Source organism: Barbus barbus (assembly GCF_936440315.1).
Source record: "Barbus barbus genome assembly, chromosome: 34".
In the NCBI taxonomy this organism is placed as follows: domain Eukaryota; kingdom Metazoa; phylum Chordata; class Actinopteri; order Cypriniformes; family Cyprinidae; genus Barbus; species Barbus barbus.
Window position 1 is genome coordinate 21,289,232 of NC_136762.1, and position 121,586 is coordinate 21,410,817.

Below are 121,586 nucleotides of genomic sequence, written 5' to 3' on the forward strand. Positions count from 1 at the left end.
TCCTAGTCCTGCGAGGAGGTATTGATGCGGTTTAATAAACAGCTCGTGGTGTTAAACCAAAGGTTTGTCCCATAGATGGCACGCTTTGTCGCAGTGTTCTAAAAGAAGGATTCTGGAAGAAAAAAGTAATAGAGTGTCACAAACGCAGCTTCTTCCATGATAACTCCTTCTTAAGAGCGTGTCAATGAGTGTTTAAGCTGTAAGTGTTTGTGTAGTTGCGGATTTTTGACTCTGAGCGCTATGAATGCTGGGAGTTGGAGTTCTCTAGTGTAATGCACTTACTACACTGCAAAGCACTCTTAAAACACTGCAAATCTATGTGACCTGGACCACAAAACCAGTCATAGGGGTCTTTTTTTTTCTTTTTTTCTGCCACAATGCAGAAAAAAAGTACACAGCAATGATGGGGTGAAACTCTAAAACATCAAGAGTGCAAAACCAACACATCACTCACAAAAATACACGTACACACACTTAAACACACACACCTATGAACTGGTGTGACTGTAACACAGCAAATATAAAATAAAAGCAATAATTCAACTACAATGCAGTAAAAATGTGGTCAGCAAGGAAGGGGTTACCGTTACACTCACACACTCACAGACACATACACAAACATACACGTTCAAATGAATTGGTATGGTTATTATAACCATATAGCCATAACAACTCAGAAAACTGAAATAAGAGGTTCAGATCAGACCCAGAAGAATTAAGCTCTGATAAAATATTCCTGTTCATTTGTGTTACTTATAGAATTTTTATATTTTGTGTAACAAAATGATTTCTCTGTGTTCAGGTTTGACTGTAGTAATAATCATTCAAAAACTGATGCTTTAAATCAACATAAAAAAAATTAAACGTTTACAAAAAGTTGTCTTTGAAAATGTCTAAATATATATCCAAACTTAATAAAAAATAAGTATTTATGTCTAAAAAACAATTAGAGAATTTATAGGCCTTTTATATAGAGCTATGTAGGAATCTATGAGCTAAACCATGGAATTGCAGATGTTTTTCTTATTTTACTCCCACCAGATGGCACTAATCTGGCTTCAGAAATCGGATTTTAAAGGCATTGGCTCTATTTTAACATGAAATACTGCCATATTTGAAAAGTAATAGAAAATATTTGTTTTTTAGTTTTTTCAATGGGAAAATTATATCATAATTAATGCATAAATATTAATTAGTACCATGAAATTCTATCAAAATACAAAAGAAAAAAAAGTATATTTAAACAAAAATATGTTACATTGATTTTACTGGGGGGGGGGGGGGGGGGGGGTGTCCAGTAAAAGTTTAGGTGTCCAGTCACTTTGACCGTGAAGATCACAAGTGTAACTCCCAAATAAGGAGCACCCGAGGGTTAAACTGATCATTTACACATCTCAAATCTGCATAAATAAGCTTTCCATTGAAGTATGGTTTGTTAGGATTGAACAATATTTGGCCGAGATACAACTATTTGAAAATCTGGAATCTGAGGGTGCAAAACAATCCACATTTTGAGAAAATCAACTTTAAAGTTGTCCAGCTGAAGTTCTTAGCAATGCATGTTACTAATCAAAAATTAAGATTTTATATATTTACGGTAGGACATTTACAAAATATCTTCATGGAACGTGATCTTTATTTAATATCCTAATGATTTTTGGCATTAAAGAAAAATTTATCATTTTGACCAATAAAATGTATTGTTGTCATACATCATATTTTCCAGAAACACAAATTTAGATAAATTTATACATCAAAGCAGTTTCAATTGACTAAATCTCCCAAATGTTGATGTTGAGATTAAATGACTAAATTAAAAATGGTGTTGCCATACATCAAAAGTGCTGAAATGAGATTTTGTGCCTGGTCAAGAGAAAAAGGTGTGGGGTCATCTTGGTGGGATCTTACCCAATCTTACTCTAATAGGCTACTGTAGAATTTAAACATTGTATTTTCCCATTATGGTTACAAAAATGTGAAATTATGTTACGTTATTGTTTGCAATTTACTGAGTGACTTAACTATGAATTGACCCACTGGTTACAATTGTGAACATTATAAAACACATACTTTCACTAACTTTTATTTATTTATTATTATTACTGAAGAAACATATACAGTTTGTTTAATATCCAAGAAATAAAATACGCATGCACATTGGGAATTAGTTGGGAAGTAAACATTTAATGCATCTGAAGTCAGAGTCACATGCAGTAGACTATTATTATTATTATTATTTCTAAGAAAGGAATTATGACGCAGTAAAATGGATGTACCAAATGACGTCATAACCTCATTGCGCCAATGCATTTGCCTTCTTCTAAACCTTGCTAAAAAGGATATGCAAACAAATCACATTTAATAAACCTAAATAAACATGTAAAATTTGTACAATAATACATATTGTTGCCTATTACATCCGTGATATGAACAAAAAACTCACCTTTTGTGAAAATGACCTTATTTTATAATTCAGGTGCAACTCGTCCAGAGTGAAGTAGATTGCAGTAATAACACTGAGCAAATCCCAAATAACCCTGGTCTCAGCACGTTTTCCTCTGTAAATCCACTGCTGCAGTAGTTCCTCACAGGACAGTGCGCTCTGCAGAACTGAACACGCATCCCTTCAGCATTCTGCTGGGTTTATTTTCGTATGGATTGTTCATGGCACATGCACGATCATTTAAAGCTGAATACCCAGTATTCACTATGCTAATTCTAGCAGTTCTTTGCGAGCCACAGTCTCGTTACGCATCGTTACGCATCACTCTTAAAGCCACAGTAAACACATTGGGTAGTTATTTCCCAGTCCCGGTGTTGTGCCGAAATCTGCACCCCTGCCAGATTATACATCCCCTCGTTGAAATCGCTACCTGATTGCCTAATCCCAACCCCACCCCTAATCCTAACCCCTCCCCCACACCTATTCCTAAACCTACCAATACTAGGGGATGCATAATCTGGCAGGGTGCAGAATTCGGCACGACACCGGCGCCAGGACACTCGACCTGGGGACTTCCGTAAAGTTGGCCCCCCACCCAACGCAAAATAATATGTATAGGTCATTCTGAGGTCACCCCCCCCCCCCCCCCCCCCCCCCCACTTGCTCCAAATTTACCCCAATAGTCTCGTTTATTTGTGCTGCTAATAATTTCGTTTTGCTACTGACTTTTTTAAAGATTTTTTTCCCTAGTTGAGCCCCAAGTTTATATTTAAATAATTAATACAATAAACCATCCTTGAATATGCAGCAATTTAAGCCTATTCCACGCTCAACCTGCGGGAGTAGCATTACTTCTAATTTGGTCGAAGAAAACTCTAGATTAATTTGTGCATTTTTCAAATGTTTACTAAAGGTGCAAAAAGTCATAAACAAAAATCTACAAAAAAATCTACATTTTACTTTTTACTTTTTGTGTGTAATTTCAAATGTAGTTTTCAGGATGGCATTTAAAAATACAACAACTTTTCATTTTTGTTCGTCATGGCTAAAAAAGGAAAAACGAATGAATGCAAAAGTATAGGCCGGTAAACTATTGCATGTTTTATTTGTGCGCAGATACAAAAATTTGTATATCAAGTCTTTATTTACTTATTATTATTATTATTATTATCGTTTAATTAGCCTAATTGAACGAATAAGGTTACTAACAATTAAGTGACTTGGATTTGGTTTGCCATTTGAAGTTTACCTTATTACTTCAACTGTATTGTTAAAAAAGTCAGTAGCAAAAAACGAAATTATTAACGAGACTATTGGGGTAAATTTGGAGCAAGTGCAGGGCAAGATTTGAGGACCCCTGATTTAGAATGAAAAAGACGGACTAGTTGATATGTTATTTTGTTTTTTCACTAGAGCGTTTATAAAACAACTTTGTCAGATTTTTATTTATTTCTGTTTTATTTCCGAAAACCATGGGCATGTTTGTTTTGAAATCATTAAAAAAAATGGGCCCCCATTTACTTCCACTCAGGGTGCCTCACTGCAACATTCGTTTTTGCCTTTTTCTATTTCAGGAATCCTCAAACACGAGATTCCTGCAGAGTTCAGCTCTAACCCTAATCAAACACACCTGAGCATGCTAATCGATGTCTTCAGGATCATTAGACAATCACAGGTAGGGGAGTTTGATCAGGGCTTCTGCGAGCACCCTGCTCAGTTTAAATATGCAGTCAAATCTGTGCGTTATCACCGTACCCGTGATGTTATGCAAAAAAAAAAAATGTTTTTCGTGGATATTGGAACATCACTGAAGTAGCTACATAAATGCTATTTTGGCATTCAAATACATTTGGTCAACTTTGGTTTCAGTTTCGTTTTAGCCTAAATTAATTCGTTTTGGCTTGTCGTTAGCTTCTTATAATTCTTGTTCTTTTCTAAATACTGTTAAATTGAAGGGATTTGTTGTGGAGTGAGGGGAACTAAAATAGCCTAGTTATGTTTACAGTGTTTATTATAATGTTTGTAAACATTTCGCGTCTATTTCTGAATGAAATTATATCAGACTTATGTTTTTTGTTCTCTCTCTAAAAACGCATTTTTTTTTATAACCATGGAGCAAGCCTTTTAAAATATTTTGATAAAAAAAATACAAATTTAAACCATTTAACTGATTGTAATAATCGGTCAAGTTCTATAATTAACATCCCTAGTTAAAATCAACGCATTTCGGCTTCTTGGAAGTGCTTAATTTGTAAATTGTGAGGTCCTGGAACAAAGTGGGGTGACTGATCAAATGATGAGAGGAGGGAGAGGTGTATTTGCGCAATTTCTGAACGTGGACCAACTTAAGTGATTAGCTTGCACCAGTTGCTTTTAGTGTTCACATTGTAGGCTGCTCTAAAAAGTAATGGTTATTTTATTTCAACATTTATTTAAGCATATTTTAGTGTTTGGGTAGTTTTTGTGTAACCCAGCTCCTGACAGTACAGTCGCAATAGTCCCTCATTCCGGGGCGGGCTTCAGAACTTCATAGCCCCCCCTTGACTCCGGGCCTGTAATTTCCAGGATTGTGTCTGTGAGGGCTAGCTCTACAGTTGTTAGTATGTTTAGGTGAACTGCTGAATTTTTAGTGGACACCACCGGAAAGAAACAAGTGCAAAAGAAAAGGGAAATCCTAAGAAATAATGATGATTTCACAACAATCCAGTAGGTGTCAATATGCACATGTGAGTATCCACTTCTTGAAATCGCATACAACAAATTTATTATTTGGGACAAACCCCTTGAGATGCATCATCTCGTTTTCAATTTGAATTTAAACTTAGGCCTACTTAAAAAAAATTAAAAAATACACACACACACACACACACACACACATGTTGGTTGTTTTGGTTTATGGGGACTCTCCATAGGCGCAATGGTTTTTATACTGAACAAACTGTGTGCTATTGCCCTACACCAACCCTACACCTAAACTTAGCCCTCACAGGAGACTTTGTGCATTTTTAGATTTTCAAAAAAAACACCATTTAGTATGTTTTTTAAGCCTTTTGAATTACGGGGACATAGGCAGTGTCCTCATAAACCACCTTCATATTGTAATACCTCTGTCATACCCATGTCATTATACAAATTTGTGTCCTCATAAACCACATAAACATGCACACACACACACACACACACACACATATATATATATATATGTTAATTTTAGGCCATGTGTGTGTGTGTATATATATATATATTTCATATAACATAAAGTTGGGAAGTATTCGATTTCGGATGCAGCAAGTTTTTCTATGCCTGTCACCAAAATATATCACCAAAAATGAACTCACCCTCAAGGCATCCTAGGTATATATGACTGTCTTCTCTCGGGCGAATCCAATAGGAGTTATATTAAAAAATGTCCTGGCTCTTCCAAGCTCAAGGGCGCAGGCATAGCGCATGTGCTGGTGAGAAGTGACAAATGCCGAAAACACTGGTCACGAATTAGAAGGAGTACAAAACGAGGATTTGTAAAGAAAAATGTCAGAGGATTTCGATATAAGCCAAAAGGAGACTGGTTTCCTTTGCTAATGTAAGGAAACTTTGCTTGCTTCGCTCCTGTAACCAAACTCTCACGAAACTAGCATATACTCACAGGTACATGCCCCACTTCATTCGCCCTACAACAGTTAGAGCAAGCTAGAGAAAACCGTATAAAATGTTTAAAATATGGATATTTTTTCTTACAAAAACACATCGATTTGCTACAGGAGGCCTTTATTCACCCCCTGGAGTCATGCGAGGCACTTTCTATTTTGGATGGATGAGCTTTATTGGACTTCTTTTAGACTGTTGACCAAAAACTCCCGCCCACTGCCATTACAAAGCTTGGAAGAGCCAGGACATTTTTTATTATAACTTCGATTGGATTCGTCTGAAAGAAGAAAGCCATATACACCTGCTTTGAGGGTGAGTAAATCATGGGCTAGTTTTCATTTTTGGGTGAACTAACCTTTTAAAAATTATGTTCTGTAGAGTATGAATGTGTGTATAAACATTACAGTTACAGTTTAAATGGGTGGTAATCAAATTACAGTTAAACCTGAAAAGCATTTTAGATTACCAAAGTGATTACTGTGAATTTTAATGTCATTTATTTCATTTAAACATAACGGCAATTAATGTAAGCACCTGGTGATTCTCTGACTCTGATTCTCTGCAAACGCATCCTAAGCTACAGTTCTGCTCATAAGTTTCATACCCCATGCAGAATGTGCAAAATTGTAATCATTTTAATCAAATAAGAGGGATCTATTTAGTACTGTCCTAAGCTATTTCACATAACAGATGTCTACATATACTCCACAAGACAAATTTATAATTCATATTATATAAAAGTTGCCCAATTCAAACATTTACATAGTCTTGACTGTCATTATCTGGACGATCCACAACTTTTTTTTATGTTTTGTGATATTTGTCAGTGATATTTGTCCACTGTTGTTCAGAAAAATCCTCCAGGTCCTGCACATTCTTTGGTTTCCCAGCATCTGCATATCTGACACCTTTCCAGCAATGACTATTCGATTTTGAGATCCATCTTTTTTCACACTAAGGACAACTGAGGGACTCATAGACAACTATTACAAATGTGAAAACATTTACTGATGCTCAAGAAGGAAACATAATTAAGAGCAGGGGGTGTAAACTTTTGAACAGGATTTTGTGAATTTTTTTTGGATGAATTTAAAAGGTTTAAAATGTTTTTTGTCACTCATTTTAGAAAGTGAAACCCATATATTATATAGACATTACACATAGAGTGAAATATTTCAAGCCTTTATTTCTTGAAATTTTGATGATTATGGCTTATAGATAATGAAAACCCAAAATTCAGTGTCTCAGAAAATTAGAATATTACATAAGATCAATAAAAATTTATATTTTAAACAGAAATGTCAGGCTTCTGAAAAGTATGTTCATTTCTATGCACTCAATACTTGGTTGGGCCTCCTTTTGCATGAATTACTGCCTCAATTCGGCGTGGCATGGAGGCAATCAGCCTGTGGCACTGCTCAGGTGGTATGGAAGCCCAGGTTGCTTTGATAGCGGCCTTCAGGTCATCTGCATTGTTGGGTCTGGTGTCTCTCATCTTCCTCTTGACAATACCCCATAGATTCTCTATGGGGTTCAGGTCAGGCGAGTTTGCTGGCCAATCAAGCACAGTAACACCATGGTCATTGAACCAGCTTTTGGTACCTTTGTCAGTGTGGGCAGGTGTCAATTCCTGCTGGAAAATGAAATCAGCATCTCCATAAAGCTTGTTAGCAGAAGGAAGCATGAAGTGCTCTAAAATTTCCTGGTAGATGGCTGCGTTGACTGTGGACTTCAGAAAACACTGGGGACTAACACCAGCAGATGACATGGCAGCCCAAATCATCACTGACTGTGGAAACTTCACAATGGACTTCAAGCAACATGGATTCTGTGCCTCTCCACTCTTCCTCCAGACTCTGGGAACTCGATTTCCAAATGAAATGCAAAATTTACTTTCATCTGAAAAGAGGACTTTGGACCACTGCGCAACAGTCCAGTTCTTTTTCTCTTTAGCCCAGGTAAGACAATTCTGACGTTGTCTCTGGTTCAGAAGTGGCTTGGTTGGTAGCCCTGTTCCTGAAGATATCTGAGTGTGGTGACTCTTGATGCATTGACTCCAGCTTCAGTCCACTCCTTGTGAAGCTCTCACAAGTGTTTGAATCAGCTTTGCTTGACAGTATTCTCAAGCTTGCAGTCATCTCTGTTGCTTGTACACCTTTTCCTACCCAAATTCTTCCTTCCAGTCAACCTTGCATTTAATATGCTTTGATACAGCACTCTGTAAACAGCCACACCTTTCAGTAATGACCTTCTGTGACTTACCCTCTTTGTGGAGGGCGTCAATGTCCATCCTCTGGGTCATTGCCAAGTCAGCAGTCTTCTCCATTATTGTGGTTTCAAAGAACAAGAGATATCCGGAATTTATACTGTATGGATGGTCATTAATTGAAACTCTCATGTAAATATTCTAATATTTTGAGATACTGATTGACAAATATCATGAGCTGTAAGCTCTAATCATAAAAATAAAACATTTTTTTTTTAAATGTTTTACTTTACATGTAATGAATCTAAAATATATGAAAAAAAGTTTAACTTTTTGAAATAAGCTACAAGAAAAAAATGTTGCTTTTTCACGATATTTTTTTTTTTTTAGATGTACCTGTAGTGCTTTTTACAATGCAGATTGTGTCAAAGCAGCTTTACAGTTTTAAAAAAGGGAAATAGTGTGTCAAAATAGTTCTCCTCTGGCCAGACAAGACTTGCAGTTTAATTCTAGTTTAACTCTAAAGGGTAATGTTTCTCGATACATTCTATCACTGCATATAGTGGCTGGTGAGAAGTGGTTGTGTGTGTTTCCTCGTATAGCCACACGAGGACAGCAGATATCTTTTGAATTAAATCATCTGTCCTCAGCATGTTTGATTTACAAAGTGATACAGGGTTTTCAAATCTAAAAAAAGCAATTTTAAAAATGACACTAAACTAAAAAAAATTATATAATTTACTCACACTTCTGTCTTTTTTTTGTCTTTTTCTGTGGAACACAAAATTAGATGTTTATCAGAATGTAAACACAGCTCTTATCCATATAATGAAAGTTAACGTATAGGGTCCATTAATACATTAGTACCTGAGATGGAGAGTCTGTGTGTTACCTTAAAAAGATAGTTCACTAAAAAAAAAAAAATAGTGTCATCATTTACTTTCCCTCATGTTGTTCCAAGCCTTTTTTTAAATCTGTGGAACACACACACACAAAAAAAAATTCAACATCATTCAAAATGTCATTTTTTTGTGTGTATAGAAAAAAGTCATATATGACTTTTTTCAATAGTACACACAAAAATGCTATACAGGATATGAGATCATACAATAAATAATGACTGAAATGAACATTGAACTGGCCGTTGTATCATGTCTTCATTGTCAACAGTGAGATGTAATACAGCAGCAAATGTGTTCATTAATTTTTATTTAACTTTGGCCACATTTTTAATTTTAATTTAATTTTGTTAGTGATTATGTATCAGACATATATTGACAAAATGACCAAATGCAACAGTGCTTTCACAAAAACACACTAGAGTACTTACTATTTCTGCAGTATGCAGAGTACACTGTTTCCAATGTGACAAATGACCCAAAGCAATATCAACACTTCTTTAACATTTCTTTCGTTACTCATTATTTTATCAGAATGCCAAATGTTGAGACATTTTGCACAAAACTCACTCAATAACATTATCTAAAAATCTATCTACAGATCTTTATCTACAGAGCTAGTCATTCCAGTCTTTGCCAGTAGGGGTCAGTGGGGCTTTGGGGATGTTCAGACTGCAGGAGTCACAGGGTGTGGTCCATTATCTGCAAATAACTCACATCAGCCTGTTACTCATCACAACAGCACTGGGTCAACAAACTGACAGTGAGTAGTGAGAAAAGATGTACGATTTTTGTTTATCACTTTGAACTAGCTCACATGACATTATAGTACCTCATCATGACACTTGCAGATGGCCCAGATTTTAATATTACATTTTAAATTAGTCCATGTTTGGATTGCATTTACCCCCTTTTTATCTTCTTGAGTTTTTTTAGTATTTTAGTAGTTATATCGCTTGCATCTCACAATATATGCCCAAGATGTTGGAAATTGTCTGAAGTGCCTTTATGTCTTAATCAGTGGAATAAATGCTGCTATCTTTTAGGTGTAATCGTAAATGTATCTTGTTGATCCATCCATACATTTAATGCCAATTGAACATGATTAAACAACAAAAAAATGTGTATGGAAACAATAACATTTACAAAATGTGCATTAAAAAAAAATCATGGTAACCAGAGGTATATATATATATATATATTGGTAAGAAGACACGCAAACAACAATGGAAACAGTTTTACCAAATAAATTCCTAGATGTGCATCAAAAAGGTCATGAGCTTGTTACCTCTCAGAAAAGCATCTGTCGCTAACCAGCGTAACTTGGTCTGAGTGGTTTATAAGGTAGTGATTTCGTATTGTTATTTTATTTATTTTTTACTAATAATTATGAAAAAAGTAAGCATAAAGGTCCACCCCTAAACCTAACTGTCAGTGGGGTGTAAGCAGATCGTATAAAAACGTACAAATGAGATTGTATGAACTCATACGATTTAGCCACCAATTCGATTCTATTTTGCCTTGAGAGTGCATTGGCTACTTTCAACTTTAATTTCTATTTTCATTCAATTTCTTTTGAACACATGGGATGAAAATGCTACCTTATTCGGAAAGTGTTGTTTTAATATTCCAGTTTTAAATTGTCTTTAATTAAAGTGCATAAATTTTACAAATCGGATTAAAACATAACTACTGTAGTATATTCCAGTGTTTCCCAACATTTTTGATGTTCAATTAGAAAAACATATAATATGTGCAGTGGTAGTAGCACTCCAACCCTGTGTCCGAAATGAGTATTATGTATGAATTCATAGTATAAAACAGTAGGCAAAATCAGATTACCTATTTATTACTTCTGCCATGATTCTGATGTGTGCATCCAGTGGACACTTTATTATCCCATGATGCCTCGAGAAAGGAGTTGTGAATGGCAGTAAAATGATGCAAGTGACGCCTTAGGTCACATGACAGTGACAACACAACGGATATAGTATGTCTGGACATTCGTTCAATATAGAGCGTATTTGTGTTCCTCATCATCTGCCGTTTCAGATGCAGCACAAGACTAGGGTTGGGAAACACTGGAAGGCTTTGCATGAGGATGTTTATCAGTATTAGAGAATCAAACTTAAAACTGGGCTACACACCATTTGAGGACTCTCTAGTTTAGCAGATATGATGTTTGTTTCAGAAGGGAAGTGCAGGGATAAAGGAGGAATACAAGGTTCTGTCATGAAACTCTAGATGGCACAGGTCGAGTTCTAACTCAATCTGATATAACCACATCATTATTCACATGGCATAGCCAGTTGTTTTCTTTTCACATCAGCAGCTAATGAGCCTGCTGCTCAACATTTAAACACTTGGCTAGTGCTCGCTGTAGCAGCTGGAGCCTGTTTCAGAAACCCTTCCCCTTCCCTAGCTCCACCTGTATAGATCTGCTGCGGAGTAATTTTATATATGTTATAATGGGGGGCAGCAGTATTTCCTAAATATCTGTGGATGTATTGGCAGTAGCAAGTCTCTGTACTCGCTCTGCTGCAGCAGCAGCGTAGCAAATCTATTCCGCCAAGACCAAACACATTAGCATGCATATTAGCATGCTACCTCTCTTAGAGTTGTCTTGACAGAAATGGGATAGTTTCTTGACTTAACTTGAAAGTGTTGCACCGTGTTGACCGTTGGCTCTGGTAATCACTAATCAGCACTTCTGACGTGTAAAAGCTTTGAGTTATGGTCAAGTAAACTAGGTCTGTCACTGGCTTCGTTCACACAGTGGACCATGTGTTTTAGATCTGATCTTTAGGACTGGCTGTTTGTGCTGTTATCAGTCAAGTGATGAAATTGGATCTGTTTGTTGAGAGAGTGTAGTCCAGTATCTACATCAGTTGCCATAGTAATGACAAAGACATCAGTATGGTCTCATGCTGCCTTAGCGTCTTTTCAGAATGATTGTATTGACGTGATAAGAGCAATGATGTAACAGTAGAAACTCTAGATTTTCTTCCAACCACATCTTTCCAAGCTAACAGATATTGATCATAAGTTGTATTAGTCTGTACGCTTTAGCCAGTCTCGTTTTGTGTACTGTTGATGAAAAAAACCAATAAGATTTACCAGAAAATGCTTGTCACTTTTTCAAGTTTCTAAGAAACATAGGCTATACGGATAGCCTAGATTTTAAAAGAGAATTAATTAACTGTAACTGTTTAAGTAAATGGGTTTGCATTTTTTGCTGTTGAATTTCATAGAACATCACAACAAAGGACAGACATCTCAAATGTACCACATTTGACCATTTTACTGGCTTTGCTTGGCATACTGCTTCACAAAATCAGCACACATAGCATAAATTAATGTTAGTAGAGCCACAAGTTCATTCTTTGTACATCTTTCGTCCACCTGCAAAACACATAATAAATTAATAAATTAATTCACAAGCGACCAAGAAATGAACAGAAATGCTTTACAGAAATTCCACTCGATTAATGACATTTGTCAAAGTAGCTTTTCTCATCTGCCCCGCTTTGACCTCTTAACAAACTACAGCATAAATTCTACTACAGCTCACACACAAGTATTATATTCATTTACTAGTATTCTCCCATAACAATACATTACATATTTTCAGAATAGAAAAAGACATAAACCAATTTTAGCCTGTAAGTTCACTTAAACATTAATGAACCGGTAAGGCCAATGCCAGTGTCACTAAATGTCCCACAAAGTTTAACATCATAAAATAATGGCAGTCTTGTAAAGCACATTTTTAAATAATCCACTGAACACATGAAATGATTTGGATCTAACAGACAATCTATGCAAGGTTTATTTAACAAGTCCAGACTACTTACAACCTCATATGTAAAGTTTAAACTAACTTAATACAAAATGGTTTTGGAAAATGAAATGATGAGTTCAAAGGCAAATAAAATATCTCCCATACTGCTAGAAATGGAGTATTTGGAGGTCCCAGCCCGCCATAAAATACTGAGTGAAATGTCAAACTCTACAGTCTTCTTTATTAAAAATTAATAATGGGCTATTTTGATTTCAAAATGAATATGGTGCCTTTTTACCACTAAACTTGAGCAAGCACATGTTTATAGAACTCTCCACAGCTGATCCATTGTTTACCATAAAAAAAATACTACATTTAACAGTAAAGTGTTGAATTTCTGTGCACCTTCATTATGCTCCACGTCCAACATTGTTCAGAAAACAGCTAGTCCAGCCCATGAAACGTGCAAGGTGTCTATCACAAAAACAACATGTCCCGTGTAAGTCCTTCCGCTAATCTCAACAGGCATAAAGCACGGCTGATTTACAGCTACAGTTGCTCGCACTAACCAGCCAGTTTGCTGAAACTAGGAACAGTTTATATTTGGGGCGCCTTTTGCTGTAATAACTCCGTAAAGTAATTCAAACTGCTCTGAGAGCAAAGTATAACATTTAAAATGCTGATAAATGTGAGCGATTTTAACCGTCTTATACATTCCCTCTGACAAAACCACATTAAGAACATTAACAAACAGTATGTTTTTATTAGTATATGAATAGATAATTTGTTATTTTTGAATATGTAAGTTTGCTATTCTTTAATGCCAGCCAGGGAAGCAACATGTTTAGGGAAAAGGAGTCACAGTATCCCTATTCAGACTGCATGCAAAGTAAAGGACTGCCCACTGAATACTTTGAAGTGCATCTCTGTCAAGCTAAAAGGAGAAGGTCTGTTAGTTAGTAAACACTGCCATATTAAAAGTCCTTAGTTTGGGGGGGGGGGGGGGGGGGGGGGGGGGTGTCTGGTACCATTCTGGAACCTTTAAGGAATAGTTCACCCCAAAAGAAACAAAAAACATTGACATTTACTCATCCTTATGCTGTCAACTTTAACCTAATTTCTTATGTGGAACTAAAGGTCCATTCACACCAAGAATGATAACTAAAGAAAACTATTATGATAACTACACACTAACGCACAATAAAGTTATTTTTATTAGTGCATGCTCCAATAATGCCATCAATGCCATTTAAATACTCGCAATCTTTAAAGTTGGGTGGATTTCGACTTGCTATCAAAGTTTTTACAGTTCATTAGCTATGTTATTCCAACAATATACTTTTTCAGTGCTGTTATCATTACAGTTGTGGTGTAGACTTTGATTCGCATTGTTTCTCATTATTCTCATTGATTTATAACAATTATTAAAAGTTACAGTTATCGTCCTTGATGTGAAAGGGCCCTAAGGCTGTCAGAATATCAGATTTTTACAACACAATTATGGTGATATTTTAATGTCTTTTCTATTTTTTGGCCAAGGAATCACTCAAAATAGTGTAGGGAGGTAGAGAGACAGTGTACAAAAATAAATAAATAAAAAACTGACTGTTGATCGCCTCTAGACTTGGGGTGTCTAACAAAAAAACATCCTCATGGGTGACAACCAATGTTTGGGAGCGTTCACACAGAACACGTTTTTCCGTTCTATTATTTGTGTATGTAAACGCGGTAGATGGAAGTATATGACCGTTGCACTCGCGTCTTGTGTCTTTAGCAGCGTCTCGCACATAAGCGCTGTGTTTTTAAGACGCTGTGTCAAGTTAAAAGATATTCAGCTTTTACACACAGCAATGCTCATCAATGTCAGTTCCAAAACAGTGGACCAATCAGAAGACCCTGGAGGCGGGGGAAGCGTTGCAAGCTTTTGTTTACATTAGCAAGTGGCATGGCAACTGTTATTGCATCATGTCTCAAAACCCTCGCATTCTGTGATGTGCTGTTTTTAAAACCATTCCTGAACACTGCGTCTCATTTTTTAGACGTGAAGACACATTCTGTTTGAACGGCCCCTTAAGGTGCAATGTATGTGGAGTAGTAACATGCATATTTTATTTTTATTAATACTAGTATATTAAGACACCCGTATGTGGAACAACAAAGGTCTTATATAGCAGAATATCCAACCTGCTTTAAAAAAGAAAATATCTACTTCCAATGAATGAAAAAGAGCCACTTGGTCATTTTGCTAAATATCTCCTTTTGCGTTACATACAAGTAAAATAAACATAATTAGAGTGAAATGACAAGTTTAATTTTTGTGTGAACCTTTTTTAAAAGATCAACTTTGTCGTTGCGTGTGAGCTTTGCATTTACAATGCATCATTTAAGCGCTCCGTACACAGACCACCTCCTGAGATGATCTGAGTTTAGTTTACTTTAAAAAGGGCTGGGTTTGCATTCACATATAAGCCAATATAAACTGTCAGACCATGTGTGAAAACACCCAATTTTTTAAATGTAAAAGCTACAAGGATCTCTCTTTTAAACTTTTTCTGCATTTCTTGACTCAAAAAATTGGAAAAAAGTGACCTTCTCTGTTCCGCTGAATTAACAGGCAAACTGCAATTCAAATTGGCAGCCAGACCACCGTGACTTCAGATTATCTTCTGTTTGAAGTGCTGTTCTGCCCCTTATAACACAGTTAAAGGTGAGGTGTGTAATTTCTGTGCAACTAGTGCTACTAAACAGATAAAAATGTTGAGTTTCAAACAGGTTTCACTCCCCCTGTATGCCATTGGTCAGACAGCCCCGCCCCAAACTAATGGCATTGGTTGAGCCAGTCTTGCTATGTCAGGATGTTCAAACAAACAGAGCACTGTTTTGATAGAGTCACAGTGTTTAAACTTTCCTGGGGGAATCAGACGACAAATAGATTTCTAGCTGTCTCTGAATTTTCAGATGTGATAAGTATTTTAACATTCTAAAAAAATTGCACACGTCACCTATAACTAGATTTAAATATTCACTGCTTATCGTTCTTCGCTCACACTCAGAGAGAGAGAGCAAGTAGCTAAAGTTTGGTTGCACTGCACTTTGAAAAGTTAAACATGTCTAACATGCATGGCAAGACAGTCTAAGCAGTTCAGTGGAGTTTTTTGTCCTCAAAAGACCAAACAAACTAGATCTATGGCTTTAGTTGGTGTATCATTCGCTATTTTGTCACAGGTAAATCAGTTTGTATCACGGTATAACAGTATAAGAGCATTTCGAGTGACACAATCAGTGTGCACATTTGAAAATCATCAGGACTTGATGCCTTTAGCTGGCTCGCTTGACTGTCGCACATCTGTCCACTCCTGCATGGTGTTCTGAAGGGCCTGTGTCTTCTCTTTGTCCACTTGGACATAGTCCACTTTTTCATCTGAGGTCACTGAAGAGGTGGACGGCTATAGCAAAGAAAAAAGGTATAGAAAATTAAATATATTCAACCAAACAACTCAAAGTGCAAAGATTCACACAAAATTATTTTATTTTACAACCCGAATTCCGGAAATGTTGAGATGTTTTTTTAAATTTGAATAAAATTAAAACTAAAAGAATTTCAAATCACACGAGCCGATATTTTATTCAAAGTAGAACATAGATAACATAACAAATCTTTAAACTGAGAAATTTACAATTTTATGCACAAAATGAGCTCATATAAAAATTGATGCCTGCTACAGGTCTCAAAATAGTTGGGACAGGGGCATGTTTACCATGGTGTAGCATCTTCTCTACTTTTCAAAACAGTTTGAAGAAGTCTGGGCATCGAGGAAATGAGTTTGTGGATTTTTGGTGTTGGAATTTGGTTCCATTCTTCCCTGATATAGGTTTCCAGCTGCTGAAGAGTTTGTGGTCATCTTTGACAAATGTTTTGTTTAATGATGTGCCAAATGTTCTCTATAGGTGAAAGATCTGGACTGCAGGCAGTCCAATTATGCACCCGGACTCTTCTACCACGAAGCCATGCAGTTGTAATAGCTGCAGTATGTGGTTTTGCATTGTCCTGCTGAAATGCATGTCATCTGGAGGGGAGCATATGTTGCTTTCAGCATTCATAGTGCCTTCCAAAACATGCAAGCTGTCCATACCGTATGCACTTATGCACCCCCATACTTGGCTTTTGAACTGAACGCTGATAACACGCTGGAAGGTCTCCCTCCTCTTTAGCCCGGAGGACACGGAGTCCGTGATTTCCAACAAGAATGTCAAATTTGGACTCGTCTGACCATAGAACACTTTTCCACTTTGAAACAGTCCATTTTAAATGAGCCTTGGCCCACAGGATACGACAGCGCTTCTGGACCATGTTCACACATGGCTTCCTTTTTGCATGATAGAGCTTTAGTTGGCATCTGCAGATGGCATGGCGGATTGTGTTTACCGACAGTGGTTTCTGGAAGTATTCCTGGGCCCATTTAGTTATGTCAATGACAAAATCATGCCGATGAGTGATGCAGTGTCGTCTGAGGGCCCAAAGACCACAGGCATCCAACTAAAGTCTTCAACCTTGTCCCTTACGCACAGAGATCCAGTTTTTCTGAATCTTTTGATGATGTTATGCACTGTAGATGATGAGATTTGCAAAGCCTTTGCAATTTGACGTTGAGGAACATGGTTTTTAAAAGTAATACACAATCTTTTTACACACTCTTCCACAGATTGGAGAGCCTTTGCCCATCTTTCCTTCTGAGAGACTCTGCCTCTCTAAGATATCCCTTTTATAGCTAATCATGTTACAGACCTGATTAGTGTTGTCACGGTACCAAAATTTCTGTAATCGGTACCGATACCAGTGAAAATCCACGGTTCTCGGTACCAATTTCGGTACCAAAGAAAACCACAAAAACATGCTAATTAAAAAACCATACTCTGTTACTGTCGTAACCTCGGTTCCCTGAGATACGGAACGAGTACTTCCCATATGCATCTTTATCAAGACGCATATGGGAAAAAGCCTTTTTTCTCCTGAGCTAAAGCCTTATTCAATCACACAGTGAAACTGCACGACTATTGGTTCGTGCAGTGTGTAAAAAACGAACCAATGGGTCGGCAGCGGAGCTGCACGAGCCTATGGCGATGAAGCCCGCCAGAGCCTGCCAGAATGGGCAGACCCATCTGGCTATATAAGATTCGCCATAGGATCCTCAGGTTACTTCGACTGAAGTGACGACTGAGTCGTGCAGCTACCTAGCATGGCAAAATACGCAGTACTCGTTCCGTATCTCAGGCAACCGAGGTTACGACAGTAACTGAGTACGTTCCCTGTCGATACTCCACTCGTACTGCATCTTGATGAAGACGCATATGGGAACTCAATTCAATCACGCCATGCTATGGAACAGGAAGGACAGCATAATATACCTCCATAAGCATTCAATTGCCCATAGGGAAGCACAATAGTATACTCCAGGGCTAAAACGGGCTAAACTCATAGAGGTTACGCCCGGCCTGGGTGATCGTTCCATATGACTCTTACATATTCGGTACCAATCAGAGAGCTTGAGCGCTCTCCGTCAAAATTGTTCCCATAACGCAGTATATGTGCGGCCATCTAAGCAGAGAGGACCCTGGCCTGTAAGGCCGGTACGTCCAGGTTATAAAACCTAGAAAAAGTGGACGGCGAGGCCCAGCCGGCCGCCGCACAAATCTCTGTATTAGACACACCGCTGGACCACGTCCACGACTAGGTGATGCCTCTGGTGGAATGGGCTCGTACTCCAATGGGGCATTGCAGGCCCAAGGAAGAGTACGCCAGCGTAACAGCATGCCCTTTGGCGCAGTTACCGAAGCTAACAAAGAGCTGTTCCATCCGTCTAAAAGAGGCGGAATGCTCAAAGTAGATCCTCAAAGCTCTATCAGGGCAGAGCAAGGATAACTCCTGGTCTTCTTCAGAAGCAGGAAGCGCGGAGAGCGTGATGACCTGAGCTCTGAATGGAGTGGAAAGTACCTTGGGTACATAACCACGTCTTGTTTTCAGGACAAACTTGGAGTCGTTGGGCCTGAATTCCTTCAGGGCCCTCAACACAGTGGGGAAATCCCATGTAGGGATGGTGAAGGGCCGAGGCGGATTCAGCCTCTTGGCTCCCCTCAGAAAGCGGACAACTGAGTTGTTCCTGCCCACCGATTGGTGTGCTATAGGGGCATGGAAGGCTGCTATAGCTGCTACGAACACCTTGAGTATGGAAGGGGAACCTCCCTTATCCAGCAGCTCCTGCCGGAAGGACAGAACCACCGATAACTCAGAGGTAGACGGGTTTTCACTGCGGTCTAGGCACCAGGTGGAGAAAACAGACCCCTTAAGGGCATAGAGGCGTCTTGTAGATGGGGCTCTGGCCTCAGAAATGGTGTTTAACACTCGCTCTGGGAGGCTGGTAGGCTCCCGTCGAGCGGCCAAAGGTGAAGAGCCCACAGCTCGGGTCGAGGGTGCCATATTGTCCCGTTCGCTTGAGAGAGGAGATCCCGTCTCAGGGGCACGGGCCAGGGGGCTGCTGTCAACAGCTGAGTCAGCTCTGACAACCAAGGTTGGTTTTCCCAAAGGGGGGGCCACCAAGAGAACCTTGTGTCCTTGTTCCCTGCTTCGCCTGATGACCTGTCGGATCAGGGCGATCGGGGGGAATGCATAAAGGAGGAGGTTGGGCCAATCATGGCCTGACCTTCGAATAATATCTACTTCGGCCCTGCCAAAGATCTTCCAAATCATCTGAACCGTCTGCGGATGGAGCATCCACACCTCTGAGGGGACATTGCTCCGAGATAACATATCCGCTCCCTGGTTCAATTTGCCCGGTAAGTGTGATGCTCTCAGCGAGCGCAGGTTGTGCTAAGCCCACTCCAGAAGGCGCTCTACCAGAATGAAGAGGCGCTTCGAGGAGAGACCTCCTTGGTGATTTATATAGGACACCACGGACATGTTGTCTGAGCAGATCAGCACATGGTGTCCTATTAGGTCTGGCAGGAAGAATTGGCAGGCTCGACATACTGCTAGCATCTCCAAGCAGTCGATGTGGAAGCCTTTCTCCGCTTTCGACCAATGGCCGAAAGTCGGTTTGCCTTCGCACAGCGCCCCCCAACCTGTGTTGGAGGCATCTGTCGTGACAACCTTCCTGCTGCAGACCATTCCCATGACCACGCCCTTCTCCATCAAGCGGGGGTTCTTCCAGGGGGCCAAGGCTGTTGGTTCGTTTTTTACACACTGCACGAACCAATAGTCGTGCAGTTTGAATAAGGCTTCAGTTCATAAGAAAAAAGGATTTTTCCCATATGCGTTTTTATCCAGACACAGTACGAGTGGAGTATCAACAGGGAACACACTATTTTTAATAATAAAGTCAAAAAGAAAATTGACAAAAATCAATGCCATTCTTTATACTTCTTTAAAACTGTATTTCAAGTTTTTCCGCAAGAAATAAAAGTATCAAAAACAGTAAACAAGTTTCACCCAAATTTAATTTGTCTTTTAATTAATGAAATTAAATTAAACACATTTAATTTTTTGGTAAATAAAGGGGATTTACTATTAAAATTAAAACATGGAAGAAATGTTGTGAGATTATTTCTTAAAAATAAAGTTTTATTAGTTTCATTCAACAGTAGTAGTAGTATCACATACATTCTACTAAATAATAGTAATATATTTCTGGCACAATGTCTTTTTAACTAAAACAAACTTTTATTTTGACGGGTTGCCGTGAATACCTTTAAATTGACAATGGTTTTACTCAAATGAAACGGTAAAATGCTCGTGAAGTGACTCTCAGAACAGTTCTGGAGATCTTTTTTATGTATTTATGTCCTCATTGAGACCACCGAAAGCGTCAGGCGCGCTTCAGTGTTAGCTCCAACCCTAATCGAACACACCTGAACAAGCTAATCAAGGTCTTCAGAATTACTAGGGCTACAGGCAGGTGAGGTTTTTTTCAGGGTTGGAGCTAAACTCTGCAGGACAGCAGCACACCAAGACCGACGTTGCACCGCACATCTCTGCCATTCATTCATTCACACAGAGACACAGAATATGCAGGATTCATTTTTGAATCGACTTTTGTGGCTTAATATTTACAGATACTAGTCCATATAGCAATTTGATTTAAGTGTAATGACCTACTTTTGATTAATTAATCTAAACTTGCAGTTAAACTGTAAATTCTGTTTTATAACTGGATTCCGAGATTTCGTCCGCGTTTTCTGCATCGCGGAAATCACAGGGCTGTACGGGTCAAGAACCGGGTTGACCGGTACTTGAAAAAACTTGGTACCATGACGTTTTCATTTTTTTAGTACCGACTTGGTATCGAAGTACCTGGTCTTTTGATAACACTAGACCTGATGTCAATTAACTTAATTAGTTGCTAGATATTCTCCCAGCTGAATCTTTTCTAAATTTCTTGCTTTTTCAGTCCTTTGTTGCCCCCGTGCCAACTTTTTTGAGACCTGTTGCAGGCATCAAATTTGAAATGAGCTCATTTAGTGGATAAAAGTTGTTCTATTGTGAATAAAATATTGTCTCATGTGATTTGAAAGTCTTTTAGTTTTCTTTTTATTCAAATTAAAAAAATTGTCTTGTATACTTTTGTTTGTCTTAGAATAAGGGTTTAATTTTGAGAATTTGATGATAAGCTTTTCATTTGCTTGATATAATCTGCTAGACATACCTTTCTGTGTGGACCAGGGGAACCAGGTTGAAAGTCCAGGGCCAAATAGTCCACATTACCACAATTCCTGGGTGCAGGACTGCTGGTACCACTCATCGCTGGGGAGGTAGACACTGGGTTTTGCTGCACAAAAATAAACATGTTTTTGAGAAACAGCTGACTGAAACAAAAACAAATCTCAAAGAATGTTATTTGTATTGAAAGGTAGTCTGTAGCTGAGGAACTTGGTAACTAGCTACAAGGTTGTGGTGCTATTCCCAAAGCACATTCAAGCCTTTTCATCACATTCTGAAACTCGACTCACCATTGCCACATAATTTTCCTCACTGTCTGCAGAATCAGTACTGGTGATGCTCTGGGTCGAAATGGGCCGACAGGGCTGCGACGAGATGGAGTTCACAGGCCTGTAAAGAAAAAAAAAAAAACACTGAACATAATATATATAACTAGTCTTAGTCAAAACTTGTTTTCTAAACATTGCGGAGTCTGAAGTCTAAATCCGATTGGCTGACTGCTACAGGATTTCCGGGAACCATGTGTGGTGGTCTTTAACAGTCAGCTAGGAAAGCCATGTTCAGACTAAGACTGCTGGATTTTAAAAGCTTTGTGAAGGAGAACTTTGTAAACTTTTTGAAATTGAGCATTTAGTTGCTCATGGGAAGAAGTGTTAGAAACAAGAGTTTTGTTTGAAGCATTTAGTTGAATATAAGTGTTGAAGTATCTGCATGTACTGTACTTTACCTGACAGCACCAAAACTGACATTGTATTGTATTATTCGGATCAACCAAATTGCTTGTGGACACAAAAAATTGGGGAAACTTATATGGGAGCTTATGACATTGAAATCATCATTCTTTTAAGGTTTGATTATTCATTTTAGATTGATTAACTCTTTCCGCCATGGACATAATATTTTGTCATTTATTTTATTTTTATTATGCAAGTAAAGAATGTGACAATGTTTACATGTACCAAATACAGAACCCCATAGATCAAACATATAAGAGAAGAAAAAACAAAGCAAAACACTAAGTAAAGAAGGTGACAATATTTACATGTGGCAAAATGCAGAAACACAGACAAATAAACATATATACTGATGGCCAACATGACAAGTCCGTACTGCTTAACTCCTGTATTTGCATTCATATGTCTGAGCATACGTGTGTGTGTGTGTGTGTGTGTGTGTGTGTGTGTGCGCGCATGTGTCTGTCATTGTGTCTAGGGTTGGGGAAGGAAGCATACAACTGAAATAGCATCATAATAGATTGATAACAGATACAAGTAGTGTAAAAAATAAATACATAAATAAATAAAATAAAAATAAATAAATAAAGATGAATAATAATAATAATAGTAATAATAAAGACAACAAATGTTATTAGCAACAATAATAACCATAATAATATTAATCATAACGATAATAATAATAATTTTTAATAATAATAATAATGATTTCATCAAAACTGGGAGAGGGTGGAGGACAATGAAGAGGGCAAGTGAAAATAATAATATTAATAATAGTTGTGAAGTCGTGGCCCAATGGTTAGAGAGTCGCACTCGTAATCCAAAGGTTGCGGGTTCGAGTCTCGGGCCAGCAGGGATTGTAGGTGGGGGGGGAGTGAATGTCCTGCACTCTCTCCACCCTCAATACCACGACTGAGGTGCCCTTGAGCAAGGCACCGAACCCCCAACTGCTCCCTGGGCGCCGCAGCATAAATGGCTGCCCACTGCTCCGGGTGTATATTCACGGTGTGTGTGTGTGTTCACTGCTGTGTGTGTGCACGATGGATGGGTTAAATGCAGAGCACGAATTCCGAGTATGGGTAAAAAAATTTTTTTTTAAAAAAATAATAATAATCGGAGGGGGGGGGTGCCTCCGATCCCCCCGTGGCTACGACATATCAGAACTTAACGGCCCAGCCCATGTCACGGGCCAGGGAAGGATGCTGCTGAGCAACAGGGCCCAAAGCAACCCCCCTCCCCCCCATCTCCCCAAACATCAGCCATCCCCGGCCACTACCTACATGCCACACTTATATATTTATTTATTATCTAATTAATTATGTTTTTAATGTGTTTGTCTCAGCTAGTTTGTGATGCATTAAAACAGTGAGACGTGTGGTGCAGCCTAGGCCAGAGACCCAGCCCACCCACACGGCACTCTTACCCTGCATACATATATATATATATATTTTTTTTTTATCATTTTCCCATCGCCTCTTTATATATATATATATATATATATATATATATATATATATATATATATATATATATATATATATATATATATATATATATATCAGGAATCCGTCAGGACCTGGTGCTTTATTATTAGGCATGTGTTGTAGTGCTGTAAGAAGTTCGGGTTGTGTGATGGGTGATTCTAGGCTATTTCTTTGGTGTTCATTCAGTTGTGGCAGATTGATACTGTTAAGAAATGAGTTGATGTCATTTTGATTTGGGTCTTTTTCTGATGAGTATCATTTGCTATAGAAATTGTGAAACATTTGGTTCATTTCTTCCGGTGAGTTGGTAGATTTTCCTTCTGGGTCTTTAATAACTGAAATTGTTGCTTTTTCCTTGTTTCGTTTTATTTGATTTGCCAAGTATTTACCAGATTTATTACTATGATGAAATTCTTCTTGTCTGAGCCTATGAATCAGGAATTGAGTATGTTTATAGATTATTGCATTTAATTTAAATTTATATTCTCTTAATTTATTTTGTGTTTCTTCTTTTGGGTTATTTATATTGATGTCTTGAAGTTGTTTAATTTTCTGCTCCAATTCTGTTTCTTTTTTTCTTCTTTTTTTTGTAAACGGAGTATGAGATTATTTTCCCTCGTAGTACTGCTTTTCCTGTTTCCCACAGAAGAGAGGGAGACAATCCAGGAGTGTCATTCATTTCTAGAAAGAATGCCCACTCTCTTTTAAAATAGTTGTCAAAATCTGGGTCTTTCAAGAGAGATATGTTAAAACGCCATCTGGTAGCAGGTTTATGAGGTTCACTTCTATTCCATTTCAGTGTTACTGGAGCATGGTCGCCAATGACAACTGGATGAGTCTTTGATTCGGAAATGTTTGATATGATAGAATTACTGGTGAGAAAGAAATCAATGCGGGAATATGAGTGGTGAGAAAAACGAGTATTCTTTAGCGTTTGGGTGTTGTAATCGCCAGCCATCGCCAAGACCAAAATCACTCATGAACTGTTTTATGGTTTCTGCAGATTGCCAAATGTGTTTATTTCTTAAACTAGATCTATCTATTGCTGGGTTGAGAACTGTATTAAAATCACCTGCTATTATGACTGGACAATTAGAAAGATTTGAAATAGAGGAAAATAAGTTTTGAAAAAAAGATGGGTCGTCTGTGTTTGGGCCGTATAGATTACCAATTGTAACTGGGCTATTATCGATTGAAATGTTTATAATAATAAAACGTCCCTCGGGGTCTATAACAGTGGTATTATGAATAAATTAGATTTTTTTACTTATTAAAATGCAAACTCCTCTTTGTTTTGAATTATATTGAGCTGAGAGTAAATGGCTGTACTTTGATGATTTAATTTGATCTTGATCTGCGTCTGATAGATGTGTTTCTTACAAAAGGCATATGTCCGCTTGTAGTTTATTTAAATTGTTCAAGACTTTGACCTTCTTTGCATGAGAACCAAGTTCACGAACATTCCAGGTTAGAAAACTGATAGAAGACATGTTATGGAAAGGAAATTAATATTACTGTATGAGTGCCGTGCATGAGTGTATATATTTATGGAGTTATGACTGTGTGTACATGTGTGTGCATAACATGTTAATGTTGTTGTCAGACGAACAAAACTGAAGAAACACAAATGACAGTGTGTATGAAGCAAAACAACAACAACAACAACAACAGCAGCAACAACAACAACAATACAAGGAACATTAAATACTGACATAGTGTGAAACAATGATATTATGTTGGGGGGGGGGGGGGGGGGCGCGAGACCAAGGTGCAACATGAGAGCTAATTTCATGACTTTAAATGTGGTAAACAGAGAGAGAGAGAGAGAGAGAGAGAGGAACTGGGGAGCGAGGTAAAGGTGATCTATTTTTAAATTCATGAACAACAGTTACTTATTCTGAATTGAGAGAAGAGTTCAGAAGAGCCAGGGGGTAATGTCTTTATCACGGTATAACTGTCTATTTATGTAAAGTTTGTCCACAGAGATAGTTGCCTTTTTTCCTTCATTCATCATTTTTTTTCGGATTGGGAAGAGATGTTTTCGACGCTTGAGAATGTCCTTTGGATATTGATCGTTGAGTCTGTAGTTTGTGTCTTTGAGTTGTCTGCCTTGCCTCTGAACCAGTTCTTTTTGTTTATAATGTTCGAATTTTGCAATGATTGGACGTGGGCGATTGCTGTTGTTTTGGAATCTGATCCGATGCACGCGAAAAGTGAATATCCGAAAAGTGATATCCTGTACAGTTTCAGATTAGGGCTGGGTATTGTTCAAAACTCAAAACTATCGATACCGATACCGATACCTTGAGTTCGATACTGGTTCCTGAACGATACTTTTTTCGATACCAGTTTTATGAAATCAGTTTTAATAAGATTACATTATCTCAAAAAACTATTTTTTAATGTTGATATTTAATCAGACTCAAAGCCTCATCTCCTGAGCCACTGCACAAAGGAACAAAATATATCCAACACAATAAATAAATAATTTTAATAAAGTTCAAATTGTTTTCAGTTTACACATCTGTTAGGCTACGTTTACATTAGTGCGTGTTGATTTTAAAACACATCATCACTTCTAGGTTGTTAAAGACTTCAAGAAATTTAAATAAGTGGGTGTTTTATTTTCTTTCACCATATGTTTTATTGTTATTAAATTCTGGTGTAGTATGTCTAATTATTTGAATGCATAAAAACAACTTAGTTTATTTAAATTTATTCTTAAAATAGCCTAATGAAAGGTTTTATTTTTCCTCAGAAATTCTGTGTTCTGTATCTGGTTTTCAAATGAAGACATAAAACATTAATTTAATTTCTTTAAATTATTGAAAATCAAAGTTTATTTATTTTGGCAAACAAAGGGGGTTTACTATTAAAATAAAAAAATGGAATAACTGTTGTGTGATCATTACTAAAAAAAAAATAATAATAAAGTTTTAATAATTTTAATAGTAGCCTAGTAGTAGCAGTATGTACTGTCTGCTGAACAATATTAATTTATTTCTGCCGCAGTGTCTTCCAAGTTAAACCAAACGTTTATTTTGACGGGTTGCCTGGAATACCTTTACAGTTCTGTGTGTATATGACGTTAGTTTTACTCAAATAAAACGGTAAAATGCTCATTAATTGACTCTCACAGCAGTTCTGGAGATGTTGTTCATGTCCTCATTTAGTTAGGCGGCAAATGCTGAAAATCACCGCGAGCGTCACGCGAGCTTCAGTCTGTGTCAAGTAAGCAAAACTGCGCGATATAGAGAGCAAACTGCTCTGTATGTTTTCGAAACGCTCTCGCGGATGTCAAACACTGATCAATCAGCACCGCGTCGCTTCTAGTCGAACACACCTAGTGCTGCAGGATTATTGGCTCACTGACGTTAATGAGATTAACCCCTAGGTATCGAAATTTGGTACCGAACGGCAAGACGTTTTTCGATACTCGGTGGTATCGAGGCAATTCAGTCGGTGCCTAAAAAGTATCGAACTCGATACCCAGCCCTATTTCAGATAGTAATTTGAGCTGTTTTATCATGAAGTCCTTAACTGATTTTTCGGGGTCGTCTGGGGTTTGTTCCGGAATGTCTGTGAAAACTAGATTGCCCCTCATGCTTCGCGAGTCCTTTAAAAAATTATTTTCTTTGGTGAGAGTGTCTATCTGTTCTTGACTGAATTCTAAGCCGTGCCGTAGTTCTTGAATGTCCTTGTGTATTACTTCTATTTTTTGTCATTTATGAGACAACACTTCCCGCCATTGACAGAATTTTTGACAAAAACACGATTTTCTCAGCTTTTTGTTCAAAATGTTGCTTTCCTTTATGAAACTTACCCATATTCAAGCGGTGATAAAAACAGACATACAAACAACAAAATATTCTGGAGGCCATGACTTTTCTTTGAAAATGATGAAAAATGCTGGCAGTGGCCAGCAACTGTTTTTAAAAATGCTAGTGCGGACGAAGTTAAAATTCTGTGAACAAACTGTTTTCATGCAGAATTGTGCGGCAATATTTGCTTTAACTTTTATGCCAGTCTTGATGGAATGACATGGTTGAATAAAACAAACTTTGATTGGTCGCTTTACATGCCAGTCAGACAGTCTCTCCCTATGAAAGTACGCGGTTGTTGGCTATAGAGCAGAGACCTTATGTCTTCAGGCAAAGGTGTGGCTATGCAAGACTACTACATATCTAAATTAAAATAAGGTGTTAACACAATGTTTTTAATCATTTCACTTTCACTTGTGGTTCGTTTTCACTTGTGGTTTTACTTTATTACTGTATTTATGAATAATAGCACTGCAAAATGATGTTCTAAATTGGGAGACCCACTCACGTTGGTCTGATCCAAGACATGGTGATGGGGCTCTTGAAGGGAAGTTCATCAATGATGCCATTGTTCCTTAAGTCAAGAGGTGTTGGTTTTCCTGCAAACCAAGACAAACAATCATCTTGTTTTATGTGTAAAATAATTGTGCAATAGACATTTGTATAATTAATCAATCTGTTCTTCTAATCATTATTGAATTTTCATGTTTTCAACAAAGACAGAAAATACACATGAGAACTTGTGTCAGTGCCACTCACCCGTCCGGTTGGGTTTAAGGTTGCGGTTAATCGGTGGCGGTGTGACGTCACTGTGTCGGCCGGGTCGGAGACATAGTGATGCTGTACTGCTCTTCCTTGCCGGCAACGTTGCTGAAAATCCTGGGAAATCAAAATGGTGAGGACCTGGGCTCATGGGAAGATAATTATTTTTAGGACTGTCAGCCAGGGCAGCACTGAGAGGGGAGGAAGACGAGCCGGGATTCATGGGTACATAGTTATCCTCAGAGCCGGCACTATCGGAGCGGGTCAATGGGGCTTTAGTTCTCTGTAAAAGAAAGAAGAACAATCCAGCTTACACAGTTTCCAGATCAGTGGTGGAAACCACTGTGACACACACCATTTGTTCTTGTGTAGTTTGAATAGACTTGTTATTGTCAGTTTGTGACTCTGTGAGTTATGAGGTCACTGTCAGGAAATGGTGCCAATTGTGTCTTTATGACTTGCTACGGATATAATTAACAGGATACTGAACTTAATCACATTATTTGATTGAAGTGACTCTTAGTCGCATTTAGTGTGTAATGCTAGTAATATTAGATTTAAAAAAAAAAAAATTGTATTTGTAAGTCATTTCAATTACAGTGTAATGGTTACACAGAAATTATTTCAATACAAACTATATTAAACATTGTACTTAAATTTACTAGATGGCACGAAGCACTGACTATAAGTAATATGTTGTGTTGCACTGATATTTGTACATTATTAGATATTTTTGCACTGCCCTTCAACCTTGTAACGGTCTAGCCCAAAACATTTTAGATGTAATATAGTTCCCTCCATGGGTCTATGGTACTTGTGGCCCTGTTACTTTCAGATTGAGGTTGAAAAATATGACGTGACGTCTTGAAAGTTCAGCAGTAACCTTTTCAAAAATAAGGCACAAAGGCACCATTTTCTTGGGAATGACCCTTAGATGTAGAAGCTGCTTTACCAGGTATGAGCTGAAGCCATCATTTACAGACTCCACTGACTGACCAGAATTGTTGAAATAGACTGGCCTTTGGTGACTGCTGGTTTCAAAAGAGGATCCTAAAACACATGAGCAAGTACAAAAAATCCATTTAAAAACAAGTCCACCAAAGTAAGGAGTTCAGGGAAAATGTTTACCTCAAGCCTGGGTCACAATCAAAGGAAAAGTCAAAAGACACATGAGCTGTTCATTCTGTACAAATCAGACCGGATTTGTAAGTGATGCAGCATTCAATTCTTTAACACTTTCACACAAATGTGGCCATTTTTCCACATTGCCTCTCTGGAAGAATGGCTACCGAGCACAGGTGTGGAAATCAGGCGAGGATGGTCAAAAGGTCACTTCCTGTTCCTGCAGACACACTAGTCTGGCCTTGCTGAGCCCAAACCACTAGGAAATCACTGAATTGTGTCTGCTGTTTTTTTTTTTTTTACTGCTTATCAGGCCGGAACAAGCCATTCTGGGGCTGCCTGCATGGCTTGAATTTCATTAGCCTCCTAGCAGAGCAGAGTAAACCTTGACCAGATTGCCTCTTGGTTTCAAATCGGACGTATACATTCAGAACAGAAACAGAACGAAAGATAGTGAAAGGGTAAAAAAAACAAAACAATATTGAGCTGAAAGCCTAAATTGGCTGCCTGATAAGTGTAGAGAGGTAAATCAATTGGTAATAACACTGATATACAGTCGTGTAATGAGTTCATAAAGCTCAAGGAGCATTGGAGAAGATTAAAGATGAGAGAAGACACCAGATGAGATCAAGTGGAGAGACAAAATAAGATGAGAGAAAATGAGTGAAGATCAGACTTTAAAGGGGTCATCGGATGCAAAATTCACTTTACAAGTTGTTTGAACATAAATGTGTGTTGAAAGTGTGTGTACACATCCATCCTATAATGATAAAAATCCACCCAGTGTTTTTTTTTCCCCTTTCTCAAATCAAGCTGTTCTGAGATTCCTGTCAGAATGACGTAGTTCTGTACAGGCCCCTCCCATGATAGTTGATTGACAGGGCCGTCTTACCTTAGTCCCGCCCTGAGTGAGCTGTCATCAGTTTGCCATTGTGTTGACTCCGGTGCAGGGGAAGACAAGATGTCTCCGATTAAGCGATTGAGGTGTTTTGTTGTTTGATGTAATAATGAATATAGCAGTCGTCATTTACTCCCAACATCTGAGCTGCTGAAGATGCAGAGGATTAACGTTACTTTCGTTTTTAAGGGAATGCGCCGATCCCGATCTGCCTAAATGCGCCTATGTTCGCGCGAATCATTCGTGATCCAGCTTCACCTACAGAAGAAGTGAGTATAAGGGTTTTTTAATGAATCTTTGTAAATCAACTTTCTCTAATAATGTGCTAGTTAGCCAGTTTCGCGGCTGAAGTTTAAAGTCTGTTCGCCACTCCACAGAAGAGAGGGTCAGCAGAGCTCATTAGCATTTAAAGCAACATGGCCTAAAAAACGGCTTGCTAAAAACAGAGCTGCTTTTGACAGGGTAAAAAAGGTGTTTTTTACACTACCATTGAACCAAAGTATGTTATAGACTTTTCATTAAGACCCTAAAGAATCATATTAACTTGTGGAAAATGGGCATCCGATGACCCCATTAAAATAAACAGGCTTGGGCAAATTAGCAAATTAGTTGAGCAAAGAGAAGAGACAAGACAATATGGGAAAAGTAGAGGAGATCAGAACAAAGAGAGATGAGGAGACAAGACTAGGGTGAGACAAGAAAAAAAAGACAAAAGAAGTCTAAAATAATTATTTAAGATGGAAAGACAAGAGGAGACAAGAGTCTCTCTCCACACCTTGTGTCTTTGTTTTTCTTCTCTTATTCTTATGTCCTTTCATTTTGTCTATTTTAAAGTATCGTCTCATGACAAAACAAGATAAGACAAACAGACAAGATGAGAGTAGAGACAAGACAAAACTAGAGAAGATGAGAATGAGAAAAAAAGAGAAAACGAAAGATGGGAGGAAATTTTATAATAGGTGAGACGAAATGAGAGGAGAGACCACAGAGAAAAAACAAGAGACAAGATGTTAAAAGATGACAATAGAAAAGAACAAACAGGAACTGAAGACTAAAATAAAAAGACAAAATGAGAAAAGAGATGTAGATGAAACAAAAAGAGAGGAGAAAAGACGAGACTTCACGAAAACAAAAAAAAAGAGAAGAAAGGAGACTAAAGAGAATGAAACAAGAAGAGAAAAGATTACAACAGACCAGTAGGAGAGACAAAGCAAGAGAAATGGTAGAAAAGACAAGATGAGAAGAGATGAGACGAAAGAAGAACATTATAGAGAAGGAGACAAATTGAGACGAGATGAGAATGAGACAAATGGAGACAAGTTAAACCAGACAAGATGGGAGGAGAGACGAGACAAAACAACAGGAAAGGAGAGACGAGAGGAGAGGAGAAATACAAAATGAGAAGAGATGAGAAAAAAAGGAAAGATGAGATGAGACAAAATAAGAGAAGAATGAGATACAGTAGAATACAAGATTAAAATAAAGAGACAAAATGAGAGGAGAGACCAGAGGAGAACAGACAAGACAAAAAGAAACAGCCAAAATGAGAAAAGATACTAGACAAAATGAGGAAAGGAGAGAAGATGAGACTTTAAGATAAACAGATTAATAAAACTGATCCAGACTGTGAGAGTATTACCTCTGTGAAGCTTGATGTTCTCCACCGCCGGCAGTGTGTTCCTCCTGGGGATTACGGACACTGTGGAGACCTCTCCATTTTGAGCCCCCGCGGACAGCGGGCTGCCCCACCGAGTCTCTGAGCCCTGGCTGGGTTTGGGAGGTCTGGGAGGAGGTGGATTTGTGGAGTCAGCACTGGATGGCATCAGGGCATTGTGGTTCTTATCAAACGTGCGGGGGATCTGGTAGACGGAGCCAGGAATGGTGGGTAAATCATAGTTATCGAGGGCCCGCTGCTCATTGGTTTGGGGGGTTGCTAGAGTGTTATTGGGGGTCTTATAGGTGTAGACATCATCTGAGTCGAGCTCTGATGCCCCTTCAGAGCTGTAACCCCTGGGCAGAACATAGCAAGCATCACGTGAGTCGGTCCGCGAAGGGGGCTGCTGATTTTTGCCAGGTTTGGGAAGGCTGTAGAAACCATGAAGATGGGCACCCATGCCATTCAGACAGTGAGAAAAACCATGAGTGAGTCTCTGAACAGCCGAGTCACTGCCCACCAGAAGACTGCTGCGTGAGGCCTGCGAGAAACTGGCACTCCTTGGGGACCAAAATGACATTAGTTAGTTATTTATGATGAACAGTCAAACATTAGTTTATGAACACTTATTTTCTCACACAGCCATTATTTAAAGAAAGAAATAATGTATGACAGCCAAACTATTATTAGCCTTTGCTATAAATAATACTAATCAGTCTTGCAAATGTTGACACGGCAAACTATATGTACGACCCGCAGGTCAAATCTTTTAATATCAACCACAATATAACGTGTCAAAATTTTATAAATTAATTGAAAATTGAATCTAAAAAAATGTCTATCAGGTCACATGACTTCATTATGTTTATTTGTGGCATCATCTTTGGTTGTTTTTGCATTGTCTTAAATTTACTTACAACTCACACTAGAAATGGAAGGTCAAGTCGAATGCATTGCATTGTGGGATACAGTATTGCATGCAATGTGCTCTGTATAGTGCATATTTTGGCAAATCCAGTGCAGCACAAATGTGCACATTATTCATACTCTTTCCTACATAAAAAGTAAGTATAGAATTCTAATTTGCTAGACAGTGTTACAGTTTCCCCAGGCAGACAGATAAGACGAGGCAGGCAGGAATATCTCAAAACAATAATCTTTTAATACTACTGAATTCGAAAAACGTAACATAACCAATAGCAGACAAACTCAACTGGGGAGAATTCAGGCTTATAAAGGCAGGTCATAATCATACGAAAACAGAAACAGGTGAGGGGCTAATTAACTAATCAGGGAAACTGGGTCAACAGAAGCCATGGAAAAACACAACTAAAACAGAGCAGAATGTTAGAACAAGGGGTCTTTCAAAATTTATATATTATTTTGATTTGTATTACTATTTAAAAAAATTGTATTTGTATTTTTTGTTTTGCATTGTAATTTTAGCTTCAGTAATTTCATGTTTTTGCCTTGTTTCAGAAATATATTTAGCTTATAATTTTAGTAATTGTATTACTTCAACTTTTTTAAATTAGTTACCATTTTTTAGCAACATTTTTAATGATTTTTTTTAGGTTTTCATTCAATATTTATATTTTATTTAATTAAAAAACAAACATTATTTTAATTGATTTAGTAATCAATACCTACACTGGATGCAAGTACACAAAAAACAAAACCATATTTGTGTAATGTTTAGATTTAACAACTGGAGGCAGTGGAGTTCTCTATCTCATATAACAAACACATTGTGTCTGGCTTACAGAGGGTGTTTTTGATGTCTGCTGCACTGTTAGTGCATGATGATGTATAATGAAGAGTGTTTATGACACTCTATATTGGGTAGTGATGATGAATATCATGGGCATTCCCCCAGTATAACTGGCATGCCTGGTACGCATGGGATAAAACAGTTTCTTTATTTTCTGCAGGTTTTAAGTCAAATGATTGAGTGAAGAGACTTAGTTTGGGGGGTGTAATAAATGGTGTATACTTGTATATACAATGTATACTTTACAGTTTAAATAATATAAAAAATATTCATAATTTATTGAAATATATAATTATGTATTGCAATAAACACAATATTAATAATAAACATCCAGCAGACTACTGACACTTGAGGAATCCAGAGGGGTGTTTAGCTGCCATAAAAATAATATAATGCAATATAAAAAATAAGCTAGGATCAGTAATTTATTGATGGTTTTTGTGAGATTTGTGTGCATTTAACACACACTGTATTCTGTCTTTTATACAAACACCACCAAAGCATCAGCTTCCGATCCACTGACATCAGCAACTATTTTCTATCATAATGGTTTATCAATATCCAGCATAAATTTCATTACATGATTTCTGATCTATGCTCGGTTCTCTAGAGATCATACATCAGTACATGACAGCTCTTTATATGAAGAATGATTTGTGTCTGGATGCAGGTATATTAAATAAAGAAGGCACTCTGTATGGATGAATATGTGTGTGAGTGGAAGAGTGTGAGATGGTTGAGGGAGCTTGACAGAAGCATCTCTGAATTATTGGAGGTTTGAGTATTTTTAACAAATATTATTATATATTTAAATATATTATGTTGTTTTGACATTTCACTACCTATACTAACATTGCCTATCCTAAAAGGGTCAAATTATCTGATACTTTATCTGAGACTTATTGACCTTGCTATGCTTTTTTCTACACGTTGCACCACTTGAAATAAAGTGCTTCCAGTACTGAAGACAATATCTAGTTAGTTTTTCGGTCTGTAAGCTATAAAGGGTGTAATATGAGCACATCTCCAGAGAATATGGCTCTTACCGTGCACTCTCACTCTTGCGGCTCATGCACTGATGTAGGAAGAGGTAGTCCTGAGGAGCACTATTAGACAGAGAACTATGGGAGTGGCGTACAGGTATGTCGAATGTGAAAAGCATTGGCTGGCTGGAGTGGGCAGGAACAGATGTTTTACGTTCACCAATCAGCGGAGCCAGAGAGCCACCCAGATCATTAGCCAAGGAGCGGGAAATGTGGGCGGTTGACGATCTCTCATCTATAAGAAGAAACAAGAAAAACAAACCTTTAGGAATTTGAGATACACAAACAATGGAATTTAGACAAGCAGTTTTGCTTTCATTTTAGTGCACCGTGAGTTACCTCATAACCCTTGGGTAAACACTCAACATTGTCACAAAAGCAGCAGGAGATTGATCATCTGAACGTGAGAAGTTCACCATATTTGATTTATTGACCCCAAGCAACATGCTGCTTTTTTGGATCTATAAAGTTCAGTAACATAAGCCACGTTTCATCCATTTTCCCGCAGTGATCAATGAAGTCAAGAAAAAAGTCAGTTGAGGGTTTTGGCCAGTAATAACCATGTATGCATTCCTAAATTCAGTCAGTATAGATGTCGCATCTGTCTTCACGAGGAGTGAAAACACTTAATCGGCATTCACAGAAGACTGCAAGAATCATTATTCTGAGGCTGCAAGTCAAGCCACTTGATTGGTATCTGCTTTTGTACGTCATCGCAGAGCTATGTGAACATCATGGCCTTTGCTTTGGGCTGTTTCTCTGTGACATCCCTGATTTGTACTGTATGGTTTCGCCAAAGAAATATCTCAGGCCTCTGGACTTAAAATAGACCAGGCGGTGAGCCAAAACCAGGAAGTGCATATGACCCTCCTCCTACAACCACTCCAATCTGCCCCTGAGAAGGGCAGAGCGTAAGAGGGGAAAGAGAAAGACGGACAAAGAACGAGAGACAGAATGAGGAGGCAGAGTGGGCGGAAAAGCAGGTCTACTGCACTTGCACTGTAGTACTGCATTCTTTCAGCAATGAGGAGCAAAGCTTCTATCCAGTATCCTGGGAATTGTTGGGCACATTACACACTGAACATTTACTATTGTGCTCTGTTCTAAAACTAAGCTTGTTGCCTACTGCTCACAAAGGCAGCATTCTAACCATGAGTGGTTTGGCACGTTATACATAGGCAGCAACACGACTAACATGCATCAAGCAAAATAAATATCACTCGAAGTACATGAGACTCAACACATGGCTAATTTTTTAATTATCATATCGCTAAGCTAATATGACACTCTATTCACACACAGCGCACACAAATATTGGAATACAAAAGTTTGATGTTACCATGTTGCTAAGTTAACATGATAGCCTTATAGGCTGAAAAATACATACCACAGTAAAATCCCCATTATTTCTGTAGCACTTTATATAGACTGTCGAAGCATCTTTACAGTGATAAACACGAACATAACAGAATCAATTTTGGAGAGGATTGGCACTGAAGTGATGCAACTAACGCTGGGAGGTCGGGTGACAGTACATCTGAATTTCATTCATACTACCCATATTTATATTATATAGAATGTACTTTTTAATGGTCAGGAAATAAGTTCAAATTCAAATGTTGTAGACAGTATGTTATGGATTCACTTCAAAAGTTTGACATTACCATTTTGCCAAGTTAACATGATATTCTAATAAGTACAAAAATACACAGCACAGACAATATTGAGTTCCAAGAGTTTGCTGTTAACATGTTGCTATGTTAATGTAATACTCTAATAAGCTCAAAAATAAACAGCAGATGCAAATATTGAAATATAAGTGTTTGCCAGTAGCATGTTGCTAAGCTAACATGATGCATACAATATAAGCTCAAATAATTCACAGAACACAAAGACATGTTAACGTTCAATTTTGGAACTCAATATTTGTGTGTTCTGTTGTTTTTGTGCTTCGAGTATTAAGTTAATGCGATTCTCTAATAAGCACAAAAACGACACAAATACTGACAAATACACAAATGTTGTACTGCTAATTAATTTCACGTCTGTCTAGATTTTTGTTCATGTTTCGTGTTTTCAGTTTAGGTCTATCTATCTAGTCATGTTTTTTTATGTCATGTATTTTTACTTTGGTTTCAATCATATGTTTCCTGTTTCATGTCATTTGACTTCCTGTTCATATTTGTCTCTCATGCCTTGTTTCAGTGGTATGTTGTCTTATCTCATATTTATCTTCTCTCATTGGTTCAATGCTATTTGTCTTATTAAGCCCTATTCACAGGGGATTATTATCACACGGGACCTCGAGTGATTTAGAAATCACCCCCCCCCCCCCCCCCACATCTGAATTTCGTGTGGCTATGTGGCACATATAACGATATGACCCAGCACTCAAAATACGATCAAAACACTCCTGTTTTGATAGTATTTCTATCACTTTCTGTTAGATTTCTACATGCCTATTATTGTTTTCTTTTTTTTTCTCGCTCCGTTTCATTTCTCTCTCACACCGTTTTTCACGAGTTCATCAAACAACAGCGGTATGTGAATCATTCTTCAATCACGGTGAGTAATGGCTTCTTCTCCTGCTATTGTCGTTTGCACTGTTTGCCACATGTACAGTTTATCTCTCTCTGTCGGCGGCAACGGATTCACATGTGATAAATGCAGGGAAATAGTTAGGCTGACAGAAGCTTTCAGAATTAGAGACACGCATCCAAACTTTAGTTGAGGACAGTAAGAATGTGAGGGCTGTAGATACTGCTTTGGATGCGACTAGCTCAGGGAGTCCTGTACATTGTTCGGTTCCGGTAGAGCCCGTGCAAGAGGATAACTGGGTGACTGTGAGGCGGCCTAGTCGCGGGACAAAACACCACTCTTCCATTCCGATCGAAACATCAAACAGGTTCTCCCCGCTCAATGACGCATCCACTGAGAAACCTGATGAAAGGGCTCTAGTTATTGGCGATTCTATTGTACAGAACGTGAAAATAGTGACACCAGCCACCATAGTCCAGTGTTTACTGGGAGCCAGAACGCCTAACATCATGGCAAATGCTAAACGTAAATTCAGTAAGATTGTTATCCACGTCGTCGCTAATGATGTTCGACTTTGCCAGTCGGAGATCACTAAAAATAATGTTAAAGAGGTGTGTGAACTTGCAAGTACGATGTCAGACACTGTAATATGCTCTGGTCCCCTCCCTGCTTACCGGGGTGATGAGATACATAGAAGACTGTCATCACTCAATGGCTGGATGTCTAAGTGGTGCCTGCAGAATAACATAGGTTTCATAGACAATTTGAAGAATTTTTGGGGCAGACCTGACCTGTTGAAAAGAGATGGTCTTCATCCCTCCTGGGGTGGTGCCGCTCTTCTCTCTAGAAATATGGCACATAGTCTTAGAGTTCCTACTTGACTAACTGGGGCCCAGGTCAGGAAGCAAACAGACTGGATAAACCGACCGTCTGCTAGCCGCCTCACATCACAGAAGTCAGTTAATTCTCAGCACATATAGATTCTTTCACCTAGATATCACACTATAGAGACTGTGTCTGTTCCCCGAACTAGAAAATTCAGAAAACATCCAAACCAAAGTAAGAGTAATTGATGTTCAACAAATAAAAAACAGATATAATACAGATAAACAAATGATAAAGCTTGGCTTATTGAATATTAGATCCCTTTCTACAAAAGCACTTTTTGTAAATGATATGATCACTGACCATAAACTAGATGTGCTTTGTTTGACAGAAACCTGGCTAAAACCAGATGATTACATTACTTTAAACGAGTCTATCCCCCAAGATTACAGTTACAAACATGAACCGCGTCCAAAAGGTAAAGGGGAAGGCGTTGCTACAATTTATATATATATATATTTTCAGTATTTCTCAGAGGTCGGGTTTCAAGTATAATTCGTTTGAAGTAATGATGCTTCATATAACGTTATCCAAAGAAACACGTGTTAATGATAAATCCCCTGTGATGTGTGTACTGGCTACTATATACAGGCCACCAGGGCACCATACAGACTTTATTAAAGAATTTACTGATTTTCTATCTGAGGTAGCGCTGGCTGCAGATAAAGTCCTAATTGCTGGTGATTTTAATATCCATGTTGATAATGAAAGAGATTTGTTTGATCAGCATTTATAGACATTCTAAACTCCATTGGTGTTAAACAACACGTTTCAGGACCTACTCATTGTCGAAATCATACTCTAGATTTAATACTGTCATATGGAATTGATGTCAGTGACATTGAAATATTGCAGCAGAGCGATGATATCTCAGATCATTATCTAGTTTCGTGTATATTCCATATAGCTAAAGCTGTAAAGCCAACTCCTTGTTACAAATATGGTAGAATCATCACTTATACCACAAAAGACTACTTTAGAAATAATCCTCCTGACTTATCTCAATTCCTCAGCATATCCAATAGCTCAGAACAACTTGATGATGTGCCAGAAACTATTGACTCTCACGTTTCTAGCACTTTAGATACGGTTGCTCCTTTACGCTTAAGGAAGATTAAGCAAAAGAGTTCAACACCGTGGTATAATGAGCACAGTCGGGCCCTAAAGAGAGCAGCCCGGAAAATGGAGCGCAGCTGGAGAAAAACAAAATTAGAGGCATTTCGTATTGCTTGGCGGGAAAGTACCCTATCCTATAGAAACGCATTAAAAACTGCTAGATCTGCTTAATTTACGTCTCTTTTAGAAGAAAACAAACATAACCCCAAGTATTTATTTAATACATTGGCTAAATTAACAGAAAATATAACATCAGCAGGTGCAGACATTACCCAGCAGCACAGTAGTAATGACTTTATGAACTACTTTACTTCCAAGATCGAAATTATTAGAGATAAAATTGTAACCATGCAGCTGTCAGCCACAGTATCGCATCAGATAGTGCACTATAGATCCCCTGAGGAACAATTCCACTCATTCTCTTCTGTTGGAAATTAAGAATTGTATAAACTTGTTAAATCATCTAAACCAACAACCTGTATTTTAGACCCTATTCCGTCTAATCTCCTAAAAGAGGTGCTTCCAGAAGTAATAGATCCTCTTCTGAATATTATTAACTCATCATTGTCATTAGGATATGTCCCAAAAACCTTCAAACTGGCTGTTAAGCCTCTCATTAAAAAAACACAATTTGACGCCAAAGAATTAATTAATTACAGACCGATCTCGAATCTCCCTTTTCTGTCAAAGATATTAGAAAAGGTAGTATTATCACAACTATATTCCTTCTTAGAGAAAAATTATACATGTGAGGATTTCCAGTCAGGTTTCAGACCATATCATTGTACTGAGACTACTCTCATTACAGTTGCAAACGACCTGCTTTTATCATCTGATCGTGGTTGTATCTCTCTATTAGTGCTACTGGATCTTAGTGCCACGTTTGACACTATCGACCACAACATTCTTTTAAGTAGACTAGAAAATTATGTTGGCATTAAAGGAAGTGCACTGGCATGGTTCAAATCATACTTATCTGACCGCCATCAATTTGTGGCAGTAAATGAAGAGGTATCATACCAATCACAAGTGCAGTATGGAGTACCTCAAGGCTCAGTACTTGGCCCCTTACTTTTAATGCGTTACATGTTACCCTTGGGAGATATCATTAGGAAACATGGTGTTAGCTTTCACTGTTATGCTGATGATACCCAGCTCTATATTTCTTGGCGACCTGATGAAACTTACCAATTTGCAAAACTAACGGAATGTATAGTTGATTTCAAAAACTGGATGACTAGCAATTTCTTACTGCTAAATTCTGAAAAAACAGAGGTGTTAATTATTGGACCAAAAACCTTTGCATGTAATAACCTAGATCACTGTCTAATACTTGACGGCTGCTCTGTAAATTCTTCGTCATCAGTTAGAAACCTAGGCGTACTTTTTGATAGCAATCTTTCCTTCGAAAAACATGTTTCTCGCATTTGTAAAACTGCATTTTTCCTTCTTAAAAATATATCTAAATTACGACCTATGCTCTCAATGTCAAATGCAGAAACATTAATTAATGTGTTCATGACCTCGAGGCTAGATTATTGTAATGCTTTATTGGGTTGCTCTGCACATTTAATAAACAAACTGCAGCTGGTTCAAAATGCAGCAGCTAGAGTTCTTACTAGAACCAGGAAGTATGACCACATTAGCCCGGTTCTGTCAACACTGCACTGGCTCCCTATTAAACATCGTATACATTTTAAGATCTTGCTAATTACCTATAAAGCCCTGAATGGTTTGGCACCTCAGTATTATAGTGAGCTCTTATCGCATTATAGTCCTTCACGCCCGCTGCAATCTCAAAACTCTGGCCATTTGATAATACCTAGAATATCAAACTCAACTGTGGGCGGGAGATCGTTTTCCTATTTAGCGCCCAAACTCTGGAACAATCTACCTAACACTGTTCGGGAAGCAGACACACTCTGTCAGTTTAAATCTAGATTAAAGACCCATCTCTTTAACCTGGTTTACACATAATACACTATCACATTTCTATAATTCAAATCCGTTAAATAATTGTTAGGCTGCATTAATTAGGTCAACCGGAACCGGGAACACTTCCCAAAACACCCGATGTACTTGTTACATCGTTAGAAGAATGGCATCTACGCTAATATTAGTCTGTTTCTTTCTTATTCCGAGGTCACCGTAGCCACCCAGATCGAGACTTTATCCAGATGAGATAGTCAATGCAGCCACCTGGATCCAGTCCGTATCCAGATCAGATGGTGGATCAGCACCTAGTGATGACCTCTATAGCCAGGACACCTAGATGAGCCCCAGAGACTGATCCCCAGTGAAGACCCTGTCTCCAAGACGGCCATCGGGACAAGACCACAGGAAACAGATAAGTCATTTGCACAATCTGACTCTGCTTTAGCCTAGATTTAAACTACTGATTTTGTCTGGTCAGAGGAGAATGACACTATTTCGACAAACTATTTCCCCGTCTAAATACTGTAAAGCTGATATAAAGCCACCCAGCTTTATATCAAGCCGATGTAAAGCTGTTTTCACACAATTTGCATTGTTAAAAGCGCAATACAAATAATATTGACTTGACTCCAACGCAGCCTCCATTCTTCGAGAAAGATGGATAAAAAGGTGCACAGGAAACAAAAACCTTGAAAAAAAATTATATACGCCCCCAACAAATCCTGGCCAAATCACAGAGATACTGATTCGCAGGGGACTAATATATCACAGAACCTCTGTGTTTAGCGAAATATGGTAGGTCCTTTGCGGGGGAATTTTCACTTTACAAATTACAGACATGGCCGATTCGCATGGGATTAAGATCACGTACAACCTCCGCAATTATTACAAATGACTAGAGGTCACCAGGTAATACTAACCCTGTGCGAATAGGGCTATAGTGTTCGATGTGAAACAGCTCTGCACAGACAAAACGGTGTATAACATCAAAATACCGCAAGAGCGATTAGACAGCAGACGGCTCCATATGCTTTCGAATCGCTCTAGCGGTACTTTGATGTAAAACACAGATCGGTCTGCACAGCGGCGTTTCAGGTTAAACACACCTATATATTTAAGCACTGCCATGGTACTTTGTTGTGCATTAAGGTACTTTATTATACTGTTCTTTATGTTATTTATGTTTTTATTGTCTAGTCAAGCTCATAATTCATGTTGATCATTTGGTTGACGTCTATGATTAAGTTTATAGTTTGTTTATGTTTTTAGGCTACCACCTTTGGAAATAAAACTGCACTTGGGTTCGCTACACCATTGTCCTTATCTGCTTCATGCCAGCAATGTTACAGTTAATGTGTATGTATTAACTATTTTTGTATTGATATTTTGAGAGACTGAACAGAATACAAGTAGAATATAATTTCTTTCTACTCAGTCAAACATGTTCCACTAAATTTGTTGCAGTGCATTCTGGGATTATCTGCAATGCTGCTAGTATGGCCAAAATGAGGTCTTAGAAAGCAGCATAATTTGCCTATTGTTTGAGACAGCTTTAGAGTCTGTGATGCCTTAAAAGCTGTCTAGATAGGCAAAACTAAGTTGTGAGTTTAATGAACAGACTTCGTAGAGATGTAACAACTCTTCACGGTTCTGGTTTGTCATTGGGATCTGATTGACTACTAGGCTTGTGCATGTAACGTGATAACAGTTCTGTACAGAGAATGGGACTGATTTGGGGTCATAAACAAGGCCTAAATTGCTGCCTGGGGCACAGGGAGAGACAGAGAGAAGATAGCCCTTCTTTTTTCCTGTCTTCTGAACAACAGAACACGACCAGGCCAGGCCACAGTGTCAGGGGTCTGCTGTAGGGCTTCAATTAGTCCATTGTTTCTCAGGAGCCCAAAGCTCCCAAGGCTACATAGGGCAGAACTCTTCCAGTTGCTTTAGAGAGCTCTGTATATGAGTCCACTAACCGCCATTTCTGTATTGATTTGGCGAAGAAGTGCACTCTGTGACCCTCCTCTGAGAGCGGGAAAGTGAGACAGGGGAATGAGGTGCTCAGATTGAGATGGTTTGCATCCGTCATGTAATTTGGACTAATGCAATGAGGTAAAGGCATTTTAGTGCAGGGAACGGCACACGGCTGTGTTGCGTTTGATTATCTTGAAGCTAATCGCAAATGGAAAGACAAGTAATAAGGAGACCCAGCCCATGAAAGATCTGTGATGGCTCAGTGACAGAATTAGGATGAGTAATAGGCCTTCTGTTTCACATTGACTTGACCATGTCAAGGAAATAAGTTGGTTGGTTTATTGGCTTCCGTTTAAAGAAACTGACATAATTTGGCTCTTGACAGGGAATTGGTTTTATCCATTGTTTTTTAATTGGATGGAAGCAGATTTGAATGCAAAATTGTGGTTGAATGTTAGAGAATTAGTTTAATTAGACTAAATGATTGGACAAATCTGTCATTTCATCGGAAGATGAATTGAACTATGATTTTACTGAAAATGGCAATGTAAAAAAAAGAAAAGAAAAATGAAACAAAACATAAATGGATGAATCGTTCACAGTAAAATCAATAAAATCAATAATCAATGCATTTAAAAAATAGGGCCAGTTTTCATTCCATGCAGAATTTAATATAAAAGAGCAAAATGGAAACACAATGCTATACATCTGGTTATTATACATGGATTAGATTTTAACATTTAAACTTCATTATTGTTTTTATTTATAATTTATTATTTATTCATATAGCCATCTGGTTACCATCTAGCCCTATAACAGAAATTCATAAACGGAGCAAAGTTCGGGATACATTTTAAATACTCTTCAGAAATCAAAAACCTAAAGAGTGTTTTTTGGTGACAATTTGCTAATATGTGGACAAGAAGCAAAAACCTATCCTGTCATTTTATACAAACAGAAATGGTAATATTAAAGGTCCCCTGAAATGCTTTGAAACACGCAGCGTTATTCTATGCGTTGACGTCATTTGAACTGAAACACGAAGAGAGGGCAGGACATATCAAAAAGCCCTGCCCCTTTTTATAATAGCCAATAGCGTTCGTTTATATCACAGCTTGGGCTAAAGCCGTTCAGAGCCGTTGAGCTCCGTAAAGCCCCATTTGACAGGGCATGACAGCCACAATCTCATCCATATTGCTATAAAATATAGCATTCTATGTAGAATTCAAATAGGTCCGATACGTTTTGTGGTCTGCGCCGACTCGCGCATGTGATCCGCTCCGTGCTATCGTGTCTCTGGACCAGAGCAGACCGCGTGTGTGCGGTGCAGTGGTTAGCGTGACACAACCAGACTTTTTTTTTCCTCAATGGAAAGCATATTTACACTGTCTGAATCGTTTCCTGTCCCCTATAGTGCACTACGTGCCATTCACCTTACAGAAAATACTAATTCTGTGAACAAGTGACCTATTTCAGCTGCGGCTTCAGTGTTAATTTATAGTGTAGGGGGCGGGCGCTTCGAATTCTAGTGAGCATTTGATTGGACAGAAAGTTTGCTGAGAAGATGAAGTATGATGTGACGTCAAAAAAATCGTTGAGCCGTTTTGAACTTCAATTTTGATTTCATGAGACCTTTAAATGTTTCTTTAAAATAACAAATAAAAAATATCAATTAAATATTTTTATAATTTTAATAAATAAAAACATTCTTAATTTAAACCTGTAAATAAAAAGTAATATTGAATCAATCCATGAAAATATATTTAATAAGTTTTTATTTTAATATATAATTTAAGATTTTGTTTTAAACAATGCACAAGCATTGAACCCCACTATAGCCTATATACATCACATTTTGTCTTATTGGGGAATCACAATCTAATACAATTAGTTTGCTGGGTCTCAGGAGTCAAAAATTAGTAGGCCCGGTGTAGAGAGAGGGACAAAGCTGCCTTTATCTTGATCTCATTTCCTGTCCATGTTGCCTCACTACAAAAGTCATCCAAGGACAGAGGCTAATGCGATATACATTGAATACAAAATTAGGTATGACCCAACGATAACAGTTTATCTCGATGTAGGGGAAAACAGGAAAACATGCTCAGCACAGAGATACTTTTAGGTTGAAAATGGAATACTGTTGGATATCGGAATGATTTATGTGCTCCTTCAACCACCGACATTATTACCATAACCAAAAAAAAAAAAAGGTTTATCACTCCAGAAGTGATATTAATAAAAGGCCTTTTGGAAGGAGTGACCGGGCTCACTTTCCTTCCAGAGCGGGTTTTTATGCCTGGCTGGTTAAAAGTGAAAAGCAATTTTCCTAACAGTGTCAGTGAGAGACAGTACTTAAGGAAAAGTGCCTTCAGGGGTCGAGGGCAGAGTCCAGAAAATTGACTTCAGTTATGACTTCTCCACCACAACCTACGGCCAGACAAGGCAGCCTGTTATTGTCTCCCGGGTCCCATGAACACTCAGACAACAATACGTCAAATCCCAAATGGCATGCCAGGAACCATTTGCATTCCTTAAATTGGGAGAATCCATTTTCCTTAATGAGACTGACGTCAGCCCTTAATAGCATCTCTGGCCATTTTGGGGTTACTCTTTAGCATAATGGAACGGCTTATCAGGGAACAACAATACTGGTGGTGTTACGGCCCATATGTGCTTATCTATTCTGCCTTCTAGTATGTTAGTGCCCATCATAGCAATCTCACTAACTGTATGAGTCAATCCATTTAACGAGAAACAGGAAAATCTATACTGCACCATTTTCTATTTTATGCATAGCATCAGCATTGGTGTTGTTCATATTTGGGGTTTGGTGATTGTTCTAACTGAAAATAGTTAGCTTTGGCACAATGTTTATGGGACGGACATGTAGGAAAGGTGCACTATTGCTTTAGGTGATTTACAGTTTTTGCCTGGTAGACAAAAAATATAAATAAAAAAATACAAGTATATTTAGTACCAACTCAAGTCCAACTCAATTGACAGAACTGGCATAATGTTGATTACCACACACACAGCTTTATGACATGCTTTTTTGGGTGTTAAACAGTGCCGCAAATACCAGTAATTTGACAGTGCAAACTTTAGTAAATCGCATTGCGTGATTCATTTTACTCTCTTCCCATAAATTTTGCGTCTGTAAGGGAAATTCCTACAAATGCATATTCAATAAGGTCAGGTGCAAAAATAACTGCATCCACACCTTTTCAGCACTAATTCTTCACTGCGTGTCTTGCTAAAACAAATAAAATAAAATAAAATAATAAAAACCAATAGATACATAACTAAATTAAATATAAAATGCAAAAAACGAAAACTGAAAATATCAAAATATTTATTCATATTAATTGAAATATTAATAAATACTATAATAGTACTTAAATAATACTAAACTAGCACTGGCCACAAGACGAAAATACTAAGCATGTTAACACAATTTTATTGTGAAAAAATGTCTTCCTAACCTTTTTTTGTGTAAAGTTATATCCAATTTTACCACTATGCTGCAATGATAACACAACACACATAGTTTAGTTCAAATAATTCACTAGTTTTAACAGATACCTTTTTCAAGGTTTTAACAGCTTCCCATTTGTGCTTTTAAATTCTCAAAAATTGCCCCATTAACTTCCATTGTAACTGCTCACCGTAACATTAAATTGTGCTTTTCCTTAAAAAACAAAAAACAAAAAAACTAGGGAACAGTCATATTTATAGACCAGAATATCATAGCCATCTTCTGCTGAAAACCATCTTTAATTGGTATCATTTATGGTTATTAACTGGTCCAAGTTGGTCCAGATGGTGGATCAGCAGGACTACCATATGGTGAGGCTGGGGTCGAGCTGGTTGACCATCTTGGTCAAGCTGGGTAGGACTGGTTAACCACTTCAGACAAACAACAATCAGCTACCATGTGCCAAAAACCACCTTATGCTATTATGTTTTTTTGTTCCTATCATGATTTTTATCTTTTTTTTTTCATTGGGAACATATGGAAGCTATAACAGAAATATCCACAATAATTTCAAACATATGCTGCAAAAGGAATAGAGAAAACTAGGTAGACAAACTGAGAGAGAGGTCAATATGAGCATCATGTTCCAGTATTAGCCCCCAACCCCCTCTCATGCAGTCTCTGCATCATGTGAGCGCTGCTCTGACCACACAGCGACATCAATTAGACTTAGTAGCTCTGACTGATCAATTGGCAGGACAGCCGTGCTTTGTCAGGCCCAATACATCATCTGGTTTGGGGTGATTTCATTCCTACAGAAGCTGTAGCCTCCAGTCTACCAGATATCACCAACCCCTCTAATTTTTTAAAGGGGTCATCGGATGCAAAATTCACTTTACAAGTAGTTTGAACACAAATATGTGTTGGAAGTGTGTGTGCACATCCATCCTATAATGATGAAAATCCACCCAGTGTTTTTTTTTTAAATCCCCTTTTTTCAAATCAGGCTGTTCTGAGATTCCTGTCAGAATGACCTAGTTCTGTACAGGCCGCTCCCACGATAGTTGATTGACAAGGCCGTCTTACCTTAGACCCGCCCTGAGTGAGCTGAGAGCTGTCCGCCATTGTGTCGACTCCGGTGCAGGTGAAAACAAGAATGTCTCAGATTAAGCGATTGACTCGTAATCCAAAGGTTGCGGGTTCGAGTCTCATGCCGGCAGGGATTGTAGGTGGGGGAAGTGAATGTCCAGCGCTCTCAATACCACGACTGAGGTGCCCTTGAGCAAGGCACCGAACCCCCAACTTCTCCCCGGGCGCCGCAGCATAAATGGCTGCCCACTGCTCCGGGTGTGTGTTCACGGTGTGTGTGTGTTCACTGCTGTGTGTGTGCACGTTGGATGGTTAAATGCAGAGCACAAATTCATGAGTATGGGTCACCATACTTGGCCGTATGTCACTTCACTTCAAATGGATTACAAATGCATTTTTATATTGACTTTAAGCTGAACCAAGCAATAATGCACTATTTTAAGTGTCTCATCTTAAACTGAATGCACTTTGGGCCGGGTCTTGATGATCTCATTGTGTTTTCAGCAGTATGCAGTACATCCTAGCAACCCTATGTTACAGAAAACATGAGCTATAGTACATTCTTGAAGCCGGGAACTGGAAATTGGAAGCATTCGTGTCGAGGGAACAGTAGAAACTTTAATCTACAATGCACTCTATGATCCCTTAAGTATCTGGAGTGGGAGAGTTTTGCCTGTTTTGCCATCTTCACACCTGGCATTTCGTCTTCAAATAGAAAAACCAGACTCTCAAACCCACAGTGTTAGCTGAATACTGAATATGATTACTGCAAGTAAGCTTTCGAGCAGATGTTACAGCCTAATGGGACGAGCGTCATCAGAAGAGATGTATTTGTTTTCAGTTGTCATTGTCTGAACAAGCCCTTTTTCATCTCATTTTGTTTGGTCAGGAATCAGGCTTTGTGCTGAGGTGGCAACTTTGGACAGATTTCCTTTGAGTTCTCGTTGACGTTTTGGTTCGCCTGCAATACAGCTGAGGGGTAATTAATCAAAAGAAAAGAAAAAAATAGTAGCAAACGTTAGGAAATGATTCTAATGCAAGGCAAGACACGACTATATAGAAGCTTGGCAGCTAAAAAAGGCAACTGTTTATGCGAAAGTATCAACACACAGAGAAGTCCTATGCCACACACAGTGTGTTTTGACTGAACATAAGCTCATGAATGAAAAGGTAAACGTGTAAAACATGAGAGCTGATTCTGACATGAAGTGCCTTTAGAGGAAACAGTGTGTACTTGATTACTGTGGGTTGCTTAGTCTCATCTGCTGACATTACCGTCAGCTAGGTTGAGGTTAAGGAAATTGACATTTATATTCTCTTCTGCAACTACTATACATTTGGTTATTGGTTATAAATTAGGGTTAGTTGACCCAAAAATGAAAATTCTGTCATAATTTACTCACCATCATGTTGTTCATGACTTTGATAATGAAATCTGAGAGATTTCTGTCACTTCTGTAGCAGTCTATGGATCTATATGAATTAAGTTTAGTCAAAAGGTTCATCGTATAAAGCACCGAGCCTCTTCAGAAAATTTGGACTAAACTCCTCAATTGGATTCATTTTACGATCTCTTTATGAAAGTTTTTGATGCGTCAAAGTGGTAGTTGTGTAAACTGTCAATAGTACTGACAGAATTTTCATTTTTAGGTGAAATAACCCTTTAAATAAGATGTTGGAAAAGTAGATTTACACATCTGGCAGACACTTTTACCCAAAGTGACTTGTGTACTCGTTTACATTTTAGCAGTGCTTGCTTTCCCTAGGAATCGAACCCATTACCTTGGCGTTGCTACTGTAGGACCATGATCTATTGTTTGAGCTATACAGAAAAACTAATTACACTTACTGAAAACTAGATTTGGTCAACTACATATTTATAATATTTATGATTATATTTCTGACTACCGATATATTACGTATATTATAGATACAGTATATTACAGATAGATAGATTTATTATTTATAATATATTTATATTTACAATATACAAAATTGAACATTTTTATATAATAATATAATATTTTAATTAATACAATTATTGGGATGATAGATAGATAGATAGATAGATAGATAGATAGATAGATAGATAGATAGATAGATAGATAGATAGATAAAATATATAATATATTCTATTAATTTATTATAAATATGTTTAAATTGATTGATATATTATATGAATTCATACATAGAAGATTATAGAAAATAATAGTATAATTATTTGGATGAGAAATAGAGAACAGGCTCTGGCTCTTGTTTCTTGCTCCAATCTATCAATAGATATAGCTATAATTAACAAGTGTATTAAGTATAGATTATATACACATATATACATATATCTCATTATTATTATTTGTAATTTCTTCTTATTAAAGTTACAAAAGTGATTTAGTCTTAGAGATTTTCTGCACTGTTTGATTAATATGAACGGCAGACAGGATGAATTTTTAGACCGCTTCCCCTTTAAGATCAAAGTCCGGATCCAATATAATGTTATACGCATTTTCTTTTTCACCTGTTTCCTCTCTCTTAAGACCTAAACCACTGTGTTTATGAGGATACTTGCAAAGATGGGGATTCTGACGCATATAAGTGTGTTTATGTAATCGTTCAAAGCCAATAAAGCGGCAAAAAAATGCACGCTCCTCTCACACACCACACAAATTTAGCTCTATTGTGTTTCAACAGCTTAAAATCGGTTGTTTTAAAACTGCAGTGCTTAAAAACGCGTGCCCATGCTACAGAGTCCCTAGTTTAGGAATGAGCTCCGCGTTTTGTTCTGGTCATTCTCCATCTGGTTCTGTCTCCCCTTCACACCCAGTGGTGGAGTGTAAAGATCATCCAAATGATGAAAAAGTATTACCGTAAACAATGTATTTTGCGACACCACGAAATAAACGATTACATAGAGAATTTTGTGATTTTCTTATGAGAGGCCAGGGGTCTCATTCATGCGGAAGGGAATAGCTGGAATTCTTTAGAGCTTGGAGATGTAAATGCCACTATGATTGATAGAGGCTCTCTGCTCTTTCCATTTTCATTTTGACTCACTTTTCATCCACTCCTGGTAGCTAAGATAGATTTACATGAAGATCTACGAGCACACCACGCACAGAGCAAAATTACATCCGTCTTTTCATTCGTCAGTGACATAAATGTGATAACTGTGCTATTTCTGAACCGATGATCTCATCGGGCATTAACGGCCAAAGGTAATATCCCTGAGAATGTGGACTCAAGTCTCGACGAAGACTATGATTTAACAATGTTCTGTGAAGTAAACACATTCTAGGCTGCGTCTGAAATCACATTCTCTCAGAGTAGGTGTTGATGTTGAATAAGTAAATAATTTGCTTCCATTAACAAAATACATTTTGTATAGTATGAATGAAATCGTAAGGTACTACATTCGTCATGTTGTCATTGCCATGTGACCTACCAGCATCAATTGCGCCGCTTCACAACTCCTCTCCCTTAGCCTCATGGGACAGTAAAGTCTCCATTAGATGAGCACTTCAAAATATTAACTGTAGTAGGCCATCCAGGTACTTTTCACTTACTGTTTTATGAATACTGTGAACAACTCATTTCAACTAATGTTTATCACCTATACTATATAGTAGGAAAGTATAAAGCCAATGACTTCATTTCATTTAAAGGGGTGGTTGACTTTTTTTCTAGGCTTGATTGTGTTATGGGGTGCCGTCTAACGTGTTCATGCTTCGTTTTTTTATAACGCATTATTTTTCAAATAATTTACCTTTATTCTACCCCGCTCTGTCCCTTCTCTGATAAACGACCCAATTATTTCCTGGTTTTATCAAGCCCCTCCCTCAGAAATACATGATGGGCTCAGATTGGTTGGCTGGTCCAGTGTGTTGTGATTGGCTAACCGCCTCTACTGCCAGTCTAAACGTCCTGCCCCTCAGCTCAGCGGCATGTGCTCCGATTGTATTTTAAACAATGGCGTCGTCTATATTGCTTATCAGTTTGAGCCCGATTGAGGATATTAGTGAAGAGGATCGCGCAGAACCTATGCAAGTACGGCTCTTAATGGTATGTTTTTTTTTTGTTTGTTGTTGGTTCATACATTTAGGGTAACACTTTAGAATACTGATCCTTTGTTAATGAATAACTATACAGGAACAAGTGACTAATGCACTATTTAGATTAGATTAGATTAGATTAGATTCAACTTTATTGTCATTGCACATGTAAGGTACAGGGCAACGAAATGCAGTTAGCATCTAACCAGAAGTGCAATAAGCAGAGGTACAGGATATACAGTGTCTACAATAGTTACATATGTACAGAAATATACAGATAAGGCAGTAGTACTATGGACATAATTTACAAGTTTTTAAATACTATCAGTATGATATACAGATGGGTGATATGAACATACTATACAGATGGGTTGTGCAGTAAATGTATGTACACTATGAGCAAAAACTATGAAAATAATTACAAATGGATATGAATAAGCTATAAATTAAGATATATAAATACTAGTGCAATGAACATTGAAAGTGCATAGAAATAAAAATTTCCAGTGCATAGTACTCAGTGTAGATTGGTTGTTTTTTGTTTTGTTTTTTTAATCGATTTAATGATGGGGAGGGGTGAAGAGTTTGTAGTGGTGTGTGAGGGGGGTGTCATTGGGCAGAGTTTAGTAGGGAAACAGCTGTAGGGAAAAAGCTGTTCCTGAGTCTGCTTGTCCTTGTTCGGAGGCTCCTGAAGCGCCTCCCAGAGGGCAGTAAGTTAAACAGTCTATAGTCAGGGTGAGAGGAGTCCTTAAGTATGCCGCGAGCTCGACGTAAACAGCGTTTTCTCTGGACGTCCTCAATGGCAGGAAGTGGTGTCCCTGTGATGCGTTGGGCGGTTTTCACCACCCTCTGTAGTGCCTTGCGGTCAGCAGCTGAGCAGTTCCCGTACCAGACTGTGATGCAGTTGGTCAGGATGCTTTCAATTGCACACCGGTAGAAGTTCCGCTGGATGATTGGAGACAAGTGGTTCTTCTTCAGTGTCCTAAGGAAGAAGAGGCGTTGGTGAGCCTTCTTGACTAGGCTGGATGTATTGGTGGTCCAGGTCAGGTCCTCCGAGATGTGGGTTCCCAGGAACTTGAAGCTGGAGACACGTTCAACAACCATCCCGTTAATGTGGATGGGGTCATGCGTTCCACTTTTCTTCTTCCTGAAGTCCACAATGAGTTCCTTTGTCTTGCTGGTGTTGAGGAGCAGGCTATTGTCAGCACACCATGCAGCCAGGTGCTGTACCTCCTCCCTGTAGGCAGTCTCATCATTGTCTTTGATGAGGCCAATTACTGTGGTGTCGTCAGCAAACTTGATGATGGAGTTGGATCCATGCACAGGCCTGCAGTCATGGGTGTAGAGGGAGTAGAGAAATGGGCTCAGGACACAGCCCTGTGGTACGCCGGTGTTGAGTGTGATGGTGGTGGAGCAGGTGAGGCCTGACCTAACATGCTGAGGTCTGTTGGTCAGAAAGTCCATAATCCAGCTGCAAAGGGAGGTGTTAACACCCAAGTCTCCAAGTTTAGTGGTCAGCTTGGAGGGAATGACGGTGTTGAATGCTGAGCTGAAATCAACAAATAATATCCGTGCATATGTGTTGTTGTTTTCCAGGTGTGTGAGTACCGAGTGCAGTACTGTGCCTACTGCATCCTCAGTGCTTCTATTGCTTCTATAGGCAAATTGGTGTGGGTCCAGTGTGGGTGGGAGGCAGTTCTTGAGGTGTGCCAGGACCAGTCGCTCAAAGCACTTCATAACAATGGGTGTGAGTGCTACGGGGCGGTAGTCATTCAGGCACGTTGGAGAGGAGTGTTTCGGCACTGGCACAATGGATGTCGACTTAAAGCATGTTGGCACCATTGCTTGGGTGAGTGACAGGTTGAAAATGTCTGTGAAGACCCCTGCGAGCTGCTCTGCACATGTCCTGAGCACACGTCCAGGAATGCCGTCGGGGCCAGCAGCCTTGTATGCGTTGATCCGGCTCAATGCTGTGCAGACATCTGTGGAGGTGAGTTTGAGGGTCTGATGGTCTCCTGAGAGTGTGATCTTGGTGGCTGTCTCCTTGTTGTTATTCTCAAAGCGAGCATAAAAGTCATTTAGCTCGTTAAGGAAGGAGACGTCTGTGACCGTTGGAGTGGAGTTGCATGGCTTGTAGTCACTGATGACCTGGATGCCCTGCCACATGCGCCGGGGGTCAGAGTTGGAAAAATGCTCCTCTACCTTTAGCTTGTAGCAGTGCTTGGCCTTCTTGATGCCCCTCTTCAGGTTAGCCCTGGATATGCTGTAGGCCTGAGCGTCATCTGATCTGAAAGCAGTGTTGCGGGCTTTCAGCAAGAGCCGCACTTCCTTGTTCATCCATGGCTTCTGATTAGGGTACGTTGTGATCTGTTTCTCTGTTGTGACACTGTCAATGGAGGTATTGATGTAATCCAGTACAGAGGTGGTATAGATATCAATGTCTGTGTGAGAGCCACTGGCAGCCTGAGAAGCAAACATACTCCAGTCCGTGTGTTGAAACTTGTCCTGAAGTACAGACTCTGCTCCCATTGGCCACACTTTGATGGTCTTCACTGATGGCTTCACACGGTTGATGAGGGGTGAATACTTGGGGGTGAGAAACAAAGAAAGGTGATCAGACTGTCCGAGGTGGGGGAGGGGAGTCGCGATGTAAGCTCCAGCTATGTTTGTGTAAACATGATCCAAAGTTTTTTCTCCTCTAGTGTGGCAGGAGACATGCTGATGGAATTTGGGGAGCACTGTCTTTAAGTTGGAGTGATTAAAATCACCCGCAACAATAAATGCAGCTTCCGGGTGTACAGTCTGTTGTTTACTAATGGCCGCATGCAGTTCGTTCATAGCAAGCTTGGCATTAGCATCCGGGGGAATATAGGCTGCAGTTATGATGGTGGAAGTGAACTCCCGCGGCAGATAGAAAGGTCTACACTTAACCATGAGAAACTCTAGGTTAGGTGAGCAGTGTTTTCCAACAATGTCAGAGTTCGTACACCAAGCTTTGTTTACATAAATGCACAATCCTCCGCCTCTGGTCTTGCCGGAGTCATCTGCCGTTCTATCTGCTCGGAGCGTGTAGCGTCCGGTTAGAGCAATAGCATTATTGGGTATGTCGCTATGTAGCCATGTTTCAGTGAAAACCATGACATTGCAGTCCAAAAGTTTCTTACTATGGGTGATGCGAAGTCGTATCTCATCCATTTTGTTCACCAATGACCGCACATTAGCGAGGAAAATGCTGGGTAAAGAGAGCCGGTGCGGTGTTAGCTTTAGCTTAGCTCTTAGTCCTCCACGCTTCCCCCGCCTTTGTTTACGATCTCGGCGCCGCCTGTGAGCACTTCCGCCCGGCCGAGCAGAGTGCGTTGCCTCGGGTGTTCTGGAGATCTCCGGGATGAGTCGATGATTGGTTATAAGATTGTTGGAAAAGAGCAGACCGATATCCAAAAGCTCCTGTCGGGTGTATGATGTTAAGGCAAAGCTGTTCAGTGAGAACAGACCCGAGATGAGCAGGAAAAATACTGCAAAATTGCAAAAACTGGTGAGACGCTGAGCCTCGCGATGTGTTCGCGCCGCCATCTTGGTCAAAATCCAAGTAGTATTAACATTGTAGTAACTACAATTACCTAACAAGAAACTCTGATTATTGATTTAGTAAGTAATAGCGCTCAGTTGAAACTGGTAGTTCACTATTAGCTAATAAATAACTACTATTTGTTTATATATATCCTGGAGAACTACTAAGAACAACTGCATACAGGTTCATAATTCATGTGAATTATGCATAATGTATAATTAGTTCTAAAATGAAGATCATGGTAACCCACTAGTAATGATTTAAGTGTTACCAAATCTAGCAAAATTAATTACTAACCAAAACCTTACAAAAGCCTCAAATGTTTACAGTGACTTCAGTAATTACTAGGGAGTTATCACGATCGTCACTTTAGAATACTGATCCAAAAAAATTGTAATTCCTTTAGAAGGATGTAGTAACACCTGAGTAACTTCATATATGAATACATTTTTAGGTGTACCCCTAGTTTTGCCTTCCTCTTCTCTAAAGCAACACAACATGGCCTCGCCCCCTTCAATGCGTGTTCCCGGGGCGGGGTTTATCTGGGTTTGTGATGTCACAGACCCGGGAAGTAACTCGTTGTAGTCCCTACAAGCCGTTTTTGTAGGCATTAAACTACCAGAATTTTAAAAGACATAACACATTGTGTATTATAACATGGCTAAGCTGTGTATGCTGTAGAGGTCTACAAGCATACAAATAAAAGATAAAGTGTGTTTTCGGTCTTAATACTTTTTCATACCTAATATGCCGGATCAGCTGTAAGTAGGTTGATTTATGAATCAAGCTAATCTACGACACCAGTGGGGCAACATGTAATCTGTTTAATTATTTCCCAAATTATTTTTTCCCCTTTTGAATATAATGGGATTCCAATTTATTATAATTATTTTTAATGGTTACATTACATTTTTGTAATAAAAAAGCATGTCTACTTAAAAAGCATTATTTATTATCACAATTTAAGGAAAATGATATTTCAGGGGCCTATCTTTTAAAATGTAATTTTATTTTTTGACAAATAAAGTGCATCATGACTGAGTTTTACTTTTAAAAAGAAAAAAAAGTGTCATATTCTTTAAAAATATTTATTGTTATTATTATTATTATTAGAGTTGCATTCTACTGTGAAATATTAGCATAATTCTGTCACAATTTCTTCAAGTTAAACCAAATATATATTATGATGGGTTATCATGAAGACATTTGAGTTTCTGTGTGTACATGATATAAGGACACTAGTTTTATCAAATGAAATGCTGGTGAAGTGATTATCATAGTAGCTCTGGAGATGAAGTTTATGTGCTCTCTTATAAATGGCAAATGCTGAAAATGATATATTACTAATGATTCTGTTAATTACAACCAGAAGCAAAATCTAAATTAGACATGAAAACCTGACCCAAACCTGGCCCACAATCCAAAAGGTTGCCAGGACCCATTGGGCTCAGATCGGGTAACAGAGTTCAAGTATGCTGCTATAGTGATTAGCATGGGGATTCTGGGATGCTGAGAAGCAGAGCACTGAGTGGCATCAGCAATCTGACCCCAAAGCAGCATGGCGTCTCATTATTTCAACAAAAATCGATAAGACTGAAGGGCATTTTGTGTGTGTATTTGGGAGGGGCCTTTCTCATGCTGCACTGGGTTGGGTTGCCCTTGTCTAACCTTGGTGTTTGTCCCATGAGCAGCTTGCCATCCCATCCCCATGCACCCCAAACAAAACCTGACAGACTGATCAGAGCATCGATAACAGCCTGCTGCTATCGCACCATCCCCCATTAGAGGCAAACACACACACACACACACACACACACAAAGTTCTGTCCTACTAAAAGGACTTGTAGTTTCCACCATGCATCACAAACATAAAATGCATTTCAACACAAATGCATCAATAAACATACTAACAAGTAGAGAGGTATCACTCTCAATAATTAGTTTTACTCTTGAAACAGTGGTGGCCAAAATGAATAGAACACTAATATTTTCAACAGCTAAAAGTGGTTTTAAGTCAGTTATTTCCATATTTTTATGTAGTGTGTCAGTAGAAAATATCAGTTTTCATTTCCAAACATTAATTTTGTCATTAATTGTAATAATGCAGTGAGATTTTTGTCTGACAACAGCCAGTGCTCCACACAGAGATCTGATCTGATCATCATCCAGTCTGTCTGGAGTGACATGAAGAAACAGAATAAACAGAGACAGACTAAATCCAGAAGAACTGTGGCAACGTCTCAAGATGCTTCAAGAGACCTACCTGCAAAGCTACAGTTCTGTTAAAAGTTTTAGGCAGTTGTGTAAAAATGCTGTAAAATGAGGACGCTCTCAAAAATAATGTCAAATATATTTTCTTCATCAATTAACTTCTATTAACCCAATTAAATCAACATTTGGTGTGACCATCTTTTACGTTTAAAGAAGCTTTTGCCGTCGGTGCACTTGTGCATAGTTTTTCAGGAGCTTTGCAGGTAGGTCTCTTGAAGCATCTTGAGACGTTGCCACAGTTCTTCTGGATTTAGTCTGTCTCAGTTTATTCTGTTTCTTCATGTCACTTTATGAAATGAAAACTGATGTTTCCTACAGACACACTACAGCAAAAGATAGAAATAACTTGCTTAAAACTATTTTTTAGCTGCAGAAAATACCAGTGTTCTAATAATTTAGGCCGCCACTATATATATATATATATATATATATATATATATATATATATATATATATATATAATTTATTATTTTATTTATTATTAATTATTAAGTTATTTCTACAGTTTAGTCATGCAATTTCAAGTCAACTGTATAGATTAGTCAAAGGTTATTAGTCAACTATTTTCCCAACTTGGTATCTGTGCCCCACAGTTTGCCCCAAACTGTGATTTAAAAACTAGTAAATTGTAGAAATCTTGTTATTTTAATATATTTTTTAATACTATTATAATATGCATTAATGTTTTTAATTAGCTTTTATTTTAATTGTTTTGTTGATTTTAGTTTTATTCATTTTTATAGGCTTTTGTCATTTTTAAAATAGATTTACAGTTCTATAAAGATTTAATTCATTTTTTTTAGTTTTAGTAATTTTAGTACTTCAACTTATTTCAACGTTTCTAATTTTCCCTTAAGTTTTTTATTTAATACTTATATTTTATTTAAACTTAATTTTAATTAAACAATTTTTTTTATTTAACATTAACAACACTATTTAAAATAAATAGTCTTTGAATTTGATTGTATAGATAAAAACAGAAACATTCACAAAAATATATATATTTTTTTTGTGCTACTCAGAAGAAAGAGTTTTCATTTTTGGGTGAACTATCGCTTTAGAAAGTGTCACATTTTATCCCACTCTCCCCAACTGTCATGCCGCCCAGCCATATTAAAAGGCATGCTTGTTTGGACACACATGAACAAAGACACACACTATTCTTAACATCAGCAAAGTGAGGGCATGACTTATGCTACATTACTCATACAAGCTCTTCAGTAAACACTTAAACCTGGAGGCAGACACTTGGGCAGAGGGATAAGAGTCACGTCAGACTTAAGCGCTGAATCATTGTTTTGGCTACACAGAGTCACAGCACTGCAGTCCTCAACTTCAAACAGCAATGTCTGTTTGAAAATCCGCAGACAAAAAAAAAAACTTACTAGCCTACTCATCAAGGGAATCCCCAAAGCTTCCCAATGGACAGGGTGTGAAATGTTACTGCTTTTCCTTTTTTCCTTAATCTGATGCAAGCTAAATATGAATAAAGGGGGGGAAATGTATTGTGTGTGTTTATTCACTATGTCGGGCAGACTTTTTTCGCCCCAGACTATCAGATAGTTTTGTTTATGTTCAAGTTGTGAGTATATCCTGATAAAAAACGACATGGACAGACATAACAGCACTTTAAATGACCAACAAAAGACACATTTATGAAAAAAAGTAAAAGAAAGTTGTGCAAAATTTATCAATATCAATCATTTAGCATTAAAGTCAACATGAAATGGTGTTCACAACAGACTGTACACTGTACAACTGCAATCCGATGTGTTTCTGATTGAAACAGGATATTCAATGGAAAGAAATGTAGGAAGAGACTTACTTTTATAAATTGGGAGTTGATTAGATTGTGAAGTGGGAGTTGCATACCAGAACAAAGCCAGCTGGTTGGTAAATATGTTGGTCACAAAGACCAACATATTTCCTTTCTTTGTGTAAGAAAAAGCAAACATTTGTTTAACTATAAGCCCTTTTTTTGGAGGTACGCATGTTCACGAGATGATCGAGTTTGACTTTAACGTAAGCAAGTTATTGCAAAACTTGCGAATTGAAAAGTATTGCGAAGAAGTGGAAGCACAGTGGACTGGAACTTGCACAAGCTTCACAACGCACACATTTACATGTAAACTCGTCCATTTCGTTAACGCACATACAACAGCTGGCCTTAAGCGATGGTTTGTACTTAAAAAAAGAATATCATTTTAGTATTTTTCTTACATTTATTGGTTCTCTTCATAAGAAAGTGACTTATCCACTGGGGTCTTCCCAGACTTCCATTATATACGGACTCACAGTGATGGATTATTTTTATAAAAATCTTTCCATGAACGAATGGAGTAATACACATCTGGGCCCAGAGCTGGGTAGTAACTGATTACATGTAATCTGAATTCCATAATCAGATTCCAAAAATTAAGTATTTAAGTATATTACATTTTAAAATGCTCATAATCAGATTACTTTTTATGGATTACGTGATTACATTTTATTCACACAATGGCAGTAAATTATTCATAATTTATTGATTCTCCCTAATTATTCTTTTTATTTTTCAACTTTTAAATAATTTTTTCTAAAAATCCTACTGTGTGTCATACCATTTAGCTTGGACTATATTCACAAATGTCATGTCTATTTGCAAACCATGCTTCTGAATTGGTGGTGGTGGTGGAAGCACCTATCAAGCAATTAGGCCATGTATGAAACAAATAATTATGCAAGTTCCTAAACATGGTGATGTACAGGTCCTTCTCAAAAAATTAGCATATTGTGATAAAGTTCATTATTTTCTGTAATGTACTGATAAACATTAGACTTTCATATATTTTAGATTCATTACAACACAACTGAAGTAGTTCAAGACTTTTATTGTTTTAATATTGATGATTTTGGCATACAGCTCATGAAAACCCAAAATTCCTATCTCAAAAAATTAGCATATCGTGAAAAGGTTCTCTAAACGAGCTATTAACCTAATCATCTGAATCAACTAATTAACTCTAAACACCTGCAAAAGATTCCTGAGGCTTTTAAAAACTCCCAGCCTGGTTCATTACTCAAAACCGCAATCATGGGTAAGACTGCCGACCTGACTGCTGTCCAGAAGGCCATCATTGACACCCTCAAGCAAGAGGGTAAGACACAGAAAGAAATTTCTGAACGAATAGGCTGTTCCCAGAGTGCTGTATCAAGGCACCTCAGTGGGAAGTCTGTGGGAAGGAAAAAGTGTGGCAGAAAACGCAGCACAACGAGAAGAGGTTATATTTTATCTCAAAAAATTAGGGTTTAAAATTAAAATTAGCCAGGTTGTGCTGAAAAATGAAATCTTCATCTCCATAAAGCTTTTCAGCAGATGGAAGCATGAAGTGCTCCAAAATCTCCTGATAGCTAGCTGCATTGACCCTGCCCTTGATAAAACACAGTGGACCAACACCAGCATCACTGACTGTGGGTACTTGACACTGGACTTCAGGCATTTTGGCATTTCCCTCTCCCCAGTCTTCCTCCAGACTCTGGCACCTTGATTTCCGAATGACATGCAAAATTTGCTTTCATCCGAAAAAAGTACTTTGGACCACTGAGCAACAGTCCAGTGCTGCTTCTCTGTAGCCCAGGTCAGGCGCTTCTGCCGCTGTTTCTGGTTCAAAAGTGGCTTGACCTGGGGAATGCGGCACCTGTAGCCCATTTCCTGCACACGCCTGTACACGGTGGCTCTGGATGTTTCTACTCCAGACTCAGTCCACTGCTTCCGCAGGTCCCCCAAGGTCTGGAATCGGTCCTTCTCCACAATCTTCCTCAGGGTCCGGTCACCTCTTCTCGTTGTGCTGCGTTTTCTGCCACACTTTTTCCTTCCCACAGACTTCCCACTGAGGTGCCTTGATACAGCACTCTGGGAACAGCCTATTCGTTCAGAAATTTCTTTCTGTGTCTTACCCTCTTGCTTGAGGGTGTCAATGATGGCCTTCTGGACAGCAGTCAGGTCGGCAGTCTTACCCATGATTGCGGTTTTGAGTAATGAACCAGGCTGGGAGTTTTTAAAAGCCTCAGGAATCTTTTGCAGGTGTTTAGAGTTAATTAGTTGATTCAGATGATTAGGTTAATAGCTCGTTTAGAGAACCTTTTCATGATATGCTAATTGTTTGAGATAGGAATTTTGGGTTTTCATGAGCTGTATGCCAAAATCATCAATATTAAAACAATAAAAGGCTTGAACTACTTCAGTTGTGTTGTAATGAATCTAAAATATATGAAAGTCTAATGTTTATCAGTACATTACAGAAAATAATGAACTTTATCACAATATGCAAATTTTTTGAGAAGGACCTGTATATCTATGACACACTGAGGTCTTGACAAAATATTTCAAACCTGGAAGACTCTGGGCATGTAATATCATTTTTTTTTCATGTTTATTCATGTTTGTTCAATTAATGCACATATTCCAACATAATAAATGTTTTTGTCAGCTGATTATTTTTATTTTACATTTTAATGATTTAATTCTTTATTAACTTTTTAATCAACTCACAAACCCACTGCAGCAGTTCTTCCCATGGATTAATGTAACGTTTAATGCATTTTACAATGTTGATATAAAAACTTGAATATATTTTCTTTCTCTTTGCTTTTTTATATCAGCATGCTACGTTTAATCATAAATTTAAAACAAGTTTAATAAAAAAGTAATCTAAAAAGTCGTCAGAATACATTACCTAGACTACATTACCAACTACAGTTTATCATGTCCTTGCACATTGAGTCTGAAATTTTCATGTGCGTTTTTTTTTTTTTTTTTCTTTTCATATTCCTATCAAAATGCTTGTTTCGGATGCGAAAACACAGAAAATCGAACCTGACCCAAATTTTGTTATGACGGACAAAAGTTTTGGAGGCAGTGTGTAAACGTGATTGACACAATGTGAGGTCGTATTTATTTTTTAACGTGCAAAAAGTTTGGACGAGAATTTCAGACTCAGTGTGCAAAGACCTTAACAGACTACAATTTGTAAGTGATCTACCCAGCACTGTTTGGGACGACATTAGAGTAAATGATAAATAAATGATGAGAATTTTCAAATTTGGGTGGAGTATGCCTTTAACATTTGAATACAATCGCCAACACTGGAACCATAACTAGACAAAATGAAAGTTGTTTAAAAATCCAATAAACATTTTGCTTCACTGGTTGAATCAATGAAGCCAGCCTTAAAAAGAGCTAAAAAAAAAAATCCTCCAATGTCTGCTGCACCACCTACACCATTCATAGTTCAACAAACATTGGCGTATTCTCAGCGTGGATGAGATTGGTAAGAACATGTTCAAAGATCTCCTGCTGTTCAGCTACTACAGAGGCCACAACCTCAGAAATCAGTTGGGACACTTTTATCAAAGAGAAAAAAAAAATATATATATAGCACGCTGGACCCCTCAAATGACTTTTCCCCATGTAAAATTCAAAAATGCCTTGAAGTTGGATTCATTTCAGAGTAACACTAGCTATAGGACATAAAACATCAAGGAGTCCATTACCTGCTCATTAGTGAATGTTACTTATTTATGTCTTTGCGGCCTCCAATAGAGTGCTGCAGTGGTTATATATTATATAGGCCAATTTAGCATTTGTTCCCTCAAAACAGAACCAATAGGATTTTTCTATCGGCTTTTTGGAGAAAATAAGCTCTGTGACCATCAAAATCTTGATTGATGTTTGGTTCATAATGACCATCTTCACAAATGAACACAACTTCTATGAATTTAAAAGCCTAAATATAATCGTCAGCTAAACGTAGACTATTAGTATAAACAAACTATACAATGGATGAATGACTTCAACGTTATCACCATTTAAGCTTCTGACAACTTTCATTTCCCTTAAGTAAGTTTTTGATGTAGAATAGTTTGCAAGAGCATTACATATAAACAAAGCGAGTCTTTGAAAATGTACTGGTTTCTGGGTTTTGGCCTACAAAAATACGTCATTACTGCAGACCACCATACAGCTAAAACTCTGTATCAGACAGCACTGGAGTGACATGAGGAGAGCAGACGTCTGATCTCCAGTGGCCAGACACTTCACTGACACCAATCAGTCTGCTGGACTTGAATTTCTGTGGAAACTTGCACGGACACAGAGGGGTGAGGACATTGAAAATATTTGACTTCCACAGTGTGAATATGTACTGTAGATTGATTTATTATATGAGCTGTGTACAGACTCACTTAAATATATGAGCTTCTATGTGTACATTCTTTGCATGTAGATGTCTAACTAGCTGCATGTTTTATAGTCTATATGTGCAAAACTAATCAGTGGATTGTGTGAACCAGATTTGAAAGCTTTTTAATGCAAAAATAAGATGATTTCCATGGTAGTAAAAATATAATGGCAGATGAACTAATGTAAAATAATATACTGTATTTCCATTTTCTTTAGCTTGTTTCATTTTGTTCCAAAAAATGTGATTGATATTTTCTCACCAAGTCTGCATGCCTTAGACCAAAAATAGTGCTGTCAAATGATTAATCGTGATAAAAAATAAATAGTTTTCATCCCCCACACCATTACACCACCACCACCAGCCTGCACAGTGGTAACAAGGCATGATGGAACAAACAAACAAACAAAATAAAAGTTTGTTTACGTAATATTTGTGTATACTGTGTATATAGTACACACACATACAGTATATTTTGAAAATATTTCCATGTATATATTTATTTTAATATAATTGATGTTATATATATTTTAAATGTATAAACATAACATATTTTTTCTTAAATATATAAATGCATGTGTGTGTATTTATATATACACATAATAAATATACACAGTACACAAACATATATTATGTAAATACATTTTTTGGATGCGATTAATCACGATTAATCATTTGCCAGCACTACCAAAAATACAGTAAAAACAGTAATATTACTACATTTGTCATTTTCCATTTTAATATACAGTACTTTAAAATGGTAATGTATTATTTTTAGTAATTAAGTCATTTTTTCCTATGATGACAAAGCTGAATTTTCAGCATCATTACTCCATTTCTTTTAAAAATCTATAAGAAGAAAAATATTGTAAAAAGATATGTTGACCTTTATAATTTTACTGTTGAAGGCCACCTTTTCATTTGATATCCATTGTATTTTCATCTGTCATGTTGTGTGACATTTCAGTCATGTGACAAAATTAGCTATGCTTAATAGACATATCAACACTCAACCACACAGAATTGCAGAATTTGCACTTGACACACTTTTGTTTGATTCCCTTGAACATCACATGTGCAATTCATGTCTCCAAAGCTGCAGCAAACAGACTCGATGCACTGCCGACCGACTATCAATGCTAACTTCCTCTGTGGCAAACTGGTCTCTCCCATTTTTCATGTTCACAGCGCAGCTGACAACTTGATACTTGCTTGGGGAAAAGAGAGGTCGAGCGCAGCATTTATCTGGGGAGGGAAAGAGAGCCGCTTTGATCCACATTGCAGTTACGGTGTGTTTTTTTCTCTAGGAGACTGTAGCTGCATCTCATAAAAAATGGTTCTGTTTCAAATCAGCCTTTACTGTTTTGCCAGAGGAGGCAAGTGTGTGTGTGTGTGTGTGTGTGTGTATGTGTGTGTAAGAACACAGAAGGTCATGGGGTGTCTGGGGTCTTTACATCTGGATCTATGAGCAAAAATGTGGGTTTTGGTGGGTATTTTATGACAAGGGTCGTTCTAAAAGACTGGTGATATTTGTGGCCTTTGTATATATGATCAGTGGTGTATAAAGTACCTGAAAGCCATACTTACGTCAAAGTACAGATATCTTACCAGAAAATGACTTTGGTAGAAGTTGAAGTCACCATTTAGAATATTACTTGAGTAAAAGTCTTGTAAGAAAAGTATTTTTTTTAATCTTAAATGTACTTAAGTATTGAAAGTAAACGTACAAGTAAATGCAAATTGGAAAAGAAGCAAAAATAAAATAAAAAATAAATATACATGGATACATTTAAACTGCAGTTACAGATGCATAAATAGGCCTAATGTTTAGATTTGAACATAAAACGTTGAATACTGATATCTGAAATTATTTAAGACACGAAAAGAAGTCGAAATGTGAAATTAAAACCGCTAGTAGATGGCAGTAGATGTTTGGAACAATTTTCTTTGGCAAAATCGAGCAAAAACAAGCAATATTATGTCTAAAATTTAAGTCACTTATTGCTTTACTGAACTTGTATGAAATGATTATTAAATGTGTTATCATGCTGATATCTGCAGAAAAGCGGTACTCTTTGTGTCATATAGATTAAGTTGACTATATTAAATTATATGAATATAAAAAGCATACAGAAGCATTTTTGCCGCCTACAATTCAGTTTAAAATAAAATAAAAATAAAGTCATCTTTATTTATGTAGTACTTTCAGTTCAAATTTTGTTTTCATCTGATAATGTAAGTGCAGTAAAATTGATAAACAAATAGATAAAATTAAGTTATTCATTAAATTATTTTAATTTTTCTAGTATGAATTTTATTATATATTTTATTAATACAATTATAAAACAGAAACAAAAGCTACTATTTTGTATTTATTCTCTCTGTGTGTTTAGAATTTAGTTTATTTAAAAATAAAATAATATTAAATAAAAAAAATACAAATAAAAAAAGTCATCTTTAGCAATTTCAGTTCAAGTTTTGTTCTCATCCGATAATGTCAGTGCAGTCAAAATGATAAATAAATAGATCAAATAGAATAAATAAATAAAAATAAGTTATTAATTAATTGATTAAATTATTTTTTTTTTACTAATATTAATTTTATTAATAAATTAATAAAAATTGAAAAAAAAATGAAAATAAAAATTTAATTAAAAGCTATTTTTTATATTTATTCTCTGTATTTTTAGAATTTAAAATACAATAAAATACTCTCTTTGGCTGGAAATCTGGAAAATACACCCGTTTCACAGAAGGTGAGTAGGCAGGCTGAGGGTGTATTTGTATGAGTTGTTTGACCCAGAAGTCAAGCACTGCTGGCTGGCCTGTTGAAAAAGGTCAGATAAGGTTCTCATGCTTTGGTCGGTGACTGCCAAAAACTGTGCATGACTTTCTCATTACCAAGACCATTGACCTCTATTGCTCATCGAGTGAAAATGTACACTCCTCGGTGGGTGGAAACTGATCTTTTAGCAAGAGAACATGGAACATATAATACAATGACATCTAGGACACTTGCTGCAGTTAATGTATACCCCATAAAGACCACGTATCGACCATCATACATCAATAATACAATGGATAACAAATCTGTGTGAAATTAGTTCAAGGGAGAATCTTTTTTTAAAAGACACAATACAGAGAGAACCAGTGTCATCACTGACATCAAACCTGATGATTAAATGACAATTAAATATAAGTTTTTAGGCAAATCATTCCTTGTGCATAGAAACCGTCTGTGTGTGTGTATAGGTTTATATATCCTGGTGGGGACTTAAACCTGAATACACATAGACTCATGGAGACTCGTGTCCCGGTGGGGACCTAAATTGTGGGGTTGGTTTAGGGTGATAGAAAATACGGTTTGTACGGTATAAAAACCATTACGCCTATGGAGAGTCCCTACAAGGATAGCTGACCAGACATGTATGTATGTGTGTGTGTGTGTGTGTGTGTGTGTGTGTGTGTTTGTGTGTGTGTGTGTGTGTTTGTGTGAGAGTGAGTGTTTTGAAGAGTAACAGGAAAATGGAAAGCAAGGTTTAACAATCCAAAAACATGCAAAATAATAATAATTTGATATATATGTGTGTGTTTTGAAAAGTTTTTAGACTACTTTATTTAAAGTATTTGAATATATTATTTTGAATATATATTTTTAATATTAACATTATAATTATTTATTAATATATTATAATTGTGTGTAAATTATACAATTATTATATAACATACTGTATTTTAATATATAGATTTTTTCAGCTTGTTTAGGGAAGTGGTGTGTGGTCCATACTCAGAATTTGTGCTCTGCATTTAACCCATCCAAGTGTACACACAGTAGTGAACATACACCCGAAGCAGTGGGGAGCAGTTGGGGGTTCGGTGCCTTGCTCAAGGGTCTCACCTCAGTCGTGGTATTGAGGGTGGAGAGAGTGTTGGTTATTCACCCCCCCACCTACAATCCCTGCCGGACCTGAGACTCGAACCCACGACCATCGGGTTACAAGTCCAACTCTCTATCCATTAGGCCACGGCTGCCCTTTTAGAGTTAAGTCTCTTATTTTTCAGTAAAAAAAAAAAAATGCACTTAAACTAATATAAGCTATATATAAGCTGCCAGATCCCACAATGACAAAGTCCTCCTAACGTCAAAAATGACCAGCGTTTAACGGTGTTTAGAATAAACACAAACACTATGCCTGCAATAATGGGCAGCGTTCCCTCCCTTTCTTTAAAAAAACAAAAGGGGGAAAAAAAAAATCAATAAACCTTTCAGACACAGCATCTATTTGGCAAGGGTGGTCCAGCCCAACTTTCTCAAATGACAGAGAGAAAAAAAAAGGAAAGCAATAAGATATGGCATCAGGTTCCTTGTGATTGTTTTCTATCTGTTGTATTATCAGCTCAGAGAAAAAAAATAGCACATTGCTCCAGATGAGAGCACTGTTACTGTAAAACCATAGATAATGGCACACAGTAAATATACTGAATTTGGTTATTGCACTAACATTGCCTAAAGCTAAATTCAACAGAATCTGCCCCAAAATTGATTGTGAACACAAACACAGATGTGGTTCTCCTACCGTGATGGTTGTCCTCTGATTGGTTGAATCCGCACAGCTGGCAGATGGAGCGCACCCAGCGGTTCATCTCCTCCTCCGTCTCTGCCACCAGGTAGAAGGTTCTCTCGGCCGTCTTGATGTCGAACACAAAGCTGTCCTGGAACTCTTTGCGTTTGAATGTGAGGCCGGCGTCCACCTGCTCGCAGCAGTGCAGGTCGATGATACGAATGGGCTTTTTGGCATGGTCACTCTTGTAGTACTCAAGAACATCCGGGTCTCCGCTCATACGCCCGCTGCGCAGGATAAACCAGCGCTTTTTCCAAGCCTGCAGACATAACAATAACAACAAAGCAAGGATTTATTGAAGTTTGTGTTATTATTATATACACTCACCTAAAGGATTATTAGGAACACTTGTTCAATTTCTCATTAATGCAATTATCTAATCAACCAATCACATGGCAGTTGCTTCAATGCATTTAGGGGTGTGGTCCTGGTCAAGACAATCTCCTGAACTCCAAACTGAATGTCAGAATGGGAAAGAAAGGTGATTTAAGCAATTTTGAGCGTGGCATGGTTGTTGGTGCCAGACGGGCCGGTCTGAGTATTTCACAATCTGCTCAGTTACTGGGATTTTCACGCACAACCATTTCTAGGGTTTACAAAGAATGGTGTGAAAAGGGAAAAACATCCAGTATGCGGCAGTCCTGTGGGCGAAAATGCCTTGTTGATGCTAGAGGTCAGAGGAGAATGGGCCGACTGATTCAAGCTGATAGAAGAGCAACTTTGACTGAAATAACCACTCGTTACAACCGAGGTATGCAGCAAAGCATTTGTGAAGCCACAACACGCACAACCTTGAGGCTGATGGGCTACAACAGCAGAAGACCCCAAGACTGGAAAAATGTTGCCTGGTCTGATGAGTCTCGATTTCTGTTGAGACATTCAGATGGTAGAGTCAGAATTTGGCGTAAACAGAATGAGAACATGGATCCATCATGCCTTGTTACCACTGTGCAGGCTGGTGGTGGTGGTGTAATGGTGTGGGGGATGTTTTCTTGGCACACTTTAGGCCCCTTAGTGCCAATTGGGCATCGTTTAAATGCCACGGCCTACCTGAGCATTGTTTCTGACCATGTCCATCCCTTTATGACCACCATGTACCCATCCTCTGATGGCTACTTCCAGCAGGATAATGCACCATGTCACAAAGCTCGAATCATTTCAAATTGGTTTCTTGAACATGACAATGAGTTCACTGTACTAAAATGGCCCCCACAGTCACCAGATCTCAACCCAATAGAGCATCTTTGGGATGTGGTGGAACGGGAGCTTCGTGCCCTGGATGTGCATCCCACAAATCTCCATCAACTGCAAGATGCTATCCTATCAATATGGGCCAACATTTCTAAAGAATGCTTTCAGCACCTTGTTGAATCAATGCCACGTAGAATTAAGGCAGTTCTGAAGGCGAAAGGGGGTCAAACACAGTATTAGTATGGTGTTCCTAATAATCCTTTAGGTGAGTGTATATTTTTAACAAACAAGACAGACAGCCAGACAGATAGATAGACAGACAGACAGACAGACAGATAGATAAATAGATAGATAAATGACAGATAGATAGATAGATAGACAGACAGACAGACAGACAGACAGATAGATAAATAGATAGATGAATGACAGATAGATAGACAGATAGATAGATAGAGATAGATAAATGACAGATAGATAGATAGACAGACAGACAGACAGACAGACAGACAGATAGATAAATAGATAGATAAATGACAGATAGATAGACAGATAGATAGAGAGATAGATAAATGATAGATAGATAGATAAATAGATAGTCAGACAGATAAATAGATAGATAAATGACAGATAGATAGACAGACAGATAGATAGAGAGATATATAAATGATAGATAGATAGATAGATAGACAGACAGACAGACAGACAGATAGATAGACAGACAGACAGATAGATAGACAGATAGATAGATAGACAGACAGACAGACAGACAGATAGACAGATAGATAGATAGATAGATAGATAGATAGATAGATAGATAGATAGATAGATAGATAGATAGATAGATAGATAGATAGATAGATAGATAGATAGAATAAATAAATCTACATTTTAAATGTCTTTACTGTCACATTTGATCAAAATGCAACCTGGTCTCATAAAGACACTTTGCGACACTGTTTTACGTTCCTTACTGCACGTTTCGACGCAGTTTCAAAGAGAAATGTCCACTGAGTGGCGCTAAAACACAAGTTAAATACGTGAACCAGGCGCGTTTTTATTATGTTGCTACAGGTACGTACTGCGGCGGTTCAGAATTCAAATATCCGGGGTCTGTCCCTAAAAGTTAATGCTCTATCGTGTTGGAAACATGCCCTACACCAAACCCAACCCTAAACCTACCCGATAGTGTTAACAAATGCAAAACTGGTATAAAAATGTATTTGTTGATGCAACCGTGCCATTTCAACTTCCTTTTATGCAGATTTGAACTGTTTTGTCGAACCGTAGTTACACGGGATACGAACCGGAGCTCCTCGCTTTCTAAGTACGGCTCCGTACTCCGTGAGCTACCGAACAAACTTACCGTCTATGAAAACCCACAGATACGAGGCTGGATATGTGCGATGCTAACATTCAAAAGCATCAGTTTTCAAATCTCCCAGCATATTAATATTGTTTTGAAGTCGTAACATGATATTCTTAAAGTAATTGTACAAAAAATACGCTTTATTAATCAAAACTCTGTAAATTTGTGTGAAAAGGAGTAAAAGGTGTCGGAGTTTTACTGCCTCTAGTGTTTTTTCTTTAGGGAACTGAAACTGCAGTAATATGTAGTTATTGGTACGTATTTCGAGTCTCGCTAAAAAGTGCACCCAGGTACGTAAATGCCATGAGACTAGGTTGTCAAAATAATGTATCCTTGCTAAATGGAAGTATTAATTTCTTTATTTCAAAAAATAAAATAAAATTTATTTGGTAGTCTAAGTCATTATATATATATATATATATATATATATATATATATATATATATATATATATATATATATATATATATATATATATATATATATATTAAAATCAGGCATTTAATGCACAGTTTTACATTATATACAATATATGTACAATGACAGATAATATTTAACATTTTTTTTAAGTTTCATTTTATATACTATGTTTCACTGAAAAAATTACGAGGTATTAATTTTTTTTTAAATAAATGCTTATAGACATTTTTTTTTCTTATTTGATTTTATTATGATCCTTTTTCATAACAGTCAACTGTAAGTTCTTGTTACGTTTTACTGTTAATTTCAATAATACAGAAATATCGAAAAACTAAATATGAAGCCTCTTGACATGAAATGCTCATTCAAAAGAAGAGTTAAATAAGTCTTCAGTTTGTGCTTGGTTAACACTGATCAAAACCAAGATTGGGATCCAAGTGTGTTTCTGCGGGTGTGTGTTCCTTTTTGTGTATAAGTGTGTGTGTGAATGGCTTATTTGAGACAGGTGCTACTCCCACACACTGTTTCCTGCTTAGATAGAGCTTTAAGGGGGAAACAAACACAGACACACACACGCAAACTCAGAGATACACTGCATGAACTCCATTATGGCAACTGCAATAATGGCACACACACACCTGCTAGTCTACTGTTTGATGATCCATTAAATTTTACGAGACACACAGGTACACTACACTACCTCAACAAATACAAATACAAGGATTCCCACTTGTGTACAAATACACAGGTGCTTCAGGCGGAGTAGTTGGGAATTTCCCTGATTTGAATGTTAATGCACTCTTCTGCTTTAACCACATGCAACAGAAAAACATTGTAATTTTGAATGAAAAAAATAAATAAATCACTTCATAATAAATAGATTATTAGTTTGTAAGAATACAGTAACAGTTAGAAAAAAATTAATAATTTTAAATAAATCAATAGTTGAAATATTTAGATGTCCAGTGTATAGAATTATTTCCACACTGACAGAAAAAGTATATAGAGAAACAGCCGGATGACGGAAATAGGTTCTGTGGCCCAATGCCAGAAATTTACTTCCGCCCCATATCGCTCCCTCACTCTCTTTCTGCGGCTCTTGCTGACACACAGGATCCCACAGGCTCTCTTTCTTCCATCAACACTGACACACACACACACACAGAGCCACCTCCGCCACCAAACCAGGGAACCAAGGACACTGTTTCCACTAAGTGCTACACCCCCACTCTTCCCGGTCCTGCATCCAGCCTCACTGTCCGACAGGAAGCGGAAAATGGATCCCACTACACATCCTGTGTTTTCTCAAGCCTGCTGTTGACCTACCCCTCACATCACTCCTCTCTCTCCAGTCAGCCTGGTACACTAGTGCCCTGCTTACTGCACACTAACTAGTATACACTGCACACTGACTAGTATTTTTTTTTTCCAAAGAATATGAAACAGTATGCAATATGTATAGAAATACTTCAAATGTTAACGCATTATAGTTGTCATACGACCTCATGTTTAGTTCGGCGAAACACCACCGAAAATGTTACAAAAAATAGGAATTTTAAGAAACTTTTTAAACATTTGTTATAATTATCAATGTTGACAACTGCTTAATATTTTGTGGAAACCATGATATTATTTTTCAGGATTCTTTGATGAATAGATTTATAATAATAATAAAAACATTATATTGTAATATTATAAATGTCTTTAAAATATTTTAAAATAAATAAATACTGACCTCAGATATTGAATGGTATTTTATCTCATTTCAATAATTAGTTTATAAACCATCATTAATATTTAATACAGAGTTGTGTATATAGTTTTACATTATTAAAATACGCTTACATTTACAATGAATCATTGTAAAATAATTCAATAATTTTATGATTTTACTTTTTATTCTTTTATATATTTATTTTTTTAAGTCTGTTTCACAAAAAAAATGACAACATATTTTTTTTAATTAATACATTTTAATTCAACATCAAGAAAGTAAATGAGAATTGTATGTGTTTTTATATTTACATTTATATTTACTTTTAGTGACCAAATGCTTCTGGACATCTGTTTTTCTTATTTGGTATTAATATGTTCCTTTTTATAAAATGCCAACTTCTTGTCTCATTTTACTGGTAATGAAAATGCTAATCATGATTAGTTTAACGTGCCAAAAAAGGGGTTGTGAACACTGAAAAAGTTTAGGAAAACAAGGAATATTGTTTAATCGTCCAACAGAAAATCTGCATATGGTGCACAGTAAACATACTGTATACTACAGAAACAGTTCAAGTTCAAGTTCAAGTTCAATTTATTTATATAGCACATAAAACAGCCACACGGCTGACCAAAGTGCTGCACAGAGATTCAAAGACTAAATAACCAATTAAAAGAAAACAGCACAACTAAACAATTTAAACAGGGTCTCACTCTATACGGTATCTCAAGGGGGAGGCTATTCCACAACCGCGGCCCGACCACTGAGAAAGCTCGATCCCCTCTACGTTTAAGACTGGATAGTGGGACTAAAAGAAGGGACTGATCACTTGATCTTAAACATCTGGAGGGAGTGTATGGGTGCAACAATTCAGATAAATACAAAGGAGCTAGATCGTGTAAAGATTTGTATACGAATAAAAGGATTTTAAAGTCAATTCTAAATTTAATAGGCAGCCAATGAAGGGTCCGCAGAATAGGAGTAATATGAGCGCTTTTACGGCTATTATGAAGGAATCTAGCGGAAGCGTTTTGAACTAGTTGAAGACGATTAATTAAAGAATTAGAATAAAGTGAATTGCAGTAGTTTGTTGGTACACCACATTATGAGCATTATCACTGCTGTCCCCCTGAATATGACCGGCTTTAGATCACTCAGAAGTGAGGATGTGCTGACAGGTTTCTGCCCTGCTGTTCAAGCAAAACAGGAAATTAACAGTGCCTCCAAATTTAGATGCAGTATAGTTTTAAATATCTGAGAACTGAAGCATTTTTCTGCTCTGATGTGATTCCGGAGAATAGTTTTTTTGTTAACCTTTACCTTATACTTTATACTGATACACATGTCTGCTAATTTTATGTTTGACAATCCATAAACTTTTACATGATACACATGCACACTTCCTCAGCAAATATATACATAAGGTTTTCCACTCGCGTACAAACGCACAGGTGCTTCATGCACACTAGTTGGGAATTTCCCTGCTCTGAATGTAAATTGACTCTTCTTCTTTAACCACATGCAACAGAAATGTAACAATGTAACAAAGTTAAAAATGGCCATTTTCATCAACTACACAAGGGACAACGTTAAGGGGTTATTTTATGACCTCATTGACTATAGCTCAGCTTTCAACACTATAGTCCCCATCAAGCTGGCATCTAAACTCACAGACCTCGGCCTAAACTCCTCACTCTGTGACTGGATTCAAGACTTCCTCACCGGCAGACCTCAAGTGGTGAAAGTTGGCCAGTTCACCTCAAACTCCATCACTCTGAACATAGGAGCCCCACAGGGCTGTGTCCTGAGTCCCCTGCTCTACTCTCTCTACACGCACGACTGCGTGTCCTCTCACAGCTCCACATCTATTGTCAAATTCGCTGATGACACTGTGGTTCTGGGCCTCATCTCCAACAACGATGAGACCGCATACTTGGATGAGGTAGAGAGACTCACATCATGGTGCCAGGACAACTGTCTCTCTCTGAATGTGAGCAAAACTAAAGAGCTGATCATGGACTTTAGGAAGCGACAGCAGCGGCCCTACACTCCTCTTATGATCAGTGGGACCCCTGTGGAGAGGGTGAGTAGCTTCAAGTACCTCGGTGTAAACATCTCAGAGAACCTGACTTGGAATACACACATCCAAACACAGGTTAAGAAAGCCAGGCAAAGACTGTACCGCCTGTGACAGCTGAGGAAATTCAGGGTCTCACCAGCAATCCTGAAAACATTCTATTCAGGGACCATAGAAAGAGTGTTGACTCAGTGCATCTCAGTGTGGTATGGAAACAGCTCCAATCAGGACTGCAAAGCACTACAGAGAGCACTACAAAATCTTGAATGACCATATGACTGCATAAATCTGACATTATCCAACTTATATAGCTATTTATCAAATAAATAAATAAATACTGATTGGAGTTTAACCCATATTTGTGGGAAGAAAAAAACTTTTAATAAATTTAATTTTAAAAATTAATTGAAATGAGCATAATTAATTACATTACTTAGAATTAATGACATATATGCATATATAATCATCTAAATAAAGATCATTCAAAACCTTTGTTGTTGCATAAAACAAACACAAACAAAAAAGGCTTTAAAAGTCTATGTTGTTTGTTTTCCATAGTTGTCCATCTTATTTTTCATAAGTCATGGATTGGAGTCCACAACAATACAGTTTACTATGGAGTCTATCATTTTGTATGGAATTTACATTTTGTATAGGTCTGGTAGGCATGATTAATAATGCTTTACCTATTATTATTATTAGTAGTAGTAGTTGCAGTAGTAGTAGTATTAATTTTATTATTGCTTTATACATATATAAAATGATCTAAATCAATATTAAATTGACAGCCCTAGTTATTATGATAAATTATCTAACTGCAGAAAGCCATAATTGAGCAATCAGATGAAATCAAAGACTTCCGCGCAGTGCTGTGAAATAATTTCCACCAATAACATCCTGATTTGATGCATTTCTATTTTTGAATCATCAGACAAGAGCAAATCTCATGGCAGGGCATTGACATGGGTAACTGGATTTTGTGCAGTTTTATAGTCAAGGTTTGCTGTTACCAATAATGGACTTGTGTTATGAGAAATACAGTAGATCATGTTATTTTCTGATAGTGATAGTCTTCGAAACATTTTTAAGTGTTTTTATTATTATTGTTATTATTATTTTTTACTCCAAGTGCAACAACTTGGACATGGTATAAGTATTTTAAATTGCAACCAATATTTAAATATTAAAGAACATTAGTTTGTTTATTCATCAGAAAATTTAGCATTTCCTCCCTTGCTCACGAGTGGATCCTCTGCAGTGAATGGGTGCCGTCAGAATGAGAGTCTGATAAAAACATCACAATAATCCACAAGTAATCCACTCCACTCCAGTCCATCAATTAACATCTGGAGAAGTAAAAAGCTGCTTTTTTAATAAACAAATCCATCAAATCATTTTAACTTCAAACCGTTGCTTACAGCTAAAAATATCCATACTATTGCTTTTCTCAGTTAAAAAACTGTCTCGTCTGTAATTTAGTCATTTAGCAGACACGTTTATCCACAGCGACAAATGAGGACAATGGAAGCAATCGATATAAACAAAAGAGCAATGATATGCAAGTGCTATAACAAGTCTCAGTTAGATATGCAGTACATGTATCAGGAGAGAAATATGCAGAGATCTGTATATGTGAAAACAGGTCTAAACAAATATGTCAGTGCATGGATTATTATGTGAAAGGACAACAGAAGGTGGACTTTTACAATGGAGGAAGTGTTATTATGGATGCGTAATTTGGCAAGATCATTGCGTTTTGTTTTTTTATGATCTGTTTGAACTCTGACGGCACCCATTCACTGCAGAGGATCCACTGGTGAGCAAGGAACGCGTTTGGAATGAGAGGAATGAGGGTGAGTAAATGATGACAGAACAGTAACGATCTTTCCTGTGATAGAATTGTTCAGCATAACATGTTTCACTTTCAGTTTAATCAATCGTTGGTATGGATTCGCTAAAATCTATTTTAGGCGCATTTCCTGGAAATACCTCATCTCGGTTAATCTTTCTTTGCTCTAAATAATAGCAGTTATTTAATAACTGGACTCGGTAGATGGGCTGATGGGCTTTTGTTGTTGTTTGAACACATCCGTTGTAGATCCTTGTTTGTGGTTTTTGGTGTGGCAGCTTTTGTGGTACGAGAAGCTCCACCCTCAAAAGCATCTCTGGCCACACCCATTCAGAGCAGAGCACAATGTACCGTCAACATGAAAGGACATGACGTAACATTCACCTGATGACACATACATAACTAGAGACCTGCTCCTTACCGTTAAATTAATTCTGTAAACTATACATCCCAGTTTTATTCCATTTAACTGATTGGTTTGTTTTATGAGCGAGTGAGTGAGAGCGCAAAGAAAGAAAGATGAGCGCAAAAGAGAGATGAGGAGAGGGAAAGAGATGCAATCACTTTAGTGCATCTCACCCTCTTCTGATTTTGAATGCATGGCACTCTCATGGCTGTAATATGACTAAATGAGATTTGGAACAAAGCCCAGATCGGTTGAAGGAGGTCTGCATGACCAAGCTGGCTCACAACTACCAAATTTAGCACATATGTCACTGCTGGTCTCAGATTAGAAGAGCCTTTTATGTGCTTTGCATGGCTTTTAAAGGACTAAGGTTTGTTCAGCTTTTAACCATTAACAAAATTAGAATTTGATAATTAACAAATAAGAAATAAAACATTAAGGCACCCCATAGGGTAAAAATGTAACTAACAGATATCACTGTACTTCTCCAGTTGATTGATTACATTAAGAAGTGCAAACTATTTTTTTTATATTTCAAGTTTTCTGAAATGTTATGTTTAAATAGGCAAATTAGACATTATCTATTTAAATATGTACTAATTTGCATATTTCCGGAACAGAAATCTGAACACTGGTTAAGCCTGGTTCAAAATTCATTTTGTTAACATTAGATTTGAAGGTTTTTATAAAGGGGATTTCTTTTTATCACTCCATAAATCAGAAAATACTGTCAACAAATGCCATGTATTTCAGAATAAGAATCAGGCAGATGACATATGAACAAACCCCTCTTTTCCATACAGTGAAAGTGACCGAGATGACAAGCTCCACTAATTTATATATACAACACATGCATTATATCAAATCTTCTGGAGCCACGCAATATCTAAGTTTGAAAAGCTTGGCAAGCATAGTCATTGTAAAAGTTATTTTTAGTTATTGATTTCACCTTTGTGCTATATAGTGCTTTTGGAGATAGAAACTGAAAGTTAGAAGCTAGAAAACTAAAGAAGTCCAAATAGAGAAGATGGAAAACCTATTGCAGAAGTTGATGATATATCTGAAAGATTTTCAGGAAGCTCTCACTAAAAGTTTTCTGAACCCTAAAAGATCCAAGTGGTAAAGTAGTGCTCTGAACTAACTTTAACACTTTACTCTGCTACGTCTCTGTCCATGATGGAATAAAATAAGTCTACATACTTTCAAACTACAATATTTTGCTAAATAAGTTTTATAAATGCATAAAATAAATAAAGTCGCTGGGGTATAGTTGTAGCAATAGCCAAAAATACATTGTATGGGTCAAAATTATAGATTTGTCTTTTATGGCAAATTTAGGGGTGGTGATGGCGCAGTGGATAAGACACATGCCTTTGGTGTGAGAGACCCGGGTTCGAATCCACTGTGAGACACCAATGTGTCCCTGAGCAAGACACTTAACCCCTAGTTGCTCCAGAGGCGTGCGACCTCTGACATATATAGCAATTGTAAGTCGCTTTGGATAAAAGCGTCAGCTAAATGACTAAAAGTAAAAGTAAATGGCAAAAAGTAAAGATCATGTTCCATGAAGATATTTTGTAAATTTCCTACTGTAAATGTATCAAAACTTCATTTTTGATTAGTAATATGCATTGCTAAGAACTTCATTTGTTCAACTTTAAAGGTGATTTTCTCAATATTTAGATTTTTTTGCACCCTCAGATTCCAGATTTTCAAATAGTTGTATCTCAGCCAAATATTGTCTGATCCTAACAAACCATACATCAATGGAAAGCAATTGAAATTGAAATTGACACTTTAGGATGGTTTTGTGGTCCAGGGTCACACACATATATATATATATATATATATATATATAGTCAAACTACGTTGTGGACGATGGAGCGAGGAGATGAGGAATTCTTCAGAATACAAATCTTTTAATCACACAATCAACAATGAATCCAACAAAGATGTCAGCAGACCAAGGACCGGGAAAGAACACAAGACATAGATAGATAGATAGATAGATAGATAGATAGATAGATAGATAGATAGATAGATAGATAGATAGATAGATAGATAGATAGATAGATAGATAGATAGATAGATAGATAGATAGATGATAAAGAATGATGAAGCTGATCATATGACTGATGTCTGGCATGTTACTGAAGGCGAAAGTGCTGGTCAGTGGGAATGATATGGTATGAATCCAAAGGTTGATTATTGATTGGCGCTCCTCAAGGACGCTCCGCCAGCACACATGCCATCTTAATCAGCCTAAATGGACACACTGCAAGTCTAATCATGTGCTCATCATAAACTGAGCCGTCTATGTAAAATCATTTCTTAGTCATCTAGTTGCTCAATAAACCCCCCACTGAGGTTAAAACAAGCTAAATCTATTTCAGATTTGTGTAAAGGAAACATAGAAGGAAAAGGGAAAATCCAAATTGTTTTGATGGAGTCACCTTCTAAAATTAGACGCAAAAAAGCCTTTTGTTTATTCTCTGGCCAAAGGCCTTTGTCTTCTCTGAGCTGATAACTCACACAAACTCTATTTATAGAGAAACTAAACAATACTGTAGAAGAAACAAACAAACGAGACAAACTTGGGTCATCTACAGAGGAGCTCAGCAAAGCCCACATATAGGCACTGGGAAACAAATTGTGGCAGATGAAAAGTGTACTGATGGCATTGATAATTTTTTTGGGTGGTAAAAAAAAAAATTGGAGTGGTATTTTATGGGTTATATAATATGGGTTCACAAGGTTTGTGCAGTAAAAAATAGATGAATAAATTTTTATTATTACTATGTATTAATAACAAAATATTAATATGTATTATTATTAGGGCATGCACGGAAATTTTATTATAAATTTATTTGAAAACTCATAAATAAAACATACTTGTAATGAGGTGTTTTCAACCAAAGAGAAGCTTAAATGGATACCTGCATATTTTCATCAAAATAAACATTTGATGATTTAATGTTTGAAAATGTTAAATTAAGACAACAATAAATATTAGTATTGTAAATTTACAGTTGTAATTGTCAAATAAAATTACGACTATTATTATTATAATTATAAAACTGATTGTTTTTTATTTTACAGTAAAATATATGTGTTTTACTTTCTTTCTTTCTTTCTATACTGATATATAAACAAACCTGGAATTTGTTTAAATGTCATTTAAAAAAAAATAACTATTAAAAAAAATAAATACATTTTCCTCAAATCCTGCAGCCCTAATTGCTATTATTATTATTATTATTTTTTAAAGACATTTTTGTTTACTTATTATAAACAAAGACCATTATAAGGAATACAGTCGTCAACATCATTTAATCTTTTAAGGGGAAGTAATCTACCTGAAGTGTCCCACCTGTAGTACCTGTTCCATACATACAAACACACACACACACACACACACACAGCTGAGCAAACACTCGACTGTTGAGATGCATCGCTCATCTAGACTCTACTTTTATAAAGGTCAGGCCTCAGCAGCACACGGGGCGGTTGGGGTCTTTGTTTTAAAGCAGACAGTGGCGGTTTGGCCAGGCAAACTTCGGGGCGAGCAGCTGCTTTTATGTAGGTCACATGGGTAGCTCCTGTTGACTCCAATATTGGCTCTCTTTCTGTCTCATTGTCATCTCTGTATAGCCTGTTGTTAATCAGTTATAAAACTGAATTAGTTAATATCATGAAGTCCACCCATAATTCCATAAAATGTTCATCTGACATGCTGTTGTCCAGCAAGCAAATCTCTGTGACCACAGAGGTAACGGTTAATCGATAACAGGGTCACATTCCAGGAATGAAAGACAGAAAAAGAAAGAAAGATGTGTTAAAGAACAGATCGGGAAGACACAGATGGGGTTAGGACTGTTTCATATTTCCCAAATACATGTATTGTGAACCACAAATAAGTGTAAAGAGATTTCTTTATTTCACAAATAAACCAAATAAGATTTGAAATAGAAAATATATTTTCTCGAACTAAAAAGCACTACTAGTAAAATACAACCATACTAGGCAAGAACAAACAAATATCTCTTTCACAAGTCTTCCATGCAAATCACATAAATAGCAGCATAAGACTGCAAGAATTTCACCATCATCATTACCACATCAACTAAGCTGTGAAGAACCAGATCAAAAATAGGTTCAACCTCGTCTGGATTCTTACTTCTAGGGAAAGAAGGAGTTAAAAAAAAAGTTCTGACAGCAAAGCAAAAGGTTCTTGTGTCAGTAAGACAAACACTGTACTCCCACGTAGTATTTCTTGAAGAAAGAGGAAGCATGCACTTTATGTCTGTCTACATTATGCAAAGCTGTTAAAAGCATTTTTAAAATATCAGCCAGAGCAGCTCTGAGGCCAGTGATAATGTATCCTTCAGAACAGTACAGTTAAGTGTGAATTAACAGAAATCACACTGCCTGATAACTGTAGCCTACTAGATGGTATTGATGCATTGTATAATGTCACACTGACTGGACTAAGTTATGACTATTGTATATATTATTATCTACAAAACCGTTCGGTACCGTACCAATTCCAGTTGAGTTTGACAACGTGACACTCTAATAAGACTAAAACCCAGACATCATGTAAAAACTACTATTTAAGGTATAATTTCATTTTATTTATAATCAGCTGTTTTAATGCCTCGCCCACCATCTAAAATTTAGGTTTCTCTGAGATTATCACAATGCATTCTGGGATTGCCTTTTTGCAAATGATACATGTGCAGTGCTATAGAACTTTAGATTGCTTTAAAGAGGCGGCATGCAGTTAGTCTTACATCTTACTTTCTTTACATTGTCTAGTTTATGTTTTTTCCTGATCTTTTCCCTGTTGAAAAAACAGTATATGCTGGTTAGGTATGTTTTGAAGCATGGCAGCTGGCTTGAGCTGGTCCGTAGTTGGTCATGAGCTGGTTTAGGCTGCTTAGGACCAGCACATGACCAGCTTAAACCAGCTCAAACTAGCTGCCATGCTTCAAAACATACCTAACCAGCATATGCTTTTTTGCATATGAGGAACAAGCATTGATTTGTGTCTAAAATCTGTTGTACTATTGTACTTTCCCCTTCACACTTGTTTTAACAGACGTGTCTAGTAGATGTTTTGCATGCAGATCACAGACATTTACTCTACACATTCACTCACAAACACACACACACAGCTGGATGAGACTGATTCAGGCCAGTTCCTGCATGCTGAGCAGGTGTCACGTCTCTGTGTTTACATAAGTGACATCAGTTTATGACACTGGAAAGTTGTTCAAATAAACTCAACAATGTCTTGGAGTGTGACTGTATGGTCTAAAGATGACTCACCATTTATATATTTTCCTGAAAATTGGTGTGCATGTGCATTGACCAAAATGGTGTTGTTTAATTAGTACTTTGATTGCTTTTGACTGTGTTAGTTTTATTTTTTTCTTTACACTCAACATGAATAAGCTACAACAGGTAAGCATGTCAGCTGTGTGGACACTAGAGCTGGTTTGACAATATTAATTTCCCAATTTTAATCGATTGTAGTTTTGATGGACTGTTCATCTCTTCCTTCTGACTCAAGGAAGTACTAGTTACAGTTCCCACTTGCTACTAGTTACAAATGAAATAAACATGAATGAACATCAAAAGGTGTTGAAAGAAAGTCCAACTTATAGAAATGTCTCATGTAATCGCAGAGTCAGTGTTTCAACCATTACCATTATTTATATAGCGCTTTTTACAATGCAGATTGTGTCAAAGCAGCTTTACAGTATTAAACAGGGAAATGTTGTGTTGAAATAGTGTGCTGTTCTCCTCTGGCCAGACGAAACCAGCAGTGGCTGCAGTGGAATTGCAGAATCAGATTTGTGTGCAGAGAAAATAAGGAAAAGTGGTGTGCAACTGACCCTTATTCACACTTATTTTTACATTTATGTTTTTTTTTTAAGTGTCTTCTTTCCAACTGTGGAAAGACATCAATAAAACAGCTTGTAAACGATGTGGCATGTAGCGTAACTACACAGAAGAGCTTGAAATTAAAAAAGGAATATGTATATGAAGCCCTGTTTAAAGTAATAGTTATAAAATTAATATTTTGTCATCATTTATTCACCTCCAAGTGATTTTCCTCCAAGCAGCACAAAAGGAGATGTTAGGTAGGGTGACCATACGTCCTCTTTTCCTCGGACATGTCCTGAACAAATGTGTCCGGCTGGGATTTCTAAATTGCCGGGATTCGGCTTTTGCTTTCCACAGTCGCCATTCATTGTGTGCATTTTTGCATTAAAGCCCTGCGCAGGACTATTTTCTTAATTCCCCTCCTGCTGAATTTCTGACCATTATACCACCTGCTCACGCAAACATTGTTATAGGGAATATAATTTCCGCGCATCAGGGAGCCGCTATCAATATGCTGAGTATTTAAATTGCTTCGGATACAGTTCGTGTTGGATGCAGGGTTGCCAAATCCACATTTTTGTCCACGGAATTGGGCTGATTTTAAATTGTTGCAGCGGGTTGATTTTCTCCCGTGGGTTAAAGGTTTGAAATATTGCATAAATTACATTTGATCGAAATGCTTGTATTGAAACATTTTGCATTCTACCTATGATAAAACTGTGGTTGATGTTAAGTTTTGTGAAGGATGGCCACTGGTAGGAAGCCTTTTAGCTGCGTTTAAAATCAATCTGCAAAATGGCGACAGTAAAGTATTTATTTTAGTTATGGAAAGGACATATTTTGAGTTTTGATATGGGATATGGTCATTGCGCTACTTAGTGGGCTACTTTAACCCCCTCAAACATAACAAACTCCCCCACCCCGCATCCTGCGCCCACTGTCCTCTTTTTTTTTTAAACTAAAATATGGTCACCCTATGTTAGGAAGAATGTCCGAGCTGCTCTTTTCCAACAAAATGGACTGTTTTTAAAGGGTCAGAACAGGTCTCCCTGTCCCACATACATACGCAGTGAAGAGAAGCAAAGAGGAAGTGTTGTCCACTGGAAGTGTTTTTCACTGTGAGAAAAATGTATAGACTTCCAATAACAACACCATAGTTACCATAGATATAATACTGTTTACAGTAAGCCTCAGGAGCTAAAACACAATTATGGAAGGGGTGTTACATTTCCGACACATACTCTAAGCGGCTGACCAATCACAACAGACTGGGCCAGCGAGGGTGAGGGCGAAAGATGTGCTTCAAAAATGTACAGTATATATGTTTATAACCTTAAATCATGTAAATGTAATCTAGCAGGCCCCCAAAATGAGCATATGTGCAAAACTAAATAATGTGGTCATTTTAAAATTTGTCACCACTGGAATAAAAGGGTCTAGCCCAAACCGACGGCACTATGCGCTCAAAAAGGTAGCGTTGTTCTGGCATTCACCCAACCAATATTCATCCACCAGACTACAAGATGGTAAAGCGTGATTCATTGCTCCAGAAAATGCATTTTCACTTCCCTAGAGTCCAGTGGCAGCACACTTTACATCACCCCCACCAATGCTTTGCATTACACAAGGTAATGTGAGCCCTGCTGAAAAAACAGCTAAATCAGACTCAGCTGGTTTGTTATTCTTATAGGCTGACCAAGCTGGTCTTTAGCTGGTCAGAAGTGCTCAAGAAGTGGTCAAGAAATGCCCAAAACCCTTCTAAACCTAGCAAAAGAGACCGACCTGAACAGGATGGGAGACCAGCTAAAACCAGAAAACTAACTTAGGCTTCATGCAATGTATGGTGAACAGATCTTTGCAGCTGAGGACAGGTGATTTTTTTTTTTTTTACACATAACACGTTCCAGCACATGGCGGTCCTGTGGTTGAGCTGTTGCTCCTAGACATTTCCATTTCACAATAACAGAACTTGCGGCTGACCACGAAAGGTCTCGTAAAGCAGAAATTTAATTTGTTGGAAAGGTAGCATTCTATGAGAGCAGCACACCGGGTGCACCATGAATGTTTGTCTAAGGAGGCTGCAGTAGCTGTAAGCTTGATTTCATGCACCTGTTACAAATGGATGTAGATTAAAAAGCCAAAAACGGTCATTGAAAGCGGGTGTTCACATAACTTTGGGCATGTAATGCATGTACCACGTGACTTGCAAGCCAGCATTCATTTCTGGGTTAAAGGAAAAAATGTTTAAGATAAATAAAAATCTTTTTAAATGCATGTGCTACTGTAAATCTGTAAATACTGTAAGTTTACTCTTAGAATAATTTAATAAACAGGAAAAATAATGATCTTATATATTTTTTTATAATAACATGACTTTTTCATTTTTCTTTAATAACTTTTAAAGGCCTCAGCACTATAGCCACTATAATAAACCAAGTCAGTATTCAAGTCAGTGCACAGCATATGCATATTTATGTATTAAAATATATTAATTTTGTCATAACAAGTGAGAATCATCTTGTTAACGTTTCTGTTTTTTCCATTCTACTTCATCATGAGTATTGGGGATGAGCAAACCAAATGAAGAGCGATTGCATTTACTAACTGGAAGAGAATCACATAGCATTGGCAAGGAGGGAAGGGCGGAAGTGCAGATGGAAAAAGGGAGCGAGACTGACAGATTAAAGACAGAGGACCAATTAAGCTGATTAGACTCTTATTCTGCTTGATGAGCCTAGCTGCAACTGCAACCTTCTGCATTCATCTGGCCAACAGTCTCCTTGACAAGGTGCTGAGCGCCAGCAAACGTATCAAACATTGAGCCCTGATGAGGAAAAGACACATGCGTCACCTCTGAATGAAGCCATTGGGTGCTAATAGCTTGATCCAATCAAATGTATTTAGTCGACACCCACTCGTATTTGAAAAAGGAGTTAAAACTCTAAAGCTGGAGCTGAATGTGCGCCCTGATCCATTCATAAAGCCGTGCATGAGAGCGTTGAGTGACAGCAAAGCATTCTGGCTCATCAGAACTCTTTGTGTCACTTCCTCTGCTCTCTGCCATCTGTGCTGTTTTTGTGTTTGAAAGCTGAACTAGAGTCAGCAGGGCACACTTCAGTTGGGTTTGACTCAAAAGATGACAGCGTTTAATAAGGACAAGATGAGCATACAACATAAGCCGTCTGAATTCTCTCTCGTTTGTCAGGTTGACTTCATCAGAGGCAGATTGTATCGTACGTTATGAATAAACAGTTAAATGGCGCAACTTTAAAATATTGGGCTTAACTGTTACAGTGGGCCACATCCTCAGTCACATAAACAAGCCAGGCTGACCTGTAAACGCTGGTAAACCACATGTTGTGCAATTGGAGATGTTGCAATCAAGCACACCGTTGATGCACACTAAAAGTTGAAGAAAGATGCTTACAATATGCAAAACTCATGGATGGCAAAATCCTGGTTATGTTCCATACACAAGGCCCTTTGTTTAAGCACACCCAGAATTGAGATTTTTAACTTGAGCCTGTAAATAACCAACCAGAGCACCCTAGCAACTATCTAGCACTGCCCTAGAAACCACCCAGAGCACTGAACCATGAACCAGTTTTTACATACAGTACAAGTTTGTACCTACTTGTTCAGCAAGGAAGCATTCAATCTTTCAAAGTAACAGTAAAGACATTTAAAATGTTACAAGATGTCTATGTCAAATTTCTGTTTGTCACAGAATACTGAAAAAATGTGTCAGTTTCCATAAAACGTTAGGCTCCAAAACTGTTTCCAACATTGATAATAGCAAGAAATGTTTCTTAAGCAGCAAATCAGCATATTACTCGTAGAATGATTTCTGAAGGACACTGAAGACTGGAGTAAAGATGCTGAAAAATCAGCTTTGCATCAAGGAAAATTAATTACATTTTAAAGTGTATTTAAATAAAAAACCTGTGATTCAAATTGTCTTAATATTTCACAATATAACTGGTTTAATGTACTAAATAAAGGCAGCCTCGATAAGCAAACAGGACTTTTTCAAAAACATAAAACAATCTTACCAACCTCAAACAAACAGTAATGTGTGTAAACAAATTGCTGCATTTTCTTTTTCCATCGGATCTTTTCATTCTTTCAATTTAATATTCAACAAAACAGTGTTCGAAAATCTCAAAAATAAGGCAATAAAATACTATTATATAAAAGCAAATACAGCACTTCTTTTAAATATCACTGCATTTTTAAGGCTTGCTGTTTTTTTTAAATTTGATCTTCACATTTTTTAAAATGCCAACATTTAGAGCTACATTTTGTGGCATTAGCTGACATAAATTAAGCTTTGTGCATTGCATGTTTAGTGCAAGCAAAATACATTATGCAGTGGTTTAACAGCATTAACCATTTGAAGAACTTCACACCCCATTTTGGCTTGATTTTTGATGCAGATAAACATGTCGGAAATTCAGGCTGCTCAATGACACCAAGAATGATTAACCAATCCATCAGGAGCGTGTGAACTGATCCACACAGGGAGAAATGCAACAGGCCGCTTCTGCATTTCAATGCTGGGTGATAATGATTTAACAGAAGAGTATCACACACATCAACACGAAGATAATTTATAAGATGATCTAAAAGTGCATTAAGTAACTATATTTCTTTTGTTTACTTTCAACTAAAGAAATTGTGTTTTTGGCATATATGATTAAAATCATCAATACGTATATGAATATCAATACTTGTCCTCTAGAAGCTTGCGTTCTGCAAGTGAACGGTGCATTATTGTGCCATCCCAAAGAGACACAAAATCACTTTCACAGACTATTAAATGAAATGTTCCCTCCATGGTGGAATAGTCCTTAGCCATCTCCAAGAAACGACTAAAAAACACATCTCTTCCATATTTATTTGACCCTCTCTAACTCTAGCACTCTCTATTCTAATTCTATTCTAAAAAAAACTTGCCCCCTTTAGACTTGCACGTACGTGACTTGTACGTGTACTGTGTTAGGCTGACTGAGACTTGTCATAGCACTTGCACGTTGTTGCTCTTGTTGATTTAGATTGCTTCCATTGTCCTCATTTGTAAGTCGACTAAATGTAATGTATATGAAGATATACTGGTTTGGTTTGTTTTTGTGTAATGCACAAGGCTTCCCAGACTACTGTTGTTATCAGCAAATAAACAAAATGTAACACGTTATGTCAGAGTTACTGTAATTATCAGAAAAAGCAATTGCATCCTTGTAGTACTCATAATAACAACTAAAAAAAACTATTTTTTACTGTTTACTACATGACCGCTGCAAGGTCGTGTGAAAACACTCAAAATAGCAACGGCTTTAGCAGTAAAATGGAGTTATCTTGACATATTTCTGCTTAATATTTCCAGTTATTGACTATAATAACAAAAATGATTGACTTAATAATTTATGATCAATTACTAATTAATTTTATTATTATTAATAATAATTACTGACTTAATAATGCAAGATTAATCTGAAATATTAATAAAAATAAATACAAAAGGACAGTTTGATGTGGCTGGCACAGAGTTGGATAACTAATGTCTAATGTCCTGCTAAATAAAATAAAGTAAAAAATTCAATAAAAGGTTTTATTAAAGCATTTGCATAACAACAAAATGTATAAAGCACAATGCCCTCTTACTTGTTGGTTGTGTAGTTCTTCATTTGGAATTCAGTTATTAAACACTTATTTTTTAGTGGAAAACCCTGTTTATCTTGCTCATTAAGAATCAAACCACTTTCAACTGCAAGTCCTTCCCTAGTAGTGCTAACAACCTTTTTAAAGCTTTCATCACGCTGCAGTCATTTGCTTCGGGGGGTAATATTTCGCACAGGCCTGTGATAAGTAGTTTCAGGAAGACAGGGCTTTGTCCTGGACCCATTTCTGAAGTAGACATGGAGCAAAGCCAATGCAGCCCCTCTCCCATCATTTTAATCAAGCGCGGCCCTCTGTGTGTCACGTGACCCCTATCATCAGCCGCAATCACATCCTTAATATGATGACATCACCTGTATGGGTGGCCTCAACTGTCAAAACAAGACAAATGTTTTAAAGATCACTTTCCATAATAACTGCTCCTCATCTCAGAACGTAATCGACTAATAGATCTCCACAAAGCCCTTGAGCACTGGAGCATTTGGACACAGAGAACACTGGGAATTTGTCTCTATTTGAATAAACCAATTTTTCTGGGAAGTGATGGGGAGGTTATCAGGGTCATTTCAGACATCAATCGATACCAGTGCAACATTTTGCATCTCAAAAGCTTTGTATTCTATAAAGGAGTAGACAATATACTGCAGCTTAAGTAACTACTGATATCTTTTTATAAAATAAATAAATACTGTGCATTACAATTTTTTATAAAATAAAATAAAAAAGTTATGGCTGATTACGAAAATGCATGACTACATAAATACGAGGCGTCTTTCAAAGCATCTTCATGAATAATAAAATGTATGAATGTCCTAATGCAGTAAATTGGAAATAATATCAGCATAATTTACCCAACAATATCTGCAAAACAATTCAAAGACTCTTCTTTTCATGATTACATCCATAATTCAATTTATCATTTAGCATTCATGGGAAAAACATAGTTTAAATGTTAATTTTATATCAAGCTGTAGGACAATAAAAGCACTTCTTACCAGTCTACATAATTAGTCAGCGTACTTTACAAATTTGGAAGACTACAGACACATGCCTAAGACTTAAATTAATGTCATCCAGTTGTAAATTATCTTCTAAAACAGGCAGCAAGACACAATGGAGGTTTTGAGAGACAGTGATAAAAGATCTTATTTTGACTTCAAGTGTGTGTGTGTGTGTGTGTGTGTGTATAAATAGAGAGAGAGAGAGACCCCCTTTATGTAATTTTTCTGTCAACTGTTAAAGATTGATCCTGGCCAGGTATAGTGTATAAAGTATTTATGAGCAGGATCAAAACAAACATTGACACCTTGGCAATAAAAACTAATAAAAGGCTCTCAAACGTTTTTTTTTTAGTCACAAGATCACTATCAGTAGAATTTGATTTCCTATGATGAAAACACACTTTAATTTCACGCTCTAAAAAAACACCAGACTTTTAAAAAAGTCACAAGAAACCCCAAACACGTCCCACTCATTTCCCCTCCTCATGAGACCTCGGGCTGAACATTTCCTGTAGGTGCCATCCAGAGGAAGTCTGGAACATGCTACCGCTGCTGTTGAGCTTTCAGATTACAACACAAACAGGTAGCTCCACAGGACATGCTGAAGGCCAGGCTATTTACTATATAAAGACCCTCCATCTTGACTGTAATTTCCTGGCTAAAGAAAGGTCAGAAAAAGTGTGTCAAATAAGAGGGGCTCATATAAAGGAAGCCATAACCTATTGTGGATAAATGATGTAATTTATATCTCATACAAAGTAAGATGGAGACAAGCAGGAAACAATCATCACTGTTATCTATACTGTTGTTTTCTGTTTTGGCCTGTTTTTTAGGCTACCAGGTGAAAGATATGATATTGCTAGATGCCTCATTATGTGAGCCGTGAGACGTAAGCCATCCGCCATTTGAACGGTCTGCGAATCTTTGAGCGCATTGACTGTGTGCGTCTACAACAGCAAGTTATACATATCTTTGAATATTCATTGATTATTATGGTGAATGCGAGATGGCAGATGCGTCAACATATCTGAAGCGGTCGAATAGGGTATCTACACGTATCTATGGTCTGCTCGTCACTCCACGGAAGAGAGGGGCGGAGTCAGCAGAGCTCACTAGGATTTATAGAAACATGGACTAGATCTAGAGAAGCCTCATGTTATGGTCGTCATGATAGTAGATGACACTATCCAGGATTAGATGACAACACTGTTCATACCGCAGGGTATGATTAAATTAATTTACATTTAACCAGTTTAATATGGAGAGGCACTGAAATGTAGACCTTCGTTTATTTGTTTTTGACCCAGACTGTACATGAAATGAGAACTACTTGTGGGTGAGCATGGACTCACTAACTTTAACATTAGCTAGTTTTAGCCAGAGATACCTCGCTGAAGCACAAGATGATGTTCTCACATTAACTTAATGAGAGTTTGACAACCAGAAAATGAATCTTGTTTGGGTTTAGGAAATAGAATAAAATAAATTCTATTGCCTATCCTCTCAGGATACCTGGAATCAATGTTATAAGTACCCCAGGCACATCGTTTTTCCATTTTTGTAGCATAAACACCATCAAACCGATGAGAGCTTCAGATCTTCCAATGTTTCTCTGAGGTGCTGAAACTTAAAGATGTCTGAGGTCTGGTTCCCGTGCAACTGATACTCAACTGCCATTGGCTCATCTGCGTTCGAGGGGAGGGGCTTACCAATAAGTCAACTGTATAACGAAAGACTTACAAGCAATTTTTAAAAGGCCAGCCATTTTTGATGGGAAATGATTTTGTTTTATGTCCTGTGGCCATACAACTGAAACAGTGAATATAAAATAATATTAAGTAATAGTAAAATAATAACTGAACAAAAAAATTAAATTAAATGCAACAGTCAAGGTTAAGACATTTATAATGGAAATAAATGGGGCAAATGTTGGAGGATGTGAAATCTGCAGCTTTCCCACATTATAATTTCTCCACATTGTTTATGTCTTGTGGCAATACAATACATTCACTTTCACTTTCACTGCAACCCAGATATATACATATATATAAGTATTTATTTATTTACTTTTAATAAAAGGAGGCACACATGGAAATAGATTTTTGTGGTGACCAACATTATGCCTCAAGGGCTGTCAATTGAGCTTAAACTGTACCGAACCTGGAATATTCCGTTTGTTCAAATCTCAAAAAGCATCCCTAGTCTTGACTATTGCTGAACTCCTAGGCATTGAATGGTAATCTACACAGACTCATTAACTCAATGTTAGTGGACACATTTCACTGAGCGTCTCCCAGCATTCAAAGGACATCCAGCTGTCCACAATTTCGAAATTGAGAGCAAATCCAATGTGTGTCAGATGATGTGAAACAAGAAGAATGTCTGTTTGAGCGTTGGTTTGCCTGTCAAAGCAGGAACTGGGAGGTGTCTGGATCTGACCTCGGAGGGCAAGGACTTCCCAGGGCCCCTCTACAAAACAACAGCACGGTCGGCAGCTGACACAGTGACTCTGAGCCTGTCTGTGCGCCGGCTCTGGAAACTTGCTGACCCCCACCCAGACACACAAACAACTTTAAATGCACATGAAGTACACTTTCCAGACAACAACACCGTGTAGGGAGGACATGTGGAGTAGGGAAGAGAACACTTCCCCCCGATATGATCATGCAGGAATGTAGCGATGGATTATGCAAACAGACATGTTTGGGAGGTGATGTCAGATCAGGACCAGGAGAGTGGGTGGTACCAACTACCGCTAACGCTCATGTTACACAGGAACAGTTGAGATATTCTCACCTCTTTCTGCTCAGGCATTTATAATGCCTACAAATGATCAACAAATTCAAATGAGAGCCGACACAGAGGAAGCCAATGGCGGTTGTAGGAAAAGGAAATGAAAAGCTGTGGTGGGAAATGCCAGAATTGTCCATTTCCAACCTTCAATTTTATTGCAGTCAGTAGTGACAAAGCCTTTGGCACGGCTTCACAGGTTAGACGGACAAGTGGGACAATCTTATTGACGGAATTAAATATACGTGGGTGAATATCACCAGTCTATTATCACAAAGTCTATTTTTAGGACCCTAAGGATTTATAGAAGGATACTTATTTCTAATTCCAAACAAATAATAATTTATGTAAATTAAAAAAATTATAATACATTTTTATATATATTTTTTTTTCTTCAAAATACTTTTTTAATTTATAAAATGTTTTAATTAATTTATATATTATTGGTTGATTTCCTGAATAAATTGTCTTCAGTAAAAAAAAAATAAAAAAAAAATAATGTTTCACAGTATTTTTAGGTATATGATATGTAATTAAAAACAATGACTATATCCTGAATACAGAAAATGTGCTTAATTGTCTTGAAAATAATAATAACACAATGCCAAAAAATCAAAATGGTCCTAAAATAGGTCCTAAGCAGGTCAAACACTAAATGGTGCTAAAAGATTTATTTTTCTTAAGCAAAACATTTTCAAAATATTTATTTAATTTTTTCCTGTCAGTTTTAAGCTTGACCTGGACATGTTTTCTTAAGATCCACTTTACAGATTTTTGTTTTTTTCATGAGAATCTGTTTTCTCTTGCATTATCGTCATGAATTAGGAGGCTGTTTAGGACCATAAAATACGGAATGTTCCATCTGATAAAACAAGTGGGGGCCTGAGACTGATATTGCTACAGATGTGTGTTCATTTACTCATTTGCTTTCATGCTGTCTCTAATGCATCAGATATATAAACAGAGATATCTTTATCTCAGTCATACTTTTATTGCAAATACATACTTCTATAAAAAAGACATAATTAAATGAAGAAAAACAGGAAAAATATCATAAAAAACATTAAGACAGATATAGACTACCCTCTCGGAAAGGTCATAAAAAGCAAAAGCACTACGTCAGTTTTCAACTGTTGCTACTAGGCTGTAACTGCCCAGGGTGTTTGCCATGAGTATTTGCATACTATTTACATGAGAGGATTGACGTTAAGGAGATACCTTCTAAAGCGTGTATTTACCTGTTCTACTTTAAGGACACCTGAACTTGGAATGCATGAAAAGCTTGTTTTTTTTTACTATGAAAAACAGAATTATTACTTATTTGGAATTTGAGGGAAACTAAATAAGTCTGAAGAATGAAAAACAAAATCAAGTAACATTTTATATGAATAGAATAACTGATCCATCCATAATACATTCACTACAGTTTCCCAATCACTATTGAGAATGCATTAGTCAATTTTCCCTTGTAATGTATTTGCTTGGGAATTCAATCTCAAACTTCAAAAGAAGCCAAAGCACTTACAGGCCAATGACAAACTAAATATGGGTCAAACTCTTCACTAATCCAAAAACATGTGAAAGGACCAATCGATCATTAACCAGCCCAAACTGTCCAGCTCTTTTTCTCCCAAAAACACCTTACAAGAGGAATGCTGAGATCCACAGCTGCTTAAAATATCTCTCTGCATTAGGGTGTCAGTAATGTCAGATGACAGCAATTCAGTGCCCTTAATGGTTGTCATTGTCCAGCATCCAGCCTGTTTAAGTGGAAGGGATTTTTTAGAGGAGAAAATTAGTCCCTTTGGCACAGGCTTTTGCCTGTCCAGCTGATTTGAGAATGTCTGCTGAATATCCATACCTGGCCTTTTTAACCTTTAGTTATGTGGATTTTTGGACTCAAGACCTCAAGATCCAGCTTGTGGACTAAACACAAGGAATAGTTGGGCCAAAAGTGAAAATGATGTCATTATTTGTCATTAGTTTGCTGTTATTTTTCATTAAACACAACATTTTTATTATTTTTTCAATTGGCATGCAAGCCTTGACATACAACAACAACTGCCAAAAAGACAAAAAAACGCACAAATAAAGCACCATAAAATATTTCATATTCCAACACACAGGTTTAAAATGAAACAAGAGTGAAAGATTTTTGCAACCCATGCTCATTGCAAATACATGTCTGTATTGACATCTGTGCAAAATATGACATAATAGCACTTACAAGGTGAAATATCCAGTGAGTGGTGCTAAACAGAGCCCTGCACGGGCCTCAGATTTAGGTCCTAGCCCGGTCCTGGCCCGAGACACTCAGACAGTAGCCCGGCCCGTGTACGACAGCTTATCTTCCCCCTTCCCTCAAAACAGCTTATACTACTGTTTCAGCTATTCAAATAATTCAGTTTTGTATGTAATAACAAAGTGATTATATTTAGTTTCGTTTTTTATTAAGTTAATTTAGAAAAACCTTTGGAGCATTATTTTGTTCGTTAAATAAGTTTTTGTTTTTTAAAGTAGCCTAATGACCAAGCGGCCAGCGGCAGACAGTGAGCAATCACTTGCATTTTTTTCAGTGGAAACAACTTTAAATACACAGTCATTTTTGCTCATAAAGGTAAGAGTAATATATCATTCGGAACTGTAAAGGATCTACTTTTATTTGCGAGCACTCACAATATCAACTAAATGTTGTGTTTTATAAAATAAAGAAAACAAACATGATGCGTTTTCTGCCGTCTCGGTCTTGAACAGGAGCGCCTCACAAAAATGAATCAAAACTCAGCGAATACATGCCTCACAGACATGACAAATATATACTGTATATATATATATATATATAGAGAGAAAGCTTTAAATTACCACTTAACGAAATAAGACTAATCGAAAACAAAAACTCTTTCATTATAATCATTTCATTATAGTATGCTCTTTCATTATAATTATAATAGCACGGTCTTGAGTTGTTTCCACCAGTGCAGCGGTTTTTTTCATCACTAATTGATGGATGTCTAAAATATAAAAATAAGGAGAAGCCTAAAACAGGCCCAAGATCCAGCCCGCGTCTGAACTATGACGTGAGCGGGCTGAAATGCAGGGCTCTAGCGCTAAAAGTCTATTCAGTTTTATTTATAACATATCGCAGCAGTTCGGAATTAAATGGTCCAGTGAGTGGCACTAAAGGTTAATACTCGTTCACGTTTGAAAACAATAAAGTACCATCTACAGTAAACAGACAGTTAAACAAAAGCAAACATGAAATAAAAGCATTTGCTGAAGCAATCATGTCATTTAGGCTTGCTTCTGCAAGTGTTTGAGTCTTGTGTTTCACAGGACTCGTACCAGAGCGCTCTCTGCATTACAAGTGCAATGCTGTACCAGGTGAGCCATTGAGCAAGTTTACTATGTTAGAAAAGCAATGGAAATGGAGCTGATTATGTAATGCAAATCGTTTCCAAACATGGTAAAAGAGTTTTGGGATAGTAACAGCTTTTTCCAAGAAATCACACAGAAATAAGAATTTTTAAATATATAACCTGCTCATGTAATCATAATTTGTGTGAAAGAGAATAAAATATGTTGGTGTTTAACTGTCTCTAGTGTTCATTTCACCTGGGTACTGCAGTAATTAGTATGGATACAATAGGAATATTTTTGGAGTTTCACAAAAATATAGTTTTTTTTGTGAAATATAGTATTTTTGAGTGAACTAGTTTTTTGATTCAAGGAGTATTGACCTTCACTTATAAGGTAAACATGTGTCTGCTTTTCCTCTTCCCAGCCCCAGCTGCCCACTTATTTTGACATGAGCAGTTCCTGTGCAGCTCCACATAAGACAGAGCTGCTTTATGTGGAAGACAATGAGGAAATGACCTAGCATATGTGCATCTGAGGACATACAGATACGGCTCTCCCGATGAAACCGAGAAAGAAGGAAGGAGAAAGAGAGAGCGGGAGAGTGAGATGACATCATGGCAAAGTTAGGTAGGAGGATGGAGAAGTCCTGTAATGCAACACTGTAGATAAACATGAGACAGCTGTATTTATGAGATCTAGAACCGAAGGCCTTCCCAGCTTTTGTGCAGGACGCATTATCTGCTTTGGCAAACCGGAAAGCAACAGTCTCCAACATTCAGCAACCAAAGAAAGATGTAAGGACTCCACATGTCCAACGGTGGTCTCCAGTTTACAATAATGCAGCAACTGCTACTAGCAAGCTAATATCGGATGAAAGAGGGACAGTTAACAGTTTCTACTGTTTTAATAGGAACAGTTGCGTAGACAGCTGTCCAAAACAGAATTAGGAGACAGACGGTGTCTCTGTGGTGTCTTCAAACCCCTTTGTGCACAGCTTCTTTAGTTTAATTAAATCCAGATTATAATACTCATAATCTTATTATAAAGCAGGTATTATAGGTGGTCATCCCAAGTAATAAACACATGGTCGTGTGTTCTTATGATAGTACATGGACTAGTCAAATGTTTTTCAGTTTTACATGAGATGCTAGTGCAAAACAGACTGCACTTGCAAGAGCTAGGACAACAATAAAGAGATTCGATTATTAGTAATCTTGTCCTGACTGATATATGTCGATCTTTTATCAGCGGCAGCCACTAAGCATGCCAACATGACCAATAAACCGCAGTTAGTTTCTCCTTGGGTCAAATCTATCGACTGATTGTCTTCACATTTTGGTTAAGTGCTTTTAGTAAACTTAAGAAATATTGTGTAAAATAATTACTTTACATTTAGTCATTTAGCAGATGCTTTTATCCAAAGCTTTTTTTATTTTGTGTCTTATTGTTATCATTAAAAGTGCACTCAGTAACTTTTTGTTTATTTTCAGCTAGCTCGATCTAATTTTCTATACTGACACCTACTGGTCTGGATGCATGAAGTCTGTATAACAATCACTCTTTCATACCATACTTCTGTTTTATTCCTTTTTGTTTTATACCAAACAAATAATTTTATGTGTATGCTACAAAAAAAAAAAAGTACAGAATAAACATTCGGTCAATTGCTTGACATGACAGGTCATGTGATTTCAACATGGCGTCACCCAAGAGTGCAGACCAGTTTTTAAAAAATGCTGTTAATTTCTTTGTGTAAAACGTGTATAATTAGCAAAAATATACAAACTGCACCTTTAATTTGTGTAATGTATAAATCAGCATTATATATGCTGCCCTGCAGTGTAGATATTGACATAATGATCTGCATTAAAAACAATATCAGTCAGATGCACCTTGTTTTATTTTAGTGTACGTCTCAATTGGCGTCATCAGGTTATTGTAAAGCTCATCTTTATGCACGCTATTTATAAATATATAGCAGTCATCAGACACCCTGCTCTCTAAATATCAGGATTATCTTAAAAAAAAAAAAAACAGCTTGTTTTGCTGGCCTTAGCTGGTCTCCCTACCTAGTCTGTTTGCTGGTTTTAGAGGGGTTTTGGGCACTTGTTCTCTAAACATGCAGGCATTGCCAGCTATGACCATCAAAGCATCTTAGGCTGGTTCAAAGTTGTTTTCTATTTTCTTTTTTCTCAAACAAAACTGTCATTGAAACCAAAGTCAAGTGCATCTTGCTGAATTATAAACTAATATTCTCCTGCATTTTAATTTTCATTATAAGAATGAATAGATTCCTATGAGATAGTTGGTTAATAGAAGTTCTGCACGGCTTTCTGCATCACTGTTACTGTACATACAGCACAATATTCTAACATAGAAGAACATAGCGTTTGAAACACTTACATATCTCCGCAGCTTCTTCTCGGGTGGCGACTTTCTCAACCATCCCTGACAGATGATTTCCCCTCCGCTCATTTTACAAAAAGAAAAACACAATCACGACAGTAATATCACTCTGAAGTCCTCAGATGATGCGGGTCCATCTATGTTGAACACGTGTGGAGCTGTGCTGTGGATGTAAAACTGCTTCATTTAGTGATGAAGGGGACGCGTCCTCGGAGCGCAGCAGGACTCAATGTAAACACTGCGCGCAGGAGAGACGCTTGACGCGAGGTGAGTACGCAGATGTAGGAAGTATTGTTGGATGTCTGCTGTTTGTTTTCCCACTCACACACACGCATACACCACGCCCACTGAATTGCAGGGACGGGACTCACTGTAGGGATGAACGGAGACAGCACAAGCGTGGAGTTAACTGCGCCTTCACATACTCACGCATATAGTTTATCTACACACTTAGACCCTCTTTTAAGTCTAATAAAGTTTGTAAGCATTTCTCAGAAAATCTCAATTTACTTTAAGGTATAGTCTGTTGTCTCAGAAGAGGGCACTGAGTTTTTTCCAAGAATTTGAACCAGCAGTAACCTATTAATTAGAGAAACACGCTATCTAGTGGACACATTTATGTAATGCAAATATCTCTATGTACAGGCACTTAAGAGATTATTTTGTTATCGATCAGTAACGGTGGAAATGTTCAGAAGCTGCTTGTTAAATGAAGACTTTCACATTTGTGTCTTGATATTGTGTCAATATAACAGACTTGTGTATGGAACTGGTTCTCGCCATGAGCCAGCTTTATTACCAGGTATGTTTGCACATACGAGGAATTTGTTTTAGTGATATTAGAAAGAAGAAGAAATTTAAAAATATTTGTCAAAGGGTAATAGAAAGAGGCGGTCATAGTCTGTCTGTGACTGAGAAATGCACACAAGGAAAGTTGTGTTATTGTTGTTTATGTGTGTGTAGCCTATTCCTTTAAACTTCACAAGAATGAAAGAGGTAAACAAAGCCTATTAATATAATATAACTATAGTTAATTCAAGACTCCATAATTTGTAATAGTTAATATATTGAATAAATATACAAAATGTGATGTTTAAAACAACTGTACAATGTTCAAAAATATTTAGCTGGTTGAATGTATTTAACTGTGACAAAAAAAAGAAGAAAATTCAAATTCCTCCTGCTATGTCTGAGCCACTGTGATGTCACAAAGACACTTAGAACTTTTAGAACGTTGCGCGTGCGACGCTCCTCATTTCACTCATTTAGGCTACTCAGTTTGTTGCTGCTCTAGTCTGATTGATACACAACAGAAATTTATCATGGGACAGAATTCTTCACGAGTACAACCGTTTACGGAGAGCGAGCAGATCCACGACCTTCCTCACAATAAACCCCCAAAATCCAGCTCCAACACGGCAGGGAAAAATAATCCTCATCTGCCTGATGTGAAGCCTGTTGGTGATGGTGAGGGAATTGTGCTTCCCACCTCTCCTCTGAAAGAAGAGAAGAAGAGGAATAAAAAGAAAGTGGGCCACTTCTTTAAGTGGTTCTCTTCCCGTCTGAGGAAAAAAATCACCAAAAGCAAGAGCTCAGGTCAGGGTGAGATGAAGGACCAAGGTACTGAGGCGGAAACATCCGGGAGAACCGACGGTAAATCACACAACCGTGTTTTAGGAGAATTTTGAACTCTCATTTATATTCTGGAGCTGTTTACATTAAGAAGTCACTTCATTATTCACACCTAAATATGAATATCAACGGGAACTTGCCAGACTCATGGTTGTTAAACAGTCTTTTTAGCTTCTCTTCTATAATACATTAGGGCTACTTCGAAATTCAAGAGTGCAACAGGAGAATTAGCCAATACTTTGCACTTTTAATCTTGTAATTTTGTCGCTACGAAATGTATTTATTATTTATTTACAACAATTAACTGCTAACTAACATCTTGTGCTGGTATTCTCCTATTTAGATCAGAAGCCTCTACAGCCCATCTCCAGATCTGTAGAGGTCTTTGATCTTGAGGAACCTCATACCAGTGTTCTTCAAGTTCCTCCTGCTGCTGAGCCTCTGGTGCAGGAAGACCTCCGAGCTCAAGTCCATGATGCTCCAGTCAGTGTGAGACCAGGTGAAGTGTCTCCTCTGATGATAGAGTTGGACAGCAATGAAGTGGACATGAGACCTGAAGGTGAGTTTACTGCCACAATCCCAAACATGACACACACATGCTCTTCTTACAATATCTTTGAAGCAGTACCACTAAGCATCCTTTTCATCTTTTAAGACAACATTTGCTGCCGATATGCAATTGGCAGCAAGCTGGGTCAAGGTGGATTTGGCGCTGTCTATAAGGCGACTCGTTTGGAGGATAGACGTAAGGTTTGATTTTTTAACTTACATCAACTGCTCTTGGCCTTTTTAACACTCTTAAAAATAAAGGTTCTTTATTGGCTACATGAAGATCAAAATATTCTTCACATTAAGAAAAAATGGTTCTTTTAAGAAGTGTTCACCGAAATGTTCTTTGGAGAACCTTTATTTTTATGCTTTGACTATGTTTGTTGTATTGTTATAATTTATGGCGTCCTACACATATTAATTGCTTGTTTTGTTCATCAGGTGGCAGTGAAATTTGTCAAAAAGACAAAACACACGGAATATATCAGCATTGTGAGTACAAGTGATTTTTCACTAGACACGCTTGCCTAAGACTGAGTTAAATTCCCATTCCACATCATAAAATGTTTCTTTCTTCCAGCCTGATCATCCCAAGCCCCTTCCCAAAGAAGTCGCCCTAACAATTCTGGCCAATAAAAACCCAGTGATGGATATTATTAGGCTGCTGGACTGGCAGGACCAGCAGAACTTCTACGTCATTGTCGTCCAGCGTTTCTCACACTGCATGGATGTTTTCCGCTTTGTGCAACGCAGTGGAGGCAGCATCGACGAGAAGTTAGCGAGGTTCATCATGTGGGGTGCAACGCTAGCCGCCAGTGCATGTTGTCGCCGTGGAGTTTACCATGGGGACATCAAATTAGAGAACCTGCTGATAAACTTGGAGAAGCTCGAAGTCAAACTAATTGACTTTGGATGCAGCAGTCTCCTGACAGATTCTGCCTACACAAGATTCAGTGGTGTGTATTACCTCTAAAAACTGTTGTGAATCAGTTAACTCAATACTTAATGCTAAGAAGACATGCTGTGGTAATGACTAAAACATCAGACAAACTCTTTTCCCTCCAGGAACAGTTATGTACTGCCCTCCCGAGTACATACTGAAGGGCGAGTTCCACGGAAAGCCAGCGACGGTCTGGTCTCTAGGGATCCTCTTGTTCAGAATGCTGTGTGGGCACTTTCCAGATAGTTTCGACTTCTACAGGACCAACTTGAACACCTGGTCCAAACCTGGCTTGACAGAAGGCGAGTTCTTCTTCACAAGTACAATTCAAATACAAAAATGTATAGGCTTTATAGGAGATGACATATGGATAATGCAGCAATTTATCCCAGTTTTCTGACCTGAAGATCTTCCAGCTTGAGAAGCGATGTAGTTTACAGTAATAATCAAACATCTCGCCCGTTTTCTGCACAGTATGCTGCCATTTGATCTGCTCACTTCTTCAGCAAAAGCCAGAACGTCGGCTTGATCTGGACAGGATTGCTCACCATGACTGGTTTTAGGTACTGAGCCTAAGATGAGCTAAAAGCAATTCGATTTGAGATTTGACTAGACTTGTTACATTCTTTAAAATAAGGGTTCTTTAGGCATCTATGGTTCCATGAGGAGCCTTTTAACATCCACGGAACATTCCATTGCACAAAAGGCTATTTAGATTAATTAAATATTCTTCACACTATAAAATATTTCATTTAAGAACTGTTCACTGAAACGTTCCTTGGAAAAACACTTTGCAAATCTCCCCAAAAAAAAAGAAAAAAAAGTATTATTTTTAAAAGTGTAGGATGAAAATTCACACTTCGAATTTGATATATTTTTTTTGTATTGTTATGATTTGTTATGGTATTCCATCCTATGGTATATTAATTGCTTTTTTGCTTTGTCCATCAGATGGCAGTAAAATTTGACACAAAGTTGAAACGTGTGGAAACTATCGGCATTGTGAGTACAAGTGATTTTTCCATAGAATTTTTTTTACTCAAGACTGAGTTAAATCTCTATTCATAACCATTTAACAGCCAAAAATGTTTCTTTCATCCAGTCTGAACATCCCAAGGCCCTTCCCAAAAAAAGTCGCCCTTACAGTCCTGGACCTTAAAGGCTCTGTGATGAACATTATTGAGCTGCTGGATTAGACGGACCAGCAGGACTTCTACAGTATGTCATAGTCATTTTCACTTTGTGGAACACAAACGGAGGCAGCATTGAGCATCCTCTTGTTCAGAATGCTGTGTGGATATAGTGGATGATAGTTTCAACATCTACAGGACCAACGTGAACACCTGGTCCAAACCGGGCTTGACAGAAAGTAAGTTCTTCTCCACAAGTACAATTTTAAAACTTCATAGGCTTTATAGGAGATGGCTATATGGATAATGCAGGGATTTATCCTGTTTTTTCTGACCTGAAGATCTTACAGCTTAGAATAAGAAGAGCAGATTTAGTTTACGGCAATAATCAAATCTCTCTCATCTTTCTGCACAGAATGCTGCCATTTGATCTGCTCACTTCTGCAGCAAAAGCCAGAACGTCAGCTTGATCTGGACAGGATTGATCACCATGGTTAGGTACTGAGCCTAAGATGAGCTAAAAAACAATTAAGGTGTATTTTGAAAACGCCACCTGTTCTAATAATGAATTTTACAATAAAGCTCATTTCTGTGTTTTGTTCCAGGTGTAAGACCAGTCACAGCTACTCTGAAAGCGTCATCTGTGCAGCTGTTTCGTCTTCCAGGTAGAAATGAGTGGCATCTCCGTCCATCCACTTTAACGTCTTGCAGGGCCAGCAAGCCCTGGTAGCATTTTGTGCCTTTGGCTTGAGGTAGCAATATTAACAACTGGTGATGTTGCTTGCTGAAGGATGTGAAAATTGATGTATTTTTGTAAATAATACAAAAATGTATTACTTCATCTGAATGGCTGCAGAGGTTCCTGCCAGAGCCTTCACAGAGATCTACTGTTTAGTCAAAAAAAAAAAGTGAAGGTGTTAACCGTTCACTCACTCAACTAAAACTATGGTTGAAAACTATATTTATATTCACAGAATGAAACAGTGGGCATTAGTCTTTGTAATTAAATAAAATAACTCTGGATCACAAGATCAAAGATGCTGTCAGAAGACAAAGAGAATGATTTTATTTCAAAATGTTAAATGTGATTGATGATAGTGGTCATAAATAATAATTACAAAAATGAACAAAAACAAATGACTACTTTTTTTTTAGGGAGGCTGTTAACTAATATCAGCTCCCATCTATAACAGAAGATGAATGTGTTTCATAAAAATGCATGAACCACATTAGACATCCTGCTACATTAGTGCAGTGCTTCCTAAAATTTATTTCTGAAGCTTCGTCAATATTGCTCATTTTGTATGCTTACTAATCAAACACACTTGACTCGGATCATCAGCTCATTAACAGAGACTCCAAATGGGTGTCACACATAAAAGACATTCAAAATGTGCAGTGTTGGGTGACTTCAGGAAAACACTGTTTCAAAGCAGGCAGGAGTGTGAGAACCTTGCAAATGGAACCACATCTTTAATATTGTGGAGTCCCAGAATGCACTGCAGGTACCTCTCAAAGCCCATCCCAAACCCACCATGGGGGACTGAGCCAAACTCTCTCAGCTGCAGATACCTGTCAATCACAAAGATGCTCTGTAAGGGTGGCAACAATGTGACGTTTTTCCTTTGCATTTTTCGTGTATAAATGGTAACATTGTCAAAGCAACCCCCCATTTACACAGATCCAAGAAAACAACTTAAAATGCTGCATTATGCATGCCAGGCCTCTAGTTGGCGATGTCACTCTGTAAAGAAACGCTACTCAAACACAATGCGCATACATGTCACCGTTTTCACAAATGCATGTTTCTGTAGTCCACATAGAGACGATAATGGTAACTTTTTCAGACACTTGCACTCTGAAACATGTTTTCAACAGTTTGTGTTTTTTAGGCCCCCAAAACGTTGTGTAAATGGACGGCCAAAACGTATAAAAGGTTTTCCATTTTTAGTTGAAAACGGTGTTGTGTAAATGCCTCTTAAGTCTAGAATAAAAATATGGTTGGGCTGCAGAAGTTGTTCTTAGAAACCTACCATGCATATGAGTCCTCCAACCCAGCCCTGTGAAAAGAGGGAAAACATGCAGGAGATGGGAGTGATAGTACTTAGTAATACATCAGCAAACATGTAATACTTATGGAAAGCATCACATTACATTGTTGGTGCCATATTTGTGGACATAATTTTGATAATGAAAAGAACACACTCACATTGTAACATACAGAATATACACTATAGCCTAAAAGTATTTTGGATTTACTAAAATAATTTTTTTTTCAGTACAAATCAACATAACAGTGCATATAAAAAACCTTTAGTACTTGATGTTTTATTTACACTGTGAAAGTTTGGTGTCAGTTTTTTTTTTCAGCAAAGATGCATTAAAATGATTGACAGTGCAGACATTTACTGTATAAAGTTACAAAATATCTATTTCCATTTTTTCTCTGTCAAATAAATGCTGTTCTTTTGAATCTTGGAAAAATGTATACAAAAATATTAAGCAGCACAACTGTTTTCAACATTAATAATATTAAGAAATGTTTTTTTTTTTTTTGTGCAGTCAAATGATTAATTGCATCCAAAATAAAAGTTTTTGTTTACATAATATACGTATGTGTCCTGTGTATATTTATGTTTCTATAAATATATTGTGTGTGTGTGTATATATATATATATATATATATATATATATAAAATATACACACACAATGCCCTCCAAAAGTATTGGAACAGTAAGGCCAATTCCTTTATTTTTGCTGTAGACTGAAAACATTTGGGTTTGACATCAAAAGATGAATATGAGATGAGAGATTAACATTTCAGCTTTTATTTATTTATTTGTTTGAACCCACCCATTTCTCATGTTACCAAAAGTATTGGAACAGATAGAATTAACATAGATTAAAGTGAAAAAGATTTAATATTTAGTTGCAAATCCTTTTCTTTCAATAACTGCATCAAGCCTGTGACCCATTGACATCACCAAACTTTTGCATTCTTCTTTTGTGATGCTTTTCCAGGCTTTCACCGCAGCCTCTTTCAGTTTTGGGGGGTTACTCCCTTCAGTCTCTTCTTTAGCAGGTAAAATGCATGCCCTACAGGGTTTAAGTGTGTAGATTGACTTGGCCAGTCTAAAACCTTCCACTTCTTGCCCCTGATGAACTCCTTTGTTGTTTTGGCACTATGTTTTGGGTCATTATCTTGCTGCATGATGAAAGATCTCCCAATCAGTTTGGTTGCATCTTTCTGTAAATTGTCAGACAAAATATTTCTGTAGACTTCTGAGTTAATTTTGCTGCTGCCATCATGTGTTACATCATTAATGAAGATTAATGAGCCTGTCCCAGAAGAAGCGATGAAAGCCCAAGCCATTACATTACTTGTGTAATGTGTACTATAATGCACACCTGTGTACACTGTGTTTCTCCAAACTTTAGCCTTTCCATCACTTTGGTCCATAAAATCAGTCCATAAAACCTTGTCGCAGAATTTTTGAGGCTCGTCTCCTATTCTTCTTGCTAATGAGTGGTTTGCATCTTCTGGTGTAGCCTCTGTACTTTTGTTCATGAAGTCTTCTGCGAACAGTAGATTGTGATACCTTCACTCCTGCCCTCTGGAGGTTGATGCTGATGTCACTAACAGTTGTTTTAGGGTCTTTCTTTACAGCTGTCACAATGTTTCTGTCATCAACTGCAGATGTTTTCCTTGATCTACCCGTTTGAGGTGTTACTTAGTACACCAGTGGTTTCTTTCTTCCTCAGGAGATTCCAAATGGTTGTACTTGCTATTGCCAGTGTTTGTGCAATGATTTGATTCATTTTTCATCTTCTCTCAGCTTCACAATTGCTCGTTTTTCACCCATAGACACCTCTCTGGTTTTCATGTTGGTTACACGTCTAACTAACTATAAATGCAGTCTGCACGGATCTGAAACTGAGTGCAGACATTCAGTGCTATTTATTGTTTGAATAATCAATTAATAGGACACACCAGGGCAACAAAACACACCTGTCAGTCACATGTTCCAATACTTTTGGTAACATGAAAAATGGGTGGGTTCAAACAAAAGTATATATTTTTAAAAAAAGTTTTTATATATTAAATATATTTATTTATAATACATTATATGAATATAAATATAGCCGTAAATACATGTAAATATTTTCAAAATATATGCATGCATGTGTGTGTATTTATATATACATAATAAATATACACAGAACACGCATATATTATGCAAACAAAAACTTTTATTTTGGATGCAATTAATCGCTATTAATCGTTTGACAGCACTAGTTTTTGGTTTTAGACACCAAATCAGCATATTAACACTATTTCTTAAGGATCATGTGACACCGAAGACTGCAGTGATATTAAAATAGCTAAAAATAGTTATTTTTAATTGTAAACAAATTGTAAATGGTAATAATATTTTACAACATTATTGTTTTGACAGCATTTTTGATGTGATAAGTGCAGCATTGGTGAGCACTTTTGAACAGTAGTTTATCCATGTCTTAAGTAATTACAGCATATATTATTTTTTATTACTTATTACTATATGAAAAGGGACGCTTGTCTAATTCTTACTGTGCTAGTCGTTGACTCAGAAGTTCTATTCTCTCCTCTCTCAGGGATCCACCACAAAGCTCCCCCACTCCAGGCACCAAGAGATCTACAGCAGCTGCCTGTCCAAAAAAATCATCAGTGAATAAGCAATGAGCACATAGAGGTGAGGAAAAGCGGAAAAAAGGTCTAATGGACAAGCTGAATTCAAAAAGACATCTTTAAAGCCTCGAGTAAATGATCAGATGCGATAAACATAATATAAACCTATTTCCCACAGATTAGCAGTTGAGTGGAACTCATGGCAGGACCACATGTAAAAAGACTGATGGTGAGAGCTCATTCTTACAGTGTGGTTGGGCTGGTCCTGGTTGTCTCGGGCATAGAAAGGCTTTAACTCGTAGGGATAGTTGATGACAAACAGCGGGATGTTTCCACAATGTTTAACTAGAAACTTCTCATGTTCTGTCTGAAGATCACAGCCCCACTAATATAAAGCATATGTCAAAGAAAGGGAGAACAGACAATATTAAAAAAGATCTTCTCAAACTGACATATACACAACCATTAAAAAGTTTGGGTCAGTAAGGTTTTTAATGTTTTAATGTAATGCAGCCTTGGTCTTGTTCTCATCCAGGCTGTTTTTACTTAATACAGTAAAGCCAGAAATGTATTGAGATATTATTAGAATTTAAAATAACCGTTTTCTATTTTAATATATTTTCAAATGTAATTTATTCCTGTGATGCAAAGCTGAAATTTCAGCAGCTATTAATCCAGTCTTCAGTGTCAAATGATCCTTCAAAAAAACAAAATAATAATTCTAATATGCTGATTTGCTGCTCAAGAAATACGTCGTATTATTATTATGATCAATTTTGAAAACATTTAGTGCTGCTTAATATTTTGTGCAAACTGTGATGTTTGTTTCAAGATTCTTTGATAAAAAAATTAAAATGAACAATATTTATTTGGATTAAAAATAATTTGTAACTTTTGATCAATTTAATGCATCCTTGCTGGATAAAAGCAGTAATTTCTTACTGACACCAAACTTTTGAATACTAATGGACAGACACCATATTTTTCTTTAATGTGCATTTCTTAAAGTATCTCTTATATTACGTATAGTAATTATTTAAAACAAACATATGCTGTACTTTACTTGCCTCAGTGCTGAATGTAAAGTTCTGCGAGCTGCTCTTTAGAATGTCTATGGCCTCGGTGTAAGAAATGCTGTAAAAGGCAAATTTAACAATTTCAAATCGTGCAATAAAAAAGCATGGTTCAAAGAGAGATGACATATATACTCCAAAACTATACCATACTGATTCTATTTGAGAGAATTTGTTATTTTATACAGCTAATATTCAGAGAACTGGAAAAATGTATGTAGTGTCTTTCTCAAGCTCAAGGCCTTTTTTAAAAAGTAAAAGGACTTGAGCTTTGGGAAAAGTAGACTGAACTGAAATATAATACGTACACATTAAATTTTCTTTTCAACATAAGATCCACTTGATCCTGAGGATGTTGAAATAAGAAAATATTATCAGTTTATTACAGCCATTATAGTGGAGAAACTCTCAAAGCTCTTATAAAGCATACGGAGCAACAGCATTGTGTGCCATACCCTGTGTCCTGGTGCAATATATTTGTGAAATAACTCTACATCCTCTGCGCAAGAGGACAGCACATGCTCCGTGGCAGCTTTGAATAAGTCCTCCATTACCTGAAGAATGAGAAACGAGCTTTAAAATGAAAATGATGCATTATGATATGTACACACTTTCAAATCGATCTTTAAACCATAATCAGTTGCTTGATAAGAGTTTTTAGTGTATGCAATTCACTGAGTGGATGCAATGAGTTTTCTACCTTCATAAGGTCGTCTAGTGACTCAGTGAAGGCAATCTCTGCCTCTACCATGTAAAACTCTGCCAAGTGTCTCCTGCTTTGAGAGTTCTCCGCTCTGAACGTGGGACCGAATGTGTACACTGCTGAAAAAGCCCTACAACAGACAACAGCAGACGCTGAGCAATCACAAAACAGTTGAGCATTCAACTTTAGCTAATGATTCATTACACATTTTGTAATATCTGTTCTAGTGGATCTCAAACCATTGACCAACACAATAGATATAAAGGATATTTCTGCTGAAATTATGACAGTGCTGCTTTAAAACTTGTCAGACACTGGGAGTTTTGATTTAATAAACTGATACATAAATTATTGATAATAAATTGATTTCACAATTCATTTGGTTCTATAAGCCTCCAGAATCTGATAGATAATAATAGCTATTGCTGGGGAAAGCAATGATTTCAGCTGATTAATCTTGATTTTCTTAGTTTTTAGCATTATAATTAAGTTTTAATTAGCATTTCTATTCAATGGTTTCCTCTGCTACAATAAAGTAATTTTTCTCAGCCAATATTGCGATTCAATTACGTTATACAACAAATAAACTTCATAATCAATTTACAGCCCTAACAACAAACTTGAGCTAAGATCAGATTTTGTATATTCTTAAGAGTGTGATTAATATGACTAGTTGTGTGTAATCTATTTACCCTGCCATCACCTCCAGGTGCAGCTGTCCTGAGACTGTTAGATAAGCCGGCACAGAGAAGAAATGTGGGTTTGGGTCATCGGAGTCATTTTTATGCCCTGCAGGCTACAGAGAGCACAAACATAAGTTTTCAGTGTTTTAAGGAAGAATCAATAGCATCCATGTACCATATTTTGAAATAATATAATTTTGCTTGTTGCTATATCTCACATGTCACCCGTCAACTAGACCATACCTCAACTTGGAAGAGTTCTCCAGCTCCCTCACAGTCATTTGAGGTGATTACTGGTGTGTGTATCTGCACATAACCGTTATCCTGTAACAACAATTAACAAAATCAGGAAAGGAAATATAAGCCATATGAGAAATGTATTATTACAAACTGTATGATAAAATATAATCATAAACAGCTCATAAATTCATAAATGCATATATACACACATACATATATATACATTGATAAAAAGAATGGTTTCTTAAGCAACAAATCAGAATATTCAAATGATTTCTGAAGGATCATGAATTGGTTATAATTTTATTATTATTTTTTATAATCATGATTTGTTATGAATTTGCACATTAGACAGGTAATATACGAATAAAAGAATGAAAATACATTTAAAATATATATTTTTTTACTACTATTCGAAAGTTTTGGGGCAGTAAGATTTTTTGAAACATCTCATTTTACAAACTGTATAATAAAAAATACGTATATAAATTCATCAATACACAAACACACACACGTGGTCAGAACTGTTGGTACCCTTGGTAAATATGATCAAAGGCGGCTGTGAAATTAAATGTGCATTGTTAATCCTTTTAATCTTTTAGGCCTATTTTATTTTAATCACAAAAATCTAAGCTTTCATTGGAGAATAAGTATTTAAAATGGGAGAAATATCATTATGAAATAAATGTTTTTTCTCAAATACATGATTATTGGCACCCCAAGAAATTCTTATGAGTAAAATATATCTGAAATATATTCCCATTCATTTTCACAATTTTGAGCACACCAGCGTGATTATGAACATAAAATTATCCAGCCATGGCTTCCTGTTTCACAGAAATATAAATAAGAAAATAAGAAAACAAAGGCCAAATTCCAAATTAATCACCTGTCACAATGAGAAAAACCAAAGAATATATTTCTGATGTGCAGCAAAAGATAATTGAGCTTCACAAATTAGTGAAGTGGCTTTAATAAAAGAGCTAGAGCAGTGAAAATTCCCATTTCCACCATCAGGGCAATAATTAAGAATTTCCAATCAACAGAAAATGTTACGAAACTGCCTGGAAGAGGACGTATGTCTATATCGTCCTAATGCACGGCGAGGAGGAGAGTTTGAGTGGCTAAAGACTCTCCAAGGACCACAGCTGGAGAATTGCAGAAAAAGGTTGAGTTTTGGAGTCAGAAAACATTTAAAAAAAAATGATCAAACTGCACCTACATCATCACATGTTGTTTGGGAGGGCTTTAAGAAAAAAAAAAAAAATTCATATTCAGTTGTTAAACATGACTGGAACTTCAAATGGGACTGGCTTCTATGGTCCGATTTAACTATAAAATGAGCTTTTTATCAGCAAACACTCCAGATGGGTTTGGTGAACACAGGGATAAAAAGTACACCATGTGTACAATGAAATATACTGCTGTATTTCTGATGATGTGGGCCTATATTTCTGCTGGAGGTCCTGGACATCTTGTTTAGACACATGGCATCATGGATTCTATCAAATACCAACAGATAAAAATCAATAAGTGACTGACTCTGTTAGAAATCTTATAATGGGCTGTGTTTGGATCTTCCAACCGGACAATAATCCAAAAACAAACCTCAAAAACAACACAAAAATGGGTCACTGAGCACACAACCAAACTTCTGCTGGCCATTCCAGTCCTCTGACCTGAACTCTGTAGAAAATGAGTGAGGTGAACTGAAGAGGAGAAGCACCAACATGGAGCTGTTAATCTAAAGGGTCTGGAGTGATTCTGGATGAAGGAAGGGTCTCTGATCTCTTGTCAGGTGTTCGCTAACCTCATCAGGCATTATAGGAGAAAATGTAGAGCTGTTAAACTGGCAAATGGAGGTTTCAAAAAAATATGGAAAAAAAGGGTGCTGTTAATTGTGGCCAATGTGTATTAGAGAAAAATATTTATTTTATAATGATATTTCCCCCCATTTTAAATTCTTATTCTCCAATGATAGGTTAGCATTGATAAAAATAATTGTTTCTTAAGCAACAAATTAGAAAATTGATTTCTGAAGGATCATGTGACACTGAAGAAAGGAGTAATGACGCTGAAAATTCAGCCCTGCTTTACAGGAATAAATTACTTATTAAAATATATTAATATTAAAACAAAACAGTTATTTTTATATTGTATAAATATTTCACAATATTATGATCAAATAAATGCAGCCTTGGTGGGCATAAGAGACTTCTTTCGAGAAATCTTACTGATGCCAAACTTTAAACGGCAATGCGTAACTTTTTACCCTGAAGAATGACTGGATAGCAGTTGTAGCCTCACTGCGTATCCTGAGCAAAGAGCTGAAGGCATTTGTTCGGCATCTGAGGTGAGGAAACTGCCTGACATACTCCAGAGAATGACGCTCCTTGATCTTGAAAGGAAAGTCCTAAAAGCAGACATACTGGATCAGTATATAAACTATAAATCACTTTCCATCCGTTTTATCTGACTGATTCATTTTTAAAGTAAAGACTCACCACAGGATTGCATTCTCCGACCACTTTAATATGCCGAGCATGTAACTCCACATTCTGTCTCTTACTCGGGCTCTTCTCTAAGGTGCCAGTGATATCAACAGCACAGCCAAATGTGAGGTCTCTTGACAAGAAGGGAGGATATATCAAAACTATACATCTACAGAGGCCCCAAAGACTATTTAAACAAATAAAAATTACATTTTTGCAATTAAAAGGTGATTTTTAGTGGATGTAAGAAATCTGTTCCCACATATTTACACAGGTGTACTTGTTGTCTTACTGTAAACTGGAACAGTATATCGTTTACTTCAAAATCTCTTCATGTGAAATGTTTTGCTTGAAAAGTACTTGAGCTAAGATTTCATTAATGAATGTCACAAATGGAGTCGGTGTATATATCAAGATTTCATATCCGTTCTAGCTCAAAGTCAGTGTTCAATAAGCAAATCCAGAGAATAGCACCTGGTATTCAAGTCTGAGCTAGTGACAACCTGTAGAGGCTGCAATGAACTTCCATCATTCACATGTAAGAAGAGGTTGTCTTTCTGTGGCCTGACGGATCGAACCCATCCCTGCAGGAACAGCAAACATGTTGACATGTAATGATCACAGATGTTTATTCAACTACACTACAGTGAAAAGTTATTTTAAATAGTAAAATTATTTCACAATATTGCTGCTTTTGCTGTATTTTTGGATCAAATAAATGCAGGCTTGGTGAGCATAAGAGACTTCTTTAAAAACATTCAAAGTGTATAATGTATGGTCTATTCAACTAATTTGATCATTAACAATCTCCAGCAGTATCATTACTATTTTAGCATCATTATGATATTATTTGAATTTTTAATAATATTTTGAACTAGTTTTGATTTTATTTTTTATGCATATATTTATATATTTTTTTATTTCATTTTTATATCTAGCACTAGGGGTGTGCGATATGACGATTTTTGATCGTGGACGATAAAAATGTCTCCACGATCTGCTTTTTAAGAAATATCGTAGTATCGCGCTACGGCGCACATTGTCAAATACAGTTCTGGCGCCGCCGTCTCTATATACTGTACAACAGGACATACAGCAGTAGAGTTACTCAGACAGGACACTGCACTTATTCGCGATCGCAAAAGTACATTATTTGCATACAAGCCTTGCTGGTTAAATGTTTAATTCGCGCGCTGGTCTGACGTGCGCTTGTTCTGAGTGCATACACCTGAAGCACGCGCACTAAAACGCCTGTCTAACAGCGCCTGATTACTCAACTAAGTTATATTTTGCGCTAATACTGTCAAAACACACAAGGTTTACATACAGACTGAGTTGGTTATCTCTAAAATGAAAGTAAATAGTTAAGAGAGAAACGGATGCGTGCCTGTACTGTATATAAGATGCGTGCAGCTCTTAAAGGGACAGGACACTAAACGTGCTGTCGACTGTCATTAAAGGGATAGTTCACCCTAAAATTAAATTTCTGTCATTATTTACTCAGTGGAAAACCAAACAGTTGCTGGTCCACATTGACTTTGATAGTAGGAAAGAAAAATCCTATGGAAGTCACTGAGGACCAGCAACTGTTTGGTTTTCCACCTTCTTCAAAATGGCATTTATAAACGTTCAGCACAAGAAAGAAACTCATTCCGGTTTAAAACAACTTTTGAGTAAATGATGATATAAAAATACAACATTATGACAGAATTGACAGACAGATGACAGAATATTAATTTGTGGGGGAACTATTCATTTAACGTTAACAAAACAACAAAACACAAAGAGAAAAATCACTCACTATTCTTGACTGAAAAACTTTAATACAGTTGCTTTAGGAATCAGTCTATCTAGTGTTTTATTTTTATATTTGTTCATTCAATTTCATTGAATGCTCTGCTAAATACACCTATTGTACCTGGAAATAAAGCACTGTTTGTTTTATTTGTATATTATGTGTATTTGTAATGTGTATCTTTGTTCTTATTTTTTAATAAGAAAAATAAAATAATGACAAATAGTTTTTATCTTCGCCCACTTTGGCCTAAATATCTGCCATGCATCTTTGTCTTTCTAGTTTGGCTGTAATGCTCAGACAACTTGTAAAACCAAAATAATAAAACTAACAAAGAATCGTGATAAAAATCGTGAATCGTGATATTTCTATAAAAAATCGTGATATGATATTTTTCCCATATCGCCCACCCCTATCTAGCACTTACAGTTTTAGGTATTTCAGCACATCAAGTTAAACTAAATAAAAAGGAAAAATGCTAATCAAACTAAATATAATTTAAGTAATATAACCAGACTACTTTTTGATGACTTTTAGGCTATTACACTTGACCTAAGTCATTTATCACACTCATTGAAATATTCTTGCACATAAACAATACATTAAGGTTTCCCAAAATGTGTTTTGTGAATTTAATGAAAAGTACATATAAGTAAAAACACTGAACACAATTATAAAAGCAGCACTTTTGTTTTTGCCCCCATTTTTTCATGAGCTGAACTCAAAGATCTATGTACACAAAAGGCCTATTTCTCTCAAATATTGTTCACAAATCTGTCTAAATCTGTGTTAGTGAGCACTTCTCCTTTGCCGAGATAATCCATCCACCTCACAGGTGTGGCATATCAAGATGCTGATTAGACAGCATGATTATTGCACAAGTGTGCCTTAGGCTGGCCACAATAAAAGGCCGCTCTAAAATGTGCAGTTTTACTGTATTTGGGGGGGGGGGGTCTGAAAACCAGTCAGTATCTGATGTGACCACAATTTGCCTCACGCAGTGCAACACATCTCCTTTGCATAGAGTTGATCAGGTTGTCCACTCCTCTTCAATGACTGTGTGAAGTTGCTGGATATTGGCAGGAACTGGAACACACTATCGTATACGCCGATCCAGAGCATCCCAAACATGCTCAATGGGTGACATGTCCGGTGAGTATGCTGGCCATGCAAGAACTGGGATGTTTTCAGCTTCCAGGAATTGTGTACAGATCCTTGCAACATGGGGCCGTGCATTATCATGCTGCAACATGAGGTGATGGTCATGGATGAATGGCACAACAATGGGTCTCAGGATCTCGTCACGGCATCTCTGTACATTCAAAATGCCATCAATAAAATGCACCTGCGTTGGTTGTCCATAACATACGCCTGCCCATACCATAACCCCACCGACACCATGGGCCACTCGATCCACAACGCTGACATCAGCAAACCGCTCACCCACAAGACGCCATACACGCTGTCTGCCATCTGCCCTGTACAGTGAAAACTGGGATTCATCCATGAAGAGAACACCTCTCCAAAGTGCCAGATGCCATCGAATGTGAGCATTTGCCCACTCAAGTCAGTTACGACGACGAACTGCAGTCAGGTCGAGGCCCCGATGAGGACGACGAGCATGCAGATGAGCTTTCCTGAGATGGTTTCTGACAGTTTGTGCAGAAATTCTTTGGTTATGCAAACCGATTGTTGCAGCAGCTGTCCGCGTGGCTGGTCTCAGACGATCTTAGAGGTGAAGATGCTGGATGTGGAGGTCCTGGGCTGGTGTGGTTACACGTGGTCTGCGGTTGTGAGGCCGGTTGGATGTACTGCCAAATTCTGTGAAACGCCTTTGGAGACGGCTTATGGTAGAGAAATGAACATTTAATTCACAGGCAACAGCTCTGGTGGACATTCCTGCAGTCAGCATGCCAATTGCACGCTCCCTCAAAACTTGCGAGATCTGTGGCATTGTGCTGTGTGATAAAACTGCACATTTTAGAGTGGCCTTTTATTGTGGCCAGCCTAAGGCACACTTGTGCAATAATCATGCTGTCTAATCAGGATCTTGATATGCCACACCTGTGAGGTGGATGGATTATCTCGGCAAAGGAGAAGTGCTCACTAACACAGATTTAGACAGATTTGTGAACAATATTTGAGAGAAATAGGCCTTTTGTGTACATAGAAAAAGTCTTAGATCTTTGAGTTCAGCTCATGAAAAATGGGGGCAAAAACAAAAGTGTGCTTTTATAATTTTGTTCAGTGTAAGTTAAAAGAGATTCAGCTGATAACTTTGTGCCCTTTTTGCATAATTTGACAATTATTATTTACTTTGATCTCATATTTCATCTCAAGCATGCATTCTTTGACAAAAACACTATTAGACCAACATTACTGGTTGTGATGGAAATGACTGATAAGGAACAGTCATTCATACATATATAAATACTAAAATAGCTTACCACTGTATGTGCATGCATATGTAACAATAACATGTTATTAATAACAACAACAATAATGATGATAAAAAGTCTGGTTGTGCTACTGCTAAAATAAAAGAAATAAGTCCAAACAGCAAAAATCAATGATGAATGCATAGTAAAATGTTTAAAAGATAAGCATTAAAGTGACCTTCGGGACAAATTAAATCTAGTAGTTTTAATCAAATGATCCCAAGATGAAGAATAAAATAATGTGGGACAATGTTCTCACCTGAATCCGAACATGTGACCCTGTCTCTTTGCTCGAGAGAGCATCAGATACTCTCACTTTCTTGGACAACATGCGACTGCAGTGTCGTTGAAAGGATTTTGAGCTACATCGACAGAACAATGCCGAGGTGAAAGCAGGAATCCGCTGTAATGTGAGCATCATGAGTGTCTGGATCCAGCTTGCGTTTCTCTGCTTCTTCCGCTTTAAATGACGGCGCCTTTCACGTCCAGTAACTGGGATGTAATATAATTTTCGATAAAGTATGATAATAAAACAAATGCACTTCTATAACAGCTCGACTAGTTACTCTCACAAGTCTGTTTTGACATTCACGCTGCTCTCCACGCGCTTCCTGAATCGAATAACGTCACATGTACGTAGCGTCCCATTGGTCGATCTTTGACATGCGCAGTCCGAGTCATTTCAGTGAATCATTTCAAAGAATCGGTTCACAATGATTCAGCCCATACGGTTTTATGTAATTCATATAACATTGCAAGCCAAGAAGAATTTATTTTAATTACACGAAGTGTATTATGACCAGGTTCAGTTTGTATTGCAGCTGATTCAGCTCAAGTCATTTTTAATAATATTAAATCGGTCCTCATTACGAATTGGAGAGACTCGGTTCAATGAATCAGTGAGTGCGCCGGATCTTCTGGGGAGTCATTTCATTCGTGAACGAATCGTTCAAACCCATTTTGCGAGATTGCTAAAAAGAACATAATTCCTTCAAGTGGGAAACATAAAATTTATTAAAATGTTTTTTTTTGTTTGTTTGTTTTTCACTAACCTTTTTTTCTCATAAATAAAAAGGAATAAAAATAAATAATTTAAATAAAAATAAAAAAAAATAAAAAAAAGTTTAAATAAAAACTTTTTTGTACAGAAGGTAGGCTAAAGGACAAATACTCAAAGCCTATACTGTATATTAGGGCTACAAAAATAAAAAATAAAATACCATGGTAGAAATATCAAGGAATGTTACAATAGATTTTACCAAATGATTTACAGTCATGAAAATGTATGAAATTAAGAAATCCCTCAGAGAACCAAAAAATAAAAATGCTTTAAACGTAATTAAATAATATTTGAACAACAGAAGTTCACACTTTACAGAAAAAAATACAAATAAATTAGGCCAGGCTTCACAAACCTGGATTAGGCCATTGTTCAATTAGGACATTTAAGTCATTTTTATAAACATGCCTTAGAACAAACATACTGGTGTGCATCTTGAGACAAAACAAAGGCACTGATATATTTAAGATCAGTCAGTGCAAGTTTATTTCACGCCTCAGATTTAGATTTTAGTCTGGGACAGGCTTAAGCCTGTGAAACCGGGGTCATATCTCTCAAAGTCACATAATATGGTCACTGCCTTACAATTTCTGACTTTGCAGAAATTTTGTAGAGTGTGAGAGAAGAGCTAAAGTTTCAACCTTCTGTTTTTATGAAAAAGACTTTCATAAAGGTCAGCGTATCTGTGCTCTAGGCTTTTAAATATGCATTTTCAGGTACTTTAAAGGGGGTCAGTGAGGTGCAGGAATGTTTCAGGATAATGAACAGAAGGGCTGCTCTGAGATTAACATATTCAGATGTTAACTAATTTGCTGGGAAATGCTTTTCAAGGATTCATATTTACTTTTGGGAATAATTGTAAAAGTTCACTCTTGAAAAACCATCATATCAGTTTTGAAATGCTTTAAAATAAATACAAATCTCAAGACAAAACAAACATCATGATTTTTATAAATGCTGGTTTGCTCAAATTTTAAGAGAAATGTCAATGCACGAGTCTCTGGGGGTTAAAATGAAATGATTTAGGCCTAAATGTAAGATTTCTGTAACCTATAAGAATTGCATAGAAAATGTTCATTTGGATTACACAGTTTGAACATTTTTCTATCAAATGCAACAGGTCAAAAAATACATCAGATTTCTGTAAAAGTAATAAGAATGTTTTAATTACACAACAACCAGGTTTGTATATTTATCATCTATAGTTTTAATCTCAGCCATTTTAACTGAATATTGCTTGTTACACAGCAAGCCATATTTTAACAATGTTCATACTTTTTGACTGAATAAATTTAATTGTGAACAGATTGATGCTGATTTGAATTTTTAAAATATTGTTATTTAAATATGCATGCAAATTATTAACAAAAAAACTATGACATGATTTTTTTGGAGTGCAGAACTCAAACTTGAAAGTTTCTTATCTGTTTCACGACTGAAAATATGCATCACATTATTGTGATTATTATTATTATTTTACAAAATTTTTATTTATTATTTTATTTATTATTATTTTATATTATCTAAATATATTTGGAGTATATATATATATATATATATATATATATATATATATATATATTTTTTTTTTTTTTTTATGGAAATTCATGGGTAAAACCAAGAACAGGCAAACATCCATGAATCCAATAAAATATGAAGCAATACATCATATCATTCATTCAACTCACATGTGCATTCTAGGGTTAAGCTATGGTGTTTCATTGATTTTAGATTCATAAACACAGAATTACAGTGCTCATCTTTTCCACAAGATTGCGCTGTAACTCCACCAGTATGTTATACAGAGCATCGCATGAGTGGCCATTGACGAGACAAATCTATTTAATTACTTATTTATTAGCTCAGCATCTTCAGCAATGAATTATTAAAGCAGCTTTAGGGTCTCTGTGGACTGCATCTCACCAAAGGCAATGCTGATGTTATTTTTACGCCATGTTATATTATTATATTTGTCTGTGTTTGCTTTTTTGTGAAATTCAATTTTACGGCAGATTTGATGAATCTGTGATGCGAAATCCATTAGCTGATGTTTTAACCTACAGACAGGATTCGTTCAGTGAGCATCCACATAATAATACCCGTTTATAGATACTGAATATATTCTCATAATAAAGAGAGACTGTATAGCCAAGTTCAGGGCATCCTTATTTCCCCACTTCTGGGCCTCAATCAATAAGCATTAAGCAACACAAACAGGGATCTTGTTTTGAAAGCTCCGAGCTCAGAGGGCAGCGGTGTCCTCACCTCTCTCCTGACAGACTCTGTACCTGCTGTATCGACCCTTAATTCACAGTTTATCATCAATTCCTCCGCAGCTCACGTAGCTATGCATGCGCTCAGTAAGCAGCATTGATTTCACGTCATGATGCATGTTAAGTTCTGATGAAGCCAAAATAGTGATGTCTTCTTAGGGAAAGACCTTGGACGCCTCTCATCCCAAACCTGACAGTGATCAAAACAGTATCTGCTGAGAGAAGCCTTTGTAACCTCTGTTTGATGGATGTATTGTCCACTGGATTAACATTGTCTGAGTATTGTTTTAAAGCCCAAAAGTAAGATGAAAATAAGTTTTGAATATAATAATAACATAAAGGACTACAGGATTAAAGTTTAAGGCCACATGAAAACAAAATTTGAGTTCTGTTTGCTTTGAGAACATGAATATGATTTTTTATTTTTTTAGGACTGTCCTCACAGCCACATCAGTAGGCTATGGATCAAGAACCCCTTCACTGACACCAAACCAGAATTATATTTATTTTTGAAGTTTTATACTGGATATTAACACGGATATTGTTCAGCATAATTAGATTAAAATGACCATTATTACAATGAATTAATCTTAAAAGCCACTGATACTGTGAAAAACAAAAAAAACAAACAGATGTAGCCTACAGGTGTCGTCCACATAGGACAAAAACATACAATAATTTGTACAACAGATTTCTTATATGTAACTTATAATTAACTTTTACATTTGAAACTTATAAGTACTGTCACTCTTCTTAGAAGTAACTTCTGCTTAAAATGAGTTAAACCATATACACTTTTTTATTATTTAACTGCAATTGCTGCTTTAAAGCAAATTCTAAATCATTAGAATTCAGCATACTAACAGTGTTCTTACTCACTTTAAAGGCCTGTTTATGCCAAGGTGATAACTGTAATTATAACAAAAAATAATATAATAGTTTTAAATAAAAAAAATAGCAGAGGCCACAGCCAACAGGCCAACAGCATAGAGAAACAATACATTTGGAATCACTTTCAAAATTATTTTTTTCCAGCCTGCCTTAAAATGATTTTTA

At 37.1% G+C, this 121,586-nt stretch overlaps 2 protein-coding genes across 3 annotated transcripts; both read right to left on the reverse strand.

Annotated features, from left to right (window-relative positions):
- Window positions 1–12,481: 12,481 nt before the first annotated feature.
- On the reverse strand, window positions 12,482–98,988 carry gab2 (GRB2-associated binding protein 2). Its single transcript, XM_079392355.1, has 10 exons — window positions 98,850–98,988; window positions 68,663–68,966; window positions 34,977–35,208; window positions 32,145–32,719; window positions 29,438–29,535; window positions 28,483–28,768; window positions 28,232–28,322; window positions 21,975–22,074; window positions 21,671–21,793; window positions 12,482–16,420 (listed from the first exon to the last, which is right to left on the reverse strand). The coding sequence occupies exons 1-10, from the start codon at window positions 98,919–98,921 to the stop codon at window positions 16,277–16,279; spliced, it is 2,025 nt and encodes a 674-aa protein (XP_079248481.1). The 5' UTR covers window positions 98,922–98,988; the 3' UTR covers window positions 12,482–16,276.
- Window positions 98,989–102,861: 3,873 nt separating this feature from the next.
- nars2 (asparaginyl-tRNA synthetase 2, mitochondrial) lies at window positions 102,862–117,829 on the reverse strand. Of its 2 annotated transcripts, none has more exons than XM_079392360.1 (14): window positions 117,457–117,829; window positions 113,439–113,548; window positions 112,977–113,097; window positions 112,745–112,885; window positions 110,476–110,556; window positions 110,242–110,345; window positions 109,547–109,679; window positions 109,302–109,400; window positions 109,155–109,192; window positions 108,841–108,907; window positions 108,021–108,158; window positions 107,696–107,793; window positions 105,137–105,163; window positions 102,862–104,675 (listed from the first exon to the last, which is right to left on the reverse strand). In XM_079392360.1, the coding sequence occupies exons 1-14, from the start codon at window positions 117,616–117,618 to the stop codon at window positions 104,531–104,533; spliced, it is 1,464 nt and encodes a 487-aa protein (XP_079248486.1). In that variant the 5' UTR covers window positions 117,619–117,829; the 3' UTR covers window positions 102,862–104,530. The 2 variants fall into 2 exon arrangements, with proteins under 2 accessions (XP_079248486.1, XP_079248487.1); XM_079392361.1 differs by lacking the exon at window positions 117,457–117,829 and adding an exon at window positions 114,352–114,369.
- Window positions 117,830–121,586: the final 3,757 nt, after the last annotated feature.

Excerpts from the sequence above, each read along its gene's own strand:
- gab2 (XM_079392355.1), bottom strand. The coding sequence starts at position 98,921 with ATGAGCGGAGGGGAAATCATCTGTCAGGGATGGTTGAGAAAGTCGCCA. Across the intron at positions 29,536-32,144 it reads GAACATCAAGCTTCACAGAG|GATCCTCTTTTGAAACCAGC; the intron begins GTAATACTCTCA and ends CATGTGTTTTAG. Across the intron at positions 21,794-21,974 it reads AGGAAAATTATGTGGCAATG|CAAAACCCAGTGTCTACCTC; the intron begins GTGAGTCGAGTT and ends ATTTTTGTGCAG.
- nars2 (XM_079392360.1), bottom strand. The coding sequence starts at position 117,618 with ATGATGCTCACATTACAGCGGATTCCTGCTTTCACCTCGGCATTGTTC. Across the intron at positions 109,680-110,241 it reads CACCTGGAGGTGATGGCAGG|GGCTTTTTCAGCAGTGTACA; the intron begins GTAAATAGATTA and ends TGTCTGTTGTAG. Across the intron at positions 108,908-109,154 it reads TTGAAAAGAAAATTTAATGT|CATTTCTTACACCGAGGCCA; the intron begins GTACGTATTATA and ends TGCCTTTTACAG.